General features: G+C 30.1%; 4 protein-coding genes and 1 pseudogene across 7 annotated transcripts; 3 read left to right on the top strand and 2 right to left on the bottom strand.

Annotated features, from left to right (window-relative positions):
• Positions 1–13,269: 13,269 nt before the first annotated feature.
• LOC114190944 (PH, RCC1 and FYVE domains-containing protein 1-like) lies at positions 13,270–21,076 on the top strand. The gene is made up of 9 exons (XM_028080034.2): positions 13,270–13,799; positions 14,762–14,848; positions 16,037–16,126; positions 16,267–16,353; positions 16,455–16,574; positions 17,064–19,163; positions 19,316–19,462; positions 19,551–20,086; positions 20,548–21,076. The coding sequence occupies exons 1-9, from the start codon at positions 13,752–13,754 to the stop codon at positions 20,693–20,695; spliced, it is 3,363 nt and encodes a 1,120-aa protein (XP_027935835.1). The 5' UTR covers positions 13,270–13,751; the 3' UTR covers positions 20,696–21,076.
• A 12,396-nt stretch (positions 21,077–33,472) lies between these two features.
• On the top strand, positions 33,473–40,024 carry LOC114189492 (RNA-binding protein 2-like). Of its 2 annotated transcripts, none has more exons than XM_028078067.2 (6): positions 33,473–33,720; positions 37,581–37,723; positions 37,813–38,098; positions 38,211–38,272; positions 38,392–38,473; positions 39,585–40,024. In XM_028078067.2, exons 1-6 carry the CDS (start codon positions 33,636–33,638, stop codon positions 39,686–39,688), a joined length of 762 nt encoding a protein of 253 aa, XP_027933868.1. In that variant the 5' UTR covers positions 33,473–33,635; the 3' UTR covers positions 39,689–40,024. The 2 variants fall into 2 exon arrangements, with proteins under 2 accessions (XP_027933868.1, XP_027933867.1); XM_028078066.2 differs by having other exon boundaries at positions 33,480–33,720; positions 37,810–38,098.
• Positions 40,025–50,044: 10,020 nt separating this feature from the next.
• On the top strand, positions 50,045–52,102 carry LOC114190958 (uncharacterized; annotated as a pseudogene). The gene is made up of 2 exons (XR_014996721.1): positions 50,045–51,519; positions 51,763–52,102. The product of XR_014996721.1 is annotated as an uncharacterized LOC114190958 (transcript).
• Positions 52,103–66,086: 13,984 nt separating this feature from the next.
• LNO1 (Nuclear pore complex protein) lies at positions 66,087–83,239 on the bottom strand. Of its 2 annotated transcripts, XM_028078304.2 has the most exons (18): positions 82,896–83,239; positions 82,582–82,796; positions 80,386–80,554; positions 79,820–79,966; positions 79,012–79,136; positions 78,186–78,298; positions 77,557–77,696; positions 74,651–74,816; positions 74,340–74,469; positions 74,095–74,260; positions 73,232–73,935; positions 72,856–73,008; positions 71,126–71,183; positions 70,351–70,484; positions 70,135–70,259; positions 68,978–69,320; positions 68,298–68,490; positions 66,087–68,215 (listed from the first exon to the last, which is right to left on the bottom strand). In XM_028078304.2, the coding sequence occupies exons 1-18, from the start codon at positions 83,086–83,088 to the stop codon at positions 66,246–66,248; spliced, it is 5,244 nt and encodes a 1,747-aa protein (XP_027934105.1). In that variant the 5' UTR covers positions 83,089–83,239; the 3' UTR covers positions 66,087–66,245. The 2 variants fall into 2 exon arrangements, with proteins under 2 accessions (XP_027934105.1, XP_027934104.1); XM_028078303.2 differs by having other exon boundaries at positions 73,232–74,260.
• Positions 83,240–87,739: 4,500 nt separating this feature from the next.
• Positions 87,740–101,866, bottom strand: LOC114191554 (serine/threonine-protein kinase STY46-like). Its single transcript, XM_028080791.2, has 16 exons — positions 101,393–101,866; positions 101,171–101,285; positions 99,430–99,536; positions 99,138–99,260; positions 98,370–98,442; positions 97,645–97,755; positions 97,170–97,220; positions 95,358–95,497; positions 95,156–95,263; positions 94,560–94,633; positions 90,586–90,761; positions 89,945–90,040; positions 89,114–89,194; positions 88,939–88,989; positions 88,427–88,567; positions 87,740–88,223 (listed from the first exon to the last, which is right to left on the bottom strand). The coding sequence occupies exons 1-16, from the start codon at positions 101,572–101,574 to the stop codon at positions 88,197–88,199; spliced, it is 1,656 nt and encodes a 551-aa protein (XP_027936592.1). The 5' UTR covers positions 101,575–101,866; the 3' UTR covers positions 87,740–88,196.
• Positions 101,867–103,091: the final 1,225 nt, after the last annotated feature.

Below are 103,091 nucleotides of genomic sequence, written 5' to 3'. Positions count from 1 at the left end.
ATGCATCACAAAAGGAACAATCACTTATTATGCATAATGGTACTAAAGAGAAAAGGCAAGAGGGGAAATAGTATAAAGTGATTCACGTGACGTGATATTCTTGTTTTGGGTTTACACTCAAAATATAAATATACACATTTTTGCGATTCATGATAGAATCGAATATCTATCACTAAATTAAAAGTTATAGTTATTAGTCAGGACATAACTCTTTTTATTTAAGAGCATAACAGTCCAAACATTACAGTTTAATTATGACTTGGCTGACTTAAACAATTGATGTCACGTGAAACAATTCAAAAAAAACTTTTTGTATAAATTTTGAGAGAGGGGAAAAATGATTAGGTTATTGTTTGAAATTGAAAGAAAGTGGTAGGAGGAGCATAGCATAGCATGGAAAGAGAGGGAGGAAGGGTAGTTGGATAGTGTGATAGTGTTAAATGAAGTGGGGACCTTGGGCATATAATTTTGGGTTGTTGTCTCCAAAGAAAAGCCTTTGGATTTTGGAACCATCTTCATCTTCATTCTCTCAGTTTCTCTTTTTCATCATTCCAAGCTTTGCTTCTCTTGCATCGAGATTTTACTCACTTTTTCTCGCACCACAAATCATACCAAATCAACAAAGTCGGCTTTCAACCTCATCATCTTCTTATTATTGTAATTCTCTAATTATTTCCATTAACCACCTACTTCCCCACCCTCTTATTACACTCTATCAACCTTCACCATTTTCAAAATTATAAATAACAAAATTTTAAATCATCACCACATGCTACACACAAATTTGAATTTTCTACTTTATTATTTTTCTGATGTACTTTAAAAGTATACATGTAAACACTAAACAAACTTTAAAGACTTATTTTAAATTTTGGTTAAAAAAAATGAACTAATGGAATATTTTAACTTTTAAATTATATTAAACTATTTTTTAAAATATTAATATCAATGCGTTGTTAATCTAGACTCTAAATGAAATAAAACAAAAAAAAAACAATAGTTAAGCCTAAGAAAATGTATTATTTTGAAGAAAAAAAAAGGTTAAAAGTTTCGATTAAATCAACAAAAATTTGATCACTATTATTGAAACGTAGTGTTATTAATTTCGGGATACGACAACTTTTTCTTTTAAAAGTGACAATTTATCTTCAAAAGCGTCTTAATTATTTAGTAAAATCATATAACAATTAATTAATTTAAATAAAATTGAAATATAATTATCAATATAAGATCGAGACTGTAAGCAATATTATCAATAAGGTCATAAATATTATATTTACAAGATCTTTTTTTTAAAAAAGTCCCGCTCTTTGTTGAGTTTATTAGATTTAATGGCTTAATATAACTCAAATCAAGCATAATAAATTCAAACGAGTTTTCTTTCCAATTAACACAATCTTCTCCATGTTAGATAATAGATTTTGCAAGTTAACTAGATAAAAAAATATAAAATATTTATTATCCAATTTACTTCATTATCCTATTGGTTAAATTTATATTTTTTTAAATATTTAATAATTAATTAATATTCTAAACATGTAACATTTTTTTAAAATCCTACTTTTATAAAAAAAAAAATTACCAAAAGTGATATATATCTAATTGATCCAACTTGATTCAATCTAAGATTTCTTTTTATTAGATTAAGCGATAGGTTTGTCCAAAACTCAACCTTTGCATATCCCTACTTACTAGGTTGTAGGTGTGGTCAACTTACATTTACATAATTTTTTACAATTAAAATTACAAAAAAAAAATGATAGTGAAGGTAATACAAAGATATTAATGATGACAAACACAATAGCAAAAGTTGTATAATCAATAATGACAATAATAATGAGTGGTGACCCAGTAACAAAAAGAAAAGTATTATAAGAAAAACGATGATGATAAGAATAAGTCTGATGAAAATGGATGGTAAAAGAGTAGAATAAATAAGTTCACTATATTATTATGTTGTCTTCTAACTTAAACTTCTTATCGATATAGAAAATAAATAAATACGAACACCAAAAGAATACAATAATCAATAGAATAAAAAAAAAATATATATCATCATCAACTATGCCAAACAATTAATAACAATTGGTTATAATAATAATCATCCTTTCATATTATATCCTCATCTATAGAAAATAAGTATATTTAATATTTGATAATATATATGTTTTCTTAATGTGATTTCAACATAAAAAAAGTGTTCATAAAAAGTTACGTTGGGTTGAATTTTGTCTAAGCAACAACATATAAATATAGAGAAGAATATACATGAAAAAGGATAAAGAGTATGTGTTCATAAGTTAGAGTATTTCAAATCACCAATTCTTTTTATCGAATCTTTTAAACAAATATCACTTTAACTATGATCAAAATATTTCTTTAAAGAGCATTCATGAAAAAATTTACAACTGATTTGAAGTTGAAATATGATTTATTACACTAATACAAAAATATGTAATTCCTGTCAATTTTTTTCTTAAAAAACACTTGCAAATTTTATTATGAATAATGATTCATAAGAATTTTCTATCAACTTTTTTGTAAAATATTTTTCACAAAATATTTTTCATATAAAATTTTGTAAAAAATACTTGTAAATTTTATAACTTTGTATGAAATAATTATCCACTAAAAAATTACTTGTCAATTAAAATTTGTAGGACAATAAAAAAAAATCTTGTAAAATTTTATAATAAATTTACAAAAATAAGGGTTAAATATGTTTTTGGTTCCTTAAGTTTCAGCGAAATTTGAAATTAGTCCCTCATCAAAAAATTTGACCAATTTAGTCCTCCATCTCTCAAAATGTGTGAATTTAGTCCTTTTAACCAAATTTTGTTAAGTTTATCTGACGTTTCAAGCGCATCTCATGGTAGTATTTAAACTATTTAAATTGTTTGACACATTTTTGCTTCAATGTTAACTTAAATATTATCATGAAATGTGCTTGAAACATCAAATAAACTTAACAAAATTTGATTAAAAGGACTAAATTCACACATTTTAAAAGATGAATGACTAAATTGGTATAAAGTTTTGATGAGGGACAAATTTCAAAATTCACTGAAACTTGAGGGACCAAAAACATATTTAATCCCAAAAATAATTATAATGAAACATAAAAATTTATAATAGTGTTAGTCTATCTAATTAAAAAGCACTTCAGCTCTTCATGTCCTTGTGGCATCAAGTTTATCATTCAAAACACTAATTGTGCTAATGCTTAATCTCAGTAGAAACATTTAAAATAAAACATTGAATGGTTTCTTAAGCTTAATGAAAGGAGAAGCAAGAATTTTGATATGAGAAAACATATTTATCCAAACATCTAATCAGAATGTAGATATAAATAAAGGCTGTATATTCCTTTTCAGTGGCTAGTTCTCCCCAACCAACAATCATGGAAACATCGTCCACACATACGGTTGCTCACCTAACAAATCACAAAATTTGGTCATGTCTGGCTTCACAAAAAGCAAAGGAAGATGCATTGAACTTTGCTTCAATACGTAATAATTAAGGAAAACGGAATAAGTTTAATGATTTTGAGAGCCAATTAATTAATTAGTCTTAGGTTGCGTTTGGATTTGTGGAGTGAGAGAGGTAGCTATAGTTGTTGATTATGATCTGATATTGATATTGAGAAAGAGCATTTGTGATGACCTTACCCAAAAAGCATGGAACATTGTTGGCCATTGCAATGTCCATTGATGATCACACATTGTCGTTTGTTGTTAGATCTAAAACCTCTTCCCAAGTAACGTCGTTTCCAACAGTTTTTCTTTATCATTACTGTTCCTTCTTAATTTCACTCTTATATGACAAATAGTTTTATCGCTTCCTAATCTTTCTATTATTCTCCTCTCATTTCTTATAGGGATCTTCCAAAAACAAAATAAGGGTATTTTACATTTTAACTACCAATATTTTGGTGAAGTTTAGCTTTAACTCGTAATGGTTTTAGTGATCAGCTAAGGAAGTTTCACAATTTTTTTTTTTCAGATACAAATCATTGTTGGGTTTTATCGACCTCAGTGGACTTTTAGGAAATTTTTTTCACACACTAGATCTTTCATTGTTTTCTTTTTCTAAATAAAATTTCTTTTTCGAAAAACTAAATTTTCATAATTAATACTTTTTTTAAAATTTTCAAGTTTTTTCTGCTATAATCATATTTGTTGAGGCACAAATTCTTAATAACATTTTTTTTTGTAGTTTATAGATTTGTATATTTATTTATAATAAACTGTTCTATTAAAAATTTATAACTTTTTATAAACTCAAGTCAATGTAAATTTAAAAGATATATTAATTTAATATTTATAAATTAATCGAGAATTAAAATAATTGAAGAATGATTATAATAAATTTAGATAAATAGAAAATTTATCATAAAATATTGTAATTATGGTTACTTTTTGTAAAATTAATTTTGAGATAAATGTATAATTATTTGGTTAAAATAATTTGTAATATTTTTTGTGTATAATAAGTTAAAAAAATAAAATTAAATAATTATATGATTGGATGTGAAAATACTTGAAAAGAAGTTTAATGTAAAGTTAAAAATTAGTAATATGAATGTAAAATATTTATATTTATTTATAAAAATATTATTTAAAGTAAACAATAAAAAAATATAAAATTTATTTTTAAAGTTTTATTTACAAAATATATAGAAATTTAAAATACAACAAAATATAAAAGTTCTTAACAGAATTTCGTAAAAAAACTTAAAATACAAAGGGTGTAAAATAAATAATTTAAATTCAAATTAAATAATTATCTGTTGAAGTTATTAGTTATTTACATTAAATTTAATAATTAGAGAAAATAAATTAATTAGTACTGAAATTTGTAATTTTGAAAAAAATAATAATAATAGATATTTAGTAAGCAAAGGACGAAGAATAATATGAATTAAGAAATTTGACTTGAATTAAATTTGACAAATGTATATTTATATAGTTATCATTTAAGTATAAATCAAACTCATAAATAATTGAATGAAAGGAAAGATAAATATCAAATAAGTAAAAATGTATAAAATCATAATGGGTTAAGAATGTTTTTAGTTTTTGGACTTTGATCTAAAATTGAAATTCGTCCTTGCATGAAACTTCAATATATTTTGGTCCCTAAACTTAAAAAATGAATGAATATAGTTCTTTTAACTAAATTATGTTAACTTTTTTTAAGGTGTCGAACATATTTCTCAGTAGATCTTGAACCAAGAATGTGTCAAACAGTGTAAAAAACTTCAATACTAATATGAAAAGCGTTTGACACGTCAAAAAAAATTAACATAATTGGGTTAAAAGAACTATATTCATTTATTTCTAAAGTTTAGAGACCAAAATGTATTGAAGTTTCAGACAATGACGAATTCCAATTTTGGGTAAAAGTTCGGGGACTAAAAACATACTTAACCCAATCATAATTGATTACATCTTGGACAAAAGGAAGTTTAACTACTCATTGAATATTACAGTACAATTTCAGCAACATCTACACATAAGATTTACAATAAGAGCATCTCCCTCAAACCTCATTGGCCTTATTATCTCATACTACTATGTTTCTACACTTCACTCAATGCCTAGAATGAAAATATGACGTATTTATTTGTAGGAAATTTTGGACAGTGCTCAAACCAATTTTTGGTGCTCAGCCACAAGGGTTTTTTCATAAGTGTGTTTCCTTCTCAACTTAGTCCTTTGTCCTGACTCTTGATGCTTAACACTTGACATTTCCTTCTTATGAGAGTTTTTTTAGTTGCTCAGCCTCATGGATTCGTGCTCCAGGTTTTCTTGCAAAGAAAGTTTTCTCATGAAGTTTAGCTTCACTTGTTGTGCTCAACCAAAAAGTCAAAATATGTTGTCCTATATTTTCTACTCCCATGGCTCAGTACTAATGACTGTAACTTAGATGCATACTTGTTATTTTCTCTTATATTCATTGCAAAACAACAAAATATCCAAAATATCATTATAATTCGTACAACTCTAATTCTCACTACATCATTTTCTATCTTAAGTTAATGATGTTTGTTTTATACACAACTAGCACCATTTGATACAAAATAAGTGTCAATTTAAAATGGAAAATTTATTTATTTTTGACACTTATCACTTTTTCAAATGAAAAAACTTTATATCAATCTCTAAAGTTGGAACTATTTTGTTAATCAATTTAATTTATGTTATGCATTCGTAAAATCTATTTTCAAACTATGTTATTTTTAAACTAAATAAATAATTATTTTTTTAATGTGTTCCATTAAACGCATTTTAATCATCACTAAAAAAAATCTAATGTATTTTCAATATATTTATTATTAAAGATTATCTTATAATTAAAATATGAACTCCTTTGTTCTGTACTATTTTTTAATTCTTAATTTTATCTTCTTATATTTTATTATCTATTATCATATATGAAAAGAATATCTACTATCTACTATAACCTATTATCAATTATCTTATTGACATGTATTTTAAAAATTAGTTTTTTATGATACCAACATGTCTATATACTTATTTGTATTTATAATGAATATATTTTACGAATTAATTTTTATATAATTTATCTTTGTATCTTTAAATAATTTTCTTTATATTTTTTATATGTTATATCTTTGTATATTTACAATATATATATATATATATATATATATATATATTCTAAACTTATAAATATTTTTCACGTTAATTCTATTTATAATTTAATTATAAACTTAAAATAATAATAATTTTCTTAAATATTTTATGTAATATGTTTTAAAATGTTTTTAATATAATATATATCTACTAACATAAACACACACACACAAAGAAACATAGCCCGCGCTTTAAAATGACTTAAAGTAAATTATGATTTTTTGTTTGTCTAATATTTTTTCACGATGTAAATGACTTAAAGTTAAACAAACTCGTAAATTTAGGGATCTATTAATTTTTACATAACAATAATTACTTTTTTTTTAAATAAAATAAGATTATTTAAAACAAAATACATATATACATGTATGTATTAAAGCTTATATTTATTCATATATAAAATTGTTATACTTAAAGTTTAAATTTAAAATCAACTTATGACTCAAGTTTTAAAATATTTTTTGGATTTTTATTTTAAATTATTTTATTTAAAAAATAAATAAAAGAAGTCAAAATAAGCAGTTGGTTAACACAGGACTGAACGAAGTGGAAAATGTGGAAAATTACAGTCCATTTAAAAATAGACAGAATTAACATGATATAAATTTTTTATATGGCCAATCAGACAAGACTGTACCGACCAGTCAATTTAATATTTTGAATTAATTAAGTGAGAAAAATATTATAAGCATGAATATATTTCTTAAAAGGAAGATAAATGGGCAAAATAATTTATGTTTTAATTAAACCAAGAAAATATAACATTATTAAAAACAATGTGCAAGAATAGTTAATTTTAAGTGAAATCTCATTTTTAGGAACAAATATTTATCAATTAGATACTTAAATCACTTATATTAGGTTTATATGAAATAATTCATGGAAGTAGTTTATTTATTTGGTGAATTTAAACACTTGCATTCTACCCTACATGTAAATCATTAATTAAAGACATAAAAACATAAAGTTACACTTGCGTAGCCATCTATTGAATATAGTTATGTTCACTGAATAGTTTTTTTTTTTTTTTTTTTTTGCAAATAAAAGCTTTTCTTTAATAATTAAAATAATCATACATTGATAATTGAAATTCAAACATATTATAAAACTAAAACAAATTAATTTTTGTTGATGTCATGGTGATAAGAAACTCTCTATACGTTGTCTAGATGGATAACAAATATATTTTTCAGTCATTAAAGTTCTTCTCAAATTAATTATAAATGCTTCATAGCACATCATGCTGTCTCATTGACCATTTAATATGAACAAATTGATAGCTACGGTGACAGTGTTATTCAATAATATAATATATATATATATATATATATATATATATATATATATTATTCTCTGTTATTAAATAAATATATAAATGGAGTAATAAGGTGGCTTGGTTTGTTAGATGTAAGTGAAGGAAGAAAAGATTGTGGTTCAAATCTTATGAATAATTTAGAAAGAAGAGTTAAAGAGGTTGTAGATTTAATTTTTTATAAACAAAAACATTTGCCAACATGAGTGTATATATGTGTGGCAGGTCTTTAACGTCTAGCGTAAAGTATTAATAAAAAATACTTAATTAAGTTAATTTTTTAAAAATTGATATTTGATTGAAAAAAAAAAGTGAGAATCTAGTTGTAACTTTTTAACCAAAATCAAAATCAAATGAGTAGTTAAGTCAAATATTTATTATTAAATATTTATTGCAATTTTATTTTTGTGTACATATTTTAGTGAATGACTTGTGTGATCCGATATTTATATTTTACTTAATGATTATTTAATATATGTAGATACAAAACGTCCTCTTATTTATTAGTGTAAATACAGACGCGATAGTTTGAATATGCATGATATTATATTAATAGTTGATGATATTGTAATGTTATTAAGTTAATAAACAAAATAAATTTATATTTATAAAAATAAAGTGAAATGTAAGGAGAAAATATGAGAAAATAACTATTAATGAATAGGAAAGAAAAAAAAAAGAAATGAGATAAATAAATAATTTTATAAAAACTTATAAAAGTAACAGTTAATTTTTAAAATTTTAATAAATAATTATATCGTAGAGGATAAAGTTAAAATTATGAAATATAGATAGAAAAGAATGAATCATCTCTTTATATATAGTTATAGATAAAAAATGATAACAATATATGAAAATTGATCAATGACATCCACCGGTTGGAAATTAAATTGATTATGCGAATCCGACATGCCTCAATTTGAAAGAAAAATAATTATCATGAAAATGCATCAATGACTTGCATCAGTTTGCAAAAAAATATCAATAGTAAGAGCCTTTCGATACCACACGTTGATTTGAAAAGAAATCAATAGTAAGATTGATTAATGGCATGCATCAACTTAAAAGAAGTATTTATATTAGAAATCGATCAATGACGTCCATTGATTTGGAAAAAATAAATATCATATGAAAAAAAAAAATCTAAACTACGAATTAGTCAAAGTTGAAATATACTATGCCACATCGAGTGTGGCTTGAATTCATTGAAAATATACGTCGGGAGGCACCGAATAAAATAAAAATGTTTTCAATAGATAAGAGTGTGAGATTGAAGGAAAGAAAAAAATTTACAATTGATAATAGAATTTTTTTTATGCCATATTTTGGTATTTTTATAGAGAATAAATATCAATGAGATACACGTTCAATATACATAAAATATTGACATCTTTTCCGATCCAAAACTTTGATTAAGATAATAAATTTTTGAGTTTTCTACCTTATAAGGTGCTCAACTTTCTTATTTTTATCCAAACACGTGCATGAAACTATTGTCAGGAAGATTTTTAATATAATGAATCCTCATATAAGATTCTTCATCCATATTGTATTTAGTCTCAATTTGTCACAAAGATGAACCATCGACTTTGATATTACTGATTGACATTTTGAGTAGAGAATTCATCAGGAAGATATGGTACAAATGAGACACAAATTCAATTCACATGAGAGATTGACACTACTTCTAACACAAAATTTTAAACAACGAATTTATGAGTTTTTTGTCTTATAATATGTTCAATTTTCTTATTTCTACGATTATATATACATGTAATAAGTTATGCATGTTAACATGACTAATTAATTGATTATGTATGTTAACATGATTGCTAATGCAAGTTTTTTTTTGTTTAAGGTTAAATATGTTTGTAATCTATAAATTTGGACACAAAATTAAAATTGGTCCATATCTCAAACATTGATACACATCCCGGAATTTTAAAATGAATGGATAAAGTCATTCTAACCCAATGATGTATTTTTTACGTGTTAAATGATGTTTTAGGTTTGCATGTGAAAGTGTCAACATTGTAAATATCTAAAATGTCAACGTGAAACATCTTTTAACAAGTCAAAATGTTTTAATACTATTGGGTTAAGATACTATATTTATTCATTTTTAGAGTTTGAGGATACACTATATATAATTTTGAGATATTAACAAATAATTTAAGGTAACATATTTAACCATTTAATTTAGAATTGGATATATTTTTAATTTCTAAACTTGAACGTAAAATTAGAATTTATCTTTGTCTCAAACTTTGATACATTCTGGTCTCCTAAATTTAAAAATTAAATAAATACAATATTTTTAACCTAATGATATTAATTTTTTTGAGATTGTTAAGCAATACTTCATGCTGATATTTGAGCTAAAATGTGTCAGAATGATATAAACAACTTAAACTTCAATAACAAGTGAAAACAATTTAATGTAATTGAGTTAGGATAATTATATTCATTTATTTCTAAAGTTTAATAATAAAAATATATCAAAGTTTGAGATAAAAATAAATTTCAATTTTTCATCAAATTTAAGAATTAAAAATATATTAAAGTTTCATTTAATTATATAATTAAGAAGGTTGGAATAAAGAATGAAATATAAGTTGATGTATATGCGGATGAGAGTGGGTTAGGTTTGGTCATTAATTAGAAGGACAAATCTTATTCAGAAGCAACACTTGCCATAGAATGTGCATTTGGTTTCACTCAAACACTACATTACATTCTCCTTCGTTACATCTTTCTATTCCCTCATATTGCAAACTCCCGCAAAAGCCGTCATCACCTTTTGCTTCTCTAATATTTTCTTTAATTCTTGTGTTTTTCCCCTAAAAAAAAAAAACTCTTTCATTTAAAAGATGAAAAAAGAGGAGGAGGAGTTTTAGGTAAAATGAAAAGGCATGAAAATAAGATTTATAGATATTGAAAAATAGGCCATTGAAATAAGATTCTCTTTTATTTTTTATTCATATTCAACAGAATAGAGTGTACAAATGGACTTATTTTTTTTGTTAAAGTTAATGATTTATGAATATATGTATAACACAATTAACTTATACTAGAGTTGTAAAAATAGGTAGTCCGGTCCGACTCGACTCGACCCACTACAAGTTGATCACTTAGTGAGCCAATCCAACCGGTTCAATCTGGCTCACCACAGGTTGGTGGGTTAAAATGGGTTGGCTCACGGACTCACTTAATTGAAAAAAAATACAATTTTTTATTTTTTCGGTCAAAACTAAATTATAATTCTAATTAAAATCTAAATAACTTTAATACAATCCAAATACAAACCAAAATCACAAAAATACAAATTATTTATGTGTTGGCTAAAAAAATAACTTAGCATGATCCAAATACAAATCCCAACTTAACAAAAAACACTTGTGTGACCTTTTATTTGTGGGTTGATGAACCCGTGGTGAGTCAAGTTCTAGGTGAGCCGGATAAAAAATCAGCTCGTATTTAAATTTGTAAAAAATTTTCAACCCAATCCGACCCAAACCCGTGGTGAGCCAGATTGACTCGCGGATTCCAACTTATTTTTATAGCTCTAACTTATACTATTTATTTATTTATTTATTTATGTTAGGTTATTTTATTATATCTAAGGGCGTGTTTGAATTTATGGGAAATCATCCAAATCAAATTACAATACATTATTAACTTTTAATTCTATAGCTCAATTTAATTTATTCACAAAAATTCAAACAAAACCTTTTTTTTCTTATTCTAGATGTTTAGTATAACACACTAATATATATTTTTGTCCTCTCTTTTTTCTCTTATGTGATACATTGATATGTCTGCCAGCCTAAAATGTAGTGTGTCTTTCTAAACAACTAAGTTATACCTGGTTTTTATTTTTATTTTTTTATTTTTATTATAGTTGTTCTGTTTCTAAATTATAACTAAAATGACTTTTTAATATCGAAAAATATTTTGTACACTGACAGGGTAAATAATTAAAGTTTTATTTATTGTTTGATTTCATAGCCTAAAAGCAAATGTGAATATGACAATAACCATTTAATTTTTTCCAAGATGTAATGACATATAAATATTGTCCTGGGTAGTGGATAAAAACTATAAGGAAATAATACAGAAAATTTAACACATTTTTTTTCGTAAGAAACTTATTTACTTTCCCCCTCGTTTTGAGTTAACTCCTCCAAAAGGCATAATATGCTCAATTAATAAGAAATATAATAATTTAAACATTCAAAGCTTTTTTCTTTTGTATATGACAACTTTAATTAATGATTACATTCTAATTAAAAAATATAATAATTATTCAATGTCATTTAGTTCTCACAGAGTGTACTTTTTAGGTTAAATATCTCAGCTATTAATAAAAAACATAATTAATTTTCATTAAAAGAGTACACACATTAAAAGGTAACTGATTTCCTCAGTAAAATAGATTCAGCATAAATAGAAATAGGTGATTGATGTAAATAATGCATAATTTTTTTTAAAGTCTTAAATTTATGGCACAAAAATGGAACAATTATTTCACTATATTTTAGATATTTTTAATTTTAATAAAATGTTTTGTATAAAGAAATAGCTCAGGGTAAATCTAGAAAAAAATGTCAGTAGCACCAATTTTTCTAACACAAATTATCAATTAAAATTCATGTAAATTTTATAACTCTTAAAATATACCTGCTAAATTTAAAATGAGACTCGTCATATTTAGTAAAATTTGCATATATTTTATCTTTTGAATAGAGACACAATCATGTTTCAAAATACTATTTAAGTTGAATAAACAAACGATAATTTTTCTTACTTTATGTTGAGACTATAATTTAAATTTAAATTTAATCAATCTTAGATGAATTGATTCGAGTGTTTTTGGTGGGTAATTTCATCTAACTGTACAATGCATTTTTTGCATAAAAAATAATTCATTTCCTTTTTTAGAGAAAAACCAAAACTCAAGTGAAGGGCCTTTTTGCCATTTTCACCTTCATTACAACCTTAACCAAACATTAATCTTTAATAACCCACCTTGTCCCCCGCCAAATTACCAAACCATCCTTCTTACCTACGTGCCTCTTTTCCAAACATAAAAAACAAACAAAAAATAAATAATTAAACCTTCATAATTAATTAGTTAATTTGTAATATTTTAATTAATTTTAAAAAATAGGAGTCAGGCTTTGGAAATGTCTTCTCATTTCTTTTCAGGAGAGTTTCTTTCTGCTTTTCCTTATTATTTAATTTAATATTCCCACATAATAAAGCGTTTGTTTTCAATTTTTTTTTTTTTTTTTCTTCTCATTCTTTCTTCTTCTTTTGACTAGTTGTACTTTTGCAGGGTCGGATACTCTCTCTCTCTCTCTAAAACTCTTTCTCCCTCCTCTGCCCCTCCACCCCTGCTTCGGCGACGACGCCGTAACCCGCATTCTTCGCCGGAGATTATCTTCAGGCTCCAAGAAACACCTCTTCTGACGTTCCAACTGAACCGGGTTGATCGAACCCGTTTGTTTCCTCACCCGGTCCAAGTCTTTGCATGAGTTGAAAAGTTTGCGTCTTTGACTTGGAACTGCGAATGGGGCTAGCGGGGTTTCGGGTTCTGTGAAAAGGAATAGATCCGCGAAGGTTTTTTGGCATTTTGAGTGAGAATAAGAAGTGGGTTTTTATTCTCAGAGAAAGTGAAGAGAGAGAAAGCGAGAGACTGAGGTCGAGGTTTATGATGTACGGAACTTTGTGCAGCGATCGCAGAGGGTGGTGGCGTTTCGGTGAATCTCTCACATGGAATGGCAGATCTTGTTAGCTACAGGAATGCCGACCGTGACATCGACCAAGTCAGTTACTTGTTTAATATCAAAGTTTTGTTTTTTGAGTTAAAGTTTGATTCTTGCTTTAAATGTTTGGTAGAATTTTGGAACTGTTTTTTATAAGGTTTCTTTTATTTTTGGGGAATGTGATGATTGTGATCAGGTGCGCGCGCGTGTGTGTTTCTTTGTTGGAAGTGATTGGGAAATAGTGGGAGGTGAGGGTGCAGGAGTGAAGACATGGTGATGGAATTTATGTATAGAGACTATTTTGTTATGGGGATGCTGGAATTGGGATGAGATTTTGATTAGAGATTTTATATTGTTATTGTTGTGAATTGGGTCTGTGATCCATTTAAAGAGGTTAAGTGGAATTTGGTTGATTAGTGATTTGTTGCTTTTTCAACTGCCATGGAATACGGGTGTCTTGAAGAGGAAAGATAAGGGATGTTTGTCTGTGTTGGAATTAACATATGAGACTCGGGGTATTGTGGCCGACTTGGTTTAGGTTGTTATCACCAATAGGAGGTAAGTGCCAATAGGGTAGATGTTTTAGTGATAAAAGTTTGATTCAGCACCTTATGAAAATGTCTTGGATAGTTTGATATGGGATATCGAAGTTTGCGTTAGTGTTGTTGTATTGGTTGTAGTAACGACATGGAATATGCCTAAATTAGTGTTTGTCTAGTGAAATTGAGCATCCGATTATTGCTGTTTGCTTGGACAATAATGATAGTGGTCCCAGATATATCTGTGGCCTGTACAATATTTTCAAACTATCAATCTGGGTTAAAGTATTAAGAAGGCTGAGAGAGATGTTTCTTGGAGAAACCTAATGTTGTAAATCATTGCTGGATATTTTATGAAACTTTTACAACATTTATGCAACAAGATGGCCTTGATCATTGTTGTTTCTCATTTCTCCAAAGTTTTTGTATTTTTTATGTAAATAATTGTTTGTATGTTCAATCTTTTACCTTTTCATTCTGCAGGCATTGATTGTTTTGAAAAAGGGTGCTCAACTACTTAAATATGGTCGTAAGGGAAGGCCTAAGTTTTGTCCGTTTAGACTTTCCAATGTAAGTTAAATGAAATCATTTCAGGAGTTAGTGAATTCTCAAATTTTCTTGCTTCATTAACTTTCTAGATTGGACTGTACTAAACTGTTTATATGCTCAATTCAAATTACTCTCTGAAAGATAGGGGCTTTGGCATGGTACCTGATGTTATATGAAAAATATTGTACCGAAAACCTGTTAATTTGTACTTGTAATACTTATCAGAACTGATATTATACAGTCAAGCTATTTTCATTTGCCCTGCTTACTAGAAATTGTGTATTCGCTTATGATTACGTTCATTGATACAAGTAGCTGCCTCCCAACTTACAATAAGGGAAGTGTTGTACCAATGATATCAAATGTCAATGGGCCAAACAAGACACTATTCTTCTATTGGATTAAAGTTTGTCATGCTATGATGTTTTGTGTTTCTGTGTTAACTGGGAGTGACTATTTATTTGTAATCTCTGACCAAGTATTACTGTAGGGCTGGCTCGTAATCTCTTCATGTCCATTTCTTTCCTTTCTTTTCATTGGTACTATGTGTTAGCTGTGTTTGATTCCATTATAATTAGATGGTTCAATTGGATGCCTTCTAGTATGTCATATAAAAAGGTTTGATTGGCCAAAATCCATACTTTCTTAAATCCAGAGGATTCTTTGGTTCATTCTCAGAGGAAGGTTGCAGGTCATTATTATTATTATTATTATTATTATTTTTCAATACTATTTCTATTTCCACAATATGGTAATTTAGCACAGTCCTTTTAGTTTCTAAAGCTATGAGTTCAAGAGTTTATGTGGTCCAATGGCAGTTTGTTGGTTTTTGTTGCCACATTCTGGGTTTGGTATAACCAGTTGAGATGATCAGTAGTTAACTGAAAGTGAATAAAACCTCAAATCTTTTTTGTTTGATTTAGATTGGATTTACCGACTTGTTACTCAAGTGGTATTGTTTCCTCACTCTGGTGCTAACTACCAACCGATAGTGATTTTGTAGCTTCAATATTGGACATATGTCTCTTTGCATGATGCATGCTATTACGGTCATATTTATGATTGTTGATAAGAAGGCCTATTTTCTGTTGGCTCCTTTGCTGTACTTTGTAGACTGTAAACTTAACAGACGTGTATATAGTAGGCTTGGTTTTGACACTAATTTGAGTTATTTCTAATTATACTTATTCAAATATCTGAAAACCACAGGATGAATTGTCTTTAATCTGGATATCAAGCAGTGGAGAAAGAAATCTGAAACTATCTTCTGTCTCAAGAATTATTCCTGGACAAAGAACTGTGAGATTTCTACAGTACTGTTTTATATCATACTGATGATGGCGTAGCATTCTTTATTAACTCAATGATATCCCAAAAGAAATTGTTATATAAATTGTTTCTCCTCTTCTATGTTATTAATTTGCCTTCTCTTCTGTCAGGCTGTTTTCCAAAGATTTCTGCGTCCTGAGAAGGATTATCTTTCTTTTTCACTTATTTATAACAACGGGAAGCGATCCCTTGATCTGGTTGGTGATGAATTTTGAAGTTTCTTGGATGACTACACCATTGTTTTGTTTCTATTTTCTGCATTTATCATTGTTATAAAATGTTTTATGTTGTGTTTCAGATTTGCAAGGATAAAGTTGAGGCAGAAGTGTGGATTACTGGTCTCAAGGCACTGATATCTTCCGGTCAAGGTGGGCGTTCCAAAATTGATGGATGGAGTGATGGAGGCCTCTATCTTGATGTAAAAATACCTACTTGTTGTCTTTTAATTGCCATTTTACTCGTGTCATGTTTCCTGTACTATGGTATACTGAGAAGGATAATAGATCATTGATCTTACTCTTGATCCAGTAGTGGTGTGTTTATCATTTTCATTGAAATAAATATTTTGGATGAATCATGGTAAGGGGAGCTCATTGGTTTTGTGCTTCAATAAAAGAATATAATTGTTTCCTCTAAGGATGGTTATCTTGATTCTATGGATTAGCTCTTATCCTGGAAAGATTATTCTGCAGTTTTGTAAAACAAAATGGCATTCACCGATGTTCTTCTTTGGACACAATTTAGGATTTGTTGATTATGGTATTTGGGAATTATGGACTGAAATATAAGTTTTCTAGAATGTATCTATTTTCCCTCATACTATTATTATTATTATACTGTATAATAGCTTCATTGGTAAAATACATGGACAGCTTCATATAATTCTTTCTGGCTCAATTATTTTCAGGACAGCAGAGATTTGACATCAAATAGTCCTAGTGAAAGTTCAGTTAGTGCTTCACGAGACATCAGTTCTCCTGACATTTCTGTTAGTCTGGCAAATACTTCTCCACAATCCTTTCACTCTGAAAATACTGTAAATTTTGATAGGTCACATGCACTATCAAACCCATCAAATATGCAAGTGAAAGGATCTAGTTCAGATGTTTTTCGTGTTAGTGTCTCAAGTGCCCCCAGTACATCTAGTCATGGGTCTGCTCCTGACGATTACGATGCTCTTGGGGATGTATACATATGGGGGGAGGTTATCTGTGAGAATGTTGTGAAAGTTGGCGCTGATAAAAGTGCTAGTTATTTCAGTCCAAGGACAGATATTCTCCTCCCCAGGCCACTGGAATCGAATGTGGTTTTAGATGTGCTTCAAATATCATGTGGTGTTAAGCATGCTGCTCTAGTCACAAGGCAGGGTGAACTTTTCACATGGGGTGAAGAATCTGGTGGACGCCTTGGCCATGGTGTTGGGAAGAATGTGATTCAACCTCGTCTAGTTGAGGCTATGACTTCTGCAACTGTTGATTTTGTTGCCTGTGGGGAGTTCCATACCTGTGCTGTTACGATGTTTGGGGAACTATATACATGGGGTGATGGTACTCATAATGCTGGGCTTCTTGGTCATGGCACTGATGTTAGTCATTGGATACCAAAGAGAATTGCAGGTCCGCTAGAGGGGCTTCAAGTTGCGTTAGTCACCTGTGGTCCATGGCATACAGCCTTGATAACCTCAACCGGTCAGCTCTTTACATTCGGTGATGGAACGTTTGGTGTCCTCGGCCATGGAGATAGGGAAAATGTTCCGTATCCAAGAGAAGTAGAATCCTTGTCTGGGTTGAGGACAATAGCTGTTGCATGTGGAGTGTGGCACACTGCAGCTGTTGTAGAGGTTATTGTGACTCAATCAAGTGCTAGTGTATCATCTGGTAAATTGTTTACCTGGGGTGATGGAGATAAAAATCGCCTCGGACATGGAGACAAGGATGCTCGGCTTGAACCAACTTGCGTACCTTCACTTATTGATTACAATTTTCATAGAATTGCTTGTGGGCACAGTTTGACAGTAGGGCTGACAACATCAGGTCAAGTTTTTACAATGGGAAGCACGGTTTATGGTCAGCTTGGGAATCCCCAGGCTGATGGAAAGCTGCCATGTTTGGTTGAAGACAAGCTTGCAGGAGAATCTGTTGAAGAAATTGCATGCGGGGCTTATCATGTTGCTGTTTTAACGTGCAAAAATGAGGTTTACACTTGGGGAAAGGGAGCAAATGGGAGATTGGGTCATGGAGATGTTGAAGATCGAAAAACACCAACTTTGGTCGAAGCCTTGAAAGATAGACATGTGAAATATATTGCCTGTGGTTCAAACTACTCTGCAGCCATATGCCTCCATAAGTGGGTATCCGGTGCTGAGCAGTCTCAGTGCTCTGCTTGCAGACAAGCGTTTGGGTTCACCAGAAAGAGGCACAACTGTTATAATTGTGGACTAGTGCACTGCCATTCGTGTAGTTCTCGAAAAGCATTAAGAGCTGCACTGGCTCCAAATCCTGGAAAACCATATCGCGTATGTGATTCGTGTTTTGTAAAATTGAACAAGGTTGCAGAATCAGGCAATAATAATCGGAGGAATGCTCTGCCTCGTTTGTCGGGTGAAAACAAGGACAGATTAGAGAAGTCTGACCTAAGATTAACCAAAACAGCTGTCCCTTCTAATATGGATTTGATAAAGCAGCTTGATAGCAAGGCAGCCAAACAGGGGAAGAAGGCTGATACATTCTCTCTGGTTCGCAACCCACAACCTCAATCTTTGCTACAGCTAAAAGATGTTGTCCTGTCTACAGCTGTTGATTTGAAACGAACGGCTCCAAGACCTGTTCTGACGCCATCTGGAGTGAGTTCCAGGTCTGTGTCTCCATTCTCTAGAAGACCAAGCCCCCCTCGTTCAGCTACACCTATTCCAACAACATCAGGGCTTTCCTTCTCAAAAAGTATTGCTGATAGCTTGAAGAAAACAAATGAACTTTTGAATCAGGAAGTATTGAAGTTACGTGCTCAGGTATATTATTCTTCCCCCATTTTTCTCATCTCAATCAAGTACAATTTTGCTTTGATAGCATAGATTTTGTCCTTTTAAAATTTTCTTCCCTGTTACTGGTTTGATATTTACTTGTTATGGTATCAAGAGAAATCTGACATAATTTTTGTTAGGTTGAGACCCTGAGACAGAGATGTGAAATGCAAGAATTAGAGCTTCAAAGGTCATCGAAAAAGACTCAGGAGGCTATGGCTCTGGCTGCTGAGGAATCTGCCAAATCTAAGGCTGCAAAAGAAGTTATAAAGTCACTTACAGCACAGGTTAAATTTGTTGGTTAATTTACTTCTCTTGGAGCTATTACTCCTCCATACTCATGCTTATCAACCTGCCACATTGTTTCCCTTTCAGCTCAAAGATCTGGCTGAGAGGCTTCCTCCCGGCGCTTATGATGCAGAGAACATCAGACCAGCTTACCTGCCAAATGGTATGGAGCCAAATGGAATTCACCATCCAGACGTAAACGGGGAGCGTCACGCCAGGGCCGAGTCAATCAGTGGCTCTAGTTTGGCTTCCATTGCAATTGAATCATCCCTGCCAAGCAGAACCGAAGGCACTCTGACCGGAAACTATGGAGCTAATCTTTACCAGCAAAACCGGGGATCTGTTATCCCTAATGGGACAGATGATTACCCAGATGTTAAATTGCCAAATGGCAGCAGCAGCATGATCCAGACAAGTGGTAGTACTGCATCAGATACTGTTGATGGTAGGGATTCTGGAAATTTTCAAGATGATGAGAGTGGTTTGAGATCAAGGAATGCCATAATACCTGCTAATAGTAGTCAAGTTGAGGCAGAATGGATTGAACAATACGAGCCTGGTGTTTATATAACACTCGTCGCCCTGCGTGATGGAACAAGAGATCTGAAAAGAGTGCGGTTCAGGTAATAGAAAAAATTCTCTTTGTTTCCTGGTTATGTTTATATTGTTCTACCATTATATGTGACCGCCAAGTGTAGACACCCTCCAATAGTATACCAGTGATAATTTTCAATATGGTGCTTGGGATTCAAAGACTTTGTATAGCTGTTAGGTTAATTTCTGGCTCTTGAAACACTAAGTGTGTGTTTGGTTTATCGTTTGGAAGCTCAAACCTAAGTTTGTTTTGCATTGAAAGTCACAGATGATGTTTGGTAAATCTTTGTTTTGTTTCATTGAGCTTCAAACATGGATTTCTTTCAAAGCAAAACTATAAAACTTTTCCGTTAGATGGTACTTTCTGTTTCATTCAACCAAATTTAATCCAAATACATACTAATACTCAATACATGATTGGTGTTTGTTTAAGGTAGAAGTTTTGATTAATTTGCTTATGTCTAACATGTTTGGTGGTGAATGTGTGCAGCCGGCGAAGATTCGGAGAGCACCAAGCTGAGACTTGGTGGTCGGAGAACCGCGATAGGGTATACGAAAGGTACAACGTTCGAAGCAGCGACAAATCTTCCGGCCAAGGGGCCCGTAGGGCGGATGGTGGTGGTTCACCTGTTTTATAATGTTAGGGAAATAGATGGAGGGAAGTTCTCCATTAACACTTTTTGTTGCAGTGAGGTTTGTAGGAATCAAAAATCAATATGAAGGAACCAGGCACCCCCTTTTGAGTTTTATTGTCTATCCTTTTTCTCTTCAAATCTTTTTGTTCCCTCTCAAGTGAAATGTCTTCCATTTTATTTGGGCAAGTGCCCTTTACATATATCAGTTGTATTGTAGTGTATATAAAATCATCAGTTCAGATAACCTTCCTATTTTCTTGGTTTTTTCTCCCTGTTCCACCTTTTTTCTTACCTCAATATGTATACCTCAGGAATAAAATTAATGCTTGCTGATATTTGTTGTAAATTATTATTTAATTATTTCTACAGCGAGTTCATTTTGTACTCCTTGTTGCATAATTGATTGTGACATAAAAGGGTTCCTGGTTAATATAAGTTTAATTTTCATGCTGTATAATAAATATATTATCAATTAATAACAGGCTCGTAAGAACGAAGTTTAAAATAATTATTATAAAAATAAAAAAAAAAACTAATCCTATTTAATATATCTTAATGACAATATTAATGACCTGTTTACACCATCAGCACAGTATAATTAAATCCATCCAAATTAAATTTTGTGTTGAAAGATAGACCGGATATAATGTTAATTTAGAGTATATTCGTATGTGTAAATTTTATCTTATAAATTGATTTTGTGAGGTTGAATTAAGCTTAAAGTTTACTTCTTAGCATGGAGTGAGAGTCATTGTTAGAGTTTATATTATTAAGACTTCTTAGGTATATTGTTTCGTCCGCTATCAGATCATTTATTAATGTTTAATTTCATGTTCAAAATGTATATATCTCGGTATGAATGGAATGTGGTGAAAGTTTCATATCGATTATAGATCAATTTTGAAAATATATACGAATATAAGCCTTATCTTATAAACCAATTTTTTAAGATTGAGTTAAGTTTAAAATTCGGTTTCGCCGTTTTTCAAATAAAAAGCCTGAAATTATTATACGTGAACGTGGAGTTGTGACTTTTGCACAACTTTCTTTAAAAGGAAAAAAAAGAAAAAAAAGAAAAACTATAGACACGTACACCCTATAACTAGTTGTGTACTCTTATACAGGCACTGCCGTTATATTGTAATGAGTGTGAAATCCTCTTCTGATAACAAATATAATTTCTTAATTCATCGTTCATAGCGATATCAAATCTTTGGAGAATCGTATATTATTTGTCTCCTCTGTTTGGAACATTGCCTTACTAACTACACCTCTTAGCTCTCCATCAGAGGACATAATTCATACAGAATAAACTAAGTTACATCAATACATGTGTTAGAAACGTTCTGATTGGAAGCCAAAAAAACAGAGAATATACACTAAAAAAATACAAAATAAAGACATGAGCAACAAAACAAAACTTCTCTGCATAGGTGCACATTTATAGTTTAATATTACCATGTATTCTTGTCATTTTTTTGCATGAAATTCAGAAAAGAGGTTGTTATAATGAACAAGAGACACCTTTATGAATCATGAATGAAGTCAACTTATTAGTTCAATGACGGTAAACAAGATTCTTGACTTTATCAGTTTTCATTTCATTGTTAGGTGTAGGGTGGATTCAAATAAATAGATGAATTCAATGAAATATCTGAAAATTAAGGTATATATATATATATATATATATATATATAAAGTAATTAAAAATAGGGTAGATATATGTCATCTTAGTTAATGTTTTCAATATGCATGTTCAGTATGTCAAGAAAGTAAAACTACCCAAAGAAAACGAGATTTTATGACATTTCAAAACTTGGTTTTGTTTTTCTTTAAGGTAGTCATTAGGAGTCGTATGAATAGGTCAATGGGTCAAAGTAGTTTTAACTTAAACAATGGTTTTTAATTTAAATTATATGTCATACTTATATTAATTTAAACCTTTATATCTATGTTTATATTTAATTATTCATTTTTTAGATGTAATCTGGTTAGTAGTTAATGGACACTGTTGTATTTTATTAAAATTTAAACATGACTACTATAACATATTTGATTTACATTTTTATTTATTCTTTGAATGCAAAAAAATATTAAAAAATAATAATTTATTTTAGTTTTAATACTATAAAGTTTCCTTTTGTATTTATTTAACAAAATTTTATGTATTTTATCTGGTTTGAACATTAAAGGGTATAGATTAGTTGAGTAATTCTAACAGAATAAAACAATTTGTAATATTTTGTTTTATCACTTTTCTATTTTTGAAAAAGTACAATTATAAGTATCTTTGAACTGAGCCATTGTTGTAACTTACACGGAAAATATTAACGTTATCATATGTATAATATTCAAAGGGAGAAACTGGAAATATATTTATTAATATATAAAATATTAAAGATAACAAATTTTTTATTTCTTTATTTATAATGTTTTATTATTATTATTATTTATAATGTAAAGTTTCAACTCACATTAAATACGGATAAAAAGAATCTCAATTCGATTTATATGTTTTATCAAATTATTAGTATACTTTTTAAAAGGTTATTGAATATATTTATATTATCATTATCTTTTTCTTATTTTTAATTTGCTTATCGCACAAATTTAAAAGTGTATAAATATTTTTTTAGGTTTAATTAATAATTTGTTTTCTATATTTAAAATTCTGATTCAATTTAATCTTTTTATTTATTTTTATCTCAATTGAATATCAATATTTGTTAAATAAAAACAATATTGCCCTCTCATTAAATTATTTTTTATTGGAAGATGATTACATGTACGTCAATAAAATGCTTAATTAGTAATTTAGTCTATCTTTATGATATTAACCTTAATTTCAGGAAATGATCATATTATCTCAATTTAAACAATATAAGTATTTAATTGAATCCATTAAGATATAGTAACAGAAATAAAATATAAATATAAATATAATAACCAAATTATTAACTATATCTTTTATTAAATTCACACATTATCATCATCTAAACAACATTAACAGTATTTTCTATTTAATAAATATTAAGATTTAATTGAGTCAAAACAAACACATATATCGATATAAAAAATAAATTACTAATTAAGCCTATTTTTCATTTTACTGTAAGCTTAAAAGAAAATAAATTTTAACATTGTTTGCATAGAACTACGGAACATTAAAAACTTCTGTTTTGGTACCGAAAATGAAACTAGCTTTTGCATGAAGTCACCCTTTCACTTTTCACTGCAAGTCACTACCATAGCTGAAACAAGAACCCTTTTGTTTGACCAACAAACAAACACCCTGAAAAATTGTCATCCTAAATTGTAATACTTAACAACAACTTTTTATTTAATTATATTCAAACAATTGAAGTATGACTCGTTTTATATTTATACTGTTATCTTATTACAGTTATCTTAGTTAATTAATCACGCAAGGAATGTTAAAAGTTTTAGTTTCTAGACATTAATAAATCTGATATATTTCTTGTATTTTTAGTTTTAAGAAAATAAGTCGTGCATTGAGAGTATAAAACATTTTTAGAATATATTTATTTAATAACGAATTGTCACATATGATAAGTTTGCTGATATTTATAATAATAATTTTCGATTGCCTTAGAAAGTAAACAAAATTATATCCACAAAACGTAACAATTAAATCCTTACTCTAAAATAAAAGTGCAATTTAGTTTAAGACATATTATTAGATAATGTTTGCTCCACTTTTATTTTCGACTTCTCATTCAATAAGCCAGGTCAAACAAAATGTTAAGATAACAATATTTTTTAAAAAATAATCAATTTTAGTAAAATAATAGAAGTTAATTTTAATATATTTCGACTTTTTCCTTTAATTTTAACAAATGCCAATATTCAAAAACAGACTATTAAAAAAGTTAACTTATTTATAAAAACATCAAGCATAGAAAATAATAAGACTATGGAACGTATTTTTAACGTTAACTTAAAAAAAATGACTTTTAAAGCACATTTATTAAATTGATATAGTTTCTTAACTTATCAATTCTTTGACAACATTTTTTATATTGTTTTTTATGTACGATTTCTATTTCGATCTTTTAACTTATGTTAACAAAATCTAGAAAACATATTTACATCATTTTGATCATATTTAAATTACTAGGACAATTTTTTTCTGGGATACATAAAGTGGCTCATGTTAAAAAAAAATATATTTTCACTTATGGTTGAATTCTGCATTTAATTGATCAGAATTGTTAAAGAATTTTCCTTAAAACGCCGAAGAAAAAGTCGAAACAATTTCCACATTAAGACAGAGTTCAAAATTTGACTTGCCATCCTTATAATAATGGCTTTCACATGGCTTCAAAGCTAGGTCTGAAATCACGATATGATGATTTGACATGATTTGAAACAGCTTACCCACCCTACACAATTAACATTTTATGGGACTAACTTTCAATTGGCTTTTATCTCCAGAAAAACACAACAAAAACAAACCATCAGTGATTAGTTTTTTCTTAACTTCAACATGTATATTTTTGTTTTGTCCTATATAGTTGCAATCATGAGACTTGTTGATGTTATGTTATCCACACGAACTTAGACATAATTACATTCACCCTGTACAATTCCATCATCATATTAATCATCGTACAATTTTTCCAAGCTCCTAAAACTTTCACCACACAAGATTACGAAACTTTTAACAAATAAGTTTTGCAATTACAAATAAACCAGACTTTAAGTAATCCTTGATTGTTTTTAATTATCCAAAATGTGACACAAATCAGACGTTAAATTTTGAAGCAGTGCAGGGTGTAGGGTGGCTAAGAAATGCAGTCCTCGTACGAGCATTTATTATAGCTACTAACTAAAACCAAATCAAAACGCAAAAAATGGACGATTCTCACGTCACTTCCCTGAAGTTTATGAGAATGTATGGTCACTCCTAGCTACAGTAGTTATGAGTTTTGCACGCATCGAAACTCCAGAACGATTCAAAGAAAGAACTTCCCAAGTTTAGAAGAACAAGCATGGTTTTGAAGCCATATAGGAATGAAAGATGCAACTTTTTTTCCAACTCTTAATCTAATCACAGACATGATACACGTCGACGTACATATCCATTCATTGAATTGAATCCTTCAAAAACAATATTAATTGAAAGTAAGTTTCACTTTTCTTCCCCCCAGAGGAAGAATAATGCCAGCTTGCATGCGTTTTTATCAAACCAAAAGCTTACGTGAAAGAAACAGAAGCAGAAGAAGATACACATCAACCTTCAGAGGTTTGCCACCTTTTTTCTCTTTGCTTTCAAGTACAAGCCAAGCCACAAAACATTTCTTGCTTTGAACCCTCAATGGATCTATTCTACATAAAGTATATGAAACTAGCTAAAGCTTTATACATACACAAGATATGTGTGGAGAAGGTGGTAATAATCACCTAATTAATCTACATATATATACTTTAACAGTTCATTTTGGAACTGTTTTGACCCTTGAAAATGTTCTAAAAAATAGTAGCAACAAAAGAGGGAAAAAGGCAAAATATAAATAATTAAGGCATCATATCATATACATTAATACCCTTAAATTTTTCTTGACAAGAGATTGAATGGTGAAGAAGGAACACATAAAATACATATCCCTCTATGGTTTTCCCGTTGAGCTTTGTAATCCAATGTCGTTGTGCTTCCGAGAAGGCCCTGAAGGTGGGATCGGCATTGCTTTTGGCAAGAAACCAAAGAAGTTTGGAGGCAAAGTCTGAGCCTTGGGCTGCACTTTGAAAACTTGGTACGTGTGTCTGGAACCATAACTATGGCCAACAAAATATATAACGAAAAGCATGAGCGTGAGTAGAACCAAGTTGAGATATCTTCTATCCATTAAATTTATGGCAAGAGAACAAAGAGAGAGAGAGAGAGAGAGAGAGGAAGGGAAATGGTGAAACAGAAACAGAAAAGGGAATTAGGTAATGAATGGAGGGTATGAAATGGTATGAGAGATTGTTAATAAATGAAGGAATTTATGGGGTGATTGAAGTGGCAAGAGAGGGTTGGTTGTGAAGTATGTGTGTGAAAGCGTGGAAATGGCAGTATGGGAAGTATGAATAACGATGAGGACGGTGTGTGCGGAAACATGGGGGGAGTAAATGCAGTGTCATGTGCTTCAAGATTTGGCTGTTGGGAGTGATGATATTTGTGTTAGGCTTTTGGTGGCTTGTAGCAATAAATGAGACAACATGAACAAATAGTACTACTTTTGTTCAAGATAAATAATTCTTTCTGAGACCTTGGAACTGGTTCTCAGGGGAGGGAGTGAAAGATGTTGGGAGCCACACAAGCTGGGATATATAGAATAGAAAGGAGGCAAATGAAGTAGCAATAAAAAGAATTCATAATTTTTATAATGTTTATGTATGAGGGTACATTATATAGGGAGCAAAGTAGGCTTAGTGTTGTCTGGTTAGGTGAAGGTGTGGGCCTTCATGGAAATTAATGGCCGACTATGGAACTCAAAGTCCGAAACTGTTGTGCCAAGTCTCACACATCGCAACATGGAAACACATGTCCCTCATCAATGACCTCATGTCATAAAAATCAAAGTAATTAAGTGTGAAACACAAGATTAGACCTTTTCTTGAAAAAAGGAAAAATTGGAAAGGGTTGAAGTGAGATCGTAGAATAGGGTTTGGTTAGAGATAATAGAGTTGGAGAATGCAGCGAAATAAATAAGAGGGGATAAAGTTGGACCCACACGTTGTGAAGGGAAACAAACAGGGACATAAGTTAGGGACAAATTGATGAGGGGTTGATTGTGTTGTAAATTGTAATCAGTGGTCGTAAGTTCTGTACACAAGGAATGGTCTGTGGTCGTAGGAGAAAAGAAATTAATTTAGTTGGACTCAAAGTTGTGTGGTGGGGGAGATGTTAGTGTGTCTTTAAAGACAGTATTATACATCATTTCCTTGTATTTGATCATTATTGTTGTTGCCAACAACAATTTATTGGTGTGACCATAAAATATTTGCTTACGTAGTTTGTCCTTCCATGGATATGGGAAGCTCTTTCATTATTCAACTCCTTGTTTCCATAGTAACATTTTATGTATAAACCTTGTTTTGGTTTTATCCTTTATTTGCATATCATGCGAAAACAAATACTAAAAATAATAGGCACCATTTTAGTTCTTTAGCTTTTGTTTCCCAAAGGCAAACAAGGTTGAAGAACTTGCTAACACCATTAGTGAAGTAAAGAAAAGAACAAAAATAGTGGAAGTATACTATATCTACTTTGTTTTGAGGCAAAAAGTTGGAACTACAGTTATACCCGATTCAATAATGATCCTATCTTGAATCATCTACTGAACCTAAGGCGGTGAGAGTGTTCTGAATCAATAAGACACCACTGTAGTTACTTTGATAATAATGGAGAATATATTCCATCCAAAAGAAGATAGAGGGAGAAAAGGTTAATGGGAATTTTTCTTTTCCTGTTTATTTCATTTGTATTTCTCTGCTGAAATCTGTTCAAATCACACTTGTTTGTTTCTTCCCATAATTTTTTGGTATTTTACGTGTGGCATAACTCCATATTCCTCATAGGCTTGTCACTTTTCCAACACATTTCACAGTAATTTTCACCATATATTGGTATAGGGGAAGAACATTTATACACTTTCCAGTACTTCAAAACATGCACTAGTACTAAATGTGGAATAATATCACAGTAAAAGATCATAAGGATATCGTTGGTATAAGAGCATGTGAGTTGATGATCATGATCATTGAAAAGTAGTTTTTGTTCAATTAAGTATGAATGCATGAAATACTAGTGAAGGTGATGATTCTTGATTGTAGCAGTGTAGAAACACACGAAAGAAACAAGCGATTCACTTGAAGAGGGAAAAAACAGATACACAAAAATCACACTCTGTAAGCAAGTTGCAACCGACAACTGTGAATCTTTCTCTTTGCATAACTGTGAACAGTAACATATGAAAGATTTAATTTTTACCGTGATAAATAATCTTGGAGTGACGTCAATTATTCCGTAATAAGAATAAATAAATCGATTTATAATCAAATATTAGCGTTTAGACTTATATTTTTAATTAAGAAAATATATATTCTAACTAATAATTATAATTTTTATGATGAAAATTTAAACCATTCGTCAAGATAATAAAAAATTTTAATCATGTAAAGATATTTACATTTATGTCATTAAAAAATAACCAAACAGAAGCTCGAGTCTAAAACTTATCCCAATGAGTTTTTGAGGGAGAATTACCCTTATACTGCTGTAAAACTTTTAACATAGATATTGGTCTGAGTTACCAAGATTAGTTATCCATTCTGATACAACATATAAGTCGTTCAAAGAATTAACGATGCTTTCAATCTAAACTTTTAAACAGTGAATTTATAGATTTTTTTTATTAATTATTTAACTTTTTTTATTTTTTTAATATAAAACTTAAACTCATACTAAATTTTTTACTATTTATTTCACATTGAAACCATCAACAAATAAAGAAAGGCAGATAAAACTTTTGGCACATTCACTCTTATACCCAAAATAATAAAATAATTTTTAAAATACAAATATTACATTATAATGAAAAAAGTGTCAAAATAAAAATGTCCTAAAATCTTGATAGAGAGGTTAGTAGGAAATTTCTTCCTGCAGCTCTATATTTTCTTTTTGCACCCTGTACTTTCTAAATTCTAATTATATATTTTCTGAAATTAATAGAAAAAATATGTACGAATATTTTTGTGTTTTGATTATTGTTTTAAGTCGTACAATCTGTAAATATTTTAAATTGAATATTTTATAATACAAATTTAAAAAAGAATTTGAAATACAAATTATATTTCGGATTCTATGATACATAATATAAATTTATATTATAAATTACACTATTTTTATATTGTAAATTACACAATCTTAATATAAATTTAAAAAATTGATTTGAAATTTAAATTACATTCTAAAATATACTATCTGTGTTGTAAATTTACATTCGTCCTTAATATAAATTTGGAAGACAAAAGAGTACAAATTTTTTAATAAAGGTAACTAAGTCAAGGGTCTTTCTATCTACACCTCCAAGCATTTTTTCTGCACCTCCAAAATTTCTTTAAATTTCCAAAATATCCTTTGACCATTTAAGAAAACTCACAGACATCACACACCCCAAAAATACTTTCGGATATCGACTTCCGAAAGTCAAAATATATGACTTCCAAAAGTCAAAACATATCAGTCGACTTCCGAAAGTCAAAATATATCATCGGAAGTCGACTTTCGGAAGTCAAAAATCATTACCGAAAATCGACGAAAATAAAAAATCATTACCAGAAATCGATTTCCAAAAATAAAAAACATAACCGAAAGTCGACTTCTGAAGATAAAAAGGTTAAATCAATTTTAAATATTTTTAATTCTTTCTAAAATTTATATTTTCTAACTTTTATTTTATTTTATTTTTCAAAAATTGTAATAAAAATTATAAAACATATAAATTTAAAGAAAATTACTTTAAAAAATAAAAAAAAGTTATAAAAATACTAAATAAAAATTTAATATATATATATAGATAGATTTTGACTTCTGTTTATATGTATGGAAGTGCGACTTCCGTTTATATATATATATTCCGTGTATATATATAAACAGAAATCAAAATATATATATTCCATATATATATATAAAAAGTCGACTTCATATATATATATATATATATATATATATATATATATTTATATATTTTAAGTTTTTCCATTTAAATATAAATTATTTTTTTAATTTTATTTTTAGTTTTATTTATTTTATTGATATTGTTATATCTATTTTATTTATATATTTTATGTGTATTGTATTTTATATTTTATTTGAATTTTTTGATTTGTTTAAAATTTAAATATTTAATTTTAGTCAAATTTTTGAAAAATTTTTCATTATATAATTTTTTATATTTTTAAATTTAAATTTATTTTTAAATAATTTATTAAAAATTTAATAAAAATAAAAAAAGAATTAATATATATATATATATATATTTGTGTATATATTTTCTTTTTTATTTTTTTTTATATTTAAAGTTTAATTATTTTAAAATAAATTTAAATATTAAATATAATTAAATGAAGCAATAAATTTTTAATTTTTTTTGTTTTTTTATTTAAAGTTTAATATTATTTTAATTTTACTTATTTTTATATTTATATTTATTTTTTACTATATTAAATAAAAATAAAATTATATATATAGATATTAATATTTTAAAAAAAAATATATATTAAGAAATATGAAAACATAAAAATAAATAAAGTAATAAATTTAAAAAATCATTAAAAGTTAAAAAATTTAAATTTTTAAAAAGATTAAAAATATTCAAAATAAAATTTATTTTCTAACTTACGGAAGTCAATTTCCGGAGAATGTTTTTTGATTTCCGGAAGTCGACTTTCCGGAATATTTTTTGATTTCCGGAAGTTGATTTTTGGAAATATTTTTTAACTTCCGGAAGTCGATTTTCGGTGATAATTTTTAACTTCCGGAAGTTGACTTCCGATGATACATTTTTACTTTCGAAAATTGACTTCCGGTGATATATTTTGACTTCCGGAAATCATATATTTTGACTTCCGAAAGTCGACATAATTTTGGGGGTGCGGTGTCTGCGGGATTTCTTAAATGGTCAAAGGGTCTTTTAGGAATTTAAAGAAAGTTTGGAGGTGTAGAAAAAATTTTGGAGGTGCAAGAAGGAAGATCCTAAGTCAATGGAGATACAGGAAGCCCAATTCATGCAACTAGTAAGAAAAAAAACTTATGTATAGAAATGAAGTGTTGGGCTTGTTTTGAGGTGGGTACTTCCATCCTACTCCATTAAAGCCCTTTCGGTTCAATGCAAAAAAAGATAGTGAGTGTTTCGGATTGCATAAAAATGGGTAGAAAGAGAAGAAAACTTGTTTTCAAAGAAATTCCAAGGGGGTGTGATCCGATCATGCAATGTTTACAAAAATTGAGTAATGTATATATATTGAATTATTTTAACACTTTATTAATTGCTTGACATATTATATGATCAACTATTTAATTAATAAAAATAATTTTAAAAAAATATAAAACTAACTTATCTCATCGTACTTAAAGAGATAGACTAGAGATTAAAAAAAATCACATTAAAAAATAAAATTACTATTATTATTATTATTATAAAATTAAATTAAATAATTTTTATAATTTTATTATAAAAATCTTTTATTTATTTTAATAATTAAAAATAATAATAAAATTCAGAAAAAATGTTAAAATCACAATAACAATTAAAGTTAAAGATTTGGTCACTTAAATAATAAAATTAATAAAATTATTATTTTAATTTTAAATTTTTTATTTAAAGAATAATATCAGAATAGAATACAAATGTGAATATAAAAATAAGAAAACTTCTTTATCCATAGTAATGATAACACATTTACCCATGTGTTATTTTTCTATGATAATAAAATTAATAGAATTATCATTATTATTATTATAATTATGAAATTAAATATAAATAATTTTTTTAATTTTTTTAATTTTATTGTAAATGATTTTTATTTATTTTATAAATAATTTTTTAATTAAAACAATTTTTAATTTTGAAAAGTATTTAATATATGTACCAACACATGTGTCAACTTTTTTATTATCATAAAATAATTATTACTAAAAATAATTAAGAAAATAAATTATTTATACAATTTTTTATTATTACATATTTTGTTGTTATTGATAATTTTTTTAATTGAAAAAATAATTATTTGAAAAGATAAAATGACAAAATAATTAAATTCAAATTAACTGTCATTAAAATGGTAAAAATAAAAATGTAATTATTTTAGTTTAAAATAATAATTTTTTAAAAATTTAAATTAGTATATATATATATATATATATATATATATAAATAAAGTGATCTTTATATAAATATAGATTTGATTATAAAATAATTAAATTAAAATTAACGGACAGTAAAATTATAAAAATGAAAATATAATTATTTTAACATCAAATAATAATTATTTAAAGAATAAAATTAGAAGAAGAATGCATATAAAAAAATAAATCATTTTTATCTGTAACAATATATATATAAAAGATACTGTATTTTGTGTTCAAATTTCATTGTTTCAGTTTTATCTTTAATTATTTTATAAATAATTTATTTTAAATTTTTATTTTAAAAATAATTTTTGTCTTATTTTTAAAAAGATTTTGTACACGTTTTATATTTTAATTTTTATAACAATATATTTTATATCCATATTTCATTATTTCTGTTTTATTTTAAATTATTTTATAAATAATTTATTTTTAATCGTAATTAGAAAAACTTGTTATTTATTTTTTTTTTGTACATATTTTATTTTCTAAATGATGGTGGAAACATTATTGTTTAATATGATTCTCTTATCTCTAATTTTGTACAAATTAATCTTACATTCTTTATCATATTTATTACAATGATACTTCCTTCAATTATTTATATACAAATATTACATTAAATAAAATTAAAAAAAATTAAAATATGATTGAAAAATACAATTTCTCTTAAAAATATATTTTTTTAATTTTTTGTGTATGATAAAGATAATATAACTAAAATGATATATTAATTTAAATTCATCTAATCTTATGTTATACTGTTCATTTTATATGTGTAGATGCTAATCAAAATTTGGGAAAAACTCAATCCTACCCCACATCCCGTCTATTTAAAAAAGAAAAAAAAAAAAAAAGAAACTGAGTTCTCTTAATTGGTCTCTTTTGTACAGAGAAGTGCAAAGGCTTAGGGTTTGGTATTGAGCAAATTAGGGTTTGTAATTGGATCTTCATCAATCTCCACTGCGGTAGTCTTCACCATAACCATTGTTCATCAGATCTGCTTATTCCATCTTATATCTCGTCATGACTGATGGCTCTTGGAATCGGCAGCAGCAACAGCCGCTTCTGTCCTCTTCCGCAATGCTCAAACGACCTCGTACTGAATATGGTTATCTTCCTTCTCCCCTTCACTTTCCTATTTAAAATTTAAAATTTAGGGTTTGAAGTCACTTTTTTTAGTTATTTTGGTAACAATTTTCATTGGTTTAGAATTTGGTCAATTTTTTGATGGTGTATTGTTTCTAAATCTTTGTAATTCGATTTTTGAGGTGATGACAAAGTGAAGTGATATGATATTGAGTTTGAATGTTATTTGGACAAATTTAGAATATCTGTGTTGTTGGTATTTAAGGTATAATACCCTGAAAGAAGTGTTTTTTATGATTTGAAGCTCTTCTTGATTAAATTTTTATGGGACTCAATTTGTGTCAAGGGAGGAGTATCATTCTTTACACTTTTGGGCTGGGATGTTCAAGTAGGTGCAACAGTGATTTGTGATAGCATTCATGGAGTTCATCTATAAAATGGTCCTTGATATTTTATTTAATCAATTTACTTTTATACCATTTGTGGTAATGATTATTGCAACCTGCCGGTAGTTATGAAAATTCTTTGGATAACATGTGTTTTGTAGCCATATAATAATACTCAGGATCATATGATCCTAGGTGTATCTGGCCATTTCCAAAATCCATTAACATAAACTGTGAGAAAAGGAGGATTACTGGGTGTACCTGTAAATTTGTGGATGCAGGAGTGTTTTTTGTTCCAGATCATAGTGTTGTTTCTAAACATAACTTCTACTAATCTGCTTATAGTTGACTATTCAAATCAATATCACCTTTCCTTTCAAAGCTCAGCATCCCATTTTGACTGTGTTCTCAATTTTGAACTTCTAATCCATTTCCCCTGATTTCTGTTTGTCTTCTTGAAAATTCTATTAGCCGATGTCAATGCTTTGTTCCTAGCTTGATTGAGCTTTCAAGTTTTGTTTTGTTCGAATTATTATCTCATGTCTTTCTCTGTTCACATTTGTTTTTTGTTCAAACATAACATCTTACATGCTGTACCTCAACATTACCTTGTACGGTGCATGTTTGCTATGGTCCATCATTGTTGTCGTCATCATGATGGGAAGCCTTTGTATAACATTGAGCTGTAATGATGTGTATATGTTGTTATAGAAAACAAGAAGCCTTGAAAGAATTAAATCTTGATGATTAATTTGGTTGTAGTAAAAGACAATCTATTCACAGAAGATGTGCTATGTACTCTAACCATTCATTCTACAAGGATATGACTTTTATTGTTAGTATTACTTTTATTGTTAGTACTAGAATGATTCATTTGCTAACGTATTTATCAATGTGTAAGGAGATTCATATACAAGAACTTGAGGGATTGATGTGATAATGATTTGTGCATGCAATTGTGCTGACTTGGATTTTTTTTTCTTTCTCTACAACAAAAATCTCTTCTGTGAAACATGAAATTCTTTTCTTTTGCCATTTTCATAAATCCATAACATTTCCTAAGGAGCATAACTATGGAACTCAGCCCACTAGCTGTTATATTTCACATTCTAGACATGGTGACATATACATGTTTCACTCTCCTTCTTTGAAGAAGTCAATACAACATGTCATTATGCAGGACAGTTAGATTCCTCTTTTTGCTGCTGCACCTTCCATCTCTGAAGGATCCTTACTTCCATTGTTGGGTTTTGACTTTTTGGTCTTTCTACTGTTAACCCATTAGTGATCATTCTGAATAAGAGTGATTGCTGTTTCATTTTGCAGCCTTTACATTTATTATTCTGTATTAAGTATATAGTAGAAAAACATAATTGAAAAATATAAATTGTAATGAGACTTGAGGAAAAGGGAAAAATCCTTTGTTGTCTGCGTCTAATATGTTTTCTCTTGTAGTACAAGACAAAGTAAGTTACATATTGTGAAATTGATAGAGCCCATATGAACCAAGAATACCTTCAGAATTGGACAAAAGAAGTGAGATGGAAGGATGGAAGTCAAAGTAAGCAGAGTTGTCCCTTGTCCATTGTGTGTAAAAATCTTATCTAGGTCTGATAAGACTAGTTTCTGAGCAAATTCTGCAGATCCTGTAGTTAGATGGTGAGTGACTTGATTCTGGAAACTATATTTGAATGGAAAACCTTTCCAGTTTGAGTAAAGGTGGAAGTGTGTACCTTTGTTAGGAAATGCTTGGAGTTGAATGGGTTGGAATGACTTTATACTGTTGGATTTGTTAATTAGTGTAAACAGGATTTTTAAGTGCTCCCAAAGGTGGTGCACCATGGAACCAAGAGTAGGTGAGTTGTACTTTTTGTTGAGGCAAAGCTGGATTGTATCCCAATGGCTGTTACGGCAATACAGAGTAGTATGTAGTGGTTGGGTGAAAGTAAATAAACAAGTTATTTGAACAATTTATTATCAAATTAGTGATAGCCAATTGTGGCATCGCGACCAAACTTAATTGACCAGAAATCGAGCATCACCAATCTGTGTAACCTTCACGACCTCTGAAACAGCCTAATGAAGTACAGCTCCCTCTTAAAAATTAACCTTGGAAACTGTAAGAGGAAACCATAGGGCAGAGTAAATCAAACTCCATTGACCACATAACCAAGTGATGGTGAGAACTGCTGAGTTGATGTACAGGGGCAACATTTTGAATATGAGGTGACAAGGCCTACTGGTGCTGTGATGAATACCTGAAACTGCAGCACTCTCTCTTTGAAAACTTGAGCTACATTCGAAAGAGTGCATTGCTGATGCTTATCAGTTTGTGCTTCCTGAACAAGATGATATACTTCAATACTGTGGATCAGTTATTCTGTTTATTGAGGTAACAAAAGTATTAGAAGTCCATCAAGGATGATATCTGTGTGATTCAGAGATGAAAGTGGATCACTGATGGATAGATCAAGGAATTAATGATGGCTGTAATCAAGACAGATGCTCTGAAATTGATTGCTCATTTTCTTGTTTGAATTGAGATTTGAGTTGGCGCACCTTAGCACACACGCAAATAAATGTAATTTCTAGATTTTTTCAAATCTGCTAGGAATGTTTGCATCCATGGACTTTCTGGTCACAGGAGATTCTTTTGGTGAAATAGCCATGGAACAGTGCATTTGATCCTCCCACTCTTGCTGCAAGCAACTCTAGCTTTCACGTCAGAAAGCACAATTTTCCTAAATTATTATATTATATGGGAATTTGTGGTCATAAAAATACTTAGTTAGCCTGTGCTTATTGTTGCCAACGTAGGAAACTTTTTTCATCAAGTTATGTTGAAATTTGGTGTGAGAATGAGATATGTGAAGGAGAGTGGGTTGAGTAGATGATCCTCGGAGAGATGCTGTTGGATCTTAAGACTGGAAAGGGTTAAGTGGTGATGTCTTGGAGTGGAAATAGATTCAAGAAAAGCTCTCAATCCCATGACAAAAGTCAGTAGTGAAGCTATAGAGATAGAAAGACAATGACAGAGAATATTAACTAAATGAATTGACTTCTGTTGCATGGAAGAAGACCAGAGATACTCATGGTTGAGAGTGCATGTCTGTTAGCAGTCTCCAGGATCTGTAATTTTAGTGGTTAAACTAATACAACTAGTCAAGTAACTATGGTTGACTTTTTATGCTACTTGGTGTGTAAGGATCTGACTACTTATAGCTTGATAGGTGATAAAAAGCATGTTTGTGTGTGCACTCTGCTCTTTGTATTATTATGATCACTAAATATTGGGCATGTGCTGTTTAGTAACCTCTGTTTTGCCAGCATCTGGCATATTTGCTGCTAGATGCTTTTTATATACTGTTAGTGGTTACCATTGGAGGGATGGCTATGGTATCCAACATTGCATATGTTCAAAACTTCTCTTATTCATTTCATTCAGCTTCTATTTGTTTTGCTAGAGTTATAAAGGCTAAATTCTGTTACATTGCAGATATGTCACCGTCTGGTCTGACTTCAGGAGGCAACGAGATGCATAATTATATTGCTCGGAATGATGACCATACTGGTCACCGAATGCTAAAGGACACTAAAACACTTGGATCTGCTTATGACCGCTACCTTCAAAATGCAGGGGTATCTTAGCCTGTTTTATTTACATAATATGTGATGATGTGCTTTCAAAGCTTGTTTGATTAAAACCTCTTTTTGGTTAATAAAAGCAGCTTACTTCGTTTAATTCTGGGGAAGCCAGTGCCATTGGTGGTGTTGGATTGGCAAGGGGTGTTGGTGGATTGCCAGGCCATTCGCTAACTGATCCTGCTGTTATGGGGCATCCTGGTGGTGGTCATGATCTTGCACGAAATGGACGGAATGTCAATTATGGTGGTCAGTTACCAGTAGACACAGCTTCCATGCCTGGACCAGAGACTGTACCTCTACCGCCAGATGCATCTAGTACTTTATATGTTGAAGGTCTCCCATCTGATAGCACGAGAAGGGAAGTGGCTCGTATCCTTTTTTCCTCCCATAATGTTTAATAATTGTATCATCATAATGTCATCTGTCTTGTAAGCTTCCTTTTCCTATTTTAGCTTTTCAAATTCTTTAACGCCATTTTAAGATATTTTTCGCCCTTTTGTTGGATATAGAGAAGTAAGACTTGTGAGCAAAGAATCCAAACATGTAAGTTTGTGTCGTTTGTAACAGTTTTCTGGTTTCGATCTACTATTTTGGTATCTCGTCGTTCTGCTTATTGAATGAAATATCCATATCCTTTATGCTAAAATGCATGCTTCTTGCAGCGTGGAGGAGATCCTCTAATCCTTTGTTTTGTGGATTTTGCAAATCCGGCTTGTGCAGCAACTGCTCTGAGTGCATTGCAAGGTATCACTTCTTGTTACTTGCTGAGATAAAATGAAATTAATTTCATGTTTGATTGTCGAACCATCTCATACGAAATTATCTCTTCATAAGGGGGGACTTGATGGAAGTTGTGAAAATTGTAGAATTAACTTGTATTTTGACCTTCTGAACCAATATGTGGCTATTATGTTCCTGAATTCTGTGTCAGTGTTTGGGAGCTCATGGAATAGGAGGAGGAATGACATTTAGAATTTGGAAGCTATAACCGTTAGCTTCTGAAAATAGTGAAAAATGCAAAAAGTCACATTTGAAAATGTAACCAAATAAACTTGATGTTTTGTTATAAATTTTTGAATTGTAACGGGGTAAAACATTTTATAGTTGCACTAAATTTATCAGTAAAATTCCATATGAACAAGTGTCAGAGTATGATGTGCTTGTCTAATTATGATATTACTGTATTTTGTATTTAACTAAAAGGATTTAAAATGGGAAATTGGTAAATCACTGTTAGATTGAATATCTTTATGAAAGTTATATGTGACGTAGTTTATTCAAACTAGTTACTTTATAGAACTGAAGTGGTGAACACGTTATAAACGATTTCCAACTTCCATGTTCGCGTTTATTATATTTGTTATCTTTCATTCCCAAAGTACATAAAAAGAACACATACGAAATTATATTTGTTTTCATTTTGTTATCTTCACTTTGGAAATTACAATCGTGTGTCTAATTTTAAAAAATGAAGATATCATTTTTTTTATGCCACATATGCACCAAGTCCTAAAGTTCTGCCACATAGTATGTTCCTGTGGTCAGCAAACTTGTGTACATAATTTACTAACGTTTCTTCCATCATTGTCATTAAGTTCTCCAATTAAATGTTGACATGTTGAACTATTAAAAAATTCTTCCACACAATTTATGGAAGTTGATCATTATTGGAAAGGAGAATTTAATGGTAAATAAAGATATACTAGAAGCTTGATCTGAGTTTAGGTTATGTTTTCAAGCAAATGGCTGTGTTCTTTATGATCTTACTTGGTCGGTATTGTAGGATTTGAACTCAGTAGTCAAATCATTATGTACCCAAATTTCAGTGTTTGCTGACATTGTGATGTGAATACAGGTTACAAAGTTGATGAACTCAATCCTGAGTCTAGCCACTTGCGGCTTCAGTTTTCTCGGTTTCCCGGTCCCAGATCCGGACCTGGACCTCGTGGCAAGAGGTGATGAGCTGGTTCACCCAGGTTTTATGCTGCTCAGAATGTCCTATTTTCCTTTATCCCATACTACTGTTTTGAGGTGAGAATGTTCAGAGTCGATGTTCACCTGCAAATTTAATGTCTCCCCCTCCTGGCTACAATCCTAATTAATTGAGCTCCCTAGGTGCACATAGTATTTTAACTGACTGAGATCAAATTACAGTTGCATTTTGAGCAAATCTAACATGGAGATTTTTGGGATGGGCCTAGTCAATTTACTGTGTTGTATAAATATTATTGATAATCTTAGTATGAACCTGATTAGCGTTTTTCTTTTTGCTCAAATAAAGGTTTTTATTTTTAATATTATTTGCTATATACTGGTCGTGTGCATGTGAGAACTGTTATTAGCTTCAGGCATATGGTGCCAAGGCTCTAACTCAGAAGACTGGGAATATGATAGCTACTTGGATTATCTTGAAATGGATTATGTAGATGTGGCAAGAGTTTAATTATATGCTGTTAAATGGTTAAAATATTTTTATACATCGAAACTGCCATGATGAATATGCTATATTAATGATTTTTTTTTACGGAACTATTGTACTGAAGGGTTATTTACTCTTAAAAGAAAAACCCCTTTGATACAACTACATAAAAGGTAGAAGAAGCCGTGGCCATCATTTTGTAGATGATGAGCCATAATTGTTTTTACAGTATATGATTTAAATGGTAAGAGGTTTTTAATTCACCCGTTAATTTTGTTAAAGTAGCATCTGGTGTTAAGTTATTGAATTGGTTGTGATTAATATATACTGGAATAAATTTTTGCATTTATAAGAAATACTTGATTTTTGGATATTGCAACAATACAAATATTCAATTAAAACTATTTTTTTTCTTATGTTTCTGCAATCCGCCAAGTATATAAATTATGTGTTTTATCTTGCTATCTCTTTTGATTTCTACATCTAAAGTGTGTTTTAACTTCAATGACATAAATAACTCATGAGATATTTTAACTGACTTGTAAAGAAGCAGCAGATTATAAACTTTAAGCTATATTATATTACATTCTATCTTATAATGTGTAAATTTGAGTTAGCTTTCGCCTTTCCGGCAGAATTTCGATTGCGACAATTGTGAATTAGTTTTAAGAATACGTCAACGATAATAAAAGGAAGAAAATAGAAGTTAAATGAATTATTAAATTGTTTGGTTGAAGAAAAATAAAGATAAATGTTCAATATCGTTTAATTAATCATATTTCTTTTAATTCACTGATAGAGGAAAGGTTTTATCATACAAATTGTATACTAAAAAATTTATTATTAGTTTAAAATTATTTAATATATTTTTATGCATATTAAAATTAAAGTAATATATATTTTAAAATATATTAAAATATAAATATTTTGATCGTTGTTTATTATTAATATTATTATTATTCAATTTTAACAAAAAGTAATCATGATAATATAAATCTGTAATTTAATAGTTAGATTGATAAAAAATGTTTTTTGTATTAGCTGTCTAACATTCAATATAATGTATGCTGATATTGTTTGATCTTTAATTATTCATTAATATATATATATATATATATATATGAGCCGTTTTTCTTTCTTTTGCTCTTTATCATCAAAGGCCCAATTTAAACTTTTCTATTTCTCACGCAGTCCATATTTTCTAATCAAAGTATCAACAAATAAATAATTTTAACTATTTATTGATATTGATTTACAATGATAATAATTTGTATTGTTTAAATTAGTTATTAAGTGTTTAAACTTGAAAATTTTAAGTTTAAATATGTTTCATATCAAGAAGAGTAAAAAAAGTTGGAAAAAAAAGAGAAAAAATATAAAATAATTTAAAAAATAATATTTATTTGATTTAAAAATAAATAAAAGACATCTAATTCTTCGACACATGCCTCAAGCTCTTTTTGGAGCTTCAACAATAATCTTGTTTGGGCTAAATGATTCTCTTAATTCTTCTGGTGGTGTTCATTCATTAGTTGTCGTGTTACATGTAATGATTATGATTTTTTGATTTTTTTTTATAAAATTTGACAGTTTATTTTTTAGCATACGTCAATTCTTTTTTTTTTCTTTTTCAAGTCATATTAAATATTTATTTTATCCATTAAGATGTTGTCATTAGTGTATTATAAAAATTTATTAACAAAATTTTGTTAAAAAATAATTTCCTACGTGTTTTTCTTGGTTTCATACCGGGTGACAAAATGTTTTTACAAGAATAAAATGATTCATGCAAAATAGTAATAATTCTTGTTACTTGTGCTATTTCTAATCTTTAAGGATTCATAATATTATTTTTTGTCCATGCATGTTGGATCGATAGAACAGATTGAGTGATCACTAAAACTTAAATTAATATGACAATAAATATGCAGTGAATAGTATCTCTTATCTAAGAATTATTATATATTCATAAGATATCACTTATTTTTCAGTCTTAAAAGTGAGATCATATATTGTCTAAACTTAATTTAACTGTCCCCTAATATAGTTATTGGTTGTATATCAATACATAATTATAATAATTAATTAACCCTAGGTAATAATTACAATATGTTGAGACATTCTCAACTAGGGGAACATAACTAATCAAGTTATTCCAAAATGATACAGCAGGAATTGTATAATAACAATTACATCCAAAGAAACATAGACTATTACCAGTACCAGTAGGCATAAGGTTCACATGCCTCTTTTAGTACAACTATAAAATTAAAATTCATTAAATTATAAATTTTTCTTAATAAATTATTTTAGGACGATTTCTCTTGTATAAGGTACAAATCACAGAATTATTTTTCCTTTGTGGTTCTTATTAACGGTATACATGAAATATAACTTCAAACTAATAAAACATTAATGGGAGAGGTAAAGAGTACAACAAAACTAAACAAGTAAGAATAATTTTGAAATGTAAACCTCACAAAATAAATATTATAATTTATTTATCTTCGTCTTTAGAAATAAATACATTTTTAATTTATTTATTTTTACTAAAAAATTATTTAATATTTTAAATAATTTTATAATAATATTTAAAATATTTACATCACCTAACACATTTGTGCGTTAAAATTATTCAAAAAACAATTTTAAAATATTAACAAAATTCAATTAAAACAATTAAGTTTACATATTTTAAAAAATGTAAAACTAGTATGATCTAAAGTTTTGAAGCATAATTAATTTAAGATGTTATTAAGAGATAATAGATAAATAACATATTTAAACCTATCATTTACTCAATTATATTCTTATGTCATTACAATTTTAATAAATGTCTAATTTTTTTAAAATTCTAAGATAAATTTGGCTTCAAATTTTGATAATATGAAAATACTAAATAAATTATATAAACATAAAGTAAAAAAAAAAAGTAATGTAAACTAATTTACCGAAAACTTTATATTTGTTTTAAAATGTAACTTCACATTGACCTATGAGTCTTAATTCCTATACACAGTTTTGTATGTGTCGGCAGGTGGGTCCATTCCTGCCCTTCCATGAACGTACGTATTAAAAAAAAGTTAAAAAAAATTGAATATTTTAAACGTAAAAGCAATTACTGCTCCTGTCAGAAAATAAACAGGTTATTCACGTCATTTTGCTGTCACTGATTTTGTTTTCATTTGAAAACACAGACTAACAAGTTTCAATCAAAGTTACACGATAAACCATCAACTTTCAACATTGAGTTTTTGCATTTGTCTTTCAAACTTTTAAAAATTGAAACTTGATTGAATGATGTGTTCCAATCTCAAGCTAGTTACAATTACAAGGGTCACCAAATCTACTTTATAAATTAGATTTTACTTTAGTTTCTGAGTTACATTATTAATTTTAACCAACATAAAACTTTTGGTGATATCTTACAGCACTTTAAGAACCTTAAATAATATGTGAACTAGTGAGAAAATAATAGTAGTCGTGTCTGAAAGAACAAATTAAAAGTTTGAAGTTTTATATTTAACAAAAGCAGTAGTGGTGGTTCATTCAATCTCTATCATTGTTTGGCATCATTTGTGCAGTTGGTAGCTGACTTTTCTTCTTGTTTTTCTCAAATAAGTATAATATTAGTCTCTGCAAGTAATCTATAAAAAAACAAAGAAAAATCATTATTCCTGATTAGTCTCCTTGCTAACATCTCCACTGTTCAGAATGCAGTGTTTCTTCATTCGCTGAGGAAATTACAGTGGGGTCTTCTTCACCTCTTCTACCACTCTTTCTTATCTTCCCAATTAAATGGAATTCTGAACCAAAATCATCACTGTCCTTCGTATCAGGACGATGGAACTGATATCAACAGTAACAATTGTCAGGCTTGTGAAATTTAGAGTTCCTTGAATCTGGATGACAATTCCATCCATAGTACCTTTATTTAACTGTTACAACCTCAAATAGGATCATTTAACATAGTTAAGTTTCGAGAGTTATCATGATGAGTAGTGTCTTAAAAGTTCAATGTCTGAACCTTTGAGTGTTCACAGATTATTTACATTCATGCATGAGTATATAATATTCAACTAAAAGGTAAGATGGTTGTTTTCTATAGAATGAGAATTAGGTTGATTTTGGGTCAGAATAATGATAACAAGGTAAGAAGATGCTTAATTGGTGTGCATAACAACATGCACATGATTGCACCCAAAGCTCCTGGGCCAGAGATAAGGGTTAAATGGAAAAAGGGAACCATGTGCAAAAGCATAGTTTCAAGCCAATTTTTTTTATCTTTGTTTCCATTGCATGGGATTTTCAAAAGCATATACCTCATATCATATCGCTGTCTTGCCTAACAAATGTCCATAATCAATTGAGTGCATACACCAGACTTTGTCTAAAAGAGAAATTACTTTGTGTCTCTTTACTTTTGCAATTTGTAATTATTTTATTAACACTTCATATATGCAAAACTACACATATGGTGACTAGGTTTTTGTGGCAGTTATTGTTGCCCTATCAATCAATGACTTGGTATTAATTAATGTAAAACACACATTTGGCATGGTTTAGTGTTAATACAATGCACATACCTAAGTTTTCTTTGCAAAATTGAGTAATTACGGTGAATAAAGAGGAAGTGTGAAGAAGAAAGTTGTACAAAAGTAGCTATGCATTGAAATTGTAGTTGTCAAGGCCAATAAAGCAAGGGAATCTATGAGAAAGGTCTTTGGATTCTTTGCAATGAGGTAAATGAGAGAGAGAGAGATTGATTTTATTGCTATACTCAAAATGTGGTCCACATCACCAATGCCATGCCTTCATTGCTTCATCACGTATTACAAAGTGAGAATTATTCCAAGAAGAAAAAGATATCTCCATTGAATTTATTTATTTTTATCTAAAGTACATTTTTTTTTCTGGTGAAATTTTAAATGAATTTGTAACAATTTAATTAAGACACTTAGTGGTTAACTTAAGTGTAGAGTACTACAACTTGTTAATAATAATATCTGTCAGCGTTGATTTTTCTATATCATTAGTTTTGGGTTTTGTTTTGAAGTGTTGGTGACTCTTCAAAGTGGAGAAGATACGGAAGAAACCATACACTAGGGACCAGAATAACAAGACCATGATGTGAACCTACTTTGACTTTTGTTTATGGATTTTATATGCATCATGATGTGGTGATAATGTACCTTGCAGTGAATAATGGACACTCTTTTTTATCTCTCCACATTGTGAAACGCTGACCGTCTGATCCACGTCTGATCTACTGTATGATCATGATTTTGATTTCCAATGTTCAAAACGTGAACTCCGTCCCATGTTAATATTTTTCTGTCGGTAACTTATTGATGGTATTATGGTCATTTGGTTTTTTCTTTAAAAAGCTGAAGGCACGCATTATCTTCTTGGTTTTTTTCAATTATTCAAATTTCTCTTGCTGTGCCACCTGAATACAGCTAAACAAGTGGATTTTAATTTGGTGCATTTTGATGCACTGTGTTTGATTTTTCAACTCACTCTTGCACCCTTGAAATTAATCCAATAGCCACAACTAGTTTATTTACAAATGATCTACGAGACACCTCTCATCCAACGGTGAATGCACCAAAATTTGTCACACTCCATCTACATTGTATCCTTTTAGTCAAGTGTTAAATAGTGATAATAATGCAAATTTGTTTTCTTCACCTTCTTTAATATTATTTTAGTATTTTGAATGATCATACTTTCATCCAAGTTCCTGATTTTTTTTTTCCTTTAGAAATCATGGCGAATCAAAATCTTTTGCTTTAATCATTATTATACATGTCATATTAGCTTTTATATATTAAATTTGACATTTCCGGTTTGGGGTAGTAATTACAATGCTCGAGTATGAAAGATTAACAACAGGTCTAACTCATGATAGAGGTATTTATTTGTAAAAAATATAAGTAAGAAATTGTGCTTGAAATATTTCTTTTTTCTTTTTTTCCATGTTTGAAAGCTAAATTTAAAATTGATATTATTATACGAGTCTTTTAATTTAAAAGTAGACATAAAAGAGAGCAATGAAATCTAAATGAGAAGACAAGCTGAAATTCTTTATGTAATTACAAAACCCTTGTATTTATGTCACATTACATTTTTATTTATAGTTCTAGAATTTAAAATGTATATAACTTTTTGTTTTTCTATTTCTTTCAAGGTTGTAGAATTATTTACTAGAACATGAGTATCTACCCATTATTTAAAAAAATAAAGGAAAAAAATTGCATGCAAAAGGTGAGTAATCAAATGCTGTCCACCTATACAAAATTACAACGTGCACTTTTGGTTTTTTAAATTCTAAACCATTACTTTAAAATATTAAAATAGTACATAATACAGGGACAAATATGTCTTATCTCATATATAATGTACAAAGTTTGTGATATATATAAAGTAAATATGGCGCGTCTATAGGAACCCACATGCCATACATATATATAATCCATAATTAATAACAAGTTCTTGTGCATTATTCAGAATATTCGCAAATATACACAAAATCTACTTCTAAAAACACTCTTTTCTATTGCTAACACGATAAAAATAAAAATTTAAATATACATAGATTCGAAGATTCGGATTATAATTTTGATTACAAGTTGGGAAAACAATACGCTAGTGAAATGATGTGAATGAAATAAATTGATTTTGTTAATATTGAATATAAAAAAGAGTGTCAGGGATCTAAGTGTGAGTCTAAATTTTACATTGGCTAGAAATAAAAAAGTAGAGCATTATATAAGGATAAAGACCTATAAACCCATTATCTTAAGATTTTGGGTTGAGAGTGAGGTCAATATCTTATGTGGTTGGGTTCAGATCTCATTGATGTTGTATCTACGTGATAAAAACCCCCTTAAAGTGAGCATGTGATGTAATATTTTTGTAGGATTTATCAGAATTTGAGGTGCATGGTGGTGTGTCCACACTTACAATTTAGCTGTAAAAAAGGTTATTCAAATTGGACTACACACCCATCTTCCAGACACCCCAATCTCATGCTAGCAACCCTACCAATTTTTTTATTCCATATTTTCCCAATACTTGTTATTATTCAAATAATCAATCATTTACCATATATAAATATTATACTTTTTCATCTTCATCATGTGTATGCATGCATGTTGCCACTATAGACTATACATGGGCCAACTTTCTTGAATACCTCTCAAAAGTCTTCCCCCAAATAACCCAATCATCGTTTCATGTACAAATCCTCCAAACTTTTTACCAAACTAGGTAGATCTCTAATCATTTCAGGTTTTGGTACGTAGCATATGAAAAAAAAAATTGCATTTTAATTTAAACATGACGTTCTAAAAGTTCTGTTTAAGTAAATCGATCAGTGAAAATTTCAATTTGTTAAATGACCCCCTTGCCAAATGGTTAATTTTTAAATAATTTTTACCCCTCATAGACCAAATTTATAATATCAGGCGCATAATTTGTTTCTTTAATATGGGTTATACTAATGCAAGTAAAGACTAATTGAAATTAATTAATCACATATACGTGTGTGAATTCTCCCATATACTTCTCTGGAATCTTTGTAAACCGTGTTCTTTTTTTTTTCTTACATTTTGAGACTGTGTTTGGAGCTATTAGAATAAATAATTACTTGAATTGATAAGAATTCATCACGCACACCTATCCAGGATTAAAATAAAGATGTATAGTAGATTCTGATATTGTCTTTTTACACGAAGAATCTGGTTTCAAAATGAAAATAATTTTAAAAATATGCGTTGTGCAGTCACTTTCACTTCTTATTGAAGTAAAGGAATTTACCCCCAAGATATAGCAAGACAGTACTGAAGTAGCTGGTTTTTGATTGTTTTCTTGTTCTACCATCTCTGATATTTTGCACTAAAAATTGCCCAAAATCAAACTCACTGCAACTTTAAACTGTTGCTCATTATCACAGAGAAAAAAAATTTAATGTAGCCATACTCTTGCTATAACTTGTGTGAAATATATTAGAACTTAAATATTAATGACATGTTGTTGAGACACACTGCTATCTCTGCATGTCTCATTCAGTCAATGGGAATGTGACATCTATGAGATCATGAACGGTCAAATACATGGCCAGTCTGGATCTCAAACCTAAACATTTTCTTTTAATGTTTTCCACGTATCATCATTGCCCTTCCTTTTCTCTCATACATATTATTATTATGCTTTTCTTATTTTATTTTTTAATCCATTTCATTGCAAATAATAATAATAAAATAATAATACACTGTGACGGTGAATTATAAATTCTTTCACTCTTATAAATAAAACTTCTCTAACAACACGTTCCTCTTCTGTCTACGGTTGCTTTTATATACTGCTAAATCCTTAGTCAATCCCTTGGTAATATATAATAATTTCGATTTCATTGACAATATATTTTTTTTCTTCTTTATTTTAAAAATATACTGTACCAGTATCTGTCTGTTTTATATTTTAGGTTATGCATATGGGTGGTGATGTAATGATATTTAGGTATAAGGTACCTATCTATGTAGCTATGAATGGATCTTACCATTTTGGGATACGTTGAAACAGAACTTAGAAACTTACCAACCGTTTGGAACATGTGACAAATGGTAACTTCCATCGAAAATTACTAAAATAAGAGCATCAAATTTCTAGCTTATACTATCTCCACTTTTTCTTCCTTCACCTTTCTTTAACTTCCCATTTTTCATAATTTATTTAAATCCCGTTAACCAAAAAACCTCGTGGCCAATGGTTAACTAAATATTCATGTTTAGCAAATAAAAAATCACTTTTTAAGTTATTCATTCATAACTAAATTTAGATAGAAATGACACAAGTCTTTTCCATTTTACCTTCGATGAAAATTTGAGATTCGATATTTCGTATAATAAATATTATTTAAAATTTTATTACGTAGGTAAAAGTCTTATGTTATTGCACACGAAACCTTTATTCATTATTAACCAACCTTGTACGTAACTTGGGTTACACCAACCATTCAGTATTAATGTTTTCATTAACTCAATTAACGTCAGAGTATCCCCACTCGGTCACTCCAAAGCTTCAGGACCCATTAAGGAGAAGAACCCACCTTTGTTGGGACCTTGCACAAGATTTAGGTTGTACACTTTTTTTTCAACACAAAGTTAGTTATAAATCACAGTAATTAAGTTGGATAAAAGAAGACAATTTATGGAACAGTGGAAAGGTAAAAATAATTGAGAAGAAAAGTAATTAAAATTAGCAATTAAAGAGGTGGAGACATGAGATTGGTTGGCATTTATATTTTAAAGTAAGAAATAAAAGAAGGAAAGTAAAAGGAAAATTGTTTTGTCGAAAAAGGAACTGTGCATTGGCATGCAACATGTGCAAGCCGTGGTGTTGTGCACACTCTAAAGTGTGTAGAGAAGCAGCCTAGATGAATTGATTAGAGAGAGAAAAAGACGGACACTCCTTCAAAATCATTGAGGCTGCTACGGACCATGTAGTACCACGCTTTTTAAGTCTTCCAATGCCAACAAAACCATCCATTTACTTTTCAAACACCCACAATTTAATGGAGATTAATTCATGTTTCACTATTTCAAAATCATTTTACATTCCCACTCCGATCCAATAATAATAAATTATTTATATTTACTGCGTTAAAAAGGACAAATATCATTTTCATAATTTAAGGCTTTTTTCTGTTTGCGAACGTCAATATGGGGGAATGTGGTTTTCTACTTTAACTGATATGTTTTAGGAGATAAATTATTAGCGTTTTATTAGAAAGGAATTATGGGTAGAAGAAGGAGAAGAGATGAAATTTACGAAAAAGATTAGTTGGTGTGGAATGGGGTAAAGAGAGATTCTATATAAAGGGTGCATTTGGTTGAGAAAGAGCAGAACAAAACCCCACGTTGTAGTGAGGTTGAGGGGAAAAACAATGGGGTCTCTAATGGCCTCCGCCACACTCACTCTGCTATTGGCAATACTGTCTCTAACCTTGCCGTCTCAAATCTCAGCTGATAACTACTTGTACTCATCACCTCCTCCACCCAAGAAGTACCCACCCGTCTCTCCTCCTTACCACTATTCTTCACCACCTCCACCACCAAAGAAACCCTATTATTATCACTCTCCTCCTCCTCCTTCACCACCCCCTCCCAAGAAGCCATACTACTATCACTCACCACCACCACCACCCAAAAAACCATACTACTACCATTCTCCACCACCACCTTCTCCTCCTCCACCCAAGCCATACTACTACCACTCTCCCCCACCACCTTCACCACCTCCTCCTCCTAAATACTACTACCACTCACCACCACCTCCACCCAAAAAGAAGCCATACTACTACCACTCCCCACCACCACCTTCTCCTCCTCCACCCAAGCCCTACTACTACCATTCTCCCCCACCACCTTCTCCACCTCCACCTAAGCCATACTACTATCACTCACCACCACCACCTTCACCTCCTCCACCTAAGCCATACTACTATCACTCCCCACCACCCCCACCCAAGAAGAAGCCATACTACTATCACTCTCCACCACCACCTTCACCTCCTCCACCCAAGCCCTACTACTACCACTCTCCCCCGCCACCCTCACCACCTCCACCTAAGCCATACTACTACCATTCTCCACCGCCACCTTCACCACCCCCACCCAAACCATATTACTACCACTCACCACCCCCACCACCAAAGAAGAAGCCATACTACTACCACTCTCCACCGCCACCTCCTCCAAAGAAGCCTTACTACTACCACTCCCCACCTCCTCCTCCCAAGAAGCCCTACAAATACCCATCTCCCCCACCACCGGTGCACCCTTACCCCCATCCTCACCCACATCCCCACCCACACCCCCACCCTCACCCTCCCTACGTATACCACTCTCCTCCCCCACCCCCTAAGAAGCCATACAAGTACTCATCTCCACCACCTCCAGTCCACCCTTACCCTCACCCTCATCCACACCCACACCCTCAACCCCACCCTCATCCACACCCTCACCCTCACCCTCCCTACGTCTACCACTCTCCCCCTCCACCACCTAAGAAGCCTTACAAGTACTCGTCGCCTCCACCTCCTGTCCACCCATACCCCCACCCACACCCTCTACCACACCCGCACCCCCACCCTCTTCCTCACCCGCATCCTCTTCCCCACCCACACCCACTTCCTCACCCCCACCCTCTGCCCCACCCGCACCCTCTTCCTCACCCTCATCCTCCTTACATTCCCCACCCAGTCTATCACTCTCCACCACCACCACCTTACAAGAAGCCCTACATCTACGCATCACCTCCCCCTCCTTACCACTCTTAGACGGTGGTCAACTAGGATAACCCTATGGTAACCTTCTTCCTACCTACGTACATTATATATTATTATATTTTTTTCATCAATACTTCCATTTTCTTACATGTATACTTGTTCCCAAAAAAATGAACACCAACCCCTCGTGACCCATGTCAAGGCTTTAATTTGATACGGAAAATGATTTTTGTGGTTGGGTCTTACAGGGACCACGAACCCACTAATGACATTGACAGACACAGTGTATATAATATGTGCATGTGTTGTTATGTTTTGTAGGATGTGAAGAATATGTGCGACAAATAAAGAAAGCGATGGAAAGAAGGGCGTCTGGCTTGGCGATGCGATGCACGAAAGAGAAAAATGGAAGCAAAGTTTCCGCGTTTTGTCTTTCACAAAAAGATGTTTAAATTATTTTCTATGATAGGGTTTGTTTCTGCTATTTTACCTTTATTTATGAATTTGGTGTATTTTAACAGTTGTAAAGCACTGCGCTCTGCTGCATCATCGGTCATAATAGTACAACCTACCATGCTCTGTAGTTTTCAACCAGCTGCGTTTGCAGGGGTCGTAAAACTATTCATATATAATTAAATAAATTATAATCTCTTCTCCGCAATCTCTTACCCGATTTAACTAAAGTTCCTCATTAAATAAATATAGTGTGGTTCGTTGTCGTTGATGTTGTCTACGTGCATTACCGCAAGTAACTTTTCATTCATATGTCGGGTGCGACAAAAATTTCCGACAGGGAAAGTCACAAACACACTCCCTCCTCCGTAGACTCACTCCATAATCATAATATTTTTTACGAATTCTAACAAAATTAATTTTAAATATTATAATAATTTTTATTTATGTGATCAAAAATTGTTATTTATTATGAAAGTGAGTGATTTGACACGTGGCTACAGCGCTTTACCTAATGTTCGTGAGATGTGAAGCTTGATAGAAACAAACGTAGACTCAGTCTTTGTAGGTTTTTAAAAGAGTGCGTTTGTAAAATGCAAGCATGGCGAATAATAAGAAATGTAAAGGAAGCGTGCGGTTATGTTACCAGAAGAAGTGTGTTTTGATTGTCCTCTTACATACTTTGAACAAACATTTCCTTTGTTACTTGTGTTGGTGCATTGAAAGTGCAATAAAATTGCGTTGATGATAAATCTGAATTAAAGAAAGTTGGAATAATTAATGAATTGTGATTTGCTCTTACTAATGCTAATTTAGTATTAGGAGGAGGCCCTACCAACGAAGGTATGAATTTTTAGCATGCTGAGAGCAGTGTTTGTTCTTTTATGAATCTGATTGCGCATTAAGTTTCCTCTCTATGACCCGCGGGAAAAGTAGATGTGACATACAGCTCAAGATTTTGGAAGTCGTGAATAAATGCTTCTAATTAATACTATTTAATATAGAAAACCACAGGAGACACAAAAAATACTTTCACAAATTTAAATTTATCTAAATTAACTTCACATTCTTAGAATTTAGTGTTAGATTTGAAGTTCTCACTCTATCATCAGCTAATTAATAATGATTTCATTATTGTTGTTGTACTTACTGAATGTCATTAATTAACAGCGCTTTTTTCAGCGACCAATTGAAATTGTAACTACAAAGGTGATGGAATTAAGCCAATTTGAATGAAATAAAAAAATTAAGAATCAAATTGCATAAATTAGAAAATTGAATAAAGTTTATCTATATGAAATTGAAATTGTATAAAATATTCTTAAAATCATCAGATAACATTACTGTTGTGAAAATGTTTTGGTGAAGGGGCGGCTAGCTTTCATGTGTCTTCTTAAACATCGCAATACTGTAGTCGGATTTCCGACTTACAAGTTGTCTACTTGGATTGAAGGAATCTTTATCCCAAATTTGAATATTAGAAGTTGAAACAACTTTATAAACATCAAAATAAAATATTAGATTTGCCACCAACCCTGCAGATTTTTTGTTAATTTTTGCATAACTAATTTTAGACACAAAAACAAAAATAAATTAACCACATACCTTTAGATTTGTTTTAGTATTAGGTAGAATTCTCGTTCTGATTTTATCAAAACAATAGTGAATCCAACGAAGTTACTTTTAAATAAAAATTATGTCTAATATATTCCGGTGGAAATTTTCATATAAAATTAACTTAAATCTAAATCCCAATTTTGTTTACTCTTATTCCAAAAGTAGGTAAACATATAGATATTGAGATGGTGCAGAGATTGAATGGAGTAACTTTCCATCATTCAATGATCTAGAAATTCTATGCTTTATAAAAGGTGCATGAATAATGTAGAATAATGTAGTAGTTATTGCCACGTTTTTCTTTAATGTTTTGCTGTTACTTTCTTCACATCATTATTAGTAATTAATTAGTGATCGATAAATGGAAATAGATTAATAATTATTTCTATTTGTTTGAATGTTTGTTGATTTAAGTGATGGTTAGTTTAATATTGTCCAATATAAGTTTTATATATGAACAAAGTGTTAATTTTTTTTTCTCTAAAATTTAGTTTCGACACATGCCCAATTCAAATTTAAATTGAGTGAGGGTTTGGTGATATGTGTCGGTACATAAATTCAGTCACAGTGAATTTAATTGAGTGAAAGAAACACCACGAAGTCTTTATAACAGAATCTTCACTCATCTCTTTGGAGTGAAGAGAAAAAAATATTTTAAATATTATTATTTATCTAGAAAAGGGGGGAAACACTAGTTCATCACTAAATGTACATAAAATAAGATTTTTTCTTATCATTATTATTTTAATTATATATACAAAACAAGGAAATAATACGATAAACCATTATTAGAAGAGAAATAAAAAAAGAAAAGGATAGGAAAAAGATAAGCAAAAAGATGATCTGATAAAGTAGGGTCCAGCGATTCCATCATAATGTCGAAATATGAACCTGCTACAATTTATAAATGGGACCCATCATTAAACTAAAATCTGACCTATGTTTATTTTATGTATGTGTAGTAGACACATTTTAAAGTTGTTTATTTATCTTATTCTGCTGCATCCTTCCATTCCAAGCTTCAATGCTCCAACTCTGTGGCCGACATCATCACGTGTATAATAGCAAGATGAAATTTTTCATTTAGTACATGTTTGGTTTACTACTTACAATTATTTTCAAACTATTTTAAAACAAAACTATTTATTATTTGACTTTGAAGTTAGAAATAGTTAAGAAACAAAAATGCAATCGAAAGATAACGTGCATCTATATCAGTTCTTTAGTATAATGGAGAAAGAAAACAGAGAAGAGGTAAACCATATAATGCTCAATTTCAGCTATTTATAGAAGAGGATAAAGAACCTTTAGAGGTCTCCTTAAATGAAATTTCTTTAAATGTTAAGATTTTCTGTATCTTGTATTCGGCTCTTTTTCATTTTAGGGTTTAATTATAATCTATTATCAGGATAAAAACAAATCGTTTAACCATAATCTAAAATATTAAATCAACAATGAGTAAAACCAACAAAATTGAAGTAAATCACAAAGCACGTACCTGGGAATCAAAACTTTAAATTTCAAAATTTTCCACCGATTTTTTTTTAATCTTCTTGTAATGTCTAGAAAACGTCTATTATTACATTAAATTTCTATTCTACGTATTTGTCATTAGAGTTTTTAATATTTTTTTTCCGGGAATTGTTCAAGTGTGAGTTAAAAGTCTCACATTGGATAGAATATATAAGTTAAACACTATATAAGAATAAAGACTCATAACATCATTGTCTTAAAGTTTTGGAGTAAAAATGGTGGCAAATGTCTTATATGTGTAAGATTCATGTTATATAATCATATAGAACCACAATCTCTCAATGTCTATAACCATATATGACGTAAAATATAAACATAACAGTGGTATCAGAGCCGATGGTTCGGAGTGATTGACCGCATAACCACAACAAAAAAGAGTCACTCATACACTTGAAGGAAAATATATTAGAATAGACAAAATTAAACACTATATAAGAATAAAAACCCATAACATCATTGCCTCAAAGTTTTGAGATAAAAATGGTGTCAAATGCGTTATATATGTAATACTAATGTCATATATATTTAAAATCACAATCTCTCAAATAACCATAACCCATATATGAAAGAATATATAACCCAGCAGTTCCATACACATAAAACAATTTATTTTAGTTCCATGCACATAAAACAATTTATTTTAGTATTACAGAGTGACGATTTTAAAACAGACAAAGAATAATATTCATATTTAAGTTTGAAAAGTTATAATATATATATATATATATATATATATATATATTTGTATGTATATATAAAGTAATATAATTTTTTTTATGTCTCTGAAAAAGTACAATATTATTAAAACTCATTTTCTTTAAAAACTCCCCACCTTTTCTTTAAAAGTTTTTAACTATCTTCATTTTTTTTTCTCTCCAAGTCATTGAGGAAAAGACAAATAATATTTCAAATTTTCCTAATCAGAACATTAATCTGAGTCCTAATCAGAACATTAATCTGAGTAAGTTTTTCTTCTTCTTCTTTTTATTTAGTTTCATAGGTTTTACTCTTTGTGTGTTCATGTGACGTTTTGTTAGTTGCATTTATAATTGAAGCTGAAAAAAATAATATTAGTCTAAATTTATAATAATGTGCTTGATTTTTGAATCCAAGTATTGTGAAAAGTATGTTAAAAATTTATACCTCCTCTTTTATTCTTTAGGTGTTTGTCTAGAAGGACAAAATAGCTGATTTAATTCGTTAAGTTTATTTCAATTAAAGGATATGATGAAGATAAAAATGTTGAAAACTTATGTTGGATTTTATATTAGATATGTGTTTATGACACAGTACAGTGTTGATTGATTTTTATGAAGAAAAAAAATTGTTAAAAATTGTAATGGTAGGAATTATATAATAATAAATTTGATTTACACATGTGGATATTTTGATGGATGTGTATACATGGATTATGTAAATATTTGGGTTTTATGGTTGTACTAATTAGATTTTTGAAATTGTTTCTAATCTTCTAATTTGGACTTTTATTTGAATGTTATATTATCAACCACTTAATTGTGGTATCATAGTTTTATGCTGATGTATAGATAAACTTTATTTAAATGTTTGTCAGAAAAACCATATACTTATTTTAATTCTTATTTATTTTTTTAAAAAACATTTAAATATAAACTACAAAAAATTTGCTAATTTTAGTCCACACCTTCAAATACATAATTTTTTATTTATAAACCAAGTTAGAACAATGTTGTTCTAGGCCTGTTTGATGATTCTACTTGACATATTATTATTTAGGAAAATGATATTTTGATTACTAAATTTTGACAACTTTATCTTATAATCTTAGCTGTCATCTTTTAAATGGTTTTTCATTTTTTTCATTTTTTCATTCTCAATACTCAAAAACCACTTAGAAGATGACACATCATGTTATAAGAGAAAGTTGTCAAAATTTAATAGTCAAAATATCATTTTCCTATTATTTAACACCAAAATTTATAAAAAAAATGAATAAAAATGACAATAAATGATAGTTGATAGATCAATTCGGTTTTGACTTAAGGTAGCATAAGACAATTTGATGAAATGTAATGGAAAAAAAGAGAATTAGGAATGGTAATGAACAAAGTTGATAGACTAGAACTAGTTAAAAATGATTGAGGGCTAAAACAAATTATAAGGAATGATAAAAATATTATTGCCACACCTCAATAATTTACGGAAGGATAATAAATAAAAGAAAGATGAAATAATTGATAGCTTTATTAATTGTGTAGACAAAAAAAATGTAGATGAGTTTTTCCACACTCAATAATTAAATTGGGTAACATATAATAATTAAGAATACTAGGTACATTATTATGGGATTTAGAATTCACTGGAGTCCATTGTTGTTGCATGTGATGTTGTGTGGAATTTGTCCTATCCAATGTCTCATAAGTTGTGAGAAAACACATGCAGTAACTTACCAATGTGCATGAAAAGAATAATAGTGATAGGAAAAAAGGACACAAACTATAGTGGGAGATGGGGTCTGTTTAATCCAAAATTCATGTGGCACAAATAACATCAAAACAAAATACAAAACTTTTAATTACAGACAACTTCAACTAACTGTGTTTCAATTGCAAAACCATATATATTTTGAAAGATGTTGGCATATTCTTTATGATCTGGTGTTTTTAATTAAGGTCCACTAATCTTTTATTTTTCTTATGTAAGTCATAAGGTGAATAATAAATATCTAAATTAGTTTGGTGTAATCAGTGTATTGTTCTACAATTCTGTTGAATATTATATATATATATATATATATATATATATATATATATATATATATATATATGGATATATGTGTATTTTTTTTAATTAGCTTATTTTATTTTTCTGTGTTTATTTCTTGTATGATTTTCTTTTTTGGTGTGAGTATATGTGAAAATATTCTAGAAAAATATATTTAAAAAATAAGTAACTAAAAAATAAACTTTTAGTTCGTATATTTGTAAATATAACTTAAAATTTTCATATTTGTTATATTAAAATTGATAAATAGATTTTTCTAACATGCTTATAAAAACTCATTATTTTTTTAAGGATGATTATTTTAAGAAAAAATATTGTATTTGTGGTTATAATTATTGTTTTTCTTTATCAGGTAAATAAAGATAGATATATTAGGATGTATTTGATTTAGCATTGGAGAATTGATTTCAGTAGAATCAATTTTTTAATGCAGAAGAACGAATTAGTTGTTTTCGTGAATTTTTTACCCTTCAATTGATTTTAGAAACTAAATACGTAATAATTCTGCGTTAGAAAATCAATTCTAATTAATTCTACATTACTTTGACGCATAACCAAACACACACCTAATAGAAAAAAAAAAGTTCAAAAAGTACCTTACACACCTACATTGTAATCCAAGAAAAGGAATTCACAGTAAAACATTCAAATACAAAACCATAAAACTAACAACAACACGATTAAGTCATTTGCCATACAAATTCCAAAAATGAAAAAACATGAAAAATAACAAAGCTACAATCATTGGTAGTTATCATTGTTGTAAATTGCTTCATTTTTCATTTGATAAAATTCATACTAGATATTTTACACTACATCATGCATCACATGGCAAAAGTACAACTTGTTATTTTAACATGGTGGATGGTTATAAGTCACATATTAATTATATTTTATGATACATATTTATATGTCAAATCAAATAGTTCATCCAAATGACAAATTTCTTCCTTCTCTAATATATAGCGGAGAATAAAAAAAAATGGGAGTATCAAATTGTAAGCTATTTAATAATAATAGTAATAAGAAAAGGAAAGTATGTGTAAGAAATTACTTTTATACGTAATGAGTGCAAACAAGTGTTTACCACATACTATGTGGAAACATCGTGTATCTAATTGGAGATCATCATCAATTATATATATATATATATATATATATATATATATATATATATATATATATATATATATATATATATATATATATATATATATATATATATATATATATATATATATATATATTTATTTTGTATGCATCTCATATTCTTTCTCTAATAAAGTTAATTGTAACATAACATGGGTCTGTCTAGGCCACGCATGTGCTCCCACAATATTCCACGTGCCATACGAAATTTTTAAAAATATTTAGCCTCACAAAAGGAAATGTATTATTTGAGATCGTGACTTAAAAATGTCAACATTACATTATATTAGATATATTTTTTAAAGAAATATGTAATTATTGTAAATATGTAAATCAACTATTGCAAGTCGTTCTGACTTAACTACTTTATTTTTTTTCAATTTCTAACCTTGATATAATGTCCATTAAATATTTGGTAATTTTTAATTGTTCGTAATAATCTTATAATTTACAAAAATATATAAGTTTTATTGAATTATTTAGTTTTATGATGTGTTTTAGTCGTTGATAACGCTTTAATAGTTATTAAAAAATATATATTTTATGAGTATTAAAAAAGAAAATATCAAATATGAACTAAAAAAAAAGTCAAAGTTTCAATTCCTTTCTCATTAAAAAGGAGATTACACAGTATTTGAAGTTTAAACACTTTTAATTTTTTACATTTATTTTAAATTCAAAGATTCAATCTCATATTATTCCGGAAATTTTAACTTAAATGCAGCTTTTAAACTTCAAAAATTGCAAAACTCGTTAGAGAGGCTTTAATTAATTTTAAACCAGGTTTTCTTATTTATTTTAGGGTTAAATATGTTTTTGTTCCTAAAGTTTCAGTGAAATTTGGAATTAGTCCCTCATCCAAACTTTTGACCAATTTAGTTCTTCATCTTTAGAAATGTGTGTATTTAGTCATTTTAATCTCAAATTTTGTTAAGTTTATTTGAAGTTTTAAACGTGTTTGATAATATTTGAGTTAGCATTTAAATGAAAATGGGTCAAACAATGTAAATAATTCAAATACTATTATGAAATGCGCTTGAAATGTTAGATAAACTTCACAGAATCTGGTTAAAAGGACTAAATTGATCAAAAGTTTCGAAGATGGACCAATTCCAAATTTCACTACAACTTAAAAGATAAAAAAACATATTTAAGCCTTTATTTAAACTTTTTAGTTTGAAATAACTTTTTATGTTTTAAAAGTAAAACAGTACCTCCAAATATCTTGAAGTTAAAAACATGGTTCGTTCAAAAATTACACTTTAGGAATGTGTTAGACACATAATTTACACAGTTCAGAGTAAATTCTTGCTGATTTTTTTCTTTAAATAACACAAACATCTCAAAGTTTCTAAATCATATATAATTTTTTTATATATTTAAAAGATTTAATTAAGATTTAAATCTTCATAAATTTAACTATTTGTAATTGAGTTTCTATTACATTACTTTTCGATATATTAGATATTTAATTTTTTCAATAAATTATTGTAGTTTAATTCTTTCGTTAATCGAATAAGATGACTCTTATTTTGCTTTGTTATTATGTTTACTTACTTTATGTGTTAATATATTTATATAGTTAATATAAAATTTTTGAACTCTCAATATACCAAAAAAATATAATGTGACTTTGTCTTGTTCTGTTATTTATTTATTTTGTCTCAATGTATTAAAAGATATGATTTTTCATAATTAATATAAATTTTTTGAATACCCAATACACTACAAATTTATTTAATAAAAATTCAATTAAAAATATTAAAAGTTTAAAACTTAATTAAATTTATTTAAAACATTATACTGACACTTTTAGGTTTCAAAAACATTATAGATTTTTTGAATTTATTGTAAGAATAAAAAGTAGAAATGATGGCGTAGTTTAAGAAAATATAATTCATTTTGTGCGACTTATGATTATGAATGTCAACGGAGCGGGTAGAGTATGGGTAGTAGCTCCCCGTATTCTACCCGTTGGATAAATATTCGTCCCGTACTCGTATTCATATTTGTCGGATACTTGTTATGCGGTATTTTTGTAAATTAAAGTTTAGCGGATACGTGTATCCACGGGTACGGATACTATGATACCCATACCCGCCCCATTAACATGTAGGTATCTATACCCGCGGATAACGAGTATCAATTTTTAATATCCGTTTTCTACTTATTGTGGGTTTTATCCGTCACGGGTACGAATATTTTTGACATCCCTACTTATGACATAATAATGAAACTTGTTTAGAATAGAATAACGATATTTTAACTTTTTTTATCTACTTATAATTTACTACTCCAATTATTATTAAATCCTTATATTACATTATTAAAAAATTAAAATAAATCATCAAATAATAATTAAAATAATAAATTAAAAATAGTAAAAAAGTGAATTAAAATATGATTTTTCTTTATCAAATTTGAGTGAAACTATCTATCCGTAAAAGCAATCAGATTCATTTGGAAACTACAAATAAGAAGAAAAAGAAGACACGCAATTGAAAGAGATTGGAAAAAGAAAAAAAAATGGGTGAAGTGATAGAAATGAAAGTGGACAAAATGGATATGTATCTGGCCAGGATGAGAGCAAGTGTTCATCTCCTACAATTTTCTCTCTTTTTTTCTTTTAATTATATTTGGGCTCGCTATATAAATTAATTTAAACAAGATTTTCGTACATGCTTTCAAGTTTCTCCAACAAATCTATCATAATTTTCTAACTTTTTCTTTCTTTTTACAGATATAATTAAATTATAATCACAGAATAAGATAATTGAGACATAACTCCTTAAATTAAGGAGCATATTCATATGTTAGTTATTCAAATGTTTTGTTGGACTAAATTAAATATAAATTTATTTATTAGGATCATATTTAAATTACTGAAAGTATATTTATTTTGCGTGAAAAAATATATTAAAAATTGTATATTGAACTCACAATTTCTTTTATCCTCTCTTCTAAATTTCACTATTAGCTTAAGGAGTCAAACCTACTATCTTTCTCTCATTTTCTTTTCTTTCCGCCACTAAATCATCTTATCATTTTTGGATGGTGATAGTAGATATTAAGTTCCTCTGCAACTCAACAAACAAAGATTTACTCTAGTTCTCGTTCTATATGTTGATAGATTTTCGTTACCATCTTAGAATTCTATGGAAAAAAAAAAAGTTAAAAATGTTGCACTACGCAAACAAACAAGGAAAAGAAAAAAAGAGAGATCATTTTCCTATTATGAGAATCTAAATATACTTTATTCAGTTTTTTTTCTTTTAGCATAAAACTCAAGAAAGTGCAAGAATGAATGAAGCAACCAATAAAAGTAGATGCATGAGATAGGAAACATGGTATGTGACAAATGAAACATTTTACTGTAGGAACAAACGGGTAAGCAAAAATTTGAACTTTATTCAGACCTCATCCAATTATTGAACTCTCTTAAGCTTCTGTCATATCGTTTTCCATTTAGTATTTATATAATCAGCTCTATCCCCTCGTCAAAAAAATTATAACTTTACCACATCACTTTCTTGTTTATATAGTATTTCGGAACCATATTTTAAAACTTATTTAGTGATATTTATATGTATCGATGGTCCATGAAGCCATGGCCAATTCTTCTACGGATTGAGCTAAATTCGTTAATGTTTGAGCTAAGACCGATAAAAATAATACGTTTTGAAAAGTTTAACATCATTTAGGATTATTTAGGGATGAATGTTAGTAATTTTATAATGAGCTATAAGTCCATAATGTTTCTTTTTTCAGTCAAACACACTTTAAGTTTGTATTTAACTTTTTTTATACTTTTTAGAGTGTTGTGAGATTTGAGTTTAATTCTTACTTTAGATAATGTGAGTGTATTTGGAGTCAAAGGATATTGGAAGGTAGTCTATGTGTTGTACAAATTTTCACATAGTATTATTATGTGGTGATCATAATTTTTCTCTGATCTTGAAATTTTCAAGTTATATTCTTGTGTTCCTTGTTTTTATTTCATTTATCTGTTAATAGGTGTGATTCTTGTGGGTAAAGACAGTAATATTCTTAATTGATTTCGGAGGTTTCCCAACACTCAATAACTTAACAAAATATTTAAAAAAAATTAGTTATTCAAATTTCATTTTATAAATATTATACCATCTTTACAATATATTTTCATTGCATTCCATGTATGTTATTGAATGAAGTTTTGAATCTTGAGAAAATGTTTTTATTTTTCTCTTGTTTCATTGATATTCTTTTTTGTTTTTAAACGTTTATGAGAATATAAGTGTATATTAAACTTTGTTTAATCAAATTCGGTGTAAGTAAATGGATCATGAAATATAAAAATGAATAGATGGAAATTGATCATCTAAGCTTGTTTAACATGTTGAAAGTGTATTAGATTTGAATTTTTTTTAAGAAATCAACTAGTTTATGTTGAATAAGTTTTCTGCATACGATTTTTTTTTATCAAATGATATAATCTTACTCAAGTGAAAAATATTTCACTCAAACAAAACTGATATAACAATGAGTGCAGATTTTTTATTGTATTTTTCATATCGATTTCTATTGAGCATTAAAAATAGACTATATTAATATTTTAAAATCTATAATCATCAATATATTTTAAAAAGAAAAATAGATAAATAATTCTAAGAACCCAACAAAAAGTGCACATTCTATAACAAACTATATTTTTTTATCAAGCTAACTTTTGCTCATAATAAAAGGTTTGGCTCAAGTTAGAATATAAAAACTTAAAAGAGATTTTAAAAACATATTTCTTTACTTAATTCCATATGTTTTTTATATTTTGAATTTGTAGATAAAATTGAATTATATGTTTTTAATTGAATTGTTTAATTTTTATTCTATAAATTAAATTGTATAAAAAATGTAGTTGTAAAAAGTAAATCGATGTGATGTGATTTTATATTGATGGTGCGATGTGGACAATATTCATCAAAGAGGTAAAATATGTTATGTAGTGATGAAATGTATAGAATTTGTGATGGTTATAAAAAAGATTATCCTTTTAAGTTATTTGATATTCATAGGTGATTATGATTAACGGGATAAATAAGGGTCTAACACTCAGAAAAAGCATCAACTGGACAATCATCTAACTTTTATCTAAAATGTTCCAAAAAAATATTAATGTGTTCAAATAGTTGTGAGAAATGTTTATTTTCAATAAAAAAAAAATACGTTGAGTATACATATATCAGAACGGTATGAAAAGTAGTTTATTTTCACAAAGCTTAATTAATGACACCTTGTAATAAAATTTTAACAAAGCACGCAAAAGAAGTTATAACATTAAAAACCAAAGGATAACATAACAGAGAAACATGAGAGAAAAGAACAAATAAGTGCTTAGTTGAATGAAGGAGAATAAAAGTTAGAGAAGAATGAGTTAGTTGTGGAACCAGTATATCCATTTACTTGAAGGATAAATATAAAGCATGAAAATATGGAATAAAAGAACGCAAATTATATGAGAAAATGACATTTATTAAAATTACTAATCTCACCTATCTCAAAAATAAATGCATGGAAAGGCAATTCTGCAAATCCGAAAACACATTAATGTATCTTGAAACCATTCTTAATATTAACTCTCAAAAACCCTCTTATCTACATCAAATCACACAATTCAGAACTTTTAAAGGATAAATTTAAAGTTTTCAAATTTATGGAAGTGCACATGAAATTATGGGGATTGCAAGAAGAATTTATCTTTCATGAAATATCTGTTTAAGAGAGACCCATCAAGAGATGCCTTTTTCTTCCTGCACTCCCATATTTTTTTACTTCACTCTCTTAATTTTTAAAATAACCATTTTAGCTTTCTTAAAGGTGACTTTTGGATTACTGGTTTCAGCTGAAACAAGTTTTTTAAAATTTTTAAAACAATTTCCAGAATAGGATTTCATAAGCAAGTTTTTTAAATATGTGAGATACTTTTTAAAATGAGCTTTTCAGAACAAGTTTTCTAAAACAAACTTTCTGGAATATACGAGATGTATTCTGAAACAAGATTTGTAAAATAAATTTTTATAATAAATATGATACATTACAGAACAATTTTTCTGGACACAAACTTCCCACAGTTTTACTCACTATCTTTTGTTCTTTCCCTCAAATAGTGCAATTGACAATGGAGAAATGAGGTGTAGTTGACGATGCAGCGGTGACAGCTACAATGACATGGTGCTATAAGAAAGATTATTTAAGTCTTTTTACTTTTAGTATAGGCTGCAAGTAACAGTCATGGGAGTGCATGAAGAAAAAGCCTGAAGACTTTAATAATGTTGAAATCTCAAATTCAAAAAAAAGAAGCTTATAATTAAAAAAGAAGGATATTTTCTACATTAAGCTTGGGTCTACGTTATGGTAAAAACAACTAAGATAAATTTTGCTTTTCATTTTTTGAACTTATATACTACGTTAATTTTAGTTACCTTTTAAAGTGTTCAATATTATTTTTCCAGTTTTGAAGTGTTTTTTTTTTTTACTTTATATTATTTTTAACTTTAACAAAGTAATCTTGACATGTTTTTATAGTTTAATATTGTTAATAATAAAAAATATAACGTGGTTATAATAAAGGACTAGATATGGAACTTAACCAAAAATAAAGAATTTTAAAATATTTGAAATTTGGATTTAAAGAAGTATAAAAGATGAATAAAAAGGTAACATCAAGAGTTAAAATTTGTAAGCGTAACCTTCTCAATTTTCTTTGAACTTGTTTTAAATAAAATAAGAGAACATACATATCTTTTCGTACCATTTATCTATTTTGCTTCAGCCCAATAAAATATTGAGTTCAGTTTGCTGCTGTCTTCTTTTTGAGTATTAAAACTACAGTAGTATATCAGTAATATACAAATTTTTATAATATATTTTAAAATCTGTGTATTTTGAAAGGGCAGCCAAAAATCAACACAAACCAAATTCTAAAATATTCCTCCATAATGAACTTTAACTGTTTCATTTGTTTATTACATATCAATCCCAAATTGAATATGCTTTAACTAGCTAAATCGAGGTTGTTACTATTTTCAATTCTAAACTTTTAAAAACAAGTTCTCCTTCGGTTATCATTTCAAAACAGAACACATCATACCATAACCTTGACCACAAATTTCATACATTTCTCAGGGAAAAGTTAGAACACAATTGTTCATAATTAAAATTATCCCGTTTGTTAATATTGAGTTAGGCCGTAATTAGTTTATGGAGCTTCACAATATAAATTCTACTTGAGCATTCCAATCAGTATAACCCTTAGACTACCTTCTCATCTGTGTGAAGAGCTCAGGTGGCTTACTGCCTCCAACTGCACCAAATCCACTATTATTCCCTTGGCTGCTAAATGCTCCAAAACCACCACCTGAACCAGCTCCACCAAATCCTCCAGCAAATCCTCCATTTGAAGAAACAGCACCAAAACCAACACCAGGGGCAGCAGCAGCAGCACCGGCAAATCCACCACCAGAAAATCCACTACCAGTGGATGGAACTCCAGCAAACCCTCTACCTGTTGATGCCATGCCAGCAAACCCTCCACCAATGGCAGTGTTTGAGAAGGCACTAGTAGAACTATTTCCAGCAAATCCACCACCAAAACCACTGGGAGGGGAAAAACCACTTCCAGGTAAACCACTACCAAGCTGTCTTGATTGTCCAAAACCACCGAGTACTGATCCAAGAACCTGTTGCCCTGATCCAATTTGTGCTGGCTTACCAAACCCACTAGGAGGAGCTTGACCAGGAACAGCTGCAACAGCATTGAAGCCACCAGAGAATGCACCAGGATTTGTTGTCTGGGTTTGGGCAGATGACTGAGGGTTTGAGAAAGTAAAAGATGCTGGTTTAAACAACTCTCCACTAGGAACAGAGAATGGAACGGTAGAGCTTGATAAGCTAGTCGCTACAGTATTAAATGAACCCCCAAAAGGATTTGACTTAGGCATTGATGGGTTTGGGCTTGAGCTAATCCCAAACCCGCCAAAGCTTCCCAAATTAAGTTCAGCAGTGTTGTTACTTGTCTCAGGAGCTTCTTCCTCCATCTCATCCTCATGTGAAATTCCAACTTCCAAACCCTCATTTTTTCCACTTGAAGCACTAGCAGAAGAAAGGAAAGAAGTTGAAAACTGCAAGGGAGCATCAGAAGGTCGTGCAGCTTGAGAAACTGGGATAGCATTGAGATCAAAACTTGTTATATTGTTGGAGGAAGATTGATCGATGGAAGGACTGAATTTCGTTGTAGGTTCAAGCTTCAATTCAGATGCATTATTTACGGGTTCATTCGGTCTAGTGACTACTTCTGCAGCAGCGTCTGGATCAGTCTTTGAATTAGACACAGCAACTGGTTGAATATCTGATTTAGGTACGGAAGCTGGTTGAGTCTCTGACTTAAGTGACCCTAAGGAAGACTTGAAGCCAGGGGGGTTAGATAGCGATGTCACTGTGTCTTTAGGTTTCTGATTAGAAAAGTGAAGAAAAGGTGACGAAGATGATGACATGGCATGATTTGAATCCGTATTGGTGTTCAAACTAGTCAAGATGTTCGATGTCGCTGACACTGCTACTGGAGGCACTGCTGCAGATGATACAGATGATGATGGTGGGGAGGATGATGTCTTAGCAGTCGAAGATGACCCAAATTTAAATGAACCACCAAATGTGGGGACTGCAGGAACATTTACCTTGGGCAAGCTTTTATCAACGTGGAAGTCAGTAACTTTTCCCAGGAAGGGTGATGATGCAGAAATAGTAGATGACTGTGTCTCAGATGACGGGAAGACTTTTCTCAAAGTCTCGGGAGTAAACGCACTAGAAGGTTTGTCTACGGTTGTGGAACTCGTAGGAATAGTCATTTTACTATTTGTAATGGGCCTTTCACTGGATATAGTCTGCATTGAAGGTGTTTCTGTGTTTGAATAGGTAGGCATTGATGATTTTTGAGCGATTTTCCAATGCAGGGTAGGCTTACTTTCATTATTTGAAGCAAAATCAAACTTTTGAACAGCTGACTTTTCAGCAGCCAAATCTTTAGTCTCTGTGGAATAACCATGCACCATTGTTGGTGACAAATGGAATGCAGACTGTGGGGGTATGAATAAAGCATTACTTTTTGGCAAAAGACTAGATGTAGACTCTGAAACTTGATTGGGTGCTCGGAGGCTGTCAGCAGGTATAAATGCCTTTGATTTTTCCGACAGCTCTTCAAGTTCAAGATGAGAATTTAGAATGTTTGCTGCAAGTATATTCATAAAAAATATAAGTCAGAAACTTAAACCATAAGTTATCAACCAGAGAAAAAATTGATTGCAGCTCACCTTTCATTTTAGAAGAAGGGAATACAATTGAAGGAATGCTAGCATCTGTCTGACGAGGAGCAGATCCCTCTAACGTGGTAACTTTTTTTTCTTTATTCATTGAATATAATGATTCTTTTCTATTAAGTTTCTGAAGTTCTTGCAGTAGCATCCTCTTAACGGTGGTCTTAGGAGGTTCAAAACAGGTCCAACTCTGCACCAAAATTGGTAGAAGTCACAAGTCACAATCATTAATCGAAGCAATATACCAGAACAACTACATAAGGACCCTAAAGATCCTAATCATACCTAAGATAATTTCTAGGGTCCTTACACATGTTACATTTCCCACCACTATTTTCTCCAAGCAGTATTTTTATTTCACCCCTCAAACACTCCAGTTCATGCAAATGAATAGTGCTCTCCTTCAAATTACTAGACAGATGGACTGTTTCAGATAAAAATGTACGCACGAAAATACAAATTTACTAGCAGAAATATTTAGAACATGCTTATTATAATCAACCTCAAGATTCCATTGGCTTATGATAATCAACAGAAGCAGACAAAAAATAGAAATATATTATCACAATCTTTTTCAAACAACCGACTGAACAGCACAAACAAATCAGTTTGCTTAATTGTAGCATATTGGTATGACTAAAACTGAAGTAATCCATAAGCAACTAACACATCAATACCCGGTCAAGTGAGTCTCTTCTCCTCCTGGCTGTTTCTGGTTCAGAACTCTTCACTGCACTGGTTTGATTTCTCCTAGATTGATCTTTATTAACTGTCAAATCAGAAAACAGAGTCTTCTTACTAGGAGGAGTCTTCATAAAACATTTCGTGTCTGGTGAGCCAAAAGCTGCCTCATATGGAATTCCTATTGTTTCAAGTAGCTCCTTCAAATTCTTTCTTTCCTCAGTTTGAGACCTTAAACTCAACGCTGACATTTGTTTTGAAAGGCAATCAGAGAGATTTTCTGCAGCTACAAGCTGTGAATTGATTGCACTATGTAAACTATGCAATGACTGTACATATCTGCAAAGGGGAGGAAACTAAAGTCCAGTTAGACACAGAGGAGACTTCATCGACAAAAGAGAAACCAACCAGAAATGAAAATCTATTATTAATGCAATGCAACAGCCTTCAATCTCTCCAAATCCACAAAAAGAAGACTGCTAGACAAGCCATATATAAAATTCCCAGAGGAGCTAAATTCAAATCTAACTCTCAGATAAACAAGAGCTAAGGAATGGTCTTTCAACAAGGATTACGTGTGCCATATGGTTTGGGGGTGGATTTTGGATCTTCCTGGTGATGGTGCTCAACTTGTGCTGAGTAGTAAAGTATCAGAAAAATAAGCAAATGTAACAAAGAGGACAAATAGGGAGACATCAAGTAACATTAGTGTGCTGGACAAGGAAAATACAAAAGCGAGGTAAATTAACAGTGCAGGTGTTTCAGATTGAAAAAGGCACAAACTAATGTTGACTTTTATATTGTGGCATCACAGAGAAGCAAATCATTCAATGTTTTATAGTCATACGTCCCCTTGGAAGTGTGTTTACCTAATTGTCCATGTGGACGAGAGTAATTTTTTGAAATGATGCTGATAAAATCGCTTAACTAAAAAAATCGCTTTTCCTTTCTTGTATATACTTGCAAATTATGTCTATTAACAAGCCTATCAGTTCTGCTATCAAGAGTAGTATCTCTTCCAATTAGTAAGTGATCAGTCAGTAGTACAGATTACTTAATGGCAACAAGACAAATGATCTGACCACATCTACACATTCAAATTGCATGAACATCTTAAGAGTTACATTGTAAAATTTATTACAAGTTATTATACCTCGAAGGTCCATATCTATTTTGGGAAGGTCCATGACCCATGCACCGGCCACCATTTTGACTGAATTTATTCAGTTCAAGGGCATTGAAATGCCTCTCCAATTCAATTAACTGATTAGTCAAATCCTGGAATAAGGATTGAGATAAACTTGTTAAAACATATATCACAATATATGCTGTCGTATTAGCTCAATTGGCAAATTATAACCCATAATACCTGATTCAGACTCAATATATGCTGTCGTTTTAGCTCAAGTTCTGAATTCAACTTTTGCCTATTCCATAGATCCCAATATCGGGTATCAGAAGCTTGCTTATATATGCCCTCCAAATATATTTTTCTTGCCATAACTGTAATCCAAACAGATAACCACTAAGGCAGAACGGAGAAAATGTCTTATGTCATTTTGACCACAAAAAGAAATAATACATGTAACAATAAAATTGGGATATCACTGACTCGTGACAGAATATAATTTTTCTAACAAAGAATATTGTTTTACTTTGTTCAAAAGATAAAGCAAGAGACTGAGCCCCTGCAAAATAAAGAATTTAAAATATGTTGACCAAATTTTATTGTATTAATTTACATTTGAGTACAGATCAGACTGAACCCTCAACTATTTTGACAAGGCACAAATCTTTAGATAATTCAGCCTCCTTTGAAGACTGGATGGAAAACTTTTAAAGGTCCAATGGTGAAAGTAATGATTTCCAGAAGCCTGTTAAAAACGACTGTATTTTACATGGACCAAAAGTATAATTTAGCATAGATGGAATCTTTTGGAAAAAGGATATTGTATTTGTTATTTTACCAGATACACCAGTAAAAAAAATTCTAGACAAATCACTCACCATTTTGCAATAAAATATTTTTATTTTTTATTATATATACATAGATACACTAAGATTACTGGACTGATATCACCAAACAGTTAAATTTGTTAACAATTCCATGAAAAAAATTTCATGGATAGACTGATAAAGATTACCTCGTATTGTCTTGTTAAGAAGATAATGAACTTCCTCGTTATGTTCATCCACTTGGGACTGAAAAGTTAAGGGGCCAAATTTTGACTATTAGAATAATTAGGATAACTGATACACAAACAGACACGCATGTGTAGTAATGACATTAAAATAAAATCTGAATTATAATACATACATAAAAGGCATAAACAATAATCAGTTAACAATTATAATCCAATAATAACCTGTGAAAAGTTCAGTACACTCTAGATAAAAAAATACACTATGGAAGTAAAAAAAAAAATGAATGGTAAGAGAGATGATGAAACACCTATTTAGGCCTAAAGCTAATGAAACGTAGGACAAAAAGAGAGATAAAAATAGTAAGCAGGAAAATAAAATAAAATTCTGGGAACATTTGAGGTGCTTAAGTATATCTAGAACAAATTGAGACATCACAGCTGCATAGCATAGGCAAATATAAATTCAGCCTGTTTTATAGCTGTAAAAGTCGGTCTTTGCAAATATAACAAACCAACATCTCCAGAAAAGAAAAAAGAAATATGGAAAAAAGTCAAGGAATAACTAAATCAAAGTTTCAAAAAAACAAAAAGAACAAAAAGGACAAGTTTGTAGGTCACCAAATAGGTTACAAAAGATAGATAACCATTAGTAGTTTCCAAAGACTATTTGAAAAAACTATTATCATACATTGACTAGAGATATAGCTTGAAAAACTATTATCATGCATTGACCTCACAAACCAGTTTTGTGTAGACGAGTTTCCTCCACCAGAAACTAATGTAAAAGAAATTAGAAAACATTCAAACGATAGAACTGGACATTAGTGGTCCATTCCCTCTACAAACCAAAACGGGAAACTCCTGAAAAATACCCTGAGCTGAGCAGCACACAAGAATGTTATTCAATTCCTCCACATTTATGAAGACATCAGAGTATTGTCTCCACAATGTATTTTGGCACTATATGATAACTAGAATACATGGTTAAAATTAATTAAGTTGATCACACACATAACACAAATATTGGGGTAAATGTCAATTTTAGGTTTTGATACTGCAGAAAACCATTTATATGATCCTATTTGGTAATGCAGTCCATACAAGAATTCACTTTAGGAGTTTTGGATATCCTAATAAATTTATCAAAGGAAACTTTTGCTTTATTGGGAGAATGAGTTAAGAAATGAAAAAGGATACTATAATAAACTATTAGGAAGGTCAAGAATCCAAATTCTCCTATACAGAATAGAATAAAGAACGTTGTTGGAAAACTGCCTGAATTGTGGTAACCCTTGATCTATTGTTGACTTCACTTGCATTGGCCACGCTCCAGGTTGGTAGTCCGAGACATAAGGGGGAGTGTTGCTAAGTCACCTTAATTTTGGACACTAGCCTGTCTTTAGTCACTCACCAACTAGAGATGTCACTTAAATAGTTCATAAAACTTCGACAATTTTTTATTTTACAAGCTACTTAGTGGGATTGAAAAAGACCCTAAAGGCCAATTTCTAAGAATTGTCATTTTCTAGGAGAAAACAAATTGCCTGACTTTGTTACTTCAATTATTGAGATTCCAATAGAAAAAGTTCTAAGAGATAAACACAAACAAAAGTTGCATCCCACAAGGTAAAATTAGCCACAGGAACTGCAAGACATCATGGAACTCTGTTGAAGACGCCTAAAATTTTAATAGAAACTAAACATGATTAAAATATCATTGGAAACATCACCATTAATAATTTGCATTTTTTAGACAAAGCATCCATGCCTAGCTCCACTTCTTCAATTGAACTTTGTAGTGACCTTGTGCAAGCATCTTTGAACCCACCAGCCACTTCTATTGATCTCAAAAGTAGATCCAATTCTTTAGTCATCTCATTAATCTGGCAGAAAGAAAGGAACAAAGGGGCAGGATAATTAGAACTCCGTGCAGAATTTAGTAGCAGAGAAGAAAAATACATTACAGGACAATCAGGACTTCCTCCTTACAGCATAAATAACTAGATAAAATAAGAAAGTAATATATCCTCATCATTAATGCCTTCTTAGAGGCACAAGATCTACCATTTATATGTTGAAATTATGAAAGATTTCCAGAAATAGTACATTGCCAAACTGTTTGGATAAATCAGAACTGGATATCCCAAGCTTAGATGAAGCTCCATGCTGCTCATTTGAAGGAAGGAACTTTGTAGCAGAAGACTTCATAGCTGCAGTATTACTGTCAGATGACAAACGTGAACTGCTATTCAACGCTGGTTGCATGTTTCCAGGTACTAAAGGAGATAGTTGTCCCCTGTTCTGAACTAACCTACTGGTGGAATTGATGGCTGGAGATTTATTCATATCCTGTACAACAAAGGGCTTTCCACCTATAATCCCAGACACATTTGTGGCACCCACGGTATACTTTTTATCTTGAAAACCCACACCATCAGCGTGGCTAGAAGCTGAAACTGAAGACACATCTGACTCTTTTGGGAATGAAAATTTTTGACCAGGCAATAGATTTGAAGCTTTCTGCGAGTCCTGTGAGCTATTTGCAGTCCACAGCTCCCTGGTCTTCTCAGTAGTTTCTTGTAAACCAGGAGAAGCAGAATGACTGTTCATTGTTAAAGAACCAATGCTAGTTCCAAGGGATGCAGTCTTTTGACCTAAGATCTTTTGTGGTTCACCTGAACGAAATGGATTTTGATTACCAACGCTAGTTTCTTGTAAACCAGGAGAAGCAGAATGACTGTTCATTGTTAAAGAACCAAGGCTAGTTCCAAGGGTTGCAGTCTTTTGACCTAAGATCATTTGTGGTTCACCTGAACGAAATGGATTTTGATTACCAATGCTAGTTTCTTGTAAACCAGGAGAAGCAGAATGACTGGTCACTGTTAAAGAACCAATGCTAGTTCCAAGAGCTGCAGTCTTTTGACCTAAGATCTTTTGTGGTTGACCAGAACGAAATGGATTTTGATTACCTGTATCTTGGTTTGCATCTACATCAGAAATAACTTGTTGTTCATTAGACAATAGACTCTGCGAATTTGCCACTAATTTCACTTCTGAGTCCTTAGTATCAGAACATGTTATTTGTTGAAGATTGACAGAGGGCTTGGCCATCAGGTTCCCATTAACCTCAAAAGTCTGCACAAAAACTCTATCAATAAGTATTCAATAGAATAACTCTTCCATTTTAAATTCTAAAATTAAGAACCAAAAACACCTTATCTTCCTGTTTCTGCAATCCCTCGGAAAAAGTGCAACCTTTATCTCCAGGATGGTTTTCTAGAGAAGTATTTTCATAATTGTGAAGAACAGAATCAATCTCCGGTGAATCTTTATTTCCTGCAAGACTAAAGATAAAATGTATTCAACTTTTGAAGATAGAAAATTTTGAAGCACATGAAGAAAGTTAGTCACAGGATCAAACAGTCAAAAACCACAAAACAGAAATATACTGAACACCAGCTAGAGGAGTAAAACTATACCCCAATACTTGTGAATGGAAATAAAAGAGAATTTCACAAAATTTACCTGGCAACATGGAACATGACAAGTTTTCCTTCTACTGTAAGACATATAAGAACACAAAATGGTAAAAGCTCTGTCCTTTCTTCCACACCCAGTTGAACTCCAACTTTTTGATAGATTGAAACATTATCAACGCATAGCCCCACTAGCAAATTATCATCACCATTTTCTGGTAAAAAAGTGAATATACAAACTTACGTAAGTGCAAAGGAATATACACCATTTTCAAAGAGTGATTAGTCCATTCCAGATATAAGCATTTGTACAAAATCAAATGGTAAACATTTACCCATCTCAATCCTGATAATGAACACTACTCTATGAGTAAATCAAACCCATTATATGCGACGAACTGATGAAATTTAATTAGCATCGAGTAAAATAAAAAATATCAAGATACAATCGCCATAATGCAAATCAATAAAATGAATACATACATACAAACATATATATATATATATACATACATATATATACATATATATATATATATATATATTTGTTAAGCAAAGACATATTTCCTCAGAATATTTTGAAGTACAACATATTTTTAAAAAAAAATTGCAAGAACTCATTTAATATATGGAAAATCAGGAATGTTCGCTCCTTATTTATATTGGATAATAGGTGAAAAGATATAGAAGATTCGAAGTTTTCCCATCCAAACTACTGTGGGAACCAAAGATTAGCTTCAGATGAGCCACAAAACCTGAGATCCAAAATATTAAGGTTGTTTCTTCATGTACCACCATACTTTCTTGTAGCACCCCCATCATTTTAAAATGACCGTGGTTAGACATGTCAAAGTGAGCCAACCCGGCTCACACGGGTTGGCTCACCACGAGCCGGGTTGAAAATGAGTGAACCCAACCCGGCTCACTTTATGGTGAGCCAGAAATTTTGTAACCCGGCTCAACCTACCACGGGTTGGTGGGTTAAGTGGGTTGGCTCACCAACCCACCTAAAAAACTTATTTATTTATTTATTTATTTATTAGTATTCAAATATTTAAATAAATTTATAATTAACCCATGAGATGACAATCATAGTAAAATCAAGAACCAATGTTTTGATCATGCTCACCACCAATATATGAAGAATTATTTCCAAGAAAGTATCCATATAGTCTAAGAAAGCATATCTAATATTACAAATTTTCTGTCATGCTATTCAACAAAATATAAATAAAAAAACTATACATTTTTTTCATGCTAATTTAGAAAAAATATTTTATAAGACGGTTACTTGAGTAATTTACTATAAAGATTATAGTTAAAGATTAAAGTATCAACATATATAACTTGACAATCAAATTAATTAAACATTCAAACTATTCAAATATAATTAAGCAACATTGTAGCATTTAAAAATATGAAATTGTGAACAAATATAATAGGAGTAGTAAATAATTATTAAAAAATTTAAAAAAAAAAAGTTTAAAAAAATTAAAAAAAATTAAAAAAATTGTAAAAAAATGTTGGTGGGTTAAGTGGGCCAACCCACCTTCAACCCGGCTCGAACCCGTTTAACCCGTAGGTTAAGTGAGCCGAACTGAGTTCAACCCACTTTTGAAAAAGTTGAATTTTTCTCAACCCAACCCGGCTCAAACCCGTGGTGAGCCGGGTTGGCTCACGGGTTGAAACCCATTTTGACATCTCTAACGTGATGCCCCTTTTTTGTGTTATTTTCTAAGTTAGGTTTTTGATCCAAAATCCAAAATTGTATTCTGGATCATACAATCATAGTAAATATGGTTGATAACTCTGGATTAAATTATCCAGAAAAAGTGAACCCCTTCCATAAATTTCAAAACAATTCATCTGGAAAACATTTCTGTTTTCAAACTAGGTAAGCTGGAACAGTCTCTTCTTATATACCATCAGAACAGAAGCTTTCGTAAAAAACTTGCTCTTGAGGTAAATACATAACAAGCTCCCCGTCGGTTGGGGAAACCTAAAACCATTGGCAAGAGAGAGTTGGTGCAATCTGGTGGGACTATCAGGCCTAGATCAATGGTTGGCAAAAGCCCCTTCTTCTAGAGGGAACATACCGTGTAGCCAAGAGATGTGTGCTGTTGAATTCCACCTTGCTCGTCCAGCACACCTTCTGGGTTCAAAAATCTTTTCCCAAATTTCAACCCCGTGATGTTGCTGAATGCCACAGCCCCCAAGTACTTATTCACCATTATTCCCTTCACCGAAATTCTCTGCCCAAATACACATTAAAGAAAATCTGGAAGTTGCAACTTAATCTCTAACATAAAACATTTTAAGAGTTCAAAGCAATACCACTGACAAATGCATTTATCTGCCTGACGAACCACCAGTGCACCTTGTGTCTCTAAAACTTCTACCGTAAAAATCTAAACCCCTTTCTTACAACAAGTTGCTTCAGAACTCAAAGTAATATTCAATGAAAAACTCTTTGGCTATACACCTGACTTTTAAAGTTGATCCCACCATAAGACTTGCTGAGGGATTTGAAAGTTGTGATAGGAACTTGGGTGTGGTGAAGTGCTTAAGTTTCACATCATGTTGTATGACACGCTTAGTGAAGTGCTTGATTGTTTGGTTCTACCCCCTTGGAGTATTTATGCATTTGGTTCTCCCCCTAAAACATCTAGCTTTTAAGGGTGTGTTCCCCAAGTGATGTTTGATCCAATGATGTTTTCTCCTTTCCTAACAATTTTTATCAAGAAATCCACAGATAAAAGGTTTTTATTGGAAGTAACCATGGAGTGCATTGTTATCATTTTAATGTTGTACTTTCCCAGTGATTGGCATTCTCAATTCTGTTTTGGTGTTTCCTTTAATGCAGTAACCATTTCCTCCAAACTCCTTCCTTCTTTGTTATATTACAAATGACATCATAATGTTATATTACAACTATTGTTTGCAATCGTGAAGTACCTTGAAGTTCAATTCTTGGAACCCATTTATCTCGTTCAATATCAACAATTGCAACTTCACTCTTGTCATCATCTGCTGACCAACCAAGTAATACAATGTGCTGATCTGTATTCTTCAAGTTGGAATTGATTGCAAGTTGGCTGTTATTAAAAAAAAAAAAAAGCTATAAGTTAGCTCGCATTCCCAGGTTGCTCAGTAGGGAAATTTAACAAAATTCAAGGAATGTAAAGAGTGATATTAATTATCAGTAACAAGTTTTAGAGATGCAACAAACAAAAAGACAACCAAAATATTCTTACCATGAGGCATGCTTAGAGTCTTAAAGAATGACTAGGTTACAATCTAAGAAGACCCAAAGTTTTATAGCTTGCAATGGAATATGAAGAAAATACAGACAAATAACTAATAAGTCATACAGCAAATAACGAATGATTGGTATTGGGTTCAAAAACCGATTTAGATTTGGCTTTGAACTTTAAGCCTAAAGCATGCTGCAGAGACTATCTATCTCAGGATACATGTACCAAACCAAACAAATAGAAACCATATAAGAAACAGAAACAAGAAAAGGCAGAAAACAAACTAAAAATGGATCAGGAAACATCAGTAAAGAAATGCAGAAGATTTACCATTGGTTTATGTACACCAATGAAAGGTAAGGCCCGCTTCCCACTGGTACAATATCATCAATTAACCCTTGGCATATATCATAGAAGGATTGAATAACTAATTCAGAACATTTCTGCACGAGAAAATACAAATTTAGAATCTAATGCTACATGAAAACAAACAGCTGCAACTTTCTTAGGGTACCCCAGAATTCGCTTATGAAGTCCAGATACTCAAAAAATGGAAAAGTATTGGCATCATACCTGTCTTAGATACCAATGCTTCTAAAGATACATATCCAAAAATTGCCCAACTTCTTTATTTAATTTAACCTTTTTGAGATACTTCTCCAACATCTTGGATATTTTTGAAATGCATTCATATAGGTAGTGAAAAAGCTTGCCTTAATGCTTTTTGAGCAGCCATATTATTCCTCATGCTATGAGAGGAATTGGAGTGAATACTCCTTCATTCATTATTCTTTGAAGAGAAACAAAATAGATCCAAAAAATAGCTAGATATTTGTTTTACGTGTATTCTAACCTTCAACATTTATCTAGAAAGAAAATATGAAAGGTATGATTGAGAAAACCGAGAAAAGGTTGTGGGACATTAGGATAGTCTAGCAAACCTTGCTAGGATAGGCTCAAATACCATCTTAGAAAATGGTTTTCAGGTAACTCAATCCTACAAAACCAGCATGTAAGATGAGAATTGTCTCCACTTATATATTGTAGTTATTAGTCCGTCAAATCTCTAGTCAATGTAAGATCTCTATTCCAGTAATTAGTCAAGATCGCATCCATGATAAAAACAAAAAATTTATTGCAAGGATTTTGCACTTACATCATTAATTTCACCATGTCGGCTTCTAATAACTTGGACAAGATAATTTTCCTCCTTGCCATCTTCAGTAACTTGAATGCATCCAATTACAATAGAATCAGGTCGAATGCACTTCACATAATCAACTGGTACAATTGTTCCAGAAAGACTAGATTATACAGTGCACATCATAAAAACAACACTATAAAACAACAAATAAATTCAAGCAACAAGACAATTAAATTTCATAGTGAAAATGATAATGTTAAAATTGAATTAAATTTCAATATCTAACATATTTTTATATTCCAATACCTATTTAAATAATATTCTCTTCAATTTTTTACTCATGATCTTTCTAATTTCCTCCTTATACATTCCTTGTCTCTCAGTCTCTGGTTGTGTTATTCAATGTTTCAAACAATAAATACCCGTTTTAGTACCATGACCACAAAAAGAAATTCCCCTTGTAAGTTCAAATAAATTCTTGATATTAGGTACTTTTAGGAATAGGTATGTTCTAAATCATTGATATGAGAATCCAAATAAAGTTTTACTTCCCTCCTACCTATATAAGGATTAAAAAAAAAAATTTAAATAAGGACAAACACCCAAAACAACAAATTTTAAGGGACCAAAAGTATGGGTCTTTCTTTTCATAGATTTTATAATACATCATTTTGACAAACTACTTGAATAAAAAATGAATTTAACAAGCATAAAAAGAAATTTTAGACAGAAATAAAAATGTAATTAATACACAATATATACATATACACATACATGCATACATATATACACGCACATCAATGAACCAAAGAATCCAAACCTTTTATACTTTTATTTGCTGCAGAATCACCAATCCATGATCCAAAGGAGAGTGAAATTGAAACTCTTTCTTCAAACTCAGCTGATAAAATGCTTAGAACACTCTTACTTGCAACAGCAACAAATGAACCTTTCATACCCCAATCAACTTCACAAAGAAACAAATTACAACAAGTAACTCACAATGCCAAGATAAACTAAAAAATGTTGTGGACCAGACATATGATTGGAATATTACAATGCCCACCAAACACCCTGCTCTATTCAGATATTGCATAAGAAAAGGGCAAGAAGAGAGACTTCTATACATAGACATATCCAAATGCAGATTTTAATTCATTACCTCCCAACCATGAAATATACAAAAACAAAAGAAAAACAAAATGGTAAAACAAAAAATAATAACTAAAACTATGAAATACAGATAAACAAACACATTCACACACTGATATATAACATAGTGAACCTATTGATGATCCAAATTCTACATTGATATATAAAACATTAACACATGGACAATGGGACATAAAAACATTCTTGTGGTAAGTGAAAAACTGAGAAGCATACCAGCATCAACATTGTCCATCACTTGTTTAAGTGGAAAACCAATCTCTCCGTGATATAGTTTCCCAGTATTTGAAAGAACAACGTAAGAATTTTTTTGTGTTGTTATCCAACGCATGTCCTTGACCAAGGCTGAATCATCGAGTGAACAGGAAAAGGATTGCTTTACTTCCTAAACAATTAGAATAAATAATAAAGTTCATTAGGTATAAAATAATTCAAGCATACAATTTGTATTTTAAATAAAGATATAAAGCATACAATTTATATATTTTTATGCTCCTTGTATCTATACCTTTTTTTTTAAGGACAAGAGAAAAGGTGGGAGTGACAAAAATAAGAGTTCTAAGATGCACACAAGAAATGATAAGAAATTGTTGAAGATCTCACATCAACTAGAGATATGAACAAATTATAGTATACAAGTAGATACAACCTTCATCTTACAAAACAGTTCTATAGGTCTTAAGTTACAATCATGCCAATTTTAAGACGGCACTAGAATCTATATCAATGGTTATTGTTCAATTTGTCTTCTGACCGACTATTGGATAACTATTAGATCACATGTATATGGCTAGTTCTATGCTTGAGATATTCAATCATTGGCATCGAAAGATGTGCTGGAATGTCACATTGTTCAATATCATGATCAAATTAAGTATACAAGATGCAAACCTTACCTTACAAGTCATTTTTATAAAGTTGATTTAAACCCAATTTCAAGCTAAGGAAAATGATTGTGTCTGAGGAGAGATGGTGTGGCACCAAGTGAGGAAAAGATGGTAAAAAATAATCTATAAGGTAGTTTGCACACATACAAAAAAGGTCCCAAGACAAGAGGACTCAATGACACTAGTAGACAATACAAATTTTAGGCCTACAGAGAGGAGACCGAGAGCAAAAAAGGCATTAGAAGAAGCTTTCAAGAAGAATGTCCTGGTTATAAAATTTTGAAATTTTGGTCATTGAGTTAAATGGCATCTCTTGATCCATGTAACTGATCTCACATAGTGGGACAAGTATTTGTTGTTAAAAAATAATACAGTAGGTAATAGAAGAACAACCATTAGAAGGAAATGATTGAAAAAAAATGTCTCCTTAAACATTACTGGAGGGAATATTTATGTTTCAGAAAGACTAGTTACTATCAGTATTGTCTATTTTTGGCTGATATTCACCAATTATTTATAACACAATTAGGAAGTTTGATGAATGCACGTGTGATATAGAAGTTTGGAAATATTTGATGTAGATATCAACCAAAAGGTTGTACAAGGTACTGATTTTTATCATCTCTAAATTCAAGTATAAGATTCAAACAAAACACTAAAAGGATCAAGAGACCAGAGCCGTTACACCAGACTATGGGGGCAAAGGATAGAATCGAGGATACCCTCAAGCACTTTTGACCATTAGAATAGAGAGAAAGTGGAAATCTCATCTAAGGTAAAGATTTTAACATTGTAAAAATTGGGAATAAAAGATTTCTGTAACAGAGATAGCCAATTAAGCAGTGAGAAATAGGGAATATAACAGAGAAATACATTCCAACAGGCTTATTTGATGAGTTTGGCAGATGTATTAACCTCTCCATTCTAATCTAAGCCCCAAGTTCTTCACCATAGGAAATGACCATGGTGAATCAATATGAATGCGAACAGTAAACAAGGAAAAATCATTCTGTAGTCACCCATCAGGAAATAAAACTTCAGAAAGAAAAAAATACTATCTAAAAGTTTAAAATGAAAGATTAGGAAAATAGCAGCAACTCAAACCATTACCATGTACGAGATTTGCAAGTTTGCAAAGGTAGTTAATGACATTTCTAAGGGTCTACTGACCAAACATGTGATGGAAAGGTTTAGTTGTTCAAAAGGAACACTGATGGTCTATGTGTCTTGGTTAAGATTGCCTGAGTTATTTCACACATTGTCATTTAGCTTTTTTATTGCATGCATTTTTTACAAGCTAAGAGTTTAATTAGCTTCTGCTCCAATAGTAGTATTAGAAATTATTTTAAACTGGTTTAGCACATTTAGCATTTTAAAATATCGGACAAACTCAGATACTTATTATTATACTTAGTAGCTGTTGATTAGTCCATGAGCAAAGTACTTTATTAAAGAAAATTAAAACCATTGATTATACCATACCAACTATGAAATAATCTCCAAACAAAGTCACAAAATAATGTACCTTATTCAAAAAGCTTTCAACAGAGTAAAACTGAATATCTCCGGATGAAGAAGTCACAGCAGCCAGTGTCAAATTATCTGTGGAAAGAGTCAATGAACGTATCCTCCCAATAGAAACATCCACGAGACTCAGTTGCTCCACGGGAGAGCCATTACCCTTCTCCTTAAACTCGTTAGCCGAATCAATAAGGTCCTTTGTCCTCACAACAAAAAAACCTAAACCCCAAAAATCAAAAGTAAATGGCATTCAATCTGAGCACACACAGAAAAAAGTTCGTGTTTAAGTGAACAGGCAGTTTCAGAATTTCAAATTACCCGAAGAATGAGCCACAAAAGAGAGACGAAAGCGCTCAGAGATGGCAATAGCCTGCGAGGGAAGGGTTTCTGCGTCAAAACTGAAGTCGGAGCTTTTCAACGGAACAGCCTCACCGACTTTCACGAAGAAGTAATCTGTGGTACCGATTATTTCTCCTTCAACCTCTTCGGGTTCAATCTTGGTAGGACTCATGTTCTGCCGCCGATAGATACTTGCAAGAGGAGTAGCAATGTGAAGCAATGAAGGAGACTGATAAAATAAATGCGAGAGAACGAGGGCGTTGATAATCCAATGTTAATCACCCTGGTGGGTATCGCCAAACAGGGTCTGTCTTAATTTTCCTTCATTGTATGATTCATTTTTTGATGAAAAAACTAGGGCTTGTTCAATTCAAGAATTCAAAATTAAAAGCTTATTTTATGAGGAAAAAAGTATTTAAATACAATATTTTGTCCCCTATTTTAATTTTTTTTTTTAATTTAAACCTGTTTCACTTCAGAATGTCATAATATTTTTTATAACATTTTAGTTAAATTTCAAATAGGAATAAAAGTGAACTAAAACATCAAAAATGTTTTCACGGCAAGAAATAGATTTATATATTTACATGGGAAGTGGAAACATGATGACATTATACTTCTAATTTAATAAAATATATACAATTTGTATATTAATTAAATTATTAGCCTACATAAATTATAGAATTATGAAATAATAAATAGTATATTAATTATATAATTATGTAAATATGAACCATATATAAGGTACATACATGATTATATACATTTATAATTTATATAAAATTATAAATTTACAATTAAACAACAAAATACGGTTTTGAAAAGTATATTTAAAAGTTTTCAATTTTGAAATATTTACAAATTTAAACTAAGTTTATTGTATAACTTTAAATTATAATAATTTTTATTTAATTGCATTAATTTATAAAAAAATATAACAAAAATTTATATATTAAAATTTATAATTTTATAAAAAAAATTGTGAAATACTATTGTAAGGCTATGTAAAACACAGCAGATGGTAAATAGTCTTTTTAAAATATATACTTATTATTTTATTAATTAAAAAGTTTCAGCATAAATATAAGTAAAATTGAGTTGTATTCTACAAAATTTATTCTTTCTCTAAAAGTGAAACATTTATCTTCCTCTAACATCTCTACAAATTTGATTTATTTACACGCTTGAAGGCCATATTAGCCTATAGGACTTTTGGGAACGATTACCCAATTAGTTTATTAAATGGAGTAAATTTACATTTTGTTCTCTTTAAATACCTTTAGAAATTATGGTTGTATGTGTTTACTAAAAATTCTAAATGAATCTATGTTTGATCAAGATTGTCAGGGTCTTATCAGATAATTAATCTAAGCTTTCATTGCAAATATTACTTCTTTTGATAATAAAAGTACTTGAAGGTAGAAGAGATTATGTGAATTTGTCCATAGCCAAGTAATAAAAACTATATATTCATATATGTTGTTATTCTTGAATAAAATGAATGATAAATGTTTGATTGAGTGGTTGAGTTGAATGATTCAATTGTGTGTATATGCTTTAGTTTTGGTAACGATTGATGGTTGTGAATGGTGAAATTGGTAATTTGGTAAGTGACGTAAATGATATTGTTTGAGATTGAGGAAAAGTTTGAGTAAGCCTTTTAAATGAAATAGACATAAGTCTTATTATGCGGTCAGGTAAAGTTAGAGTATTAAAAGGAAAATCTATTGGGATCCATATGACATGTGCATAATCTCTAAGGTGTGTTACTTTAAAAAGATGGATTTTGGAGAGAATGTGGGGATGGATTTTTATAGATTTTGATGAATTTGAGCGTTTGTGTTTATTTGAAGGGATTTAGGGATTAAAGTGAGTAGTTTTGTAGGTAAAGTTTATGAATTATTTGATTGATATGACGGATTAAAATATAAGATTACTATTTTACCCTTCTTATTATTAATATATATATATATATATATATATATATATAAAATATAAGGAACTGATTATGTTATAGAAATCTACCATTCCTTACAATACACAATTATGCACCCATTGCTCGACACTCACACACACGTGAAGGGACATAATGGTAAAAACATATTTTATCTCCCAAATTATTTCATTTCCTGAACTATATGGGAATATTGAAGCATCCTTCATTTTTTCTCCGCACGATCGCTCTCAAATCGTGCTAAGAGATTTATCTCTCAGTGCACAAATTGTGTAAGTCCAATTCAATGTACAAATATTTCCGAAGTAAAAATTTATAGTTGATCTAACCAGATGTCTGAAATGAATGAGTTGTTTGAGATTTGTTGTCTATATTAATATTTAATTTGTTCATCAATTTTGTTCCTTTTTAGATATACTAACTTACCCTAATTCATAGTTGTGTTTCTACCTGACATGATCGTGTAATTACACGAAAATAGAAGATAATGCAAATGAGAACTCTACAAAGTGAGATAACTCAAAAATAGTATAGATAACATAAGCTATATATATATATATATATTTTTTTTTCGTACAAAATTCTTCTTTCAATTTATTAATTCTTAAGTTTTGGAAAAGACTATATAAATTGAATACTATAGTACATGAATTACATTTATGTAATTATTATGCTTAATATCAGAAATACTTTAAGGTGCAAATATCAATCATAGTATTTATAGCTTAAGGAAAATGTTAACCAGTGAATTAAAGCATTGTTTAAGATATAACTAATGAATATTAAATTCTGAAAAAAAATCATACATAACTGTATCATTAAATGAATTATAAACTTGACAATTATTAGTGTATTTTTACTTTATCCAGGAAACAAAATTGTCCACAAATATTATATAACTGTAATTGAAGTTTTTTTTATTACACAACTAAAAAATAAATAAATAATAATATTTTAATATTGTTAAAAATTAAAATATAATTAAACATAAAAAATGAACAGAAAATAAAATATTATTTATTTTTTAATAAAAAAGATAAAAAATAATTAACATAATATTATCTATTATTAAAAAATTATTTTTTATTAATTATATTTTATTTTTTTAATAACATTAAAATATAATTATTTTATTACTTTTTTAACTTTTTGTTACATCAAATAAATTATTAATTATAAATACATAACACTAATCAACATTATTTTTGTGTGCTCTAAATAAAATAAAAATTTAATAATAATTATTAATATCATAATTCATTTAATATTACACTTATCTATTTTTTTTTTACAGAATTTAATATTTATTAATTACCAAAACACTCGTTAACAGGACTCGGCTTAATAATCCAGTGTGATTTCCAACAAAACATTTATTATTATTAACTAGACATTTTAAATCTCCTTAAATTGACCTCCTCAAAACAATAAAAATAATAGCTTGATTATAAATATAAGACTTAAATATGTATTTGATCCCTATTTTTATTGATTTTATTTAATCTGGTCCCTATTTTTATTTTATGTTCAATTAGGTCCTCATTTTCGTCAAATTATCGTCAATTTGGTCATTTTCACTAACTGTGTTTAAATAATTAACGTTTTTGAACAGTACATGCCACGTGTCAGCTCCTGTTTTTTTTTTAAATTTTTTTAATTTCAAAAAGGTGTACACGTGTCAAGTCACAACTGTGCCACGTGCCAATACTAGTACCACGTGTCAATTTGTGGTAGTATTATTTTTTTTGTTCAATTTAGTCCATATATTCGTTATTTTTGTTCAATTCAATCCCTATATTCGTTATTTTTGTTTAATTTAGTTTCAAATTTTGTTAAAATAGAACCATTTAATTTTTAAAATTGACATTATTATTACTTATTTTTTAAATTTAAATTTAATTATAAATTATAATATTTAATTATTAATTGAATATAATTCTTAGATTCAATTGTTAAATAAAATATAATTATTTAAATATTATTAAAATAATTATTAAAATTTTAAAAATATAAAATAACATTTGTAAAATTTACATTTAAATTAAAAATATTTAATATTTTTATTGCGTTTTAGATATTAAAATCTAAAATATTTTATATGTAAATGTTAATTTTACAAATATTAGTTTATTTTTTAAAAATATTTTGAATATTTTGAATATTTTTATATATCAATTTTAAAAATATTTTAAATATAAATATTAGAAAAAAAATTAATAATTATATTCTTATAATATTTTAAATAATTATATTCTATTTAGCAATTAAATATAAGAATTTATTCGATTTAAAATTAAATTTAATAATTTATAATTAAATTTAAAAAATAAATTTAAAGGTCAATTTTAGAAAAGATATTAATATAATTTGTATAAAAGATATTAAATTTAGTGTCAATTTGAAAAAATAAAATTGATTTATTTTAATAAAAATTAGGACTAAATTGAACAAAAATAACAAATATAGAGACTAAATTGAACAAAAAAAATAATACTACCACAAACTAACACGTGGCACTAGCATTGACACGTGGCACAATTGTGACTTAACACGTGGACCATTATTTTGAAATTTAAAATTTTTTAAAATAATTAAAAAAATTTTAAAAAGTTAAAAAAAATTTAAAAAAATATTAAAAAAAATAAAATCAAAAAATCAAGAGCTGATACGTGACATGTACTGTTCAAAAATATTAACTATTTAAACACCGTTAGTGAAAAGGAGCATATTGGCCACAATTTGACGAAAATGAAGACCTAATTGAACTTAAAATAAAAATAAGGACCAAATTGAATAAAATCAACAAAAAATAAGAACCAAATGTATATTTAAGCCTAAATATAACAAGTAAGGGAAAGGAAGGTAACACTTTACATAAAACTAGTTTAGATTCGAGGACCCATCGGTTCTTACCAGTAACTAATTTACAGCCCGAAACTTGAATGCACAATCCTTGACGAAAAAAGGAAAAAAGAAACAACCAACTAACGCTCAACAGCATTACCCTCACTATACACTTCATTGATTTTCCGTCAACTATTGTTCTTTGTAGCCACGTGGAACGCATTCCTCTAATTAATTTAGTTTCAGAGAAGTTTGACGTGATTTTGCCTGGAATATATATGTATAGTCAGCTATAACATTAGTATGCCTCTTTACATTTTCTCACTTCGTATAGGTCACAATTTCTGTGATCGTCTTTTTCCCTCGGAGCAACAGGGGAACGTGAAAAACTTCACAGCTATTTGAATAGCCAGTGGAAGCAAAAAAGGTCAGATCCATCCAACCGTCTGAAAGATCTGGAATATTAGTTTGTGTAGAAAATGTCAAGCACCATTCGCTTCTGAATCTTTCTGCAATTTGCACGTATAAACAACAATCATGCCAGCTAAATTAAATGTTCACCAAAAGAATAAAAATAATTATCAGGGCAAATTATAACTTCAGTGAAATTGCACCAAATAGGGAGGGATATTGGGTGCAATGTCACGTCTGTGAAGGGAGTATAAATGTAATTTGCCCTAATTTTTAAGAAAAAACAGTTAATATAATTTACCTCCATTTCTTGCAAAAGATTTTCAAGTTCAACCGTTATCTCATTAAAGGATGGACGGTCTATTGGAATGGCTTCCCAACATCTTTGCATCAACTCTAATAGTTTAGGGTGCCCATGGTTTGGAAGCTCTGGCCGCAGACCCTGAAGGATGTACAGGATTACAGCTGGGTCAGACACAAAATGGATTATCCTAGTTGAAAACTTTTACTGCAAATATGTTCTCATAAACATGCATTCACTCAGGTACAATACTTATTTCTGTTGACTAAATCTTTCGCCAAGCTTTTATTTGTTGTTGGCACTAATGAAGCCACGAACTATAGTTCACTTAGAAAGACAGCAATAGTTATTGGTTCACATTTTGTTTCAGTCGATAGGAAAAAAGGAAAACAAATTTGATTCAGAAAACTCAGTTTAATTTACAAACAAATTTGTAAAGAGGAATACATACAATGTTGTCTAGAAACATTTTGCTAGAACATTCAAGTCTAATTGATAAGTAAAGAACAAACCTGTCTCACACCCAAAGCAGCTTGAAGTGGAGTCATGTTGTCATATGGTACCTGAAATCAGATGAAAAAAAAAATTACAAGGAATTTCTTGACACACACATAAACATACAGTTTCAAGTAACGGGAAAGGAATATGAATAGAATACAATATTATGCATCCAATTTAGGCTCATACCTTTGCGGTCACTAATTCCCACAGTACAATGGAAAAACTGAATACATCTGCTTTCTGATCATAGGGCTGATGATTTATAACCTTATGAGAAAATTCATTAACAGTAAGATACTTACAAGTAAAACCAGAACAAAACAAAAGTAAAACAAGTTCATAATGAGAATACATAGAAAGAGATTTTTAGTGTTCATTTCTTTTGCCCGTTCCCCTTTTTTCCAGTTTAGATTTAGGCAGAACAGAGATGTGTGGGCATTTATTATCAGATAGAAATGCATTTAATATGTTCTGACTTTGCGTTGACCACATGGCAAGGTTTCTAGCATCCAGTTCACAGAATTTGATCACCGTATTTTCAGAAAAAATATCGAGCACTTATGATATTTTTAAAACAAAATTCTTCATTCTTTGGACATCTCTTTCACACTAATAAAATAATTCTTATACACAAGAACTTGATACAAGACAGAATATAATTAATAGAATAGAATCATAAATCTAGTATTTTTCTGAGATTTGTACCATATAGACACATCACGGCATAAAGCACATGTTCTCATCAGAGGTACAAATTTGAGGGAAATATGAAGAAAATTTGCTGTAATTCCTAAGAGAATCTGTCATGGTTTATATTGAACAAGAAAATGTAAATTAGCTTTGAAGAGTGAATATAAGAATTCCATAGAACTAATAAAACTTCCAAGTAGTCAATAAAGGAAACATTTAGTTTTAATTATTAACCCTGAACCCTTAGCTTTACAGTGTATGTAACTTTGATACAAAATCACATTAAAAAGCTTTTTTTTTTTTCATTTTTCTGTTCAAATAACGAACCTCGGGTGCCATCCATCTATATGTTCCAGTTTCTGCTGTCATCACTCCCCCCTGATTTAGGAACCGAGCCACTCCAAAATCTGCAACTTTAACAACCTAATTCGAAAAGAAAAAAATAAAAAACTTAATGAACATATCTAACAAATTTACACACACACACACACACACACACACATATATGCAACTCCAAAATAAATTACACGTTATTGTCAGCCACATTAAAAATACTTAAAAGATCCAGCAGCAGCAGTCCTCAAAATGACAAACAAATCACATTCCCTAAATAAATTGATACTTAATAGGGTGCACATTTCCAAAAGTTTAAATATGTGCACAAATTTCATATCAAATTTTCAACGAATGCTATTTGTAATGTCAATTAAACCATTGTACTACAATTATTACAAAAAGTTTTATTGTTTATCATACTTCAACAATTTATTCAGAGAACGTGTGGATTATTTTTCATAAAATCACACAAAAATACTGAAATAAATTTCTTGGATTAAAAATATACAGAAAGATAATAGCAATTATCTGCCTCATTAATGTCACTTGCATACAAGATAGCACTCATTTCAGTAAGGGTAATGCTGTATAGAGTAGAGAATTAGTAGTTTCAAACCTCCAAAAATTCTTACATTGTGTGTATCCATCAGCAAATTAGCCGTCTTCAGATCTCTGTGAATTATGTTGTTTGCGTGCAAATACTCCATACCCTTGCAGACATCAATTGCAAATTTTAGTAATTGAGACAGTTCCAAGACATTATGATTTTTGTGCATGTAATCATACAGACTTCCTCCGGGCATATATTCTGCACAAAAACAAAAAGAAACGATAAAGTAAATTTTGATATATTAAATTGAAAAGAAAGACATCGAACAATAAATAGGAGAAGAGAGCGGCTTTTAATTAATCAATATAAGTATTCCACAGCTTAAATGAATTTAATTAATCAAAGCCAAAATTAGGTCCATGCCTTAAAACATTATTCTAAATACTTGAACACACAAGGGCAATAGAAGAAACATCACAGGTTTAAAAAATGAATACATATAACACCATCAGTACAATGGTGGAGTATAATACTGATAAATTCTGTTAAGCAATCTCTCAAAAGGAAGGAAACAGAAATTGATGTTGAAAACCCAAGTTAATTTAACTAATATTGTTTTGCATCTAACATCACTAGGAGGAACTTAAATCCCAAATCATTTAGCATGTTGAGTTCACTAGAGTAGACGAACGAATATCCATGAAGTGAACTAGTTCAGAATCAACAAACACCGTACACTTGCAGTGACACGGGTACAGAAGAAATAATCCTAAGCTTGACACCCAAACTTTAAGGAACATATTATCCACAACAAATTAATATCCAATGACATGAATCTGTGAAGATCCTTTTTTTACTTGATTTTCAGATCATTTTTCTTGATATCATAAAACATACAGAGGAGGATTGCCTTAGACATGGGATCCACAATCCCATAATTACAACAATGGAGATCAATTTGCATGACATTTAGAAACCTTCTAAGTCCCGTAACATTGATTTGCATCATGAACAAGTCACATTGTAAATGTTGCGATGACCAGTGTTTTGAGCTAATAAATCCCCTGAAAAGTACTAAATGATGAGCATATTAGCACAAGGTCAAGTGATCAGAAGAAAAACCATACTACTCAGAACCAAAAGGCACTTGACATTTAAGACAGAAAACACTTAAACTTGTAAAGATACTATTTGTAAATCCTGAAAGATAGATTATCAACACACACTAGTATAGGACTACTCATATATCATGATCAAACAATTCATGTGTATAAGGAAAGAAGTCTAACATTGACAGTCTTGCGCATATAACTACACTTCAAACTACATAAGCCCTAGACCACAAGCGATAGATGCATAAGCAAGTATATATGAAGTGAAATATAAATGTTTAAACTGCCAAAAAAACTTCATTTCTTTAATAAATAATGAATTGATAATATGACTACATTCTACAAAGCACAACTTCTTTAATTAATAAGAAAAAAAATGTTTAAAACTAAGTAAAAGCTTCGACTAAACTGTGTTCTACCCGTTATTAAAAACTGTACAAAAATAGAAATGATTTCTAATCAAGAATTATAATAGAAAGCAATATGAAAAAAATAAGCATCTATAACTCTTGTACGGTAGCACATCTTTATCAGAGCTGTACACGATATCTTGCAGTTTGTTGTTATGTTTAAAAAACTAATGCATTAAACTCTTAATGTGCATATTCAAAGAATATTGGTTCACAAATTAACGTGTAACAACAGTGCTCACTTTCACTGACCATTTGGCAAATCTTTTGATCTCAAGCTCACGAAAAGGTGACAGAAAGAAAGGATTTTAATTTTATAACAATAAATTACACTTCATTCAATACTTTTTTATGTGTATGGATAAAGGATTTCTACAATTCCAAAAAATTAAAATGCATAATATTTGAATTGCTTGCTACTGAATCCTCTTCATTTTCTAAATATTTTGTTCAAATAGAGAAATTAAATCGTCTTACATTTCAATTTTCTTGTTTGGTTAAAATAATCCAAATTTGCTTTTAAGATACAACTCCATTTTAGAAATGTTGATTTTAAAATATAAAATTTTAAAATTAAACTTTACAAAATAAAATATTTGTCAGATTCAAAAATTTAAATAACAATTAACAACTTAATTTTTTCGATATATATGTGTAAAGAGGAAGTGATTGGTTGTGGAATTTCAATTTCCTCTTCTTTTTTAATGAATTTCAAATTCCATTATATTAATTATTTGAAATATCTTCTCAAAAATTGTAAATTTCAATTTTCTTTTAATTTTTTTATCCAAACAACTCATTTTACTCCAAGGAATTCCTCTCTTAAAAACCTCATCAAACCACACTATAAGCTTTACCAAAAGGATATCAAAGTTCAAAATTAATATAAAAAATAAAACTATACTTCATGCCATTATTTAATGAGTAGTTACACTATTTTCAGGAAAGAAAATCACTTAAAATTTGAGTGACCACACTATTTAAAAAAAAAAGTCACTTAATATTTGAGTAACTACACTATTACTTCAACTTGTAATTTACATATTTAAATCTAAATATTATTAATTTATAGTAACAATTAAAATTAAAAAAAAAAGGTACAAAATACTAATCTACATCTAATCATCAAGCAAACAAGGAAAATAAAAAATGAATATTTCTCTAATTTTCTCTTTGCTTAGTTTTTTGTCCTATACTGTGTAATAGATCAACTACAAAGAATTTTCTAACCAACTGCAGAGGACTTTTACCGACTGATTCAAGTATCTTATGTTTTATTGTTAATGTCAACACAAATACGTATAGAAACCAATATTTTATAAAGAACGCTTAAAATAACTAGACAGATTTTTTTTTTCAAAAAATAATTATTATAAATATAAAATTATCAAAGTCATTACAAGTTACATAGATGTCAATTTACCTACAAAATTTCATACTAATTAATTTCCGATTGTAACCATATTAGATTTTACTATATGGGTTATATCCGATTATATACAGCAGTGTTAATTGAAAGATTTGACAAATATAACATTTTTAATAAATGAAATTTTTTAAAGAAATTCTATAAGTTAAATTTTATTCTGTAAAACTCATCCATAACAGTTCAAATGACTATTATTTTTGAAAAACCTATAATTACAACACATTTTTATTCAACCAATTAAAAATGAATAGCAATGAACAAAAACATTAAATTGGAAATGAGAGCACAACTCCGTATTTTTTTATTACTTGATTTGTGAAAATATCTAACATTATGCACTTATAACTCATCAAAAACAAATTTGATTTTTAAAATAAATTTAATTTTTATGATACTAAATTATATTATGTATGTGAAAGTCATTACATGCATACACACCAACAAATATATATACATATATCAACATCCTCTACATTTCCAATTTATATTAAACCTAGCATCTTTCTGGTAAAAGTGATTTAGCAATACTGAAAAAGGAGAGAGATGATATAAACGAATAATAACTATTCAGAGAATACAGGTTAGAGAAAATTTGAAGTAACAAAAAAGAAAATGTTAATTAAATTTAAAAAATAAAATGGTATCATTATTCACTTCTTAAAATTCGGCCAACTAAACGAATTTTTCATTTGGAGGATCTACACATGAATGGAGAGATTAGCACTTAGCAATTCACATCTATATGTCGTGTCCACTGTTTCATAGAACTTCATACCCTGTGATTTCTTGAATTTCTTAAGACTTATGAATTCTTGTGTCAGTTTACTCAGTCATCTCAAATTCACTAAAACATTCTGCTAAACGATTGTGACAATAAGTCGTAAATAAGGAACCATCCCATAAGTTCTTCCTCACTAATCATTGTTCTATTAGAAAGGGTCAAAGGGGGCATGGATGCGAGAGATTTATTTTTTGAATCTCAAACTTCAGGGGTGAGATTCTAATAGTCTTTACTTCCATACAATATCAACGAATAAGGACAGCAATCATCTCCACGCTAAATATAGAAGAATATATGTGCAGAACCAAATGGATTGGTCAATACCTGTTACTATGCAGAAATTCGGACACTTAGTACATGCACCAATGAAACGAACAACATTTTTATGTTGGACCTGCCTGCATTCAGAAATACACAAGTCAAATTGTCAAAAGATTTTCACCGAAGAGAAAGAACAGAAACTAAATGAGAAAGTGATTGGCAATTGGTCTTTAAATTTATTTCCTAAAGACCACAAGATAAACTAAATATGGAGAAATCCCAACACAGAACATCAAACAAAAAAAAAGCAGTGTAAGGATGCTATACAACTGACATCAATTGTCAGAAGGTTCTAGTAAACAGTTGTAAGGATGCAACAACTAAGCAGTTACCTAAACTGATAGTTTTGTCATTGAAAACGACTTCTTAAAACTTGGTGATTGGTACTTGAGTTGACATTTCAATTTATCCTTTACCAATTCAAATTTATATTCCTCGACAAAAAGATAACATAATTGTTCCAAATAAACTCTATCGCACAACACAGAATAACAAATATTTGATAAACTTTTAGAAAGAGAATTGATACAATTAATTAGAAAAACAAGTTATGACATGCATGAAGTATGGTCTTAAACTCTAAGCAGCAAAATACTGACCTCAGAATTGCGACTTCTTGAGCAAACTCGTCCTCTAAGGGATCATTCAATTGCTCAGATCTCAGAACCTTAACAGCAACATCTTCCCCGAGATAAACTCCTCGATACCTGGGTATGAATCATAAAGCAAATTAGAAACAAGATAAATATTATGATATGGAGAAGAAAAAGAAATAGAAGTTAAAAAAACAACACAACTCACAAATCTCCAGAGGATCCAGACGCTATTTTTTCTCCTAACTTCAGCAACCTCCTGTCTATGTCCCAATCTCCAGATCTTCCCTCTGTTGCTAAGGCTTTCTCAACAGCTGAATGAGAATTGGAAGAACGGGACCATGACCCCTAGAAAAAGGAAGAATATTGATTAAGATCTTATATGCCGTGATTGTATACTATGCAAAAGGAGCTACCAACTTCAATTATTACTATATCACAAAAAACAAAAATGGAATAAAATGCAAATACCTCCTTAACTTCCGCTAATACGTCATTTAACCCCAAAATGCATTCAGAAAACATCCAGCACAAAATGTTTGTAAAACTCCAGTCAACCCAATAAATATGCACTTTATCACTTAAAAATTCAAAGGAACTTCATGTGATCACTTGAGACCACAAAAACTCTAAAGCAGCAGTTCTTCTAGTAAGTGTAACAACAGTCATCTAATAGCTCAGTCAGTGACAGTAATCAATCCAACTCAGGACCTACACCTATATATAGGTTGTAACAGGGCTCAGTAATGTGGCTTGTATTCATTTTTTCTTATATCATTGAAATCAGCCTACAGGAGCAACAGTTTTCTCTCTATAAGGGTACCAAAGCAGACTGTTGTCGCCAGGTCAAACACTAAGGCTGAATACCGCAATCTTGCAGCTGTTATTGCATATATTCTTTGGAATCAAACTCTAATGCATGAAATTTCTGTTCCTTGCCTCGCAATAATTGTGTTCTGTGACAATCAGACTTTAGAACGCATAGCCCATAATCTTATTCTTCATGCTCACACAAAGCATATGGAATTGGACCTCTTCTTTAGTGAAAGACTTATCAGCAAACAAATTCAGGTCCAGCACACCCGTGTACAGACCAGCTTGCTGAACTGTTAACCAAGCCAATTTCTACTTTGCATTTCTTTCATTTAAGGTTCAAACTCAATGTCTTTGAGCTCCATTTGGACTCTAACCTACCTTTAGCTAGTTGGAGGTGAGAACATGTTTTCTGCGTAATTCAGTCTAAAGTTTTTTATTGTATTATGTTAGTTCTGTTAGTAAGCGTAAAAGCTGTCATTTAGGTCGCGACATCTGCAACTGTCATATCAATCCGACTCGGAACCTTCACCTATATATAGATATTAACAGGCTGTGTCTTATATTCGTTCTTTCACAGTCAATGAAATCAGTTTACAACAGAAAAAGTTTTCTCCCAAGTAGTGTTATCAAATTTTGGCTATTACAGCACCATGGCGGAAACTGGTAGTGGTTTTCCAACATGCAGCCGTATTTTGTATGATTGGTGAGTTTGTCCAGCTTTTGATAATTTTTAAAATATCCACCTTATGGGTTTGGAGGCAGGAAGAATTGAAAGATCTTCTGGAAATGGTGATGCAGGCTGATGTTGTATGGGGTCATAGAAATAAGCTGGGTTTTAATCAGATAATAGCCCTTTGACATTATTTCAAGGAGCAGTTTGGAGACTAGGATTCCTCTCCTAGAAGTGCAGATGGTCAGTCACTTTCAACAATTTTTTACCTGAATAAAAGGTTACTGGCCAAGTTAAATTCAAAATTACTAAGTGTTTATGTTAAGCTTGTTAAGTGGTCTTCCCCTATAGGCTATAACCCATATTCATTAACCATTTTCAAGGAAATTGTACAGTAATTACACTTCCTCATTCCAGGAAATACAAGTCAATGAAAAAGAATCATTCATTCATTCTTTAGAGATAAAATTCTAGCCTCTCACACAAAACCAACATATGAATGTATAGATACAAAGTCAAGGAGACACAACGCACCTCACTTCTTGCAACAGCTTTTTCCATAGCATCATACAATTCATCTGTTTCCTGAGCACAAGATTGCAAAGTCAGCGATATTTGGACTCAGCATACATCCCTGTCATAAGAGAAATATAATAACAGTCCCCCTTAAATCCTACAAACTTGACTCCCAATATAAGACCATTTTTTTGTCTTAACTGAAACTGGTAAGATTTTTCTTTTATAAATAATTATGACACAGATGCAACATGTGTGGGTATAAATAATTGTCATCTTACCTAATTTGCTACCAAATCAGAGCTCATATTATTGTATTATGGCTCAACCACCAAGCATAAATTTTGTCGTCAATTAGAATATACAGTGTTTGCAACAACACAAATACAACAGTTCAATTAACATTCATGAAAAATGGCAGGCTTCATAGATACAACTCTGCAGAGATCTTCAGGGGAAACCAAATACAAATTCATCAGAAGTAGTTGTGTACCTCTACTGGCCACCCATCCACCACAAACACATCAAGGGAATAGCCATCAGTTGTGGAGAAAACATGTGCTTCACGAATGTTAAGTCCAATATCAGACAGCAAAGCTGACAGCTAAAAGAAAATAATATCCGTTATAAACAATCATGCTATCCCTCAATTATGTGGTCAAATTTAACAAACTATAACCTCACATTTGATTACATCAACAAAGTGAAGCTACATTTACACTTAATACAAGGGAAAGCCCAAATTTCCACTCTCAAGCTCTTGTGAGTAAAATCCACACCAGTTTTTCTATTTACACTTTGAAGCACTTTTTTATCCAATGTTTACGTGTTATTTAAGAATACATGAATATACAATAATACAAATCACTGTCAGTATGAATCAACAACACACCAAAACTACACATTAAAACATTTATATCCAGCATTCCATATAAGCATTCATATATCTTATGGCTTCATTTTTTGTATGCTTGAAATGACAAGTTAACACACAGACCAAAACTTCTTAATAAATCTCCAATTATGAAATACCTTTTAATTTTGAGGAAATTTCTGTTTCATTAAGTTGATAGAACTATGGAAATAAACCTTTATATTTTGTTCTAAGTGGATTGAAAATTTTCAGCTGACTATAGTTTGGAGTTTCAAACTTCCAATTGATTTAGAAAATATATAAGTTAACATAAACAACACATAAGATAGACTCTACAGACATACCTGGCTTAACAGCTTTGGCTTGTCAACAGTAGAAAATATTATTTCATGAACTCGGATACTTGAATGTTCATGCCTGTATTTTAAATTGCAATATTCAGGTACTACCTTAATTTCAAATATGTTGAGTTACATATATTGATAGACTTGAGATATAAAGGTCCAGTTCCTCCATCAACGTGAAACAAGGTTAAAAGTCTATCAATCATAGTGAATATAGTCCTGAAACTAGTAAATAACATAAATACACAAACAGATACAATGAAATATCCTCCAAAATGAAAAAGTTAACAACATTTTTAAAATAAACATGCTCTAAAGTACTAAACAAATTCTTCTCACATGATGCTTATATTTAAGCCTCATCTACTTTACTTTATATGAATCTCTATATGAATTTTTAGAAGAGAAATAACACCTTTCTTCTCTGATTTGATCTCCTCCCCAAACCCCAAACCCAAACAAATCCTTCCTTAAGAGTTACACATGCATTGAAATGAGGAAATGTTCTAGCCACATAATCTAAAAAATAAGCTTTTTGCCACAAATGCGGTCAACAATATCCAACAGTCCTTTCTACTTCAACTGGTATTTTTTGATTCCAATATATTCTATTGAAGTAAATATTAATAAAAATAAATGTTTTACACAAATTTTGGCAGCAAGTACAAGTCCAAGCAGGAAAAAAATTGAAGCCTTGTATACCAATTTTAACAAAAGTTTCCATACTGCTATTTCAAAAACTAAAAATGGTAAGGACCAGTGTTGTACCTCTGAAAAAAATTGTCAGCGAGAAATATTTCCTCTGTCTCCTTGGACTTCTTTCTAACATCCAAATTTAAGTCCTCGAGCTTTGAGCAGGGCTCAAACTCATTTGCAATATCCCTCACCATACTGATGATAATAATATAAGCAGTACATTATAAAGATACAGAATTGATATTTTAAGTCATACATTACGAAGACAGAATTGATAATATAAATCATATGCAATATCCCTCATCTTCCTGAAAAATGATTGTGCAAATATAATGAATATTTCACCGTTCACTGGATACAATACCTTTTCCCAGATGGTATAGCTACCCCATTTGTTGCATGAGATGACCCTGTCCTATAATGAGTACTTGAAATTTGTTGATCTTCACCCTCTGTTCTAGTTGAAATATTCTGTCCAGCAAATTGAGAGAGAAGTAAATTTGTTAGACATAAAAAACTGAAAGAAACATGAAAGAATCATTGCATGAATAAAAAAAAAAATCAGGGAAGACAAAGGCCAATTGTTTTCAGAATTGGAAAATATTTGTTTAAGGATAAAGAAGAAGAACGGAAGTATTGAAGGAAAACCAATAGAGGTCTCGTGACGAAGAATTTGTTAGATGTAGATAGCCTACTAAACAGATATAGAGGAAGATCAAGAAAGGGAGCAACATCAGATGGATCATATAAACAACTAACTACCCATATACGAACATAAGCACTTGAATGCTCAACTAAATATAAGATGTACAAGTTAAGAGAGAGTAAGAAGTAAAACTCTTTCAGGAATTCTTGTAGCAAAGAAGGACACAAAGTAATTTAATATAGTTTATCTTTTGGATAGGTATCTGGCATTCTCTAAAATCTAAAATTTCGAAATCAACAACATATGTGTTGCTTCTTCAGTGCAACTATAAGCAACAAACAGGAAAACTATAAGTATACACATAAACCACCCAAAAGATTACGTTTATTGACTGTATATGCAAATTAAGATGCTGCAAGCATCTTTACTTTTAGGATTCAGGGAAAAACTAAGGAGTTATTCAGTGGTATTGGTGTATTCTCCATTAAAATTGACTTTCAGCTTGGTAAACGCACCTGCCTTTAGTGCTCGGTTAGGTAAAATTGTAATTCTGACCACACTAGAGCACCTGAAGAACAACATCTCAATGTTGTCCCTTCAGATTATGTTATTTATATATTTCTGTACTTTAACTATCCTGTTAGTTCATGCTAAGGTCACGGTGTACATATATCCAGGATATACGCTCCTATTTTTCTGGATTTCATTCGTGGTTACGTTTTCAGAGTATATATTCACTGATGTAAAACAAACACCAACATAGATTTAGGCTTTTACTAGTAAAACCAAGTCATGGCCCCCGCCCGGTGCATATCTATGGCACATAATATTCCCTAATCCTCTTTTTATTTTTTGTCTTTATTAACAGAAGTAGTATGGCTTTCTAGTTAAATCCATACTTGGAAAAGATGAAGAATGGACTGAAATACACGTGCTGACACAGTTACCAATAAAAGAATCAGATAAATATTATCCTTAAAAAATAATTGAAATACACCCGACAAGATAAATGATGTTTACAGTCATCCAACCGCAGATCATCATATATGGTAAGTCTATTGTTTTTATAATAACTACCTTAAAAGTCATTTTGGAAATGAAATTGCAAAAAGCACTAAAGAAGTTGAAATGAATTAAATTTCTCTCACAAGTTAAAACTAACTAGCCCGTATAATAACTTACTGAAACTATTTCATTTAACTTTTTGAAAAGTTTATTTTAAGTTATACCTAAGCTAATTTAATTTACCAGTGTAAAAATCTTTACACCAACCGTGCACGAAAATTAAACTCTAAGTTAAAATCTAAATACTAAATATAAATCATGGAAACTGGTTGAACAATTAAATCGATCAGCGATGATCCAAAGCCGGCTCAAATTCAAAGTTCCAAATATAGAAAGATAAACAGAGTTAGCCACCGGAAAGTAAGTAATTCTTCAAGATTAAGCATAACAGTACCTCGAGGAAGCGTATATGGAAAACAGGACGCTTGTCAGGGTCCCTTGCGAGAGCAAGAAGCTTTTGATGCAACAGAACATCTTCAGCTTTATCGATATTCACATCAAGTCCATAACTGAAACAACACCAACGGATTAATCAACACTTGACTTAGTCAGAAATGGAAAATGACGCAAAATACGCTAATCGAAAACTAGCGAATAGAGAGTGAAATCGAGGAACCTCGGAGGCAAACGATTGAAGTGAGCCTCCAACTGTTCGCGGAACTCGGGATTGGAAACGGCTTGGTCGTGTCCTGTTTCGAGGAGGCGATTGAAGACGTCATTGCGGACGTCGTAGTTTCCGAAACCGCTGAAGGCGCGCGGCGGCGAGGAGCTCTCTCCAACGCCTTCTACCAAATCCATTCGCCGCGGAAGATGGTTCTTCAAGGGCGCATGGCGTGAAGAGAGTGAGAGAGAGGACGGTGGAGTTGACTGTGGTGTGAGGAGAATCTGAGTGGAAAAGGTAGGGAAGGGTTTGGTGTGATTTGAAGAGGAAATGGAGGGCAATTTGGTCAACCGCGAGGGTGTTTGCCGCCGGGAGCAAAAAAAAAATAGGCGAGATTTTAGGAAAAGAAAGAAAGTGAAAAAGGGAAGTAATTGGGTTGGGATTATCGTTCCTCTCACTCCTCGGATTCTTTCAGACGGAAACAAAACCAATCAACCGGGAATTTATTACTATTTTTGTTTTTTGCAAGGAAAACTTGGATAGACTTCAGTTCAAGTTCTCTTGTAAAACTAAAATATTATACTGATTAAATTATATTGTGCCATTTTTCTAACATAATATTATCATGTTGATAAAATAAGATTGTTTTTAATATGATTGTGGTTCTTTCAGTATACTTGTTTTATTGTTTTGGTTCTAAGTAAAAAACAGCTTTTTTGCTTTATATAATAATATAGGATTTTATTATTTTCATTTGCTTTAATAGTGTCTTGCTGTCAAAGATAACGTGACAAACAAGATTATATGTCATCCAAATATGTAAGGTTAGAGATCTTAGTTATACAATTTCTCTCTTGCATATCATCGTTTAATTGGAAACTAGCAATGATAAGAATTACATCTGTAAAAATGTATACTACAAAAATCTAAAAGTTTAATAAATTTGAATATTACCGTCGGCATGTTAAAGAAAATAATACTGTTGAACATTATTTTAGTATTTTAAGGATACTTCTTAAAAATAATTAATAATGCAATTTTATCTTTTATAAAAGGCAAATCATAATTAACAAAAATATAATTTCAATAATTATTATTTTAGTGTACTTTATTTAACAAGGATAATTAATTTAATATAGACCAACATTTATCATCTATTTATTATTCATCGCGTGAATATGCGTGTCAGAACAAACAAGAAAATTAATGTGAAGAAATGGCGAAAAACAAAATGAAGAAAGGGGAAACTTTTTATTCAAAAGTGCAATTTTTTCATCTCAAAATAATTTAGAAAATGTTATAGATTTAATATATATATATATATATATATATATATATATATATATATATAACAAATTAAAGATCAATTTCAAACATTTCAAGTATTTACCTTTAAAACATTCATAGGGAAGTGAAAGAAATGATTTGAATGTAATATAGTTGTTCATTTTTGCAGGATTTGAGAAGGAGGAAAAAGAAGAAAGAGATGGATTCTCTATTTTTAATCATCTCTCCTATGTTGTGATCGGAGGAGATATCAAAAATATTACATTTATGCTATCAGTTTATTTTTCAGTTTAATTACGTTAATATGTAAAAATATGACTTTTAAAATCATGTTTACAAAAATAATTAATATAAACAAATTTCAAAATTGTTATTAAAAAAATTATTATTTATTTTAACTTTTTAATTGAAATATTTTTTATAATAT

The sequence above is a fragment of the Vigna unguiculata genome, chromosome 7, assembly GCF_037176805.1.
Source record: "Vigna unguiculata cultivar grain cowpea cultivar isolate G323 ecotype 2 chromosome 7, ASM3717680v1, whole genome shotgun sequence".
Taxonomy (NCBI): Eukaryota; Viridiplantae; Streptophyta; class Magnoliopsida; order Fabales; family Fabaceae; genus Vigna; species Vigna unguiculata.
The sequence above is the reverse complement of the archived record's forward strand: the minus strand, read 5'-3'. Positions and strand labels throughout refer to the sequence as shown.

Coding starts and splice junctions, on each gene's coding strand:
- LOC114190944 (XM_028080034.2), top strand. CDS start 13,752: ATGGCAGATCTTGTTAGCTACAGGAATGCCGACCGTGACATCGACCAA. Junction 19,164..19,315: donor TATTGAAGTTACGTGCTCAG/GTATATTATTCT, acceptor AATTTTTGTTAG/GTTGAGACCCTGAGACAGAG. Junction 20,087..20,547: donor CTGAAAAGAGTGCGGTTCAG/GTAATAGAAAAA, acceptor GAATGTGTGCAG/CCGGCGAAGATTCGGAGAGC.
- LOC114189492 (XM_028078066.2), top strand. CDS start 33,636: ATGACTGATGGCTCTTGGAATCGGCAGCAGCAACAGCCGCTTCTGTCC. Junction 33,721..37,580: donor ACGACCTCGTACTGAATATG/GTTATCTTCCTT, acceptor GTTACATTGCAG/ATATGTCACCGTCTGGTCTG. Junction 38,273..38,391: donor TGAGCAAAGAATCCAAACAT/GTAAGTTTGTGT, acceptor TGCTTCTTGCAG/CGTGGAGGAGATCCTCTAAT.
- LNO1 (XM_028078303.2), bottom strand. CDS start 83,088: ATGAGTCCTACCAAGATTGAACCCGAAGAGGTTGAAGGAGAAATAATC. Junction 79,137..79,819: donor AGCAAATAAAAGTATAAAAG/GTTTGGATTCTT, acceptor CAATTGTACCAG/TTGATTATGTGAAGTGCATT. Junction 70,485..71,125: donor TCTTAACAAGACAATACGAG/GTAATCTTTATC, acceptor TTTGGATTACAG/TTATGGCAAGAAAAATATAT.
- LOC114191554 (XM_028080791.2), bottom strand. CDS start 101,574: ATGGATTTGGTAGAAGGCGTTGGAGAGAGCTCCTCGCCGCCGCGCGCC. Junction 98,443..99,137: donor GCTGACAATTTTTTTCAGAG/GTACAACACTGG, acceptor TTTAAAATACAG/GCATGAACATTCAAGTATCC. Junction 97,221..97,644: donor TGGATGGGTGGCCAGTAGAG/GTACACAACTAC, acceptor TCTTGTGCTCAG/GAAACAGATGAATTGTATGA.